The sequence below is a fragment of the Eucyclogobius newberryi genome, unplaced genomic scaffold (assembly GCF_026437365.1).
Source record: "Eucyclogobius newberryi isolate DKJ021-1_F unplaced genomic scaffold, fEucNew1.0.hap1 SCAF_21, whole genome shotgun sequence".
Classification (NCBI taxonomy): domain Eukaryota; kingdom Metazoa; phylum Chordata; class Actinopteri; order Gobiiformes; family Gobiidae; genus Eucyclogobius; species Eucyclogobius newberryi.
In genome coordinates this window covers 13,026,119-13,169,435 of record NW_027315846.1, presented here as the reverse complement: position 1 = coordinate 13,169,435, position 143,317 = coordinate 13,026,119, and the positions used below count along the sequence as shown (strand labels likewise).

The 143,317-nt window shown below is 40.3% G+C and overlaps 7 protein-coding genes across 7 annotated transcripts; 3 read left to right on the top strand and 4 right to left on the bottom strand.

Annotated features, from left to right (window-relative positions):
- The first annotated feature begins 9,749 nt into the window (after positions 1-9,749).
- On the top strand, positions 9,750-23,959 carry trappc12 (trafficking protein particle complex subunit 12). Its single transcript, XM_072457457.1, has 9 exons — positions 9,750-9,902; positions 13,296-13,434; positions 15,700-15,812; positions 16,639-16,711; positions 18,091-18,164; positions 19,646-19,744; positions 21,420-21,523; positions 22,748-22,835; positions 22,930-23,959. Exons 1-9 carry the CDS (start codon positions 9,765-9,767, stop codon positions 23,170-23,172), a joined length of 1,071 nt encoding a protein of 356 aa, XP_072313558.1. The 5' UTR covers positions 9,750-9,764; the 3' UTR covers positions 23,173-23,959.
- An 80-nt stretch (positions 23,960-24,039) lies between these two features.
- On the bottom strand, positions 24,040-26,110 carry adi1 (acireductone dioxygenase 1). Its single transcript, XM_072457458.1, has 4 exons — positions 25,937-26,110; positions 25,489-25,608; positions 25,211-25,390; positions 24,040-24,742 (listed from the first exon to the last, which is right to left on the bottom strand). Exons 1-4 carry the CDS (start codon positions 26,057-26,059, stop codon positions 24,626-24,628), a joined length of 540 nt encoding a protein of 179 aa, XP_072313559.1. The 5' UTR covers positions 26,060-26,110; the 3' UTR covers positions 24,040-24,625.
- Positions 26,111-31,001: 4,891 nt separating this feature from the next.
- stx11a (syntaxin 11a) lies at positions 31,002-31,912 on the bottom strand. The gene has a single exon (XM_072457651.1). It carries the CDS (start codon positions 31,909-31,911, stop codon positions 31,027-31,029), a length of 885 nt encoding a protein of 294 aa, XP_072313752.1. The 5' UTR covers position 31,912; the 3' UTR covers positions 31,002-31,026.
- Positions 31,913-44,425: 12,513 nt separating this feature from the next.
- akap12a (A kinase (PRKA) anchor protein 12a) lies at positions 44,426-54,430 on the top strand. Its single transcript, XM_072457104.1, has 5 exons — positions 44,426-44,761; positions 47,395-47,494; positions 47,586-50,461; positions 50,543-53,965; positions 54,050-54,430. Exons 1-4 carry the CDS (start codon positions 44,657-44,659, stop codon positions 53,948-53,950), a joined length of 6,489 nt encoding a protein of 2,162 aa, XP_072313205.1. The 5' UTR covers positions 44,426-44,656; the 3' UTR covers positions 53,951-53,965; positions 54,050-54,430.
- Positions 54,431-55,076: 646 nt separating this feature from the next.
- rmnd1 (required for meiotic nuclear division 1 homolog) lies at positions 55,077-59,590 on the bottom strand. Its single transcript, XM_072457103.1, has 12 exons — positions 59,435-59,590; positions 58,664-59,071; positions 58,494-58,596; positions 57,949-58,024; positions 57,620-57,659; positions 57,417-57,517; positions 57,234-57,340; positions 56,722-56,786; positions 56,500-56,576; positions 55,994-56,114; positions 55,558-55,674; positions 55,077-55,480 (listed from the first exon to the last, which is right to left on the bottom strand). Exons 2-12 carry the CDS (start codon positions 59,045-59,047, stop codon positions 55,448-55,450), a joined length of 1,224 nt encoding a protein of 407 aa, XP_072313204.1. The 5' UTR covers positions 59,048-59,071; positions 59,435-59,590; the 3' UTR covers positions 55,077-55,447.
- Positions 59,591-60,049: 459 nt separating this feature from the next.
- ccdc170 (coiled-coil domain containing 170) lies at positions 60,050-63,668 on the top strand. The gene is made up of 8 exons (XM_072457780.1): positions 60,050-60,158; positions 60,302-60,484; positions 60,776-61,078; positions 61,412-61,609; positions 61,666-61,839; positions 62,198-62,440; positions 62,954-63,157; positions 63,399-63,668. Exons 1-8 carry the CDS (start codon positions 60,141-60,143, stop codon positions 63,666-63,668), a joined length of 1,593 nt encoding a protein of 530 aa, XP_072313881.1. The 5' UTR covers positions 60,050-60,140.
- Positions 63,669-64,218: 550 nt separating this feature from the next.
- On the bottom strand, positions 64,219-135,011 carry syne1b (spectrin repeat containing, nuclear envelope 1b). Its single transcript, XM_072457329.1, has 146 exons — positions 134,835-135,011; positions 133,881-133,942; positions 131,257-131,352; positions 131,068-131,151; positions 130,145-130,237; positions 129,853-130,028; positions 129,283-129,479; positions 127,979-128,085; positions 126,986-127,036; positions 126,510-126,617; positions 126,290-126,427; positions 125,075-125,239; positions 124,855-124,967; positions 124,217-124,385; positions 123,672-123,768; positions 123,540-123,560; positions 122,828-123,030; positions 122,141-122,305; positions 121,918-122,070; positions 121,695-121,838; positions 121,368-121,535; positions 121,108-121,266; positions 120,577-120,741; positions 120,244-120,378; positions 119,991-120,149; positions 119,597-119,805; positions 119,105-119,213; positions 118,611-118,775; positions 118,189-118,356; positions 117,824-118,000; positions 117,282-117,422; positions 116,974-117,134; positions 116,728-116,878; positions 116,169-116,396; positions 115,960-116,058; positions 115,357-115,544; positions 115,147-115,270; positions 114,703-114,869; positions 114,430-114,583; positions 113,216-113,841; positions 112,392-112,571; positions 112,115-112,265; positions 111,865-112,023; positions 111,607-111,789; positions 111,324-111,425; positions 111,052-111,255; positions 110,596-110,803; positions 110,392-110,504; positions 110,032-110,237; positions 109,811-109,960; positions 109,216-109,507; positions 108,910-109,082; positions 108,113-108,422; positions 107,763-107,927; positions 107,000-107,356; positions 106,762-106,898; positions 106,338-106,515; positions 105,971-106,153; positions 105,729-105,872; positions 105,214-105,369; positions 104,755-104,919; positions 104,145-104,317; positions 103,891-104,044; positions 103,652-103,795; positions 103,416-103,580; positions 102,726-103,043; positions 102,268-102,423; positions 102,014-102,184; positions 101,604-101,930; positions 101,310-101,462; positions 101,071-101,238; positions 100,744-100,920; positions 100,521-100,667; positions 100,191-100,316; positions 99,885-100,061; positions 99,352-99,617; positions 96,946-99,106; positions 96,391-96,728; positions 95,493-95,637; positions 95,184-95,402; positions 94,703-94,971; positions 94,392-94,557; positions 94,168-94,323; positions 93,928-94,080; positions 93,573-93,755; positions 93,358-93,495; positions 93,020-93,205; positions 92,657-92,779; positions 92,393-92,575; positions 92,101-92,244; positions 91,835-92,011; positions 91,460-91,600; positions 91,213-91,326; positions 90,834-90,995; positions 90,387-90,581; positions 89,923-90,099; positions 88,786-88,977; positions 88,587-88,718; positions 88,391-88,491; positions 88,162-88,315; positions 87,904-88,029; positions 87,678-87,833; positions 86,274-86,483; positions 85,680-85,781; positions 85,483-85,602; positions 85,023-85,223; positions 84,543-84,716; positions 84,343-84,474; positions 84,018-84,214; positions 83,224-83,356; positions 82,691-82,873; positions 82,401-82,550; positions 82,055-82,231; positions 81,809-81,964; positions 81,521-81,676; positions 81,273-81,443; positions 81,009-81,142; positions 80,721-80,925; positions 80,449-80,631; positions 79,970-80,116; positions 79,737-79,891; positions 79,256-79,403; positions 79,083-79,177; positions 78,737-78,971; positions 78,380-78,574; positions 77,956-78,081; positions 77,639-77,794; positions 77,020-77,178; positions 76,675-76,841; positions 76,431-76,593; positions 75,723-75,910; positions 75,090-75,240; positions 74,823-75,005; positions 74,597-74,734; positions 73,863-74,054; positions 73,341-73,662; positions 72,139-72,207; positions 71,219-71,325; positions 70,978-71,104; positions 70,694-70,905; positions 69,656-69,856; positions 69,448-69,576; positions 68,675-68,887; positions 68,357-68,449; positions 67,349-67,407; positions 64,219-65,402 (listed from the first exon to the last, which is right to left on the bottom strand). The coding sequence occupies exons 1-146, from the start codon at positions 134,908-134,910 to the stop codon at positions 65,165-65,167; spliced, it is 26,352 nt and encodes an 8,783-aa protein (XP_072313430.1). The 5' UTR covers positions 134,911-135,011; the 3' UTR covers positions 64,219-65,164.
- Between the last annotated feature and the right edge of the window lie 8,306 nt (positions 135,012-143,317).

Here is a 143,317-nt window from a genome sequence, read left to right as displayed (position 1 = left end):
TCCCCCACACTCCCTCTGCTTTTTGCACACCTGTCTCCTCATGCCTCGTGGCGGGGCAGTGGCATACTTTAGCTCACTGTACCGAACATGCATGTGTGTGTGTATGTGTGTGAGTGAGTGCAGCTGCTTTTGGCCATCCAGCCTGCCTCCTCGTTTTCAGCTTCATTTCCTTCCCTAATGAAGATTCAGAGGCAGCACGGCGACTGGCACAGGGCAGGGCAAAGGAGCAGAAGAAGAGGAAGAAAGGACCGGCGGAAGAGTGATGGCATCCAGTGTGTGCGCTGTGGGATGCTCTAGTCCCAGGGAAGGATGCATGTAACGAGTAGTTTCAGATGTAATGGCAATATCAAAGTCAATCATGCCATGCTTTGGGAATAAAGGTTTGAGGGCTTTTGTTGCAGAATAAACTAAAATGCCTTTGGAATAAGGTCTGTTGAGAATATTTATGAAGAATGTAACCTCAAATTACTCTTTTAGGGTTACTGAATAGAAAGTCTGTATGCATGGACAGGGCAGTGAAGGACAGACGAGGGAACAATTTTGTCACAATTCATTTTGTAAAATTTCAAATTCAATTTCGATATTGAACATCTGAACCTGGGTTGCCAATGCCTTAACCTGCATTTAGAGGACACAAACATTTATTTCATTATCAGTTTATGGACAGGCCATGGCTCATGTTCCGCTCAGAACCCCCAGAATTCTCTGACTGAGCAGCAGACGCTGCACTAGCTCTGATTCACGATAAGTGCAGGTGCTGAACTTTAGGTAGTGACTATTCAGATCCGAGAGATATTTTAGCATTAAACCAACTGGATTTCAGCAGTGAAACTAGCAAACCAAATGAGAAACGCATGGGAGGCTCATTCTGGGTTATGATTGGATAATTAGCTTGAGAACCAAAACACCAAATTATAACATAAAGGCAAGGCAAGGCAAGGCAAGTTTATTTGTAGAGCACATTTCATACACAAAAAAAATTATCAATCCAACTGATTGTCTAAACTAATAAAATCCCAAACAAAAGAGAAGAGTGCAAAGAAAAAATCCTTTCAGTCATATGCGCAGCTGAACAAAACTGTTTTTAGCTTAGATTTGAACATTGTCAGAGTAGAAGCCTGTCTCACATCTTCAGGAAGACTGTTCCAGATTTTAGCTGCATAAAACTGAAATGCAGATTCCCCATGTTTAGTCCTGACTCTGGGCACCAGCAGGAGGCCGGTCCCTGAGGTCCTCAGAGTCCGAGATGGTTCATATGGCACTAACATATCCAAGATGTACTTTGGTGCTAGGCCATGGAGAGACTTGTACACAAGCAGAGCTGCTTTAAAGTCTATTCTCTGAGCCACAGGGAGCCAGTGCAGAGACCTGAGAACAGGACTAATGTGATCATACTTCCTGGTTCTGGTCAGGACCCGAGCAGCAGCGTTCTGGACGTACTGCAGCTGTTTTACAGCTCGTTTGGAGAGACCAGTGAGCAGGCTGTTACAGTAGTCTAACCTACTGGAGACAAACGCATGGATAAGTCTCTCTAAATCTGGTTTTGACACTAGTTTTGATTTTGGCAATGTTTTTTAGATGGTAAAAAGCTGCTGATGTTATTGATTTGACGTGGCTATTAAAGTTCAAGTCTGAGTCCATTATTACCCCCAGATTTCTAATTTGGTTTGTAGGTTTTAGAGCGAGACTCTGGAGGTGGCCGCTAACACTTTCTCTTTGTTTCTGTGGGCCAAAAACAATTATTTCAGTCTTGTCTGAGTTCAGCTGGAGAAAGTTGTTTTGCATCCACACACTGATCTGTTGGATGCAGTGACAGAGTGAATCTACTGGTCCATAGTCACCTGCCGATAGTGAAACATAGATCTGAGTGTCGTCTGCATAATTGTGATAGGACACATTTTCACTGCGTATCAACTGACCCAACGGCAGCATGTAGAGGTTGAACAGAAGGGGACCCAGGACTGACCCTTGGGGCACTCCACAGGTCAGGGTCATGTGGTCTGAGACACAGCTACCAATTTCAACAAAGTACTTCCTGTCTTCCAGATAAGACCTTAACCAGTTTAGGGCAGTGCCAGTGATGCCCACCCAGTCCTCTAGTCTCTGTAAGAGGATCCCATGATCGACAGTGTCAAACGCAGCACTCAGATCTAACAGAATTAAGACTGAGGCTTTGCCCGTGTCAGTGTTCAGGCGGATGTCATTTGTCACCTTGACAAGAGCAGTCTCAGTGCTGTGATGAGGTCTAAAACCTGACTGAAAAACATCAAATGAGTTGTTTATTAAGAGGAAATCTGTGAGCTGTTGGTAAACAACCTTTTCAAGGACTTTGCCCCAAAATGGCAGATTAGAGATGGGCCGGTAAAGACTCAGTACTGCGGCATCAAGACTGCTCTTCTTTAGGAGAGGCTTTATGACCGCAGTTTTCAAAGACATTAGGAATGTTCCAGATTGAAGCGACATGTTGACTATGTGAGTGAATGGTGCTAACAAACTGTTCAGCACAGACTTTAGAAATCTGGTGGGTAACACATCGAGGCAGCATGTAGATAAACTCAGACTGGTGATGATCTCATGGACAGTTTTGTCAGTTACTGGTGCAAAGTGAGTTAGCTCTAAGCGTCTTGGTGGTTTTAGGGTAATTTTTAGCATTGTGGGATTTATAGCATTTTAATGCCCTGAACTTTGTCATTAAAGAATAATGCAAACTCATTACACTTGGATGTGGAAATGAGTTCTAACGGCAGCTGAGCTGGAGGGTTTGTTAATCTGTTTACTGTGGCAAACAAGACACGAGAGTTGTTACTGCAGCTTCCAATTATTTCAGAAAAATATCTTTCCCTAGTTCTACATAAAATGAGGTTGTACATGTTCAGCTTCTCTTTGTAAATCTCTTTTTGAACCTGGAGCTTTGACTTGCGTCATTTCCGTTCGGCCCTGCGGCACTCCCTTTTCTGTGCCCTGACCGAATCATCATTTCTCCACGGCGCCTTCTGCTTATTTTTGACCATTTTAGCCTTCATAGGGGCGATGGTGTCCAGAACTTTCAAAACACTAGATGTAACAGAGTTCAACAAATCATTTACATTAGAACATGAGACATTTTTCAAAGTTTATCATTTCCATAAACAGTGCACCTGTGCCATCACTTATGTGTCTCCTCTGAACAACTGCAGGACCAACCGGTGGTTTGGGAGAAACAGACAGGTCAAAGATGACACAGAAATGATCAGACAGAGCAACATCAATCACATTAACATTTGAAATATTTACCCCCTTTGTAATTATGAGATCTAGTGTGTGTCCTTTGCTGTGGGTGGGGCCTCTCACATGCTGAGTAAGACTGAAGGTTTCAAGGACAGCATCAAGCTCTTTAGCGTTTCTGTCATCACCTGTAATGACCAAACCATCAAAGTCTGTGCATACGACTGAAAGCATCTCAGTAAAATCATCAATAAAACTTTGGCAGTGCTGGGGAGGCTTGTATAAAACAATGAAGAGAATGGATGGAGACCGTTTTAGCTCCATTTTAAAGGATACATACTCAAATGATGAAAACACCCCAAAAGACAACCTGCGGGTAATTATTTCATCTCTAAAGACAGCACAGACTCCACCCCCTTTTTTGTTTTCTCGTGTTTCAGATTCAAACTTAAAGTTGGGTGGAGCAGATTTTATCAGAACTACATTTCCTGTGTTTTTGTCAAGCCATGTTTCAGTTAAAAACATAAAATCAAGATTATAAGAAGAAATAAAATTATTAATTAAGAGAGATTTGTTACATAAGGATCTGACATTTAGCACAGCAAGTTTCAGACTAGTTTCAGTGAGACTGGGCTTTATCTTTTCACAGGGAATATGAATCACATTTCTCAGATTGGGCCTGACTCGCATTTTGTTTTTCCATCTGTGTGATGATGTGACTACAGAAATAGCACTAGGGCTCATTCTTTACGTAGGGCCCCGGGTTGGTAAAAACATCATGTCCAATGTTTTTGTAATTAAGAATTAAGTCAACATTATAGTTATTCTGTTATCAGTAAAAGCTCTTTTTTTTTTATTTGAACATATTATGTTCTTATATCTGGAGACACAGATATGTCATGTTTATGGAAAAAACAACGGTTCCTTTAAGGCAAAAAATATGAAGTGGGTAAAGTAAGGCACTGTATACTTGATTGTTCATAATTGGTATTATAATATGAGTTGTGTTCATGATGCACATACATAGGGCTTACCGTACTTACATTGTACCCGGTAAGAAGAGATGCATTCATATATAATTGAATGGTAACAATAGAGATTCTGTTTTTGTTGGTTATCTATGGTTATTCTAGTGTATTTGTGGTAAAGCTACTCTAATAACCACTACAAGTCAGACAAAGCCTTGGGCAGTAATTGGTCATTTTAATAGTAGGAGGCTACAAATGAGGCCATAGAAGTGGAGGAATGAAGGGACAAGGGGGTTCGAAAGCACTGTGGAAAAGATGGATCTGGCGTGCTGCAGCTGAAGAGTTTGGTGATGAAGATAAGTAGAAAGAAACTCGCCCTCTCTCTCTCCTAATTAGCTCTCCACTGTGATGAATGGCATAGCACTTAAAGCCCAATCATAGAGTCGACCATGTCATGTGTGTTGATGGGGTTGGGTGACTCAACCTGGCCCCTCCCACCCATGTCCCCGTCTCACCTAGCGGACCCCCTCCCGATGAAACAGATGCCAGGAATATCTACCTGTCCACATGCTTTCTATGTGAGGAGATCAGCGCTGTTAACATAGAACCAGCCACACCTGCGTCAGCTTTATCCAGTTCTTTTTTTCTTTATTACATCAAATTAATATTGATTCGGTCTTGAATAATTTCCCACTTTTACATAATATTTTTATAAAAACATGCATTAATATAGGCAGAGATATATACACTATAAAGAAATGTATAGAACTATCAGTTAAACTTGACTATCAGTCAAGTTAAAAGTAAATGAGAACATATTTTTAGATTAGATAGTGTAGGGACCTACAGATGACCTCTGAATGTTGCCATGGTGACAGGAATGCGGGAGTAAGGTTGTACCATGATACTGGAGATTTTTGACTCTTTGCCATAAAGAGAATCTTCACACTTCGAACGTTAGGAAAAAGGGTTTTCCATCAAATGACTGCTTTGGGATTAAAATCAACTCACAGAACCATTTTCTCTCCCAAGACACAAGCTATTAACGCTAAAAAGACTATGCGGTTTTAATAAACGATCATCTGATTGCAGTCTTAGTCCACCTGATGAATTTACTGTACATAATGTTATTGTGTTCTGCATGTTCATTTAACTGTTTTATAACTGGTCTTGTGAATAGTGTTACCTTTGTAACTATGTGGCCTAAGGTCAACGATAAACAATGGCTGCATCATTTTGGATCTTTTTCTCTGATCATCTCTGACTCAGCCTGCATGCTGATCGGTCAAACACAGAGACACGCCCGCGAAGCTAACTTTTCTCTCCCATAAATAAGAATTCTGTGCCCTTTTTAGACGTGATTAAAACTGCATCATGTAAACTCAAGCAAAGGACCTTTTTGCAACTTTTCAAGTCCAGGACAGTCTCTTCAGACCAGCCTCACTGGTGAATCAGTGCAACGGCCCTTTTTATCTGAGGAACGCCTCAGAGCTAAAGAGAACGCAGATCACTGAACCTGATCCAGGGCTTCTTTGTCCTGACACCGTCAGAGCCTGGAGCTCCAGAGCAGCCGTGCTCTGCCCAACGTGTGGACCGAATTAACTATCGATCTAGAACCATCATGTCTAGCATCTCCATCTGTTATCGACTATTTGCATATTCCAAATTCAGATTAACCTTCAGATTAAGGAGCAAATTATTTTTTAATAAATTAATTAATTTAGATATTTGATTATAGAATTGTTAAATGCCTAATCTATGGCTGGTTCCCCAAAATACTCACAAACATACCCACACTTATGCAGTGTGTCATGTTTGAATTCTTGAAACATTCTTTAATTGATATCAACTTTGAATGTCACCCTCTCTCATAAGTGAGAGGACATGAATAACATTACAGTTCTTGTACTAGTAAGAATCCCTACATTAAATTAACCTGTATTATTTCTGTTGGGAAATGTGTCCTCTGCATTTGACTCATCCTTCAATGCCACTGGGGCATCTCCTCAGGAGCAGTGATCTTGAGCTCAGCTTGGTCAGGACTACCTTCACTGGAGGATTTTACCTGTATTATTGAGTTTATGGAGGAAACCCACCCAGACATGGAGAGAAACATGCAAACTCCACATAGAACGGCCCTGGTCTTCAGACTGCAAACAAATTGTGTTTTCCTTTTTAAAGTGACTTGCCCTATTCGTTCAACAATGGATATGTGTGAAATATGTTCAACTAGAAACGTTCAAACATTTCAAATACAGTCAAAACGAGAAAAAACAATGTATAACGGTCAAGTTTCTTGTTTTAACAACTTTATTTTTAGGCATAGGCCAATTGTAATACGCTCAAGGCCTATGCCTTTTGGACATTATGCCACTAAGCCATGAGACAGGACTTCACATCCATAGTGTGTATCTGTGAGTACCCAAAGGCAAATAGGACTGTTACGGGCTCAGGGTTGTCAGTTTTGCCCCTAATACCTGTGGTTGGTGCTGCATCTTGTGAACAGCATTATTCTTCTGGAGTGCACCTATGATTCTTGACGCTCTGATCTCACTTGCTTCAAGATGTCCCAATTCTGCCTTGTATTTTGAGCTTCAGGCCATGTCTGCTTCCACAATTGTTCGCTGTGTAGATCTTTAGTTTGAAGTTTGTAGCCACTCATTCCCTCTCAGCTTCTCGCTTGTTGTCAATGCCACCCAGGAGCGAGCATGGAGATCCAAAATTAGCCTTTTGGCTTGAGACGCACGTGTGTTGGGACATCTTGGAGCAAATGAGTGTTCAGGCTCATGTGTGCTCCCGAGAAAATTGTGGCTGATTAGGAGACTCAGCACCAACACCGTATTTGCACGGATCATTTCAGCTGATGATCCGGGCCACCAATCATCAAATACACCATATGCCACAAACGCCCTAGGCCAGCAACATATTTGACTATGGTTACGCGAAGACCGACAAGCTTTGGATATACGCTTCTGTCTCGAGACTCATTGGCAGTGTCTAAAATATATAGGCCTGGAGCTTATTACAGTAGGCCTATATGCCTACAAGTTATCACTAAACATTAGCTAAATTAAATGGCACTTCCTCTGCACACTGTGAACAGATTGCACTCCTGTGTAAAATAACTTTCCATATTCAACAATGGCTATGAGCAAAATATGTTTGCGTTAATACGAGAAAATGTTCTCATTTTGTCTTAATACTTTCTTGTTCCAATGAAAAAAATGTCAGTCACATTGGCTTTTTCTGTAACTCTAGAATTTTTGAACAACTAAACAAAATCATACAAACTTTTAGGGATGAAGCAAACTTCATCACTGAAAGAAGCCATGGGGTGAATCATGAGTTTAATTTCCCTTTTTGCATACTCTGCCTGTCCAAATCAGAATAAAAGGGGCACACACCACCTTTAGCTTTGATTACAGGACACATCTGCTGTGGCAGTTTCAATAAGGTACTGCAAAATTAAAAGATTTATTTCCATTTAGTGTTGCATTATTTTTCACCAGATGATCTTGTATTGATAATAGGAGAGAGTGACCACTGCACAAAGTTCATCTTAAAGACTCTCACTGGGGTTCAGATCTGTATTACATCAGTTTCTGCTTCTCCTTAGAGGTTTTCTCTGCTTGATGCCAATGATTTGACCCTTCTCAAACACACTGACATCTTTTACATGATCACAGGATTTGTCTTTCCACATGGTTGTGTCAGAAAGAAGAAACCGCAGTCAGTGTATGAAGACACTATTCACTCACTAGTAGTTCTCGTTTCCTTCCTTCCTCCCTTCTGTTAGTGTGCAGCTTGAGTCAGATCATAGTCTGTGCCCCCTTTTGTCGACTAATTTATGCACATAGCTTCTTTAGACGACTGCATCCCTAGTTTCTATCAAATTAAATTATTAGCACTGTTGGTCTATTTTTTATTTTATATTTGTAATGTAACCAAATATCTCATTTACTGTTCATCAAACAGTAATGTAACTTTGTGGTTCACTTGTAATATAAACATGTACTTTTGCTTTCGGCGCTCAGTCCTCTAGATGTTTCTATGGCGACGGGGCATGTACTGTTGAATTATATACCTCCACTGCACACAGCCCAATCTGCCAACAAATGTGTCCTGGCAGAGAGCTGCAGCATGCCGTAAACTTAAATAAATGTGGATAAATATGTAGAATGCTTTAAACTTTCTTTCTGAACAAGTCGAGGAGGTGGGGCAGTGAAGACTAATGACAGCTAATGGTTATTATAGTTGTCAGTCATTCTGAGCATCATCCCCTTTCATCTCGTTAACTAACATATTAAAAACCAATATTACTGAACGAAGATGACCAAGACACCAATCATCCTAATGAAACTGACCTAAAAGACACAAATTGCAACCAGTAGACATTTTTTAGACTTTGCGTTTTTTGTCCATACTACTCATCAATCTTACGGACACAGACTGAAGAAAAAGTCTTTGTCTGCTCCGGGTCCTAGAACCAGGAAATACGATCACATTAGTCCTGTGCTCAGGTCTCTGCACTGGCTCCTTGTGGCTCAGAGAATAGCTTTGCTTGTATACAAGTCTCTCCATGGCCTAGTACATCTCGGACATAGTGCCATATGAACCATCTCGGACTCTGAAGACCTCAGGGACCGGCCTCCTGCTGATGCCCAGAGTCAGGACTAAACATGGGGAATCTGCTTTTCAGTTTCATGCAGCTAAAACAGTCTTTCTGTAGATGTGAGGACTTAACTCTGAAATGTTTCAAATCTAGGCTAAAAATAATTATGTTTAGCTGTGCATAACTGAAAGGATTTTATTTGCACTCTTGTCCATTATGTCTTTATCTGTTTCGTGATTTAAAAAAAAGGGAGTGTCTACAGAGCCGCGGCGCGCGGCCGAAACTGCCATGTTATTTTGTGCCGCGGCTCCTGAAACTGCTGGGCCATTTGACTGCGCTGCAGGTCTGCAGCCACGGCCCAAAAAAAAATGTCCTGTTGTGTGATGCACTTTAAATTACCTTGTGTACGAATTCTGCTCTACATAAATTGGCCTTGCCTAAATATTGATAAGATATTAACCAAAAATGTGTGAACCATGTACAAAATGTCTATAAGAGACTTAATAAGCTTCTTAAACTATTTTCAATCACCAAGTGATGCTATAAAAGCATTAACAAATAACGAGTGCTTATTAATGCATCATACATAGTTTATGGTTATTCTAAAGAATTACAAATTAATCAATTACTTTTAAATGAGCAATGTGTGTTTTTATGCATTTGCCAACTACTTATTTTTTCATAAAGGTTTTTCTGAACTATTGTTTAAGAATAATAGTCTCAATCTCCTATTTGCTTCAATGTTTAGTTGACATGTTATAATATACTAGCCCAAGAGGCGCACCCCAGAACTCAAACAGCCACATACTATTACTGCTGCTATAGAGAGTCCGGACTTCCACAGACTCCTGTTAGTACAGTGTCGGCCTGACCATGTTACCATACATCAAGTTTTAAGATAGCTACCCCAGCACAGTTTTTTGCCACGAGCCCAGTTCCCTGCCTCCCTCGGCCTGTCAGATTGGAGCGGACTGTATGTTATGTATGTGTCTTCTTCCCTGCAGAGCACTAAGAACTGGCGTGCCGCGGTGGATTTGACGGGCCGGCTGCTGACAGCTCATGGTCAGGGATACGGGAAAGCGGGCCAGGCAACCTCCCACACCACCGACTCTCTGCAGGTACGACGCCAGTGACCATTCAGCGCTCTGTCCATCTTTTTGAAGCCAGTGGGCGGGCAGAATAGTGGGAGCCGGAATTTTTGGGCGCACACCAATGCCATAATGTAGCGGCCAAAAAAACAAAAGAGGGCATTTTGAGATTACATGCAAATCAAGATGACGTGATGTAGAATATGCATTCAATGAATCACTTAATTGATTAGCTGTCCATCATCAAATAAATAACCCTAATGTGAGATCTAATCAATACTGGTTCTGGTTGTAATTATTTTGATTTATTGAAGATTACACATATTATATTGGTGTTCAATAGGGGTGGGCGATATTGACGAAAACATTATGTCAGTCCAACATAAAGTTATTATGAATGTATTATGTTACACAAAGAGCTTCTATGTGCATGTTTTTTCTGCTGAAATAGGCCAAAGTACATCTGTCAGCATCGCCATGGTTGTTTAGGTTTGCCCTTTTGACTTTTGCCCAAACCACAATGCCGCGCTGTGATTGGTTAAGCCCGCAGCGGCCGGGCTCACGCTGTTTGGTTTGAGCCCGAATGGATTCTAAAGTTTACAATATTCATAGTTTCCATATCTTGAAAATCACATTCACAATATTATAATTTCAAAATATTACCCACCTCTAGTATAAAAAATTAAGTAGTAGTATAAATTTTGCACAAAAGATGGATGGCAGGAGCTCATTTAAGACTTGGGGCTATGCAATACATTCACTTATGGCTCATAATTATACATTTGCATCCCTTCCAGACATTAAAATGGTGGTGTATGCTGCCCTGAACTGTCAAAGGGTCAATAAAAAGCAATGACTCCGTTGGTGATATTGAGTATGATGAACAAAGTTAACTGTGGACAGCACTGGACAACTTTAACCACCCACTCTTTACCCACAGGACATTGGCACTGCGAGAAACTTTTCCAGTCTGGTAGAGCTATAAAGGTGCCAGAAGATTATCTTAACCGATATAGGAGGCGATGACTTTTAACATTGGCCAAAACCTCTTGTCAAACATTGTCAAAACTCTAACAAAGATTGTTTTTTGCTTTTTAAACAGCTTTTTCTAATAGATGTTAGCAAATGTTGAATTAGCATAGAATGTTTAAATGAAATGATAAAATACTTTTACCATAAAGGTTAAGGGCAATTGCTACTGGATTAAGATGTCTACTTTTTCTGCATTTGCCAACCACTATTCACTATTATCATTGTACTGTACGTTATGGGAGATTGTACTTGTTCCGCGCTTCTCACCATTGAAATGCTAAATGCCTTACCTCACCCTCGTGTGCATACTGTTCTCCTCTGTCTGTGTGTTAATGCCGTGCTGCTGATACAGACTGAAGGGTGGGTCACAGGACAGTCTCCTTATGGGCTCTGGAGCTGTCAGATCTGTCCTCTCTGGGTCAGGGGCAGTGTCTGTCTTCAGCTACATCAGATAGATAAGAGCGCAGCTGAACCGGCCCGGGCTAAGATCCAGGTGCATATGGGCTCTTGCTCTCGAGAATTTGTGCGCAACGTGGTCCTCTGTTCTGCTTTTTACTGACAGAGGATTGGCTGTAAACCTCTCCATTTAAAAAGACCCAAGCTGATCATTGTTTATTAAAGATGACTAAATCTTGATTAAAAATGTATTATTGCACATTCCACCAAAATACATTTTAAAATGTATTGGTGATATCTTCATATCTGCTTTTACATTTCACTTAAAAAAGTTGTATAGCCATTTTTCATAACTAAAAACATGTACACTTCCAAGAAGTGTGGCCTATCAGCTCTGCATTTTGAATAGGAAGTCAATTGTACCTGTCAGTTGTTCCATTTTTAGCTGTATTAGATCAATGTGTTGTTCAACATGATGTAAAGTTATGATTATTTTAGTTCATTATATCGTCATTAAGTCTACCGAGCCAACAGGTCTATGAACGACGTCATCAACCTGGCACTCCACTTCAACTTGCAGCATCTGGACTCCCCGGGAACCTTTGCCAAGATCCTGTTTTTGGACTTCAGCTCTGCATTCAACACCATCCTCCCTGCTCTGCTCCAGGACAGGCTCTCCCAGCTCAACGTGCCTGACTCCACGTGCAGGGGGATCACTGACTTCCTGACGGATTGGAAGCAGTGCATGCGGCTGGGGAAGAATGTCAGACACTCGGACTATCAGCAAAGGAGATCCACAGGGCTGTGTACTCTCTCCCCTGCTCTTCAAACTGCTGCACCTCCAGCCACGGCTTCGTAAAACTGATCAAGGTGCGGATGACACCACCCTAATCGGTCTCATCTCAGACAGGGATGAGTCTGTCTACAGGAGGCAGGTGGACCAGCTGGTGTCCTGGTGCAGCGGTAACAACCTGGAGCTCAACGCCCAGAAGACAGTGGAGATTATCGTGGACTTCAGGAAAGTCACAGCCCCCCAACCCCCCCTCACCATGACAGACTCTCCATCACCACTGTGGACCCCCTCCGCTTTCTCGGCACCACCATCACCCAGGACCTCAAGTGGGAGCCCACCATCAGCTCCCTCATCAAGAAGGCCCAGCAGAGAATGTACTTCCTGCTGCAGCTGAGGAAAGCCAAGCTGACAGCGCAGATGATGGTGCAGGTCTACACGGCCATCAGTTAGTCCATCCTCACCTCCTCCATCACCGTGTGGTTTGCTGGAGCCACAGCCAGTGACAAACAGAGACTACAGCACACTGTGCGCTCTGCTGAGAAGGTGATCAGCTGCGGACTTCCATCTTTGCAGGACCTGTACGTCTCCAGGGCTCTGGGACGAGCAGGTTGGATCACTGCCGACCCTTCTCACCCTGGACACGGACTATTTGAGCCGCTCCCCTCAGGCAGGAGGCTGAGGGGAGCGGACCAGAACCTCACGCCACAAGAACAGTTTCTATCCCTCTGCTGTTGGACTCATGAACACTTCTTAAACACCTGTCACTTTAACCATACTTTAATTACCCACTGCACTGTTCACTTTCTGCACTACATATGTAAATTCAACTGTAAATGTGTGTACGTAGTAAGCCTATTTTGTATCTATATATAGCAGATTTTAATTGTTTTTTCTTTTTGATAGGTTGTTTTATCATTGTTCGTTTTTTTTTTTATGTTGCAGGAAATCAAAAGCAAAAGCAAGTAAAACCAAAGCAAGTTCCTTATGTTTGTGAATTCTGTTCATTGACAATAAACCTATTCTGATTCTAATTCTGAAAAATGTCTAATTTCACAAATTAAACAGGAATACATTCTTGCCAAAACTGTGTCAGTCTTATGCATTTGAAACCAGACCAGAAGATTATTTCTAAATTGGTCCGATTAAAAATAACTTCAAATCTTTGTGATTGTGTAAATTCGGTTGTGTTTCCTTTGTTGCAGCTTTGGTTTGTGCGGCTGGCATTACTTACCAAGCTGAACCTCTTCCAAAATGCAGAGCTGGAGTTTGAGCCTTTTGGCAATCTGGACCAACCAGACCTTTACTATGAATACTACCCCAATGTTTACCCTGGAAGGAGAGGTATGCACACCCACACCCACCTCTAGTGCTGCGACTTTTTCTGACTTGTAAAACTATCCATGAGTTTCATCATATTTTGACATATCTTAGGGTCATTTCCTTAGTTATTTCCTTCTTTTTCTTAACCAACTTGGCCTCCAAAATGTGTTTTACCCGTGCTTATAGGATTGCACACATGCATGCCATTGGTCTATTAAATATGCAAAAGAAAGTTTCTGCCAGGAGCGTGATATTACACGGCACTGTCGAGAACTCTCCCCATCTCCAGCAGTTCTTTGGTTTTGTTTTTCCTCCTTTTACACTGCATGAATTGCTCTCTAATGTATTCCCATTACTTTGGATCTGCTTCGCCCCTCAGGCTACCATAGTGAAGGCAGCAGCGGCAGAGACACACACATACAAGCAGCAAACCCACTCGGAGCAACGAAAAAAACAGGAGTACTCAAAGCTACAGCGCACCGATTGACTTGCCGTTGCTCAATATTAAACGCTTTGTGACCTGCTAGGTGCTTGCAGACATAACTGGCACGAGTTTTATAGCCTGGTATCAGAAGTCGAACATTCCTCCAGTGCGGCGCTTGCATTGACTATTTATTACCCGCGATCATACTCGCCCAGCGCCTTAAGAGACAAGCTGGCCGTGTAAAACTCTCCGAAGACTCAAAAAAACAACAACAACAAAAACGCCAATGTCAGTTGCATTGTTCAGCAAATGAAAAGTTGGGTTCAATTGGAAACTTACAAATGTTAGAAGATGAAAGCCACATAATTCAAAGACGTTCTTACTTTTTTTGTTCATGGCTGGATGTTGTATTCAAAGGCTAGTGTTCCACTTTTGCTCTTTTCCCTTTAAAGCACGAAAGATTGAAAGCACTTGCTGCTGCTCAGGTTTAATACAAGCAAAATTAAAAAGTTGGACTAGATGACAGTTTTGTGTGTGTTCCCATGAATAGACTGGCATTAGGAAACCACTGGTAAGTCGTATGCCTTTCTTCAGATGTTACAAGTTGATGAAAAAGAGATCTTGAAACTGTCGACCTTGACCATAATGCATAACTTTCACTGACGATATGTTTTCTTCAACAACATTTACACAAATAACTGCTCCGTCTGGTATATTTTTTTCTTCACTGACGATGGCAATACAATTTTTTTTTTTTTTTTATTCTGATATTTTCATTATACAGCTGTAACTTACAGCTTCACAAAAGATCAAAACTATAGATTGCCCCAGCGGATGGGTCAAATGCAGAGGATCCATTTCTCTACGGGAACAATAAAGTGTACCATAACCTTAAACTAGAGGAGTCGATAGTTTATAAATCTTCTTGTTATTTTGGAGTAAAAATGACAATGGAGATGACAGATTTGACCCCAAGTTGATGTGATCAATATTGTTTTAAAAGCCTTAGATTGGGACCCATGACAACTCTTCTGTTGTGTCAATCACTTTTCTTCTTAAAGATGGTTGCTTTTACTCTACCCTCCCAACTACGATCTAAAATATTCAAGTCGAAGCTGATGAAACGCGCTGACCTCTCAAATTAAGAGGAATAAGGCGTGTGCGGCGGTCAGCGAGAAGCTAATATCATGTAATACAGGGCACAGCTAGTGTCAGCGGGCTAAATGCGTCGGAGCTACAGAACACACTGAGCAGATCGATGCGAATAGAGATATGTTGCCGCGCTGCTGTGGAGAGGCGGCCCAGCTACCTGAGATCTGATGGCGGTATCAAAGAGCGCCTGATCAAAGCCTGGGGACTCACCTGAATATAGGCTCTTCCAGTTTTGTGCTCCGGTGTGTGTGCGTGATTGTGTGTATGTGTTTGTGTGTGCGTGTGTGAGAGAGGGAGAGCAGGAGACGGTGTGAGTGATGGAGGCGCAGACATGAGTGATGGCGCCGCCTTGCACACACACACAGATGAGAGGTTTAATAAGCAGCCATACGTAGCTCAATGCCATCTGTAGGTTGCTGCCTCCAGGGCTGTGTGCAGTCTTGTGTGTGGGTGGATGGGTTTATATTCTCATCTCGTCTCTCTCCGCCTCCCCTCAATGTTTTATTTTTTTTTATCCTTTTTTTTTTGGTTCCTCTCCCCGGCTCTGTCCTCATCCCACCCTGGTTCCTATTTCCTTGTCTCTCACACTCCCTCTTCCCCGTCTTTCTCTCTTTCTCGGCGCCTCTCTCCCTCTCTCTCGTTCCTCTCCCTCACTCCCTCCTCTATCTCACACCCTCTCTTTCTCTCTCTCTTTCTCTCTCTCTCCACAGGCTCCATGGTGCCGTTCTCCATGCGCCTACTGCACGCCGAGCTTCCACAATACCTGGCCAAACCCCAGGAGGCTCTGGACCGGCTGCACACCCTCCGAACTGTCTGCCTCGCTGTTAGTATACAGTACACGCCGCACGACCGCAGCCTCTGGACTCCCATATATATGTAGTATTCAGACAATTACACCCCACGCCTACGTAAAGAGTATTAGACGTGGAAATTCTTGCGCTCTAAACGGTAGTGAAAAAAGTTAAAGTAGACAACGAAAGAATAAGTTGAAGTAGCGAGCAGCTGTCTGTGCATAATTTTCCCATTTTAATATTTATATATGACAATGAACAATTATTTTTATGCATTGAACTAGCGACTGTTAAGAGAATAGGCCATTTGAGGACCTCACTTTTTGGGCAAATGTATAGACCTGGTATTATCTAACTGGCAATAAATAAATTCCAGTACACCAAACAAAATGTAAAATAATACTACACTCTACAGTTGTATATATAGTTTGGGTTTTGTTTAATTTAGTTCTACAAATACCACAATTATTAAAGGTGCACTATGTAACTTTACTGGTATTTACTGGACCGTCTTTGTGTCTGTTTGTTATTGCCTGAAATGTTCCACAGTATCAAACGTATCCATCCTGCAATTATTCAATTATATTTGCTGTTTATTGCAAAAACCAACCATGAAAAACATAAATTATTTCTCCTCGCCACAGATCTGATCTCTAACTTGGCCCTGTGTCGTCAACTGTATCCATGTAGAGCAATACGTTTAATGCCATACTGCGGAACGTTCTAGGGCAGAAAAGTACATCGTGCACTTTTCATCTCAGACAAGGAAGCTACTTGAAAATGCAAACCCAGCAAACCCCACTATAAATCTGCAGCACTGGAATTAAAGTAAAAAAAATGTTTTGACTATTTTGGCAGATTCTGGAGAACTTGGAAAAGGGCTTGGCAGAGGACGGCAGCATGGTCACGCTAACACAGGAGAATAGGCAAGGTACGTACGCGCACGTTCACACAGACAGTTGGCAACAGCGCTGGCCCCCGTCCCAGACTGCATCACGCTGTGGGAGGAGAGTGAGGTCACGGGCCCAGTGGGTAATTCAGATATTGAGTCAGAGGCACACACCTGGTGCAGGACTGCAGCAGGAACGCTCCAAACCACACACCAATGCGGCGCTCGGAAAGTGTTTAGCACCTCACCGCTTTGGTACTCGTGCTGAATATCAAATGTCTCCCCAGCCCTTCGCGCCAACCGGATCAATACAAATCAATCCCAGCCAATCCACTCACATCTGCACCGGTGTGGCAGAGAAATGAGAGCGTTCGACACACCTATTTGTAATCTTAGGTAGATTCGTGCTCCATAATGCTGTTTGCTGCCCATGTGACTCTCTTGAATAATAAGATCACACCAAGCACTACCATCTTCACCTAAATCTTTAATTGTTTGAATTAGTTGATGTTTTTCGGTTCAACTTCAATGTGGAAACCTTTTTAAAAAATGAAAATGTTAAATATAAAGGTAATATGATTGTTATTTAAACGATCTGATTTACTTTAAAAGCCTTTGATCTCTATGAGTAACAGAAGCACTTTTCCAGTTTCCTCCTCAAGATTATGACCATATTAAAGGCAGACGAGCTCGACTTGTTTTTTCAAAGACTTATTGTCATGCACTTCAATATCCAGATAATGTCACATTTGTATTACCATGTGCTGTCCAACACATGTCCACATTTTCTGCCTCATACCTGACAAAAAGCTGCTTCTTATGAGCTTATTTGGGGGCACTAACAATGCGACAGATGTGACACTAAATGCACAGAGATGCTTTTCTTATAATTGGGTAAAATTGTCCCATGTGACGCGAGTGTGATGCGTGTGAAACGAAGTGGTGCTGCCTGCGTTTTCCCCTTTCGAAAAGCAGTGTAATGGTTGTGCCCTCTGCCTCTCCTCTCGCTGCCCACGCACACAGCCCCCAGTCAAGTCAATAACGCTCGGGCCTTGCCTTCGCACATCAGACCCCTACTGAGTGATTAGCTCTTCCCCCTTCAACACACACACACGCGCGCACATAGATTCTCATACATGTGCAGCGCTGCATACTAATAGCCCTCCGCACTCGCTGTCTGAGGCAAAAGACTGTGCCGCAGTGTGTTCCTCCTGCCTCACCAGCTCGCCTTAAAATAAACCCCCGTGTGGAGTGAGGAAACGGGGAGAGAAGCGGGGAGGGGGCTGTGGGAAGAATGGATCGAGCGGAAATATCAGGTGACGTTATAAGGACGCCCAAAATTTAGGCTAGGAACAAAAAAAAACAGGAAGTTGCCCAAAAATAATGACTCGAACCCCCTTGTGTGTGCCGTTTCCCTGCAGCGTCCCTGAAACTGTGGAAGTCTCGCCTCAGCCGGGTCATGTACTCCATGGCCAACTGCCTGCTGCTGATGAAGGTGTGTGTGTGCGTGTGTGTGTGCGTGTGCGTGTGCGCGCGCGGGGGGGGTGTGGGTGTGCCTGCCCAAATATGTGCACGTGTGGTTTTGTGTGTGCGTGAGAGAGGGGGAGGAGGGGGGCTTTGAGATCTCTGATGCCAGGCTGGTGGAGGATTCACAGTGAAATCCCCCCAGACTGACCACTAATTGGATTCTTGGTCAGTGAGAGAGGGAACAAGAGAAATGTGTGGAGAGAGAGAGAGGTTGGGGTGGGGACGTCTATTAGACCGCCACAGAGAGCCACAGTGCCATCTACTGGCGAGACGCAAAGCTGCAAGGTTCTCTTTGTTGAGGTGCCGATTTCACAGCAGTGCAACAAAGCTGTGGGTTTACTTGTGTTTATAAAAATGTATTTAATGAAGCTTCCAATTCAAATATAATTGAATATATATATATATATATTTTAAATGCTGCTTCAATCCATATTGCAGTTCACCATTTTATTAATAATATCACAGATAAAAATATTATTATTAGACCTTTATCCAGCAGACTACATCATAAATATTAAATGCTGTGAGGATAAGGTGTTATGTTAAGGTGTGGATTATGGATCTAAGCTAACATTCCTCATTATTTTATTGTGCAAAGTTGTTAGACTATTGTTTAAACTAATATTATTAAAACTATATAAAACAAAACTAATGGATCTTCTCAAATAATTAACCATCCTAAATTAGAAGTCATGAACAGGCTTAAACTATTGACTAATTTTGACTAGTTGACTATAAAAAGCAATTCTCGTATGTGTTTATAATCATTATCAGTACTAACAGACCTTTTTTATAACAAAGACAGTAACATTATTAAATCAAAATGTCAACAATAATACAACAATTTCATCAATAATACACTTTGTACATATTCTTTATCGATAAGCTTTAATATTTCAACCTGTGTTTAAAAATATCAGTGTACAATAGACATAACCATTTGACTAGTCGACTTGACGAAAAAATAATCGCTACTGACTACTTGACCACTAATCTTAGTAGTTGAAGTTTGTTCGCATGATTGTGACAAGCAACCATTACTTTATGAAATGATCATATATGCGTAGGTAAATAAACCCTCAATGACCCAAAATAACTAATATCTACCATACAGAGTTCAGTTTTATGTTGTGATATATTCTCATTAAAAAGAGTAAATTTCCTCTCCTAAAATGCAGTAAACGCGTCCCTCTCTGGCGCGGGTGACCTCTGTGGCGGGGCGCGCTCAGCAGTCCAGTCACAGCTTGAGCGATGCGTCGCGGTGCAGCGTGGAGCCGTGGAGCGGGGTCACATTCGCCCGGCTAATACTCCATATGTTTGATTAATGCCCACACTCTCTCACCGCACACCTCAAATCCACCCGCCTCGCCCTCCACCTGCCCCTGCCTCCCGCTGTTTACCTGGCTTCACCTCTCTCAACTTTTTAAATCCCTTTTTTTTCCCTTTCAGGATTACATCCTAGCTGTGGAGACCTATCAATCCATTATCCAATATGAACCCAAGCAGAGAGTGCAGCTTCTCAGCGCTGTTGGACGCATCTTCTTGCAGGTTTGTATGGACGCTGTATAAATGGATGAAGAGACTTGTAGGTCATTACTACATGCATTTTGTGTCTGCTATAAAAGTGCAATCGACCATAAGAGCGGCTGCTAAAACTCAGGTGACCTATTAGTAGCACTGTTTCTGAGTACTTCACGTCTAGACACAAAATGGTTTAGCGGCTGTTAATGTTCAGTTAACATGCTTCCTTAAATAGGCTGATTTAAGTGCTTTTTCTATAGCCTGTTATCCCTATTGTGCCTTTAGAGACTTTAACAATGGTTAGGTGAAGAAATGTTTATGTTCCATGATGGATTTATTTTGCTTTATTTTGCTTTGTGCTCACATGTGCTCTTGTTTGTTTGTTTTTTTACTTATAATAACAAAGAATATATTATCTCAAAGTTTGACTTTTCAATTGAATATTTTCCCCAAAAAGGTCAAACTAAATGTAAGGTGCTTTTTATCTGACTGTTTATGTCATATTTACTACGGTAGGTCACATACTAAAGGACTGGTTATGTATTAGACTTAGGGTTTGGTCAGTAATTGTAAATAAATGTGGGTTAGGGTCGTTGTGTTTCTTCGATAATTATAACATTGAAATTTGATATGTTACAACTCTGGTTTAACGTAAACAAAACAAAACCTTAGAAACAAATCCATTTGCGTGTTTACAAGATGTAAAAAAGTACTGCTGGCAATGTGAATGTCTTGCCCAAGGAAACAATATCAGACTTTTGAGTGATATTTGAACCACCATCTCTCTCTAGTCTGTAGGTGAACAATAGATGACCCGAATTTAATCCACAATTACATACTTTTAATAAGATTCCTGGATTTTTTCTTGTAAATGAGTACATTTTGTATTTTCCACTAAAGAGTATCTTAAATAGCTCAATTAAACTGCTTTAAATAGCTCAATTAAACTGCTTCACGTTGTCTGTGGCTGCGGACTATAAGTCGCACCGGAGTATAAATTGTGAGGGGAAATTTATTTGATAAAATCCAAGACCAAAAACAGACATTTAATCTTGAAATGCAATTTAAAATAATAACAGATTAAAGAAGATGTTGAATAGCTGCACGTATGCTAACGTAACACCTTCAGCTACATGACGCACAGACAGAACTGTGGTAAGTGTCTGGTATGTTAACGTAACATATTCAGTTATTCAGATAACTATAGCATAAAGAACATGCTAACAAGTTTACCAAAGCATCAGTATTACCCCAAATCACTAAATCCATTAAAATTCTTCCTCCTCTGTGTCACTTCTACACAACTCTCCAAACTCTGGAGGTAGAAGAAGTGCTGATTCTTCTTCTGCGTCGCTGAGAGCCTAGAGCGCCCTCTTGCGGTTGTCAGTGTGAAAATAACAAATAATATCACATATAAGTCGCTCTGGAGTTTAAGTCGCACCCGGGCCAAAACTATGAAAAAGGATGCGACCCCAGTTTCACTTCTTTCACTAAAGTCACACCTTAAAAAGAATGCATGTGAATATTAATGATGAATTTGTGAGAGCTAGGAACCTAACTTTAACTTTGATTCGGGTAAATGTCAGTTGCTGTCCAAGTGCAATTAAGTTTTTTTGCTGCATTTTTACACGTCTCGTTCATTGGACTGTGCTGGAGTCATTGTGCAATATTGAAAACGTATTGCTCGCCGTTACTTCACCAGGTCGGAGATGTTAAAACTGCAGAGAAATACTTCCAGGACGTGGAGAAGGCGTGCCAGATGAAAGGCAGCCAGCCCGGCGACAGCACGTGCATGGTGATGAACAGGTGAGGTGAGAGAGAGACGTTGATGGTAGCAGCTGTGCCTTCGGGGAGTTTCTGGGGTTTGTGCCTCCTGATGGTGTGTGATTTAGCACAGGAGGCGCCTGTGCTGCTGTGTCCTGAGGAGATGTGAAGTATAAGGCACAGGCTCGCACTCAGCCCAGGCTCCCTTCACACAGCCCCATGACTGATAGTGTTGCTGACTTCCTGATACTGCAGGTCTTGGCAACATGGACAAAAATGTGATCATGATTTTTTATTTTCTTTTTTTGGGAGGATCCCGACAACGATAGTCAGACGATATTATGTAAATCCAACAGAAAAGTGGGAAAACTTGTCTTTAAATGTGAAATGTATGTATAATTGATCACAAAAGTGCAGACATATGTCCTTACACTCTTATTTGAAAGTTTACAATATACATTTTATAACTGTTTTTGTAGCATTTTTATTATGATAGATTAAAATTTTTGCATTTCTTCAAAACATTATCTACATTTCGACATATTGCCCACCTCAACTTCCTGATAGTATTAATACAGACTAAAGTGAACAATGAAAAAACATGTTGCCTATTTTTTTAAATGCATTAATAGTGTTTAAAGGTAATAACATATTTGAATTAAAACACCAAAGTGAAGAAAAGTAATTATCGTTTGCCGAATGCCTCTCCTTGCTCTTCACTCTTTTATTGTTTCATATATCCTTTCCACACACACAAAACCTCACAGGCCAAACATATTCTAAAAATGTAGATGTAGCTTGATAAAATGGATTTTTTTTTTTTTTTCATTAAACATCACAAGATTAGATGGTATTTTTTTATCTAAACCAAATGGGCTCGATTGTGTCTCGAAGTTGCAAATCTTGAGCTGAACCGTGACCCGTGGCGGTTTGTAGGCGAGGCCGGTGCAGCGCGGGACGACAAAGGGCCCGTTTATCAATCTCTAAGTGTATTGATCAGCTCAGCCACTGGAGCGGTTATTTATACATTACATTTTTAATTCATTTATTATACACAAGCAGGACATTACCAATAATAACTCTCTTCATGGGTTATAGCCAACATTTTAAGGACTATTCACCGTTCAAAAGGTAGCACATTTAGTTTTAATGGTTAATTGCGACGGTAACGGTCCTAATTGTTCATCATTCAGAAGCCGATGAATAGTTTTTTAAGCAATACAACAACAGTTTTGTGCCTAATATCGTGTGCGTTCTGTTTTCCAGAGCGTTTGTCTACCTCAGTCAGAATAATTACACTGAAGCGTACTCATCATTTACTGAAGTGTTACAGCTCGACCCCAAAAACCCTGTGGTAAGTGCATTCTCTTTCAACATATTCTCCGCACAGAAACACGAGGTCGGATGTGGATTTGCACACGTTTCCATCCACATGTGTGTTATTTCAGGCTAACAACAACGCAGCGGTGTGCTTGCTGTACCTGGGTCGTCTGAAGGAGTCCCTGGGGCAGCTGGAGGGCCTGGTGCAACAGGACCCAGCCCAGTACCTGCACGAGAGCGTCCTCTTCAACCTCACCACTATGTACGAGCTGGAGTCTTCACGCAGCACCCAGAAGAAGCAGGCGCTGCTGGAGGCTGTGGCCGGCCGCGAGGGAGACAGCTTCAACACGCAATGTCTCAAACTGGTCTGAGAAATGTGTGCGGAAAAGACTTAAATGAGAAAATATTGATCTTTAAACTTATTAGAAGCCATTTTGTAAGGGGAAAGGACTCTAAGATCATGTACATGTCTGCCCTCATATATGTATCTTCTTGTTTTTATATTCACGTTTCTGTACATTCGGAGCGCTTCATGAGGACTTCATGAACCATGGGCAAACTCAAAACTAAGTGAAACTTCAATGGTGAAATAAGAGGAAATGGGAAAAAGAATGGAAGATTTACATTTAGAAGCAGCATTGGATTGATAAATGCTGTTTTGACAACCAGAAGGCATTTTACTGCAGTTTATTTGCTATACGCTTTGTCATGTCATCAATGTTAGATTTGGCTTCCTACGGTTCCACACAAGTACACCATGATAAGTGCAAACATAATTCAATATAATGCATATGGACTTATTTCGACGTGGTACATCACACCTGTCCTATACAGTCGTAATGTGGCACAAAGTAATATATTTATGTTTTTTTAAAGATGTTAAAATGCATCTTATTTGTCGGAAAGGCTCCAGCTTCATGCTTTTTTTTTTGTACAAGCGTTTAACAAGGGAACAACCATTCAATCTCTTATTTCAAAAATGTCGATCAGAAATGCACCAAAAGTTAACGGGACAAAGTTGTTGAACAGAGACCTGTTCATTGCACTACAGATTGGCAGTGGTTTAAAGGGAGTTTCCGCCTCATAATGTGAGACTTGACACGGGCATTATCCTGAGCTTCGGTGTGCTTAAAGTCTAATAAATGTCCACAGAGGTCCCGTTTTAAGCTTCTTCCTCCTGTCGGCACAGCAGACACCTGTAAAACTGGATTAACTGTCAAAGACCACTCCATTTCAGCTGTCTATTCCTCATTAGTTTATTAAGCCATGTGCAGAGAAAGTAAACAACTCTGATATATTGCATCTCCCACTATAGAAAACATTAATGCAGAATTGTATTGTACATTGCAGATTGTTTGACCTAATGTCATCTTTTATTGATTTGTGCTGGTGAGTCTTTAATGTTTACATATGTTAAATTATATTTACGCATGTGCGGAAATGAAGTGTTTTAATCTAAATAAAACTTTTCCATTAAACAAAAAGTACACTACAGCATACCACATGTGTTTTCAGAGTTATTAAGAAACTTGTGAGGAGCAGGTTGAAATTGCCAATTAGAACAAAGATAAAAGTTCCTGTCAAATTGGAACTACTGTATTATGGCATGTGTCCTTTTCGGTTTAGTGTTATTGAATTGTAATGCCAAAGCGAAAACCACAAACAATTCAGTCTAGACTAGAACAATTCATGTATTGACCCAGGGCACAGAAAAGACACAAGTACAAAGACATCTTGAATTGGTGGCAACATTAATTATGGAAAGCTCTGCAGAATGCTCAATAATTTGCTGCTTGTATTGTTGATGAGCAAGTATAATCTCTCTTAAGATGCTTGTAAAAACGCAAGATACTTCTTTCTGATGTCAAAGTCGTCGGCGGGACGGTTGTGCGCTTTCCAAACCGGTTCTCCAACAAACAACCTCATGGCTTTGGTGTAGTTCTACGGAAACAAAGAAAATGAAATTGGGTGTCCAAAAAAGCACATTCTAATGCTTTTGTTAGAGTGCCCAGGAGCTTTAAGCCATGTCAAGTACTATTTTTGTGTTTTAGAGATATTTTCCATCTCTAATTTGTCCAGTGGTCAGTGATATCGGGTTTATTAGAGCTGCATGAGTTTGGTAAAATACAAAAAAGTACAAGTAATGTAATTGTGGTTGGATGAAGATTTAGTTCATTGCACATTTGAAACACAGTCAGGGGCATCAACATTAGAGCGAAGACTGCAATATTAACTATCAAATATATTTTATGTTTGTAGCGATCCATTTGGTTAAATTGTTGTTCTATTCTATACTTGGAATAAGCATCTGAGCATTAACTAATGAGTGCATTGTACAACGGCGCAGGACTACATTTACTCAGATCAGACGCACAAAATGTGTTGTGTGCAGCCCCATGATCTACTCACAGTCTCGTCCATGGTGAAGCGGTGGTAGATGCCAGCGGGCAGCGTGATCAGGTCCCCTTTGCTCATGGAGATCCGGATCCATCGGTCTTCCCTGTCTCTGATGTCGAAGTAGGCCTGACCCTCAAGGATGTAGCGGATCTCATCATCCATGTGCAAGTGCTCCTCAAAGAACATCTTCAGCTGAGAAAGAAGACAAAAAGGTGGACAACTTACAAATGAAACTGCCAGACCTCAAATCACCCATGAATTAGATTAAGACATTAACTGTTTGCGCTTACCTTCTCCTCATAGTTGGGCAACGTGTCTTTGTGAATAGTGATTATGTCCATGTAGGAGTACCCTTGTTCTTTGCGTATTTTCTCCAATTCAGGGTCTGCTTCATATATATCAGCATTCAACTGCAAACATGTAAGAACAGATTAGACAAAGTTAGTTCAAGTAAAAGTTATCTTATGCATTTGAGACAGGCACAGTGCACAATATATATTAAACCGATCAGGAGAGATTTGTACTGTGTACCACGTTGTAGCTCAAATGCTAATTTCCACATGTAGTCAAAATACTGGCTGGATCAAAATACTGACCAAGGAATTTCATTTCTCCAACTATTTATTTGTATAAAAAGTCATTTGATTAGTTGTGTAACAGGGATTAGCCTCTCAAAGCACAATCAAACCAGACAAACTGAATAATAGTAGTTTTGATAGTTGAATAGTTCTTGTTTACCTTCCTGTGAAAGACACCAAGCTTTTGCAAGTCCTCCAAAGGGACAGGACTGTTTGGGTCTAATTTGTGTGGTTTTCTCTGGTCGTCATCAGAAGTGTCCATGTACCAGGCCTGGCTCTCCATGACTGCAAATAAAGTCTACTTTTGTAACTAAACTGTCAAACGTACGTGCAGATTTATACGCGCGTGGGTGTCACGTGCGCGCATGCCCCGCTCCCTGTGTTTACAATTGTTACTTTGTTTCACACAATAAATGTTCAATTTCTCATATTTTATTTCACACCCCTTTACAATAACTGATCAAAAATATGTAGGTCCACGCTATAGGTCTCGGTTTTCTCAAATTACTCATGCACGCAGCCTGGTAAATAACCCAGTCTACAATAGATCCATGACAAAAGTGGATTTTGTTATGTTTTATTGTGAAAGGAAAACAGGAAACGCAAGCACAACTCTGAAATATGAGCTTTGGTCGCCCCCTAGCGTTATAATTATGACACTTTGGCACACGCAGAGTAAAAATGCATGTTTTACTGTATGTGTATGCAATAGAAACAAGTTGTTGTTTTTTTTAAATGCAAGGCAAATTCAATATTAAGGAAAATTCCAATCAAAGCAATAACATTTCCATGAAGACATGAGGCGAACTCCCCCAGAGTTACACACATGGAGCTGGATATTTTTTGCTTCCTTTTTTGCGCTCCTGGATTTGCATGTTTCAAACAATTTTATAACACATAAAGAAACATTAACGCTTTGTGCTTGACTGTACATGCACTTCTTTGTCACTAGATGGAGCTAAAGAGGCAAAAAGGACAGTAGTTTCAGAGACAGGACAGAATGAAAACGTCTGACAGCAGTGACTGTGAGCACTTGTGTCTTTTTCCTTTAGTCTGGTGCGTTATTGTTACTGGCTTCTTCTAGTGGGAGATCAAGATGCGTGTAGTTGGAACCTGTGGGTGTTTTTTGGAAGTTAAGACAAATTATTTGTTCGGTGATCTTGTTCATCGTCCAGTCTATGTCTAACAGAAAGAAAAGGGTGAAAGTAAACATCCTAGACTTACTCTTGTTTACCTTTTTATGAATTCCATAGTATTCCATCAGTTTCAGTAGACACTCTCTGTCTGAGCTTAGATATGTTTTCCATGTTAAGTGAATCTAAAAAAAAGTTGATTAAACATTGTTAATGAATTCAAATACAATTAAATGTACCCTGTTCTACAAAAGGCTCAATAAATGAAATTACAAATACTTGGACATCTGGATTGACGATAATCTCTCTTTCAACAAACACATAGAAAAGCAGACACATGATTGTCATTCTTCTTTAGAAATATAAGGGTATTCCTCTTAATTATAGAAAACAGTTCATCCAGGTTACATTTCTTTCAGTGCTGGATATGGTGATATATAATTCTACAGCAACAGACTTAAAACCACTGAACTATTTTTTTCATTCAAATCTAAGGTGAATTTTCTAGGAGATGGACACAGAATTTTATAGAGCGAGAGTAAGAGAGAGATAGAGAGAGACATAGAGAGACATACAGAGGGAGTGAGAGAGCGAGAGACATAGAGAGAGAGTGAGAGAGAGAGAGGGAGAGAGAGAGAGAGAGAGAGAGACATACAGAGGGAGTGAGAGAGAGACAGAGTGAGAGAGAGAGAGAGAGAGAGAGAGAGAGACATAGAGAGTGAGAGAGAGAGAGAGAGAGAGAGAGACATACAGAGGGAGTGAGAGAGAGACAGAGTGAGAGAGAGAGAGAGAGAGAGAGAGAGACAGAGACAGAGAGTGAGAGAGAGAGAGACATACAGAGGGAGTGAGAGAGAGACATAGAGAGAGAGTGAGAGAGAGAGAGAGACATACAGAGGGAGTGAGAGAGAGACAGAGTGAGATAGAGAGAGACATAGAGGGTGAGAGAGAGAGAGAGAGAGAGAGAGAGAGAGAGACATGGAGGGAGAGACATAGAGAGGTAGTGAGAGAGAGAGAGAGAGAGAGAGAGAGAGAGAGAGAGACATACAGAGGGAGTGAGAGAGAGACAGAGTGAGATAGAGAGAGAGAGAGAGAGAGAGAGACATAGAGAGTGAGAGAGAGAGAGAGAGACATACAGAGGGAGTGAGAGAGAGACAGAGTGAGATAGAGAGAGAGAGAGAGAGAGAGACAGAGACAGAGAGTGAGAGAGAGAGAGACATACAGAGGGAGTGAGAGAGAGACATAGAGAGAGAGTGAGAGAGAGAGAGAGACATACAGAGGGAGTGAGAGAGAGACAGAGTGAGATAGAGAGAGACATAGAGGGTGAGAGAGAGAGAGAGAGAGAGAGAGACATGGAGGGAGAGACATAGAGAGGTAGTGAGAGAGAGAGAGAGAGAGAGAGACAGAGTGAAATAGAGAGAGAGAGAGTGAGAGAGAGAGAGAGACAGAGAGTGAGAGAGACATACAGAGGGAGTGAGAGAGAGACATAGAGGGTGAGAGAGAGAGAGACATACAGAGGGAGTGAGAGAGAGAGACAGAGTGAGATAGAGAGAGAGAGAGAGAGAGAGAGAGAGAGAGAGAGAGAGAGAGAGAGAGACATAGAGAGAGAGTGAGAGAGTGAGAGAGACAGAGTGAGAGAGAGACATAGAGAGAGAGTGAGAGAGTGAGAGAGAGAGACATACAGAGGGAGTGAGAGAGAGAGACATAGAGAGAGAGTGAGAGAGAGACAGAGTGAGAGAGAGACATAGAGAGAGCGTGAGAGAGAGACAGAGTGAGAGAGAGAGACATACAGAGGGAGTGAGAGAGTGAGAGAGAGAGAGACAGAGTGAAATAGAGAGCGAGTGAGAGAGACATAGAGAGAGTGAGAGAGAGAGACATAGAGGGTGAAAGAGAGAGAGACAGAGTGAGATAGATAGAGAGAGAGAGAGAGAGACAGAGAGTGAGAGAGAGAGATAGATAGAGAAAGAGTGAGAGAGTGAGAGAGAGACAGAGTGAGAGAGAGAGAGATAGAGAAAGAGTGAGAGAGTGAGAGAGAGAGAGAGAGAGAGATAGAGAGAGAGTGAGAGTGAGAGAGACATACAGAGGGAGTGAGAGAGAGAGAGACATAGAGAGAGAGTGAGAGAGAGAGAGAGAGAGAGAGAAAGAGAGAGAGACATAGAGAGAGAGTGAGAGAGAGAGACATACAGAGGGAGTGAGAGAGAGAGAGAGACATAGAGAGAGAGAGAGAGACATAGAGAGAGAGTGAGAGAGTGAGAGAGAGACATACAGAGGGAGTGAGAGAGAGTGAGAGAGTGAGAGAGAGACAGAGTGAGAGAGTGAGAGAGAGAGAGAGAGAGAGAGATAGAGAAAGAGTGAGAGAGAGAGAGAGAGAGAGACATAGAGAGAGACATAGAGAGTGAGAGAGAGTGAGAGAGAGAGAGGAGAAAGGACGTGGACTGGATCATAAATAAACACACAGCGCAGGTTCATTGGCTCAAGGCCCCAAGCAGCAGAGGATCAGACTGAACTATTATGATACAGTGATGATTAAAACATGAAAGATATTTTATATGTACAGAACGAGGGGCTTGTGAGGCTGTAAACAATCATTTAAACGTGAAATATGTCTATTGTCCCATTTGCGGAAAAAGATGATCTTTTTTTGGCCCTTGTCAGCCCTCGGACTCTTTTAGACTCTTAATAACGTCCCCCCCTCCCGCCCTGCTCCTGGGGGGGGCAGAGTGGTTTCTGTTTGAACACAAGATCATAGGCAGATATAGGCTTCCTTTATTTACCTACAGCGTTAACTCTAGTAAGCCATTGTCCTTCTTTTCCCTGTCCACTGGCCCATCGCACGAGGAAGTCACAGAAGCACGTGACTACAGGGGCCCCCGACACACCAGAGCCTCATAGATTCGGTCCACTTACTCCTGGTGCTGAAAACTTGGTGACTCAAACAATCGAATAATGATGGTTTCTGTTTGTCCAAAGAGGTTATAATGACGTCAACAATGTGTCATAGTGGTTCATGTTCACACTCATACAGTCTGTCAGCTTAAGCCTGTACAAGGATGCAGGTCAAATCAGACATTTCCTTGTTTGTTTTCAAAGGGTTACACCGTTGTAGTGACTAGTTTCTCAATCTCCTCTGAATAGCTTTGTCTTCCGACCTGCGGTTCATTTCTAAAGACAAGACACGTTTAGAAACAGATTGCAGGAGCTGTCACTTCCAGTTCCGTGTTCACCAAATCACTATTTTCAAACGTACAAACCCAGGTTTTATTTTGAAATACATGTCTTAAATACTGTATGACCTAAGTGAAAGGTTAGAGAATATACCAACAAGAATTTTATACAGAACTACACAGCTATATGCAAAATATATGTAAAATGTGAGTAAAATAGTAAGAGATCTTCCTGCTTGAATAGGTGAGGACTGAAACAAATTGTGTACTGATATAAACAGGCATAAAACTAGACGACTATCATGACTCAAAAAGTAAATGTGTGGTTTGAGTACTGGGAAATCTACATTTGTGATGAGAAGTGATGACTAAAAATGTTCAAAACCTAAAAAATAAAGGAAATTATCTTTTGTCAAAGTACATGTATCCGTCCAAATTAATTAAAAGTATATATTATTGGGTTTAAAGTATTAAAAATGTGACTAAACTTAACCTTAACCATGCTCTACCACCAGGCGAGTCGCTCTTATCACATTTCTCATCCATCACGCTGAAGTGCAAAGCAAACACAGATGGAGGCAGAGCAAACGTTCGTACAGTTCCACCCAATTCAATTATGAAATTTCATTAAATTTCATTGTAAAACTCAATCATGTCGGGCACAATCGTAATCTGGACCCAACATGTTACGGCAGCGTGATCAAATTCATGGTGAAATATTGTTTTTCCTGGTTCCTTTACGGACATACAAATTCTTACATGTCATTCTAGAAAAAGCCGGGTTTTTACCGTATGTCCTCCCTTATCTCTCACCCCCATACCTACCTTTCCTGTCTGATAAAGTATTTAAAAAAGGGGTTAAAAAAAAGGGAAAAGAATAAAGTACTGTTCAGGCACCGATATCGTTACTGTTATGGTGATATAATTATAATGAAGGTATTGCTGAATCACTTGATCTAGTTGCAACATGGAAAGCAACAACAGAAGAGCTTTTTACACGGATTATTCTTCTTGTATTTCACAGCTTTCCCGATCTTGACCTTAGCATTGTCCACGTAGTGCTCGGTCGCGCACACGGTCGCCTCGATATTGTTCAGCATGCACCCTTGCTCCTCCACCAGCAGCGCCATTTGCAAAAACAGCTCGTGTATGTCCCGTATGCGGCCCTCGAGTTCCAGCAGCTCCTTGTGTCTGCTCTCGATTTCGTTCAGGGCCGACCGCGTGCTCTTCCCCTCCAGCAAAAGGTTGTCGGAAAACACGTTCCACTTCCCGGTCTCCATCATCTCATCGATCTGCCCGCCGGTCACGTCTTTGCCCACGATCTCCGCCTGCCGCTGTATCCGCGTTTTGCAGTTCTCCCGCTGGACCATCTCGGCCTCGTTGTACTCGGACATGGCCTCGTGGAACTCTCTGGTCAGCGACACGTACTGAGAGCGCACCATCCGCACGACGGCCGAGGTGGGCCCGTGCTGCTCCTCCAGTTCTTTACTCGACTTGCCCAACAGTTCCAATCGCTTGTATATGGCTTCGCCCCTCGCTTTGATGTCTCTCCCTAAAGCGTTCGAGTCCCGTTTGATGCTGCTGAAGCGTCGCACCGAGGTGAGGAATCGGGTGTTTTGCTTGCCCAGGCGCTTGACGTCCATTTTGAGAAGCAGCATCTCCTTCCTCATTGCTTGGGCCTCTTTGTAAATGCCCTCCATGACGTCCTCGCCCTGGAAGACCACGGCGTGCTGCTGCAGGAGTATCCCATCAGGGTCCTCGTCGTTTGGGTCATGTTCTTCGTCAGGCCTGGGCTCTTCCTCCAGCTTTAGACCCTGCAGCTCCACCAGTCGGTCCTTCATCGTGCCTGTGAAAAAGATGTTATAGAATCAGTCTAAAGGAGATGTGTCCCGGAGACACTTTCACGCTGGCAACGTCAATTAAATATGGGAAAGAGTCTGGAGTGTCTGCCAGTGTGGTTTCATAGACGAAGGACTAACTAAGCACAGACAGAATGTACGATTCATGTCAGTCAAATTGATAAATTGAATAAATAGAAATGAAGGGTTTGTGATTTCTGTCATGTCTTTGTGATTTTAATGCATTTTTTCCTGTTGTGTGAAGCACTTGGAATTGCCTTGTGTACGAATTGTTCTCTATAAATAAACTTGCCTTGCCTTACATTTAAAGATCTTAAAAATACTTTTCTTCTCTTTGTCATTCTGTGAAAACATTCTGTGATTTTCAGATTAATGATTGAATTCATTTAAAATGGTCAAACGTTTTTCCTGAGAGCAACAATTTCAATGGAAATAAAAGTTTTCAGACAATGTAATATATACAATAAGTAATGATTTTGTTTGGCCCTTTAGCTGATTAACATTCTTTTAAAAGCTCTGAAGCTTGTCTGAGAAGTCCTTTTGTAAATATTGGCGAATCCTGTTACGCACTACTGTCTGCAGTCAGACAAACTTCACTTAAGACATCTTTGCATGAGTGCGCCATCATTAATAACCATCATTAATAACCATCATTAATAACCATCATTAATAACCATCATTAATAACCATCATTGATAACCATCATTAATAACCATCATTAATAACCATCATGCGTCCAGCTTGAGTCATTATCGTTTTATTTAAAGTAAACTAAAGCGCATTCATTTACACCGCGAATACCCAACGTAAAATAGTCTTTTCAGAAAACCAGTTACTGTTGACATTCCAACTAACAATACAAAGAAACCACCTTTGTCTGCCTTTTCATTTAAACAGAATAACGAATCAACTTTACCTTATATTCTCTCTTCTTCGCTCTCCAAAGAAGATTCACACAGAGAAAAACACATTTCCTCTTTCAGGGGAGTTATATCACCACCATATTTCAACATGCAGTGCCAAGCCGCATCTCTGCACCGGACGTGTATGTGCGCGCTCGCCTCGGCCCCGCACACACGCACACACACACGCACAAACACACACGCACACACACACGCACAAACACACACACGCACACACACACGCACACACGCACGCACGCACACACGCACACAAACACACACACGCACAAACACACACGCACACACACACGCACAAACACACACGCACACACACACGCACAAACACACACACGCACACATGCACACACGCACACACACGCGCGCGCGCACACGCACGCACACACGCACAGATGTGGCAGGTACAACGCGGAAGGTCACGCCTTCCTTCCACGGCGAGCGCTTTTCTGAAACTACCGTGTGAAACGACAGTGTTGAGAAGGAAGAACACATCAAACACTTTGTTCAATCGATGTCGAAAGTTACGCAAAAAGGCACATTTATTTGTTTGCCATGTTGCCAGTAAAATGTCTAAATTCTAAAAACTATAATAGTAGCAATTTTCAGAAATAAATTATAATAGTAGCAATTTGAGCTTAAATTACCTTTCATTCAGAGTATATGAGTAGGGATTTATTTTAAGTTACACTAGGAGATAAGTCAAATCCTTTTTGATGAATTCTTTTCGTCATTGCGCTGCTGAAATGTGCCAAGACTGACCTTGTTGCTTAGGTTTTGTGCTTGAAACATTTAAGACCTGACCAATTATGCTGTTCCCAGTGTTGTCCCAGTTCCAAAACATTGAAAATCCTGCTAATGGCTTTGAATTGTGCTTTCCATAAATCATTCATCATTTGTATTTTGTAATTATAGCACACTCCAGGTTACTCAACCCTTCCTCCTGCACCACTGTAGCCCTCTGCCTGGACATGTTTGTATGGACCAATTCCCACCACTAATCTTTGCTCTTGAGTAATTATGGCCTCATCCATAACAATTATCATAACCTTTTAATTTGCCATAGATCCAACTGCTCCTTGTGTCATTTCCCTGCATTTCTTGCCTGTGAATTTGCATCCTTCTGGCTCAATTCGGCTTCATTATAGACGGCTTCTGTAAGATTGCAGCTAAAGAAGGTTATGTTCTTGCAACAGGAGTTATGGAGTCAGCAGCAGCAGCACGTTACGTTTCCATGTCCTCTCTCCCTGTCTAACAGTGAATGTTTGATTTCCTCTGCTTCTCCTCTTGATTCAATGTCGTGGCAACCGCCTTTTCTTGTTTGGCATGCAAAACTGGACATCCTTTGGGTCATGGATGTCATCTTGGATCTATTGGATTTACTTGGACTTGCACAGTATTTACTCCCTGGCCTACAGGATTCTGGGCTGAGAATGGGGTTTCCTCCATGGTGTTTGAATGGGCCTTTTTGGGGTGCAACAGCATCTCCCTTGTTTCAAAGAAGACACAACTGCATATTAATCATGCAGTTTTATTGACTGGAGTTTCTCTGGAATAGAAAAGCTTTAAACACTTAAATGCACAACATTAAACAACAACAAAATGCAGTCTTTGGAAGAGGGAAATTTAATTAGAACATTTATTTTCAAATATTCAAATTCTGCATGAAAGGAACGATTGTAAGGTAAACGGCCACTGCATCCCTTCTAGCACATCAACACTTTCACTACATCTAACCATATCTTAACAGTTCTCACTTTATTTTTGACATAATCAAAATACTAGGTAAATTAAAACTCAACTACTCTTGCCATTAATGAGATCACAAACAAATAACAGCAAGTGGAATAAAATAAAGTTATGTTTACACTTACTGTACACATTGCTGATGGTCAATGTACGGAATTAAGCCATCAATTTGTTAAAAGCAATTTATAGAATCATTAATTACATTACATTATTGAAGCTATAATAACTTTGGATATTTCAAAGTTGATAATTGCCAATCGTTTGAATTTGTAAATATTTTTCATAAATTAAAATCTCCAAATGGTTCCATCACATTGATAATTGAATATCCAGTAATAATAATAATATTTGTGTCCATAGTCAAGCTTGCTACAGTACCTATATTTAATAAAAAAAAACATGCAAAATGTGTTTGATAATTCAAAGGAAGAGCCTAACAGATAAAAAGAGTAATGTGAGAACTATCACTGATAAGACATGTGGGTTTTATTATCTGTAAAAGGGTGGTAGCTTGAATTTAGAGGAAGTTGAAAGCAAACTTCAAGCTTAAAATATTTGTTAACATACAAAGTGATAAATGAGAGTGTTAAAACAATGTTAGTTATCCAGGTTGTTAAGGATTTTTTAAACTTTTAACATTCATGCAATCCAAGATATACGTGACCATTTCTCCTCACATTTCCTCCCACAAATACAATCTGGTGATGATTATTCACAAGACTAAAGACCAAAATTAAATTGTGGGTGAAGAGTAGGAAGTTGGTTGAAGGTTATTTCCACAAGTTACAAATGAGTCAGTGCTTCAGACTGGGGAAATTTGATGTGTCACTTCAACAGCTCACACCTCCTGAGAAGAAAACACAGTCTCAATATATCTGTTATTATTTCAGTAAACGTTTGCAGTTGAATTTTTTTCCCAATAAGTCATGTGATCATACCTAAATTTGATCCATAACATCCTCTTCTTATGGACTCAAATCTGACACAAAACAATATACAGTAAGCACTACAGCTATAGTTGAATACTAGCTGTAGTGCATATATTGCCCAGAAGATGTCAGTGTTCCAGCAGCTTCTCCATCATTTCAAAGTTGATTTACTCTTCTACACCACATTTATAAAAAATAAATAAATGACCTAATTCTACTGTGTCCTTTATAATACACGTTGTTGTAGATAACATGTTCCATTAAGTGATATTTGACATGTTCCAAAGTCTGTTTAGGTTAGTGACGCTGTGTATGTGAAAGAAATATGTACTGTATTTGATAGATTTGAAGTAACTACAGTGTTAGTGATCATTTAAAACTGGAAAGTACCTCTCCAGTAAAGGCTACATGTGAATAATAACAATAATGTGTATAAAATATAGACAAACATGAAGAGCCTATTTATTATAGTATTCGGAGATAGTATTCAAAATTCAACCTTGAGATTGTTGATACTAATGTTGTTGATTAGATGCATCAGGCTTTAGCTTGAACTGCGTATAAAAATGTCGCAATATGTTGCATTTACTCAGCAAATAATATAACATATTTCACTCTCCAGACCGTTGGCACAACAAATTCACAGACTGTTTACAGTGAATGTGCCAAGAACACATTCTTGGTTAATGAACACAAATCTGCTCGTCTCTGGAACAATGGATCGTTCTGAATAAACTCAAAGAGAAGTTTACTTTGCTCAGACCAACACAAGTCAGATCCCAGATCAAGTATCTCAGGTTTGCAGTCGTGAACAGGCAGCATCCAATATATCAAGTGACAGAAAGGTTCACAGAACAGCAAAAACAAAACTAACTTGAATTAATTTAGAAAATCAGGATGTAAGTGGTCCTAATGTTATTTGGAGAGGAAAAACACACGACTTGTATGTTGCTTTCCTGTCAGTGGTTTCCACATGGACAAACTGTGGCATAGTGGTTAGACCATAGGCAGTGAGACGACAGGCACAACGCTGCTTGGAGGTTTGAACTGTTTGTCCTCTGGTTGGTAGATGTTCACTCAACCAATTATGCCAAGGCTTGCACTCAAATTGCTTTGCACTGTAACCCTAAGAAAACACTTTATTGATATCCAATAATCAAGAATGCATGGAGATTTAAAAGCAGAAAAAAAAAATGGTACAATTTAATTTCACAGGAGCAGATTTAATCTAATTTGGTGCTGATTTATATAGGTCTACAGAAGACTAACATTATGTTTTCTAAGCATAATTTAAATATCTCTTATTATGCCATTATAAAATGGCAAAGCTGCTCAGATCTTATCTGTTTATTTTACCATCTTAAAAGTATAATTTAATATACCATAACCATGTACTGGAGTTCCCTGTTTTCACACACCTTTGATAGAAATAGGTACATACATATTTCTGATGGACTGTTTGGGGTCGCTTTGGGACCGAAGAAAACATCAGCTGTTTTGAGTTACCAAAAATTGTGACTCAGATTAATTGAAGTGGTTAGGGCCGAGCGGACGTTCACACAACAGCCCCAGTGTCTGTGCTGCACATCTGATCCAATTTGCATCAATGTCTGTCATGAGGTCGTCCTGTTTCTGAGGTGATCCAAAGATCGCAAGCTTCAAAGTCCTCCACTGTCCACCTGTCCTCAGCTCTGGGACCAGCTTTACTTTATCTTTTGATTTGTCTTCTGAATTTGAGTCCGTGCAGTCGAACATGGACGTTTCTTTCGATTGGTTAAAAATAGCATAGAAAGGCCACCCAGTTGTTTTGCTTTTTGAATTGTCCCCTAGGAAGCTTCTTTTTATTTCTAACCTAGAATTAAATGAATTTCAAAATACATAGAAATTGCACTGCACAAGTTTATTTTTGCATGATCTAATAACTGACAATTAATCTTTGCTCTTTGAGTCGAGTTTTGTTGTACAATAACATCTCTTCTTCTGTTTTATGAGACAGGCAGATGAGGCCACTGTTTGGAATCATTCTGTTTTTCTTCTGAAATTGAATGAAGATAAGTTTGTTTGTGCCCCTCTTTCCCACCCTCTTCTGATTGTTGGTGGTATCGAGGCCCGGGACCTACAGCCCTCACTCGCCTGAAGCCCCAAAACTGCAGCCATTTCTTTACATTCATGTTTATCATGTTTTTCGTATGTCAATAAACACTTTGCATTGTAGCTCGGGTTGTGGTCCTTGCTAGTGAACCCAAAATAATTAAACAGTATGTCCTCTTATTACTCAATCATTTATGAATATCATTTTATTTTATTATGGAATATTTTTGAATCTTGATACAACTCTCTTTCCAAGTATCAAATGAAAAACCTTGTAAGCAAAATAGAGCCTCAAAATACAAAATACAATTGGTCAATATTAGATTTGTGAAAGGAGGAAGCATTTAAATCTGTCTTATTCCTTATTCAAACCGTTTGGCACATCGCTATAGTAGGTGGTAGTTGTTCTGTTTTAGCATATTATTAGGTAGTAACATGGACATTACAAGGGAACGCAGAATCAGAAAATTACAAAGTGGCACAGAAAATGTTAGGGGGAAAAAATCCAATTTTACTGAACCTTTACAGATCTTTTAGACCAGAGATTGTTTGTGGCAACAGAGCTGTCATCAGAGGGTCTTGTGCAATGTGATTTATTATTCAATTAATCTCTTGAGTTGATTTACTGTCCTTTTCTGTTTACCGTACATAACCATATAAATGTTTGTTTCATATTGAAGGTTTCCACTGGGTTCACTGTGGACCTCATTAAATAATATCTGTCTATGTTCAAATTGACTTAACTCTGTTTTTCTACAGTGACTTTGGGCCAATCAGGTGCTTCCCATTTTAATCCAATGATCCCTTTGATTTGTGCTCACTCGATGATTGTATTTTACTGTTAAGCCTTCTGAGGAGAACCTGACACGGGCTGATCACAGCCATTTGCCAAGAAGTACAAGTGACTCCACTTTCAATGTTGTTGGCAGAGTGGTTAGCACTCACCATAAGATGTCCCTGGTTTGATTCCTGGAGCTTGTGAGGCTTTTTTGTCCAGGCTTGTTTTCTTCCTTGGTCAGTGGGTTTCCTCTCGATACTGTTTTCTTGTCAAAAAATATATACATTACACATACAATTAATAATGTATCTATCACTAAGGTCTTTGGATCAGAAACTGCTGTTGGACCGATCCTTCCAGGCTGGTGCCCCCAGACTCTGGAATGATCTTCCGCTCTCCCTACGGTCACTGGACTCTGTTGTTGCTTTTAAGGGTCAACTTAAAACCTTTTTATTTAGTCAAGCCTTTTCAGTCAAGCATTTGCTTTAGGGACTGATTTTACTGTATATAGTTGTATATGTATTGCTCATTGTAAGTTTTTTGTGTTTTTATTGTTTTATTCTGTGTTTTGTGAAGCACTTTGTGACTTCTGTCTGTGAAAGGTGCTATACAAATAAAATGTACTTAATATTATTGTACATAATAATGTATATATATATATATATATATATATATATATATATATATATATATATATAATATTAGACCAAATTCTTTATACATTTTCTGAGACGACGGGTTTGAAATGATCTGTCATGAGTTGATAGGTGAGTCTCATATGACTCTAAGACACGGGATGTGCAGAGTCATGCTTTAACGGGAACGGCCCGCCACCATTTCTACAGTTCACTGCTGCAGACAGGTCACTGCAGGGTCAAGGTGCACTACAACGTTAATCCAGGTTGTTACATAATTTTATCATTGTACATTTAAATGGCCAGATAAAAAAATCAGACAACCAATTTGTGTCGTGTGTTGTAAAACCTGATCATTAAAAACCTCTAATCACATGTGTCAATAATCAGAGGAATATGTTTTCATGTCAGCACATTCAGCGAGAAATCAGATAACTCACATTATATGTAACTAATGTGATAACTCCAGAAATTAGATAATGATGAGATTTAGATCTGTGTGCTCTTTTTAAGGATGAAAAAAAAGAGAGAGAGTACTTTGTATGACGCTGGGGTGGGGTGGCGAGCGTCTGGTGGGCACAGCCCAAACAAGCAAGCGTGGGGGCCGTCCTGCCGTGAATCTACAACCTGCGGGGGCATTTGTAAGGGGCCAGTGCAGAGAGATCTGGGTGACAGTCAAATGCAGGGGCCTCAAAGACAAGATCTCCGGACACAGAAACTGACTCTGGGACATGGAACGTCACCTTGCTAGGGGGGAAGAGCCTGGGCTTGTTCGGGAGGTTGAGCAGTACCTCCACGCACAGTTCGGGCTCTGGAACCCATCTCCTCGAGAGGGGCTGGATGCTCCACTTCTCTGGTGTTGCCCATGGGGAGAGGCGGCGGGCTGGTGTGGGCTTGCTTATAGCCCCTCAGCTCAGCCGCCACGTGTTGGAGCTCACCCCAGTGAACGAGATGATCTCGTCCCTACGCCTTTGGGTTGGGGGCAGGTGTCTCACTGTTGTGTTGGCCTATGGGCGGAACAGCAGCGCAGAGTACCCGACCCTCTTGGAGTGGGAGGGGTACTGGTCATTGCACCGACCGGGGACTCCATTATTCTACAGGGGGACTTCAACGCCCACGTGGGGAAAGAACGCCCTCCCCAATCTGAACCCGAGCAATGTTCAGTTATTGGACATCTGTGCTAGCCACGAATTATCCATAACAAACACTATGTTCAAGCACAAGGGTGTCCACATGGCACCAGGACACCCTAGGCCGGAGATCAATGATCGACTTTGTTGTTGTGTCATCTGACCTTCAGGCCGTGTGTCTTGGACACTTGGGTGAAGAGAGGGGCAGAGTTGTCAACCGATCACCACCTGGTGGTGAGTTGGATCCGCTGGTGGAGGAGGAAGCCGGAGTCTGAGTGGACCATGTGCTCGACCTCCATTGTCAGTGCGGCTGCTCAGAGTTGTGGTCGCAAGGTCTCAGGTGCCTGTCGTGGCGGCAATCCCTGAACCCGGTGGTGGACACCGCAAGTAAGGGATGCCGTCTGGCTGAAGAAGGAGGTAGTTGACAGTTATTGGCGGGTCACGTACCGCAGCTTGTGCTGTCGCAGAGGCAAAAACCCGGGGCTGGGAGGAGTTTGGGGAGGCCATGGAGGAGGACTATCGGACGGCCCCAAAGAAATTCTGGCAAACCGTACAACGCATCAGAAGGTGAAGCAGTGCTTCAACAACACTGTTTATGGTGCGGATGGAGACTTGCTGACCTCGACTGGGGACATTGTCGGATGGTGGAAGGAATACTTTGAGGGCCTCCTTAATCCCACTGTGGACTGTGCAGGGGCTGACTCGTCCCTCACCCACCCGAAGTCACTGAGGTTGTTGGCAAACCCCTCGGGGCAGGGCTTCGGGGAAGGATGAGATCCGCCCTGAGTACCTAAAGTCTCTGGATGTTGTAGGACTGTCTTGTCTTGGCTCACACGTCCCTGCAACATCGTGTGGCAGTCAGGGACAGTACCTAAGGACTGGCAGACCGGGGTGGTGGTCCCTCTGTTCAAGAAAGAGGAGCGGAGGGTGTGTTCCAACTACAGAGGGATCACATTCCTCAGCCTCCCTGGTAAAGTCTAATCTAGGGTACTGGGAGCGGAGAATCCGACAGATAGTCGAACCTCACATTCGGGAGGAGCAGAGTGGTTTTCGTCCTGGTCGTGAGACACCTGCTTTATACTCTCCATTGGGTGCTCAAGGGTTCAAGGCAGTTTGCCCAACCTGTCCACATGTGTTTTGTGGATCTGGAGAAGGCTTTCGACTGTGTCCCTTGGCGTGTCCTTTGGAGGGGGTGAGGAGCTCAGTCACATGGTAGGGGCTCTGAGTAGAGTCGCTGCTCCTCCAAGTCGAGAGTAGATAAGCTGAGGTGGCTCGGGCATCTGTTCCGGATGCGTCCTGGGCACCTCCCTGGGGAAGTGTTTCGGACATGTCCCACCGGGAAGAGGCTCCGACTTTGTCTCTCGGCTGGCCTGGGAACACCTTTGGGATTCCCCCAGAGGAGTTGGAGGAAGTATCTGGAGAGAGGGAAGCCTGGGAGTCCCTGCTTAGACTGCTGCCCCCGCGACCAGGCCCTGGATAAGCAGATGGAGATGGATGGATGGACTTTGTATGACAGCAGCGGCCCTTTGAAAACTCCTGTGTATATCAAGAGTTGGAGGAATGCATGACAAGACTATGTCAAAATAGGTTTAGATATAGTATATTTTTTTTAAAAAGTCTGAAATCTCTCTCGAAGTTCACTACACATTTAACTTGAAGGAAATATTAAATGTGAGAGGTTTCAGATGGCAAAAACAGTGGCTCAAAGTTATTACTACATAATAATACGAGTCTTAGGCAGAGGTGGTCCAAGTACTGCATTTTGAGTAACAGATCATTTAAAATAAGTGTTCTTTGTTAACTTTGAAGCTTCAGAAATGATAAAATACAGTGGGCAACTTCTAAAACAAGATGGTATTTTGGTGTTAAGTTCTTGTAAAACTGAAATAAATTATGTAAAAGATTAGATTAGGAGGACAAGAAATGGAATTAGGGATAGCATTTTATTTTGCATATTTGCTATCTCCCAAAAAAAAGTATGTTATAAAATATAGTCAAAAAAGTACAGTTATTGCTAATGCCCTCATAGATCAAAGCCCTAAGACTAATTGCTGTAGGGATAAACCTTCCTTGTCGTGAGTCTGGTGCAATGGCAGTTCACCTGGAGACAAAAAATGAAAATTCCTGAAAAATTTGGGAATTTTTAGAGCCCAAAGCCACTGATCACCTCTGGTCTTAGGCAGTCTATATTTATATTTAGTGGTAATCTAAACTCTCTGCACCGACAAACAAATCCCTCCCCTCTGCTTTAACTCAGGGTCAAGTTTACATCAGTGAGATCTACAGCATGACATGCATGAAACTGTCCAGAACGAGAGAAGCTGCTACAGTATTTAAAGTGCTCATTGAAAACCCATGCTAGTCTGGCCCACAACTTAGACACCAATGCAATTACATAACATCAATCTCTGTATTGATACCTTTAAAATCTTCAGCATATTTAGTTTTTTTTGTACTGAAAGACACGAGGGAGATATTGTAAAAAAAAAAACTCTCACTCTCAGCTTTAGGTAGAGCCTCTGCTCCTCCATAGACCCCTTTATGTGGTTGGTAGATCTGAACAAGTTTCAGGAGGTCCTGTGTGTGGAGGACATGCTAAATGGACCAAATCTTCCAATTTGCTGAAGAACATCCAGGAGAAGATGGAAGAAGTGCACACCTCTGCATACTGCCCCCTGTTCGCATGGAATCAGATGAACCAAAACACCTTTGGCATATTAGTTTTGTTGTAGTTGTGTTGAATTAAATTAACACTTCATAACACATGTCACTTTAAATAACTCACTTGCACAATACTTCATCTATTTGCACTGCTAGTTTGGCACTCTTCATGAAGATAAGTTTGTTATCTTGAAGGCGCAATGGACGATTTTTCGGCAATTTGCGTTTGTTTATTAGCGCGACAGATCGCATCGCATCTCTCGTCTCCCGTACATTTCCGTCTTCTTCTGAGTCAGCTCGAACTGTCTTTCTCCGTCTTCATTTTGTCCCGTACACTGAGAGAACTATATTATGATAGATCAATGCGCTTAGACACGCGGAAACATGGGGACGAGCCTGACGCGGCTGCATGTGAGCAGTAGGTGTGTTTTATGATTGATATCATACGTGGCAGGACTAATCGGCAGTCCACGCCACGAGGAAATAAGACTTAAATTTGGGCAAAAAAAAAAAATTTCAGCAAATTTTTTATCATATTTCCTCGTGGCGTGGATAAATCATTTGTCCTGCCACGTATCAATCATAAAACGCACCTACCGCTCACCTGCAGCCGCGTGCGGTTCCTCCCCACGTTTCCGCGTGTCTAAGCGCATGGATCTATCATAATATAGTTCCCTCAGTGTACGGGGCAAAATGAAGACTGAGAAAGACAGTTCGAGCTGACGCAGAAGTGGACAGAAATCTACGGGAGACGAGCGATGCGATGCGATCCGTTGCGTTAATAAACAAACGCACGTGTGTGTTGTATCAGTCCGCACGGGGGAGTGCGCATGCGCACTTCCGCCTGCGTTCTCAAATCGCCGAAAAATCGTCCATTGCGCCTTTAAGTTCGGGAGCAGGACCACGCCCTTTCCTGCAGCTACACTACTTAATCATCCAGATCACATACACCTGTGTTCATGACGTCGTGCCCCTCCCACCCTCTTTTAAATTGTTTTAATTATTCTAATTTGTCTCCTAGATGGGGTATCGGGGCCCGGGAGCCTTCAGCCCTCATCGCAAGAAGCCCCAAAACGGCATCAACTTCGTACATTTGTGTTGTTCATGTTTCTCTCCTGCCAATAAACACCTTGCATCGTATCTGGGGTTGTGGTCATTGTTAGTGAATTGCCATAAGCCTACATTTGTGTATTAATTTAGCCTATTTAAATTCCTATTCTTTAGCCTTCCTTTTTCTTTTCTGGTTTTGTGTTGCACCATATCCATGACCCAAAGCAAACTACTTGAGAACGGTCACTGACCCTGGCAATACAACCTTTTCTGACTTTTTCCTGATATTTCGTAAATAGGCTATAAATTAGTTGCAGCGTTTATATTTCCATTTAATACATTTAATTTTATTTCAAATGAAGTTCTAATAGAAATGGATAAACCTAAACATGGTATGCTGACTCATTTGAAATAACTAGTCAACTCTAGTAACCTATGGTCGGCTAAATGTTTTACTGTCTCATGTCAAGTGAAGAAAAGCTTGAGACACAGCCGGGGTCTTGTTGCCTTTGGGACAGTCATTTGAAGGCATCACATGGGTTCCTCTGCGGTTCGGTGTGTTTGATGCAGTGAGGAGAGAGAGGCGTGTCGGTCCCGTCCGGCCCGGTCCACTCTGAGCTCATCCACTTCATGTGATGTCCGCAGAGAGGAGGGAGCGACAGAGGCGTGGAGCTAGAACAAACACCTTTCCCTAACATCCAGGCAGGGCCATTTGGCGTCGGACTGCATGCCGTGAAGTGCTCGCTCCATCCCGGATTGCTCGTACCGGAGAACTGCAGACCGGATCATGGGAGATGCTCAGTCTGCGCAACGGGACGGAGAGAGCGAGGCGGCGGCGGCGGAGGAGAGCGCGGTGGAACGTGGTCCAAGTGGGGAAAGCGCGCATGACGAGGTTTGAGAGGATTTGTGTTTCTTTATCACTTCATTTACTTGTTTTGCTGTCGCCTGTGCAAATGGATGACACGGATAGATGGTACTGTGTGTTGCATATTTTGCTGAGGCTACTTTTTTTTTTTTTTTGTTTAATCAGGACAGACAGTGCAGGAGTGGTGAGCCAAAAGATTACGTGCTGTTGGCAACAGAGGAGTTTCCAGTGAATAAGCTACATCATGCATTCACATTTCTTTGACACCTTCATTTTTACTCATCTTTGTAGAGGAGAACATTTTTTAAAAGGCTAAAATAACAGTGTCTAAAAGACGCTTCTTGGGCTATTTAATTTCATAATATCAATGCAATAATTGTCCTGTCTATTGCAGGACCTACACATCTCTTTGCATGCATACAACCGCCATTGACAGGATATTTAGGCTATCTAGTAAACATCTCTACCCACTGAGATAAGGCTTAGACAAACACCCATTGACTAGAATATCTTTGAGGTTTAGTCCCAATTCAGTGTCACTAATGTAGGACCAGACTTTCATGTTCATGGTGTAAAGCTGACTTTAAGTTACTTTTTTTTCATGATAGATGATGATTGATAGATGAACACATATTTGCCCTATTTGTTCAAAGTTTGACAATTGATATTATGCTTTGGGTTGTCTTTATTGTCACTATAATGGTGGAAAATTAATTGATAATTGATGCCTTTAATCTTATCAGTCAGTCCACATACTTGAAATGTAAATTTGACAACACAAGTTAAAAAAAACAATGTTCACGTTACTTCAAGTTGGATATAATCAGTGTTTCTAAACATGCTTTCAGACACATTTGTGTAATTTATTTTAGGCTGATGTGAATCAAAACGCAAGGATAATAATAAATAATGTGGTCGAGGTCAAGAATTGAACTTACAATGATGTGGCAGTGGTAAACAAACATGTGCATCACCTTTAACCACTGCACCACTGCTGAACATGATGCATCATTTTTCAATAGAGTTATGAACCTTTGAATTGTAATCAAATTGAATCACTTGGGAATGATAATAGTCACGCTGTCTACAAATATCAGAGACCCTTTTCACGCAAACATGTATTAAAGCTTCTGATGCTATTTGCAAGAAATAGTTGTTTTGAATCTTTTCCTGGTGCATAATGGACTCTCTCATGACTTTCGTCTTGTGATGCTATAAAATAAACAATTCAGCAGGTATTGAATGTTGCTTGTAGTTGCAAATAGTTGTGTAATTACTTCACACATTGAAGTGAAAGAACAAATACTTTTGTGTTCTTAATTACCGGTAGTCTGTGATTCATGCGGTCTGATGGAGTCTGTTTTACAGTAGTTTGTGTTGAGTTTAGTAGAAAAAAACAAAGAGAGATGGATTAATGACCTTCCTTTCTTAGACCAAACCCAGGGGGCGGATACAGTTTCTCTGCTCTCAGCAAAAGGACACATTGATTATTTGTGGGCAGTGTACGATCAGTAGTTGAGGCTCAGTTGGAAGTCAATAAGGGAAAATAAGAAATACTCCATATCTGTAGTCAATGAACTGTTACCTTTAAGTAGTAGTAGTCCAAGTAAAACATAACTGAGAGTAAGATGCATACTGGAACCTTCACATTGCAAATACTATACTTCACAGAACAACTGCAAACAATGTATTTACTATTTTCACCACTATTTACTGCCTCTTTTAAAACTTCTATATGTGCACTACTTTCCACAATGTTGCTTCCACTGCCACAATACAAATTACTTTTTTGTCATCAATGTTCTCAGATAAGAAAGTACGTAAACAAGAGACATCTCCTCTACTGTGTCAGCAACTTTGTAATGTTTTGTTCTTTATGCATGATCAGTTTGGGGTTAAAACAAGCTCATTGTTGTGTGTGCCTTCTAAGACTCAAAACAGAACAGTGCTTACATTAAACTGCAAACTCCAAACAGACAATAATAATTTTAATAAAATATGACTGCACAGTAGAAATAATTATCCTATCAGGTAACACATTTACGGAAAGACAATGGTTGAAAATCATCCAAGACAAATATTGTCCTCTGTAAAGGACAAATACATGTCCCAAGTTACATAATCCTTGCCCATTAGCAGGTACAGATTCAAATGAACAGAACTTTAGTCTTACAGCTGTTTAGTGAATTTGTCTGGTAAACATATTTGTTCCCAGTCCCTACTCAGACCATATAATCAACATTAAAGATCAGGATCAGTGGTGAACTTATGTGACTATACCTGTGCATTCAACAGACAGCAACTGAGAAAAACAAGTCAGTGCAGTAGTTTGCAAAAATTACATTCTCCTCTAGCACTTATGACAACCTTTTTGTAAGAGACAAAACACATAATGCAATAGCCCATTTATAATATATATATTTACATTTAGCTGCTATTTTTGCTTTTTATAATGAATACTGTTGACTGTCTTGCCTTTGTAAATGTAGATATAAAGCCGTTTAAGAAAATTATTCAAACGTGAAAAGGAATTTATACATTGTCAATATATAAAAGCTCCAATTTGGATTAAAAAAAATATTTCAACATGTTTAATAATTTAAGTACTGCTGATTTATCACCTCCATAATTTACCATGAGTCTTTTGTGTTTGCTTTTAGCTGATGCAGAACAATGGGCAGATCTCAGAGTGTAATTCAAAGCCAGATGGGACAACAGCAGATGACAATGGCCTCTGTGAAGATCAATTTGCTAAGGAAGGTTGGTAATCATTTTTATACAGCTTACCGCACCATTTTTAATGTATATCAACTTTAGCATCAGGAAATCTTTTTTTTTTTTTTTGTATAAGCTGTCATCGAGGAAGACAAAGACATTCCAGTGACCGGCTCAGCATCTGAAGAAGTTGCAGATGTCCAAGAGAAGTTACCAGATCCAAACGAAGAGGAACCTATTAAAATAATGAACATAGACGCCAAGCAGAATGACCTGAATGAAAGCTTTAGGAGATTTTTCAGCAACATTGGTTTAAAACTGACAGTCAAAAAAGGATCAGCAGACCAAGCAGATGATGAGGCAGAGAAAGAAGAAATAGAAAAACTGGATGCTTTGGAGGAAACCACAAGCAATAATAAATACGAAGATGTTGAACAAACTACTGAGTTGAACGCAATACAAGATAATGATTCAACTACTTGTCCTACATTGACAGAAGGAACGTCAGATGATGTGGCAGAAACTGTAGAAGAAAACAATACTGAAACAAAAGAAATAGCAGGTAATGCTGAAGCTCAAGATGCAAATGTAACTGTAACACTTGAGCAATCGCCAATTCACCAAGAGGAGGGGGAGGAGATTGTGTCGCCAATTAAAATGTTTTTCACTACTGGAATATTTGCGGGTCGGAAGAAAAAGAAGATGGAAGAAGAGGCAGAGGCAGAGGACAAGGACAAGGAGTTGGTTGATATGAGCAAAAAATACGCAGATGCACCTGAAGATCAACAAGACATAGTGGAAGCTAGTTTGAGTGTTGAAAAACAGGAGATTGAATGTAAAGAGGTGCAAGAAGATGCAGAGCAAGCAGTTGAACCCCCTGAATTTGTGGACAGAGGTAAATCTCCATCAACAGATCAAGACAGTGAATCAGAAATTACAAGTTCACAAGAAAAAGTCCAGTCGAGTCCATTAAAAAGACTATTTTCGGGGAGAACATTCAAAAGAAGTTCAAAAAGACAAAAAGGAAGAAGATCAAGTGATGGCACCCTGTCTGATTCAGGTGAGCAAATTGAAAACCAAAAAAGTGAAAACACAGAGCGGCAAGATACAATTGTAGAAACTCCCTCACCTCCACCTTTAATGACAGACCAAGAGGAAGAATTGAGCGCTTGGGAAGCATTTAAGAAACTCATGACGCCTAAAAAGAGTTTAAAAAGGGCATCTGTTGGCAGTGAAGAGCTACAGGTGCAAGCTGTGGCTGTGGAGGAGACAAAGCCAAGCGAAGGAGAGCGGGTATCAGATCATAGTACAGAGGAGGGCCGGAAGAGGAAGGACTCATCTCATTCATGGGAATCTGTTTTGTGTGGGTCTGGACGAAGGCGAAGCAGAAAAACATCGGACTCTGAGGATGAACAAAAACAAGATGTTGGCGAGGGGGAGAGTCCAAATGAGGCAGGGGATGTCGTGACCTCTATGACAAAACAAGCAAGTAGTCCGTCAGACAGCGAGAGCTCAACTTGGAAATCATTTAAGAAACTCATGACACCAAAAAGAAAAACTAAAGATGACGAGGAAAGCAGAGACAATGTGCAATCAGATAGTGAAGTGACACAAGAGGAGACATTGTTTTCCATGAGGAAACTACTTCCAGGTCGAAGAAAGGGGAAATCAGGAGAAAAACAGGATCAACTCTCCTCTGATGAAGGTGATAGGGAGGTGGTTTCTATGGAAGAAGACTCAGAAACACCAGCTGTGGTCCCTCTGTCAGAATTTGACACGTCCGAGACAGAGGAGACAGCAAAGACTGATGTTGAAATCCAAGATAGTGACCTTGAATCTGAACAGGAACACATTCTTGAAATTCACCAAACGTTTGTGAAAGAAGTCCAAGAACACCCTGTCACACAGATAACTGCTTCAAACCAGGATCAAGACGAACTCACGGATTTCAGCAATTATCAACCGCTAAGTGACATCCCAGAAGAGGGCAACATCACAGAAACTGTAGTTACTTCTTTGATGGAGGATGTTGCTAAGGATGACACACTAGCAGACGATCTGGTAGAGTTAACATCCGAAGCTATAACTGCTCCAGAGCCTGTAGATGTTACAATGGCAGATGAGACAGATGAGCTAATGCTATCGGCTGCGTCCCACTTGACAGAATCTACTAAGACGTCTGGCAATGCGACACCAGTTCCTGTCGAATATGACGTTAAGGACACTGAAGTTTTGCTTCAGGAAGTTGTTGAGATCATTTCTGAAGCAACAAAAGCCAACACATTTTGTTCAGAAGAGCTGGCCTTAGAAAGAGTTGTCAGTTATGTCACTCATGAAATGTTGGAAAGATCAACCAGTGAGGAACAAAATGTCATGGAAATACAGTCTGATGCAGTGACCCTAGAAACAGGGTTTCAGGTCGACCAAATTAGAGATACTGATGTCGACATTCCAGTTACAGTCGTATCAGAAAGCCTGTCAGAATTCAAAGATGCCCTTTCAACTGAGTATGTATCTGAGGTTTCTAAAGTGGAATTTGAGTCGGCAAAAATAGATGTTGGTGAAGTTCACACTGTACGAAAAAGGGCTGTGAAACAAGAAAGTGTAGATGACAGTGATTATATGATTGAATCCTTATCTGAGGTCCCAGAATATATAGATACGGTACTTCAAGATGAAAATGTGGTCCAAGATGTTTTGCTAGTTGAGAGCCATGAAGGAGAACCAGAGGAAGTAAGAACAGAGTCTACAGAACTATTGTTAGAAGAAAACATTGAAGGAATTGATCTTGTGGCAGAACAATCTGAATCAAATGATGCACAACTAATCACATCAGAGGCACCATCAGAGCCAGAGTTACTAAAAGGTGAAGGAGATGATACAGTGGAAATAGACAAAGAAGAGGAGGCCATACAGGAACATGAAGCATTGATGGGATCTGCTGAAACCATCAAAACAGTCCAACCAGACCAACCAGAAGCGGTGATGGGATCTGCTGAAACCATCAAAACAGTCCAACCAGACCAACCAGAAGCGGTGATGGGATCTGCTGAAACCATCAAAACAGTCCAACCAGACCAACCAGAAGCGGAGGAGATAACAGATAAGTTGGACCAAGAGATATCAAACGAAAAAGCTCCAGTGGAAATGTACAAAGTAACAGAGACACATGTGGAGGTTGAAATTGTAACAGAAGATGATTTTGAATTTATCTACAAGCAAGATGTAGAGGACATACAAGAGCCTACACTAGAAAGCCAAAATGTGCCAGAAGATGCAGATGAAGAGGTAGCTACGCAAGAAGAAGAAACTGTGCCAGTGACTGATTTAGCAACTAAAGAAGAAATTATTGAAGATATAGCTATAGAAGAACCTGAGACAGATGTTATTGGTGAGAATGACCACGATATAATAGAGGAACAAAGTTATGAAGTCAGTGTAGATGTCGATAAGGAGTTAGTTTCTGTCACTGAGGCCATTGAGCAAGAAAGCAGAGAACAACCAGACGGTGCACTTCTAGAGATTGACATTTCACAAGTGGAAGATTCTACCAAGTTGTTTGAAGAAACATTTGCAGAGGAACTTAAAGAGCAAATTTTGCCATCAAGTGACCAAGAAATTATGGAGCAAACCATTGACGAAGTGTCTACAGAGGCCACCCAACAGGAGGGTTTTGAAGAGTTGGAGGGCACACCACTCCCAGAAATTGCCGCAGATGAAATTGATGAAAAAGTTGAAGTACTTGAAACAATTGAAAGTCAACCAGAAGAGACCAATGTACTAAATCAACCAGTCATTATATCTTCAGCTGCAGAATGCGAAACTGAAGCAATGTCCCAAATTGATCAAGCTATAGATGTGAATTGTGACCATTCAGAAACTAAACCATCAGAAGCCCAAATAATACAAATAGACCATTGCCATGAAGTTGCAGAAGAAGTTGGAGCCTTACCAGTTGAGCACGTGCCATCAGTTTATGAGGTTTCAGGCACTGCGCAAGAACTTGAACACACAATTACTATTGAAAAAAGTTCTGAAATAGCTTTATCGTCTATCGAAGATCCAATGCATGAAGTGTATGTTGGTGAAATCGAGGTCAATCCTGAGGAACAATTGGAGGAAGAGATACCACGTCCAGTGACAGAGGTTGCTGAAGTTAAGAATGTTGCACTACAAGAAGAAAGCGCCATTACGCTACAAGTGACAGCCATCATGCCTGACCATATGATCCAAAAGAAGGTTGAAGACAGTGATATAATTTCAGAAGAAACCTCTATTCCATGTGTGGACAATGCAGAGGTCCTCGATGAACCTAAACATGCAGAACAACTTACTGAGGTTGAGCAAGTTGGCATTCAAGGAGAAAAGGAAGAAGAAATTGCACCTCCTGAGACTACAAATGTTGATGTAGAGCACACATTGGCGGCACAACTGACTACATGCACTCTCTTAGATATTGTATCACAGTTCCCTGATGTATCCAGTGAGACAACAACGACAATACATGAACCAATTCTCGGCATTGTCATAAATGAGCAAGAAGAGCAAGAGGCCATTGAAATAACAACACCATTGGAAGTAAATAATGTAACTCATGTGGCACAAGAAGGTACAACTGTTGCCCTAATGCGTGTACCAGCAGTAGAATGTGAAGACAGTCATCAAGTTCAAGTACAAGTGGTCAATACGGATATCCAATCTGCAGAGGCAAGAGTGGATACAGCGTTGGAAATTGGGGTTCAGGAAGACAAAGGAGTTGTGGATTCTTGCCATGAAACAGTTGGAGTGGAAAGTTTTTCTGCTACCTCAAATGCTGAACCAGAGATAGTGAGTGAAAAGGACGAGGTGGCTGTGCAAGAAATTGTTCAACATGTAAAAGAAATAGCCCCTGAATCAGAGGAACCAGAATATAAAGTACTACCAGTTGATTCAGTTGAGAGTCAATTCAGTGATGACAGTGAATCGATGGAGTCACAGGTTACTGAGGTTACAGCTATACAAGACTCTGTGATGGAAACTAAAGTGTTTACCAAAATGGATGAAATGAAAGATGTTCAAGAACAAGCATCTGGACAAAATCATGTTGCAACTCAAGATAACAGAGCAGTTGCAGTGCCTCAAAATACTGGGATCATCTCATCTGCAACTCAAGATAACAGAGCAGTTGCAGTGCCTCAAAATACTGGGATCATCTCATCTGCAACTCAAGATAACAGAGCAGTTGCAGTGCCTCAAAATACTGGGATCATCTCATCTGCAACTCAAGATAACAGAGCAGTTGCAGTGCCTCAAAATACTGGGATCATCTCATCTGCAACTCAAGATAACAGAGCAGTTGCAGTGCCTCAAAATACTGGGATCATCTCATCTGCAACTCAAGATAACAGAGCAGTTGCAGTGCCTCAAAATACTGGGATCATCTCATCTGCAACTCAAGATAACAGAGCAGTTGCAGTGCCTCAAAATACTGGGATCATCTCATCTGCAACTCAAGATAACAGAGCAGTTGCAGTGCCTCAAAATACTGGGATCATCTCATCTGCTGGTAACATAGAGGCCCCATCAAGTCTTTCTTTAGAATTCAAGCTAAACATTCAATTTGGGCAGAGCAAGGCACCAACTTTACTGCCCCAACCCAGCCACTTTACAACTGAACAGACTATATCCAGCCCACCACAAACGTTAACGCATGTTGTCGACCGAAATGAACCTGCAGAAACATCAGCGATGTCTGAAGTTGGGGTCCAAGCAGAAGAGAAACAAACCAAGCTGGAAAATGATTTGCAAAAAAACAAAGTTGTGATGACAGAGGCAGCAGTCCAAGCAACAGAGACAATTCAAGCGCCAGATTTGATGGTGACAGTTAAACATGTAGAGTTGATGGATGTTGGGATACAGTCTACTGAAATTGAAGAACCAATTAAAGAGATGGCAGATATCGATATTAGCCACAACAAAAGTCTGATGGATGTCAGCACTCAGTACAGCGAAATATTTGCGCAAAATGAAGTCAAAACAGAAGAAATGGTTGACCAACCAGTCTTAATATATGTTGATAACCAATCCAATCAGCAAAAGGAAACAGATGAGGAAGTTAAAACAATAGTTGATTATATTTCTGGTGTAAAAACAGCTGTGCAACCAGAACAAGACATAGAAGGAAAAGGAGTTTTACAAACTAACTTGGTTGTTCTTCAGTTTTCTAAGGATCAAGGCAAACAAACAGAAGATGAAGATGAGAACCAAGATATATGGATGGAAGCAGAAGAAGATATCGATGCTGAAGAACAAATAGCAACTATGCCTCAATGTGAGATTGAAGAATCCTTTGGAAGTGAACCAGACCATTTCCAAGAAACAAAAACAGATTTTGAAGAAAGTCTAGAAAACATAAAGATGAATGCTCTCAAGTGTGATATTGACAGTGAAGGAGAAGATTTTGCTGTCGCGCTTGAAGATCCCCAAACTGCATCTGCGATCGCCACCATCGAGTGGGATTAATACAGCTACCAACAGGCAAGTGAGATTTTTTTCAATACATTTTTCTAAAAAACAGAAAACATTGATCTACTAATTGATTTTATATTGACAATCTTTCAGGTTGGACTATCACCAAGGAAGACATTAATGTTGAAGCCTTAAATTCTGAGACAGAAAGCGGGTATCAACTGATCATCTCTGATTATCACTGTGGCTCAAAATGCACCTTCTATGCTTCAATATCGTACACATAACTTATTGTTTATTTATACAGTGCAATAACAGATCCCAATTTTCACCATTATGAAAGTGTTGCCTTAAGTAAGTTATGTTGGAAGAAATTATAAAAAGCTATAATGCTCGGTTTGAAAAACACTAACTGGAATAAGCTCTCAGGGGGAAAAACGTTTGACACTGAACTACATAATTCCCGGCAATGCCCACTCCAGTATTATTTACCTTGACGGCTTTTTCAAAGAAAATGCAACCCACTGTTATCTTCTTAAAGACAATTGTGCTGGAATTAAATGTATTTTACAGAAACATTATGTTCTTATTGTGAGCACATCCTTAACTAGCCCTTATATTATGGCCATTGACCACATAACTTCATAATATTAATGAAACACATACAGATTCTTGTCCTCATCCATGAATCATCTTATTAATACAATAACATATTCACTCGTTACCTGATGTATCCCACCCACCAACACATGGTCAAGAGATAAACATCACTGTCTTCAATTCACATTCCATCAAGTGGCCATAATGTAATGCCTAATTGGTATAAATCTGTATTTCTTGACATAATGATGCCTATTAGCAATGGTTGTTTTTGTATACCTGACTATATAGCGTTGTAAACACAGACATGATTCTAAATACACTTAAATGCTGTATATTGAAATGTACATAACTGCTTTGCTGCGTATTCTGAAATGCACTTTTGCTCTTAAACATTTTCTACATTTTTAACCAGTAACCAGTACATATACCCAAAATATTTACATGCAGAATCTATTGTAACCACAGTATATTTACAAAACCTTAACAAAAACAAATATTATTATGCTTTTGTTTTGTGAAGTTAAAAACTGGGTAAAGTTCATCAACAACATTTTATAGAAGATATGCAAAACAAGCCTTACTTCATGTGACAAAGGTTTATTGATGAAATATTTTCTTTCAATAAATACCATTATATTGTAACATAGTCTGAATGTGTGAGTTTTTAACAGCAGACAGTAGTAAGTAGTCTTTTTAATCTCTATTAAAGCGAATACATGTTCACACAGATTTACAAATATGATTAATTGATTCTCTACATTTTTATAGTATAATAAGTACCCATTAATGCATCCAATCACAACAAAACCAATATATTTATCAGCTATTATAAATGTTCACTGTATAGAAAAAATAAATAAATATTTGAGCACTTTTATACTGAACAAAATTAATCGTAATATATAAAATAACCAACTTTGCAGCATTTTTCACTTGGGCAAAGGATTTTCAGAAAATCATCCGACCCAGTTCAAACAGCACCTGAAACAAATATAAAGAATTTTAAATACAGTGTATATTTGGTTTGCTAAACATGAATGTTGCGAGGGTAGTTGTACCTCGATGGTGATGAGAATAACTATCATCCACTCCAGTCTTAAACTATGCTTCTCACTCAGGTGGCTCCTCATCAGATCAGTCAACTGGCTGCAGTGCTCCAGCTTCTCATTCACCACCTGCAACAGCAAACAATTGTGAGATAACAAAGGGAATATGCATTTTATTTCATCCTGAGCTAAACAAATACCACCCCATTTTGCAAAAACACTATAGTTAAATCTAAAATGCTCAGAAATAGCTTGGTCACAGAGACAAATATTCACTATACTGTATTTTTAGATTTTCAGAAGCCGTTATTAATGCTGAAACAGTACTTCAAACTGGATATTGAAGTATGCGTTGATGAAAGAAAGGACTATTTCCCCCTGAGCCATAACTCTATTCATTTATTATTAATTCAAATATATGAAACAATATAATTTCCATTAAACTTACATTGACTCTGCGGTTGATGCTGAGAAACTGGCAGGTTTTGTCATAAAGCTTTTCCAAATTTTCTCTGTCCCAGTAGAAGTCAGGAGTCATGAGCAGGTCAGACCTTAAATTTATACAGTGTCTGAAGTACAAAAAAACAAACGAAATTAGATATAATGTTGTCATTTAAGAACTACATGTAAAAATAAGTAACACATCTTTTCAAAACAATACCCAAAGGAGTGCTAAACCCGTGCTATAAATAACATGTTAGGCTAACCAAGCACAACAGTTCCATCGACCCCTGACCAAGGGTTACTGAAAAGATACTTGTCTCAGTGAGTTTGACGAATGGACCCTTAAACACCGAGGATCTTAAGTGGATTGTCTAAATCAAATTTCGATGTCCCTAGTTGAGCTTTCAGTAATAATTGGTAAGAGCAGACTTTCTCTAAAACAGGTTACAAACCAAAATAGTTGGTGCATAATTGAGTTTTTAAGGGCTATTTAAAGATAAATCAATTTACCTGAGTGAGAAAAGCTCTCCTATCTTTTGCATAACTTCTGCAGAGGACAGCTTGACTCTTTTGCCGGACTTTAATGTCTGAAAGAAGGAAAATGTAACTAAATTAGGTCTACTACCATAACTAATGTGTATGGAGAATCCATCTCACATGCATGCCCAGCTCTCACAACATTACTCATGTTCAATTATTCAGCTGTTGCAGCCTCTTAAGAGCTCACTGTACCTCCGGGATTGATTGAATCGAGTCCACAAAGTTGTCCAAAGCCACCTCCCAAATGGCCAGCTTTACTTCAATAGATATACAGAAGAGTACAGAATAAATATACAATTACGGTAAATATTTAGTTTCATGGACATGCCACTGGCTCAGCTCAACTGCAGTCAAATTACTGCAACAAGAATATGATTTAAGTAAAATGCATACATTGTTTCATTCAGAATTGTACCATTTCCCTTCATTATTCCATTTCATTGGGTAGTTACTGCCCTAGTTTATTCATATCAATCTGCAACATCTTATTTCTCTGAACTGTTAAATGGCCCCTTGATTACACAACTTCTTACTAAAGTTGTTAATAATCTCTCAAATTTACTAAAGTTTGATTAAATGTTCACCCAAATAAATTACATTTAAACCATTTTAACCATTCTTTGTATTGAAGGTCGTATCATTACACCATTACTTGCTAAAATGATTGGCTCACAATCTTTAGTGTCAAACTTTTAAGTGCATACCTGACAAGCATAATGCATTTGAAAACGCAAATTTCTCCAAAACGGCTTCTGGTTGCGCCATTTGGTCACTCAAAATAAAATTACCACGCTCCAACTTTGTATTCCCTCTGGAGGAAGAACACATTTTAGAGATCTTTTAGTAGAACTGTAAAGAATGTGACAAAGCTGTTTTTATTAACATACTCTCTGACAGTGTAGTTTATCTCTTCGTTCTCCCAGTGCACTAGTGCCACTTCATAAGGCTGAATCTCATGACGCTCCAATATCCGCAACACTCTTTTAAGCTGCAGAAAGAAAAGACAAACATCAAAAGCATTTTCACAGCACTGGTAAAATTGGATTTCTTAGTTTTTAGTTCTTTGATGTGTAAGTAAACAATGTCTTACTGTTTTATCCTCAACGTTCCAGAAAACCACTGAACCTTCCCTAAAATGGAGGATTTGACAAGTCACTCAAACGATATCCATAAAAACAATAAATGGATTCAAGTATCAAGACACACATTAAATGCCTGCTTGTCTTATGGAGATGTTATTGCTTTGCCTGGAATGTTCCACGGTATGGCATTAAACGTATCTATCCCAGCACAGATCTGTCCTGTAACTTGGTCTGGTGGCATCGCCTGCTTGTCTTCATGGAGGTAGATACGTTTAATGCCATATTGTGGAACATTTTCTATGGGAACAAGCAGAGGATGGTATACAGTAGATTTTACCTGAAGAAAAACATGACAGCGTTGTCCTCAGGTTTAGCAGCCACATCAGTGCTTATCACCAGGACATTGGAGGCATCTGAAATCAAATTAGACAAGTCATAGTAGACTTGTTTCGAGAGCTGTTCACATGCCCTGGAAACAATATTAACATTTTTTTCTTGGAAATAAATATTGTAAACTACTGTATGATTTGTTGATGAATGAATTATTTCCACATTTTCAAAGAGCAATGTGTTGACATAATGTTTTCCTTATATTACTTTTAGGATTGTAAACAGTATTAACATCCAGATGCTAAAACTAGAATCAAAACAAAATCTCAAATAGGACAAAATTGTAAGTTTTCTAAATAGTTCTAGACCTTAAGCTGAACCATGAACTGAAGTCCATAAACTGTCTCGTGTGTTTAAAATGATGTTATTTGTTGCTTTTATTATCATTGTGGAATCACAATCAGGGATTTAACATTTTCATCACAGTCAAAATCAAATGTGACAACACTTATAACTCTTATGAAACTTTTAAAAAGTGTTATTATGTTGTACCTCTTGGTAAATCAATCTCCTGAAAGCCGTTGCCAACCAAGTCATGGCAAAGTGTTGGTAAATGGTACTGGTCGGCTGTTGCAAACGCTATACACTGCATCATCTGAAAAGAGAAACAGATTTAGCATGGCATTAAACGTAAAATATCCTAGTATCAGTCTGCAGTTTACCGAGTCCTCAGTTTGTGAAGGCTGGTTGGCTCTGGACGGTTGCTTGGTCCTTGGTCCTTTGGAAACTCTTTTGGCAGCAACAACAGGTTTTATTGTGGATTTCAGCACTGTCTTTACAAGCTCAGGTGAGTAAAAGCGTCTTTGTTCGATACGGCAGCTACTAGAGGTTTTACTCAAAGCTATGGACGTTAAAGTGCGCTGTATGTGCTTTTGCTGGTGAAATGAGTTAGAGTAAATACTCCTTGATAATGTTTGTAAGTTGGAAAAAGTCCTGTGTTCATAACTGTGAAGCTGGTTAAAACATGAAGAGGCAAACAAATAAAAAGGGGTTGCTCCTGTAGAGTGAAGGGGTCCCAGCTTGTTCCACATCGTCCGAAGCAGCATTTTGACAGGTTCAGATCAGAACAACTGAAACACAGAAAAAAAACAATAATATACTGATTGACTGGCCCTTCTATAATTCATTGTTTCCCATTATTCGTCATTTAGAAAACTAGGAGTCTGAGCCTGGGGACAACAGAGTACAAAAGGTGTAGCAATAAATATATACTTTTTTAGATTATAAAATAAAACAAAATGTAAACAAAACTCTATAGATCAATAAGGCCATTATATTGCACATTATAACCTACATGGTATACAGATTTGACATAAGAAATGTTAACTATAAGACTATAGTATCGCCCTTTGATAAGATTGAACCCTTCGTGACCTATTAGACAAATGGTAACATTGGGACAATTGTGGCAGCTCAGATTGCAGGGATCTTACCTGTAAAAATAACGGCACACGGCGCCACAAAATAGATACGTCTTGCATTAAAACGCTGTCTATATTTTTGCCCTTTGAGTAAAGAAATAAAACGCAAATGAATAAATGTGTGTAGGCATTTGTCGCTACAGCACAAGCTGCATGACAGTTGAAGGAGCGAGGTGTGTTTGCGATTACATCATTTCCGGTTTCGCACAAAAGGCAATAAACCCTGAGTTTAGACTGACAGGACGTAAACGAGATGAATTCTCTTTATTTTTTGTTTTGTTTAATTTTCCTGTCTTTTCCGACGGCTATAATTCATGGTTTGTACATTATTATATTTTGGATGTGAAAGTAAAATGCGGTAGCTTTGCCAAAACTGTGCAACATAACCTTGACATTCGATTCATTATAACACAATCGTGTGAATGCAAATGTTTCAACTTGAGCATTTTAGGTGTCCTTAAATATGTTTTCTCCTTTATATATAATATATAATATATATAATAGATATATAATGTATATATAATATATATAATAGATCCATGATATATATATATATATATATATATATATATATATATATATATATATATATATACAACACACATATGCTTGTAGCGCCCTCTCTGGTGAATCCTGATAGAGCTGATGTTTGGTGTTGCTTGGAGACTTTCCTACAACTGCAACAGTGCAATTTACTACACCTTCAACACAACAGATTATGGATCTACATGAAGAGGTAGATATGCTTAAAACATGCTCTTATCCCACCCAATAAATGGGCAAAGTCATTAATTACATTATTTTTGGCACAAATTCCTGCACTTAGAATTGTTGGTAAAAGTGTGTCTGTTTGGTTTATGGTTATGTTTGTATGAACAGATGGAACCGTGTAATGAGCGCGAGAGGCTGAAGATGAGAATTGCCCTCCTGGAGGCGAGTGTGAAGTCCTGTGAGTTGGACTGTAGATCCAGCAGAGAGACCATCCAGAGGCTCATGTCAGAGATGGACCAAGAGAGAAAGAAGACGGCCAAATCTGCAGCAGCCTTGGACTCACTTAAAGTGGTAATCAAATTACAGTGGGCCTATTTTATTTTATATTATTTTAATTATTAAATTAAGCCAAAGACTGAGAAGTACTCTTTGTATATTGTGGAATTCATTCACCTTGAATAGCTTGCCTGGTTTTCTCTTGAAATCATTGAGGTAATACTGTTACTACGGTAAACAGTGCAACCTATGAAGTTTCTCTGGAAAAATGCGTGTGTGTTGTTTTTTTTACTACAATACTACCTATTTTGTCATCCTGGAGATATTTATATCATTCTCCTAAATCTAAGGGCTTTTCCTCTTTAGGAATATGATGCCCTACTAACTGGAAAGCGAAGCATAGAATCAGAAAAGCAGACCATGTTAGAACAACTGGAGGCTGGTAAAAGAGTGATCGACGCCGCAAGGAAAGAATCCCAGTGTCTGGAGAAACAGGTGCAGGAGGTGGAGAGAAAGCTCAACATCAGCCAATCAGAGACAGAGGCTGCTCAGGGACGACTGCACAGGTTTTTAAATAAAGTTGTTAAAGTTCTGCAGAAGGGCTCAACAAACACACTCCTGTCTACAGAGAATGCAATGGGACTGAACCCGGAGGAAGTCTGCAATAAGGTGTGTCTATTTTTTTTATTTAAGAATATGATCCGACTGCTACTAATATTACAGTACTTATACATGCTAACTAACACGAGTAATCAAATGTATTTCTTGGTGCCGATGCTTTTTGTGAATTAGGCTGATGTAATTACATTATAATTACATGAGGATCCCGTCTTCTTTTTCCATATTTATTGCTATATGGTTTAATTTTTAATTGTTAAACAGAACCAGTGTCTGTCTGGTTATTTCAAATAAACTGTACTTTTTTTTCTAATACTGCTTGTTTTGCCCCTGTCTCCTTCCAACACAAATTTGAATAACTTAAATATCCTCCTTTACTCTCAGGTTTCAGAGATGGAGACTAGGCTGGCCCAAGTGTCTGCGGAGCTCAGTGAGCAGACAGAGCTCCATCACAGCACTCTTCAAAGGGCTGATCTGGCCGAAAACCAAGTTCAAGATATGAGAGAGCGACTGCACAGACTGGAGAGCGAACTATTGACTGTGGACGCGCACAGAGATGGACTACGGCAGGATAAACAACAGGTAAATACATCAATTTAATTTCAAAGCACATAGTCAATTTGTGTTTGTTTTTGAAGTATGAAGAGTTCCTGGAGCAGCTCTCAGAAATCCTAATGGTGGAAACTATTGCTCTGGACGTGGGTTTCGATATGAGACTCAAGATAATACTGTCCAGAGCAGAGCAGCTGATGAGGCAAGAGGGCTCTGCTTTGGTCGAGAGCAAGTCCCTCACCTACAGTCTACAGAGGAAGGTAGTTATGTCTGGATTATTGTCAATATGTGGCAGCTCTGTTTGTTCACTGACCTGTGGGGCTGGGCAATGAGTAAGGAAGTAAGGAAGTGAGTAAAGAAGTATAAAAGTAAGTCATTCATTCTTTCCTATCTCAATTTTCAATTTAATTGTATTAGAATAGAATAGAATTTGTTTTCAGTCTTAATTTCAAAATTCCATATCATTGATAATTAAACTTGACTGAATCTGGATTTGTTTTCTCATTTGATTAAATGGCCATCTCTGTTGATCTGAATGTTAATATATAGGAGCTAAACAAAATCAATGCTCACTTGCGAGGACACTGTTTGTAACGCAACTATCCTTGATCCCTGTAGTTAAAATCTCAGAAGGACCAGTTGGAAAGCAGAAGTTTGCACATCCAGATGATGAGAAAGAAAGTTTTGGAGCTGGAGGAGGAGCGGAGGAGCAGGTCTGCTCTGGCCGTTCAGAGAGAGGATGCCCAGGTCGAGAATAAACGACTGTTGAAGAAAGTGGAGAGACTTCAGTCGGAGCTCCGGGCCACAAGGCTCTCCAGCACCGAGCTCAAGGCCCAGCTGAGCCACACCAACGAGCTGAAGGTACAGGGCACGGGCGTATGGACAGGCTCCCGCACCAGAGGACTTTACACTGCATAGGGACATGTAATTTTGTAGACAGACACCTAAGAAGCAACATTGTTCTTGTGACACTTCACCAACTTTGCCAATGTATGAATTCGGGGCGGCCGATATTATGCCAAAAAGGAGCCAAATCACGTTATTCGATGTTATGACAATTCATGTAAACCTGAGGAAACTAAAGTAATATGCTTCTTCTGAATGTTCACACTTCATTGCAATTGGTTAAATCTTCCTGTCACCCACTCAACGCTTTGCTGAGTTGACCAATATAATTTGTGGGTGGGGAGAAGTCTCTTTGTTTGACAATAGAGCTGCATTCCAGTCAGTTTTACCAAAACAGTATCGTTATGAAGTGAGACTTTCAGTGTCCATACTTATTCTCTTTATAATGATTAATGTACTTTAAGCGTAAGTGAAATAAACTATGATACTTAATAAAAATATGGTGTCTTTTGTGTGTGATGGGTTAAGTTAAAAGTGATGGAGCAGAACCAGACAGTGCAGGAGCAGAAGAAGAAACTGGATCAGCTGGAAGAGAGAAAGGCTTACGTGGAGAAGAAACTGACCTCTGTGACCTCTGACCTGGACGTGAAGGGCAGGAGGACTTTGGAGAACCAGCAGGAGCTCGGCGCCCTGAGACAGAGCCTGAGGCTGATGTCAGAGAAGGAAAGAGAGGTAATGAGGGAGCAAGTATGATAAAAGAAGTCAATATTATTACCGGCAATCTTCAGTCCATTGCTGTTGTTGAAGGCCGCCTCTTAGTCCTGATTCAGTTTTATTTGTTCTGGTTTTGTCTTTTTAATTCCTTAAACTTGCATGTAAAATGATTGTTGTATTGTTTTTGTGTGTCTTAGTTGTGACAGATTTTTAAAACGATTCTATTAAATCATTTCACATTTGTCTCTTCTCTCAAAAGTTGGCAAATTTCCGCACCGATGTTTCCCAGATGCTGGGTTTGGACACCTCTGTTGTGGATGTCTCTAACCATGAAGTTCTCAAACTCCTGGACACTTCTCTTCATCATCATCACCCCCACCACCATCTGTATTCCCATGATGGGGGGCCTTGGCTCTGCCCCACTCACCAGCAGAGGGCGCCCCAAACCCCCAACCGCCCCGGATCTTCCATAGACACATCTACAGCTCGATCCCAAAGCCTGAACGACTCTGGAATTGTATTCAAATAGCATAATACTGTATTTGTAGGACTTGGATTGTTCCTGAATGCATAAAGCAAATAACCAACCCGAGAATTAATAGAAAAATCTACATTTGGAATAGTTTTTAATTTTCTCTGTAGTTAAATTTAACCTGAATTTATGAGAAAAATGACTAGTTTACCAAAGAAATTAAGAAAATGTATCTTAAATGATGGCAACTTCTTTAAATAATTATATTGTCTAATCAAATAAATGCTTTTTGCATTAGAATTAAATAAAATTACTATTGTTTGTGTTCAAATCTGTGACGTCTTGTTTTATTTTTAATTTTTTAGACTGAACTGAAGAAAATACATCCATTTGAGAACAATACTTCTTCAACCCCTTCAACCCTACATCCTACATTACATTTATCCCAAGAAAAAATATTCTGATTTTACTATGTCCCCACAAGACTATTATGGTTGTTTTGTTGGTTGTTTTTTTTATAAGAATAGTAAAAAGAAGTACATTTCTATATTTCTATTTCCCTGAGACTGTTGAATGTATGAATTATGAGTGAAATAATAGGCAGGTGTCAAAATAAGGATTTGGCATTCATTGTTTCTGTTCGCATGTACAGTTACATTATATACTTTTCCATTATATACAGCTTATAATATAATGCCTTACAGTTCAACAGTCATACAAAATATACAATATTCTTTGTATGTTATAATCTCACAGTCATATTTCATGTTAAAAAATAAAATGTACAAACTTCATGAATGACTGGCATTAGACAATTAGTTTCATGGAGGTTTAAAAATGGACACAGACCGTGAAGGAAGTGATTAAAAAGCAACTCGTGTGACTGACTGCATGCCAAAATACAGGTACAAAAATAATTGCAATGTAAAGATATTAAATGTTTCTGTATAAATCTCAGTAACGAGCAAAGTCACAGGCTATTAGCAGATCAAACTTTGGTGCTACTCCATTTGAAGACATACAACATTCAAGACAGTTCTCTGAGGTTAACGGGAGGAGACGGATTGTGTTGTTACTTAGAGCCATCGTATTTGACACAGCAGCAGTTGGATTAGGGTTGCACAATATTGGTATGTCACAAGGAAACGGTGTTGGAACTGCATGCAGGTTACCATAAACATGTATTTGCAGTAATAGAGAAACAAAACAGAAATGGTTCAGTATTTTTTTCTAATTCAAAATAAATATTCAGGCACTATTATGATTTTGCAAGTCAAGTTATCATATTATGAAAGCCACACAACCACAGCCAAGGATTAAATGAATTGGAATGATTAAGCTGCATCAGGGAACACAATACACAAGGTGAAATAGGAAATAATAACCAGAGAAAAAAATATGATTGTCATATTAGAAACATACAGCTTGCCAGTTTTGACATATTGTGCAGCCCTAATTCTAACCAAAGTGTAGGTGGAAAATAGGAAATACTTCCAACATTAAAGGACATTTCAACATGATTTGAGCAGAAAATACTGAAGTATCGGTTCAGTCTATACTGGTGGAGGGCCATTTCTGTAGCTGAGCATTGGGTAAAGTGAATGAACAAAGTTATTGGACTGGATGCAGTACTCTTCCTCCATCGGCAGCATGAAGGCGAACAGAACTAAGAGCAGCAGGACGACCTGGAACGGCAGCGCCACCCACAGGACACGCCGCATGAACGAGCTCCGACCGGAAGTAGATTCAGAGGGGTCAAAAGGGGAGGAAGCGGACCCAGCGTCGAGAGACCTGATCGCAGACAAAATAAATCAAAGATTACATTTAATTACAACTAAAAGATGTATTCAGAAACATTCATGGGATTTCTATTGCATATTTAACTATACAATTGCAGTACAGCTGTATCTATATTTTATAGTTTGATATTAGGCTTTACATCTCATTGTAGTATACTTTACAGGGAAATTTGCCTTTGCGCTGGTCATTCTGATCTTGAACAAGACTGGGGTATATACAGTATATATATTGCTGCATTTACTGTACTTTGAATTGACAGGTTTGTTGTAGTACACTATTATTGCTCACCTAAATCTAAAAAATACTATTATTCATTTAAATCCTTGTTATGTTTTTCAGTTTATGTGAAACTGGCAGCAAGAACTTACATAATGTATTTACTAAAAGCTAACAAAAATGACTACTGTAAGTTTGATCGGGTTACACTGTAATGTACAGAGAACGGGCTAAAACAGTTCAATCCAAATAAGACGGGAGACATGCCTAACATGGTTCAAGGCAAAGTTGGTTTAACCTTGTGAAGTCCATGCTGTCTGACTGATACAGACATGTACGGAGACAGCCACATGACATTTTCCAAAGCAAATTAATACATACGAGCTCGCATTCATCTGCAGAGTTGGGGAAGAAGACACGGGCATGCTGCAAATCCCAGCAGTTTAAACTTCATTACAATACGTTTTATACTAAACATCCTGTTGAAAAGTGCAAAGCATGCTAAGGCAAGAAAAGCACAGCAATTGAAGTAGTTCAGCTCAGTTTCGAAGATAAAATGTTGTTTGTTAAAGTCACCATCACCCTCAGAAAACATTGTCTTAAAGGAGGTTATCAGTCACTAATGCTGTTTTAGATGTGACAAATAATTAGGAATGAATGGATACATGTTGCACTGTGAATGGCGTTACCACCAGAAGTGCCCCATCCCACTGAGAGCCTAGACTCAGAGATGACAGACTGAGGGGAGATGGTGGAGAGTCAGTGAAGAAGCAGCAGAAGAAGAAGAAAATGTCACACACAAAAGAGAAAAGAGCGACAGAGTGAAGCGTTTGCATTGTTCATTGCAGACATTATTCGGCAATTTGAGGAAAAAAAGGGCTGTGTGTGCTCAAAAAGAAGTTAAGTGTAAAGAAGTATAGTGGAATTTCTGTAGTAGAGAGTTTGTATCAGCAATATTAAGCAAGAAGAGGGCTCGCACAATTCATTTTTTTAAACATCTGACCTACTACCACTCAGACAGCAACAGGAAGTGGACAGAGGGACATGGGCCACAGTGGATGAATAAAGAACTGTCGCAACAAATAAACTATATATGAAAACATTCAATAAATATTTTAAAAGAAATATGTAACTTTTCACTTTTTACAGATGTGTATTACGTTTTTGAAATACTTTGAACGAGTTTATTGTTACCAATGGAGATTTTAGCATTTAATACGACTAAAATGAGAAGTTTTGGTGTTTGCAAAAAAATACATTTTGACCAAACTGAATTCTAAGTATGATCTGTGTCATTTCAGATTTATGTAATTTTGTTGTACAACTTGCATGTATAAAAAACGATTCAATAAAAAAACAAAACAAAATACACGTTCTTGGTATGTGTGGGGTAAGTATGAAGCTCAATCTAGTTTTATCATGCTTTATAGGGAAGAGGAAATGGAATCAGTGAGTGGATCTGGGCCAGCTCCCATCAGCCTCTGCTCACACTGTCCACTGTTCCTCTGCTGTCGATGCACTCGCCTCCCTGACCGTCACACAGGGTCTAGACGTGCAGAAGATGATGGAAGTCACTGTCGTGCCCTACTTTGGCACAAGACCTTTTCCCCAAAGCGTCTACAAACTGTTTCATCAGTTTTAAACAGATAAAGTGTCCTCCCAGTGCATCGTGGGTGATTTCCATTATCTTCTGTGTGTGCTAGAAACCAACAGACATGTACCTTAGGTGTGGACCGCTCACAGACGCTCCGGGCTGTGACACCCTACTTTTGCCCCGTTGCTGTTTGCAATGAACAGGGGGGAGGGGTAAAAGAAAGAAAGTAATTTTCAGTCCAGGCAAATTATGAACAAAGCTATCGATGATCCCCAAAATAACACAAAGCAAATGATGATAAAAGATGATAGCTTTGGAATATTAGAAAAATCTTTCAAAGTGTAAAACATACAACTTTGAATATACATTGTGAAAGGTGGTAGCAGTGGCATGCTTGTTTGGACTGATGCTTGATTTAATTTCAATGTCTCATGCTTGCTTCATTATACAATTTGATTAAAAAATTGCCTTATGTAAAGTTAGTTTGTGAAATTTATTTCCAGTCTTTCAGTGAAAAGTTAGCTCAAACCAAATTAGGACTGATAAGAAGGAAAGATTTGCAAGACAGACATTTTGGAAAAAAGAAAGATAGGAAAAGATACAAAATAATTAGCTTTACAAATATTTCAAGGAAAGATCTAGGAGGAAAGGTGCAGAAAAATAAGAATTCGTGAAAGTTGAGAGATAAGAAAGAAAGTAGGAAAGTTAAGCTGGAGACAGAAATGGTTCTCAAACTCACTATCACTCTCGATCTAATCACTACTAACAGAAAGTACAGTTGAAACAGGCACTAAACAAGACATAAATAGAGCTCATAGCCAGGTATAAACCAGGACACAACTCAATAAACCACAACACCTGCACTGGACCATGACTTAATACTAAGATAAATTACTTTAATTCTAAATCTGTACTAAAAATACCATTCTGCTTGACCCTATTGGTACCTGCCCCACAGTTTGAGAAGCACAGGTATAGAGAGATGCAGTAAGAAGGAGAGATTTGGAGATGGAAGAGGGAGATGGATCTGGCCTTCGGAGGGGGGGCATTCAGGGGCACAGGTTAAAATCATCACCAACAGCCAACAACAAGTTGTCGGCCAGTTAAAATGTGCAGTTGTGGGTGTGTTTGTTACCGATCGGCGGCGACTCGGTGTGCTCCGTCCTGAGAGCGGGCTGAGGGATCCAGAGGTGTCCAGGTCGTCCGCGGAAGACCACGAGGAGAGATCCTGACACGAGGGAAGGAGCTTTTACAAGATTTTCTCACAATTCTTGTCCGTCACACTGAGCATGACACAAGCTGAAGGTTAAGGTGAGTGCAGGGAGGGAACAGAACAGCACTGAATAACAACAACGCACAAGGATTATATTATAGCCACCATAAAAAGATAATACAGTGTGACAAACTGCAAAATGTACAATTCAGTGGTGTATCTTCAGACCTCACGACTCACCTGTTGACTGCTTGTGATGTCTAAAATTTTGGCCAGTTCTCTCAGATCGCGGGTCACCTCCTTCAGCAGCAGCTTGAGTCTGTTCCCGATGACATGGACCTTTTCCTTGGCCTCCAGACAGTCACTGCCCTGAGCATTGACCAGCAACTGCAGCGACATGTCCTGGAGGGAGGCAACTTTCAACTGGGAATCCAAGAGCTCCTGACGCATTTGCTACAAAGATAAAACAGAAAAAGGGAATTCATATTAAGTCTATGTGTCAGCAAACACATAATAAAAGGTGCATATTTGAAGAGAGGTTTTAACTCTCATATTTCTTAAGAATATACATAAAACTTTACGTAACTAACTGTTAACGTTACTATCGTCTATTCAATCTTCCTCACCCCACTTCTTTCAATTTAGGTACCCAGATACTAATGAAAACTTTTAATATTATGTAATTGTAGTCATCTAAATCATACATTATCTGATACGGAGTCATTTAAAAGGAACAGTGTAAGATTTTGATTTAAAATTCGCTGTTATCTGTGTCCCCAGAAACCAGGTAAACATGTTCAAATAAAAATTATAATGCATTATTCTGAATTTCAAAAATATTAGACATGAAGGCCAAGTTGTTGCTGTTATAATTTGATTGTTTGATTATCAAGATCCAGTTCAGGCAACACAGATACAGTTGTGATTGTAGTACCTTGTTTAAAACAGAACAAAGAGCACATACTACATTCAGTTCCTTTGAGCCTGAATGAAACACGTATTCTGTTTCCTACCGTCAGTGTCTTGTGATGTTGCTGGAGAGTGTCACTGTCCAGAATAGGGTCGATGGGAACCACCTCGTTCCTTCTTCGGTCAATGTTTTCCAACCAGAGCAGAAGACCATGGCTCATTTCATGGAAGTCCTGCAAAGAAAAGTAAGACTACTTTAGAGACGGGGAAATAGAATAGCCTATGATGAATACGGATGTGTAAGAACCGTACTTGACATTGCATAAGCGCCTCCTGCAGTGATGTTCTCCACTGGTCCAGGGACAAGCCCAGTCTGTCCCAGTGGTTGTTCATATCTTTGAGTTTGATTTGAAGTTCTTTCGACTCCACTGATTCCGACTGCAAAAACTCTGCACTGCACAGGTTTATGGAGAGGACAATGGCCTTTCTCTTGTCGTAAGCCTTCTGCAGCTCCTGTCGGCAAGAAGTAGTGAGTGATACATGTCAAGATAATATTTCTCAAGATTAAGTATACAAAAATGTTGACTACTACAGCATTGTTTTTTGTATATGTGCACTACAATGATTATTTTACTGATATTATTCCTTATACTACAACTATCATCATTACTTCAACTACTTCTACACATTTTATATTCTTAATGATGAATACTAATGTTGTTGCATTGTATTTTCTTCTCAGTCATATTTTATTTATTTTATTTTGTTCATGCATTTTTCTATGTTAGCCCCACTTTATAGAGAACAATACCATCAACAAAAACTCGACTAAGAAAACATTCATCATTACTGGCCCTGCTCCTTTCACAGATTATTCAAATATAGAATAGAATATAATAGATTTGTCAATCAATTTTAGATAAGTGTGATTGTAAAGGACAAATAAGTACACTCACAACATTTTTTTGTGTGACATATTTGCAAGACTTTGTAGCAGTTCTTACTTCCTTTAATGCTTTTCTATCAGCACCGCACACTTTATAATCAATCAATCAATCAATCCATCCATCCATACATCCATCAATCAATCAATCAATCAATCAATCAACCGTTTATTTATAGAGCCTTTTACAAGACTCAAAGTGACCAAAGCGCCACAATAAAATCAAGGCAATACAAAAGCATAAAACTATGTAAAAACAAACTAAAGTGTTAAAAGCCAATCTGAATAAATAAGTTTGGAGCCTCGATTTAAAAAGACTAAAGTCTGTGAGGGTGCACATGTCGGGGGGTCAGCTTGTTCCAGAATAACTGTATCTGTATAAATGGGATTGTAACTCTGGGTGTTACCTTAAGTTTTTTGATGCGCTGCTCGATGGTCTGGATGTCCGTGCTGAGTTCAAGTCTCATCTGCAGCTCCAACTCCTCCTCCGTTTGTCCTAACCAGCTCCAGACATTAGTCAGGTCTGAGATCAGCTGCTGCCACTGCTGCTGCCGCTGCTTCGTCCTCAGCTCTTTACTCAAGTCCTGAGCCTGCAAGAGCTCCCAGCGCTCAATCACGCCTGGAGAGAGGAGGGCCAGTCAGTCGTACCGTCACAATATCATCATCGATACACAGACAATATCAAGTTTACCGGATGTCTGAGACTCGGAGCTGTTGGGATCTGCAAATCCGGACACTGTGTCTTCGTCCTCCTTTAGTTCATATCCCATCCTCTTCACTGTGTCTATGCTGCCTCGACACTCACCCAGAAGTCGCATCTGACAAAAGAAAAACAGCCAAAATGTAAGCTATGCAACAGTTTTTATTTACAGCGATGCACAAAATATGTAAGCCTTTATTAAAAAAAAATCATACAACTGGAGACAACTTACATATCCCATATAATTTCCATCAAGTTCGGCTCCTGTTGGTGTTCGACTGCGGTCTGTCTGATGGAAGCGACTGACGTCCATTGACTGAGAGTCTGAGGCTGCTTCACCTGATGAAAAAATGCAAAGAAAGGAAATTATACCCCAGGGGACACTTTTAGTCCCATTAACACAGAGGTTCACACAATAGAATTAGGTGTGTATTATAGTGGAAACAATCATAAAAATGATTCAAATGTCCAAATCCACTTTCAAGTAGCCTAGCTGTTGTGTCTCTGTGAGAATGGAGCTCAGGAAAAGACAGAGACAGTTGTTGACAGAAAGAAAAAAAAAAGTTACATTTTTGTTACAGTTCAAACAGCATGCACCTCTATACAAAAGTATATTTAAAAGTGGACAGAGGATCAGATTTGAATGATAGATCATTTATCATTCTGTATAAATAATATATTTTTCTACTTTGTAGAGTCTTTGTCTACTGTAAGCAATATGTGATTATATACAACTGTTGTGCTCAATGTTGCAGCAGGAACAGCTGCAGAAATATTGCACCACCAGTTTAGAGGATAAAGTTGCTCAATCCACCTTTAATTACAGTCTTAACATGTTATAAAGAAATGATTACAGAGGTTAGCCACACAGCACAGTAGTCCAAGTCCAAATAATAAAGCTTGTTAGACACGGATAAGGTCAATTCAATTTTATCACAGCCAAACTCAGGGGCCATTTGACAGAAGTAAAATAAAATTGACTCTAGTTTAGAGTAACCTATGTGTTACGAAGAACCCAATCCATAGAAGAACTTAGGACAACTCAGATCCCACAACCCAGTGAAAAGAGATATATATTTTATTGAGACAAGTATAGTGAGTTATTTCAGGCCCAGGAGCCTGTAACATGCTGCGGTCTGCTGCAGTTCATACCAGTGGAGGACCTCAGAGTTTGTTCAGTTAGTTTAACATAGGCTTCAGGGCTCTCTGGGATCACTATGTCTGCAAGAAACATTGTACAATACATTCAACATACTACATCTTTGTATTTACACAGTATAAAATTGTATATAATACATAGAATTTATTCCTCACTTTCAACGTTTGCCAGGCAATAGCAGATTTATACTGGATGACAATAACAGAACTATGCAGAAATGTGTCTTGTGAACTTTTAAACAATATGCACAGATGTAAATACTATAAAAATGGCTCGACAAAATTCTGAAAATAAGATCATATTAGGCTGAGCAAAATAATATGTCTGTTTGCCGTAACCCGACCGACCCGGTACGAAAGTAGCCGACTGAATAAAATTATCAGCATTTTGTTGAAAAAACGTCAAAATCTTTTGTTTTTCAATTATTTTGCAGACTCACCGACCGGTCTTTCCTAAACCGCCGTGTTGAATATTTTTTATCACGCTGGTAAACCTATCTTTCATTCCAAAGGACTGATAACGCACTGCGCAATGCATGTGCATCTTCATATTCAGTCCTCCATATGCTTCTGTAACATAACAGGCTGTTATGTTACAGAAGCATATGGAGGTTCTGAATATGAAGACATAGATAAATTGCCTTTTACAAGTTGGTTTGCCTCTGTCGGCGCCACTCAATTGTCCATAGTACATGTCACGGTCTATCACGGTGTCTTACACAATACATTCTGGGATTGAAACACGCCCAGCAGCGTCATCACAACAAACATGGCGGCGCCCGTGTCCCCCGCATGTTCCCCCCGCTCGCCTTCGCTACCAAAATAAAGGATAACGACATACAAAAAGGTTGATTGAAATATCTTAAAATTGATTTAGTCTCCTGATCGGGTTGATAAAGACGTTTTCCATCATTGACTGTTGAAGCCTGACCCCTGGTGGTCACTCCGAGTCAAAAAATGGCAAAATTTGGATCTTTTTTTTTGCCTTCAAAGTAAAAAAAAATAAGAATTTACCTACCGTCCGACCCACTTGAAAAATGTTGGCTCGGGTTACAGCAAACAGACAATTTATTTGGGGTAGCCTTATCAGTAAGGGTTTCTATAAGATGAACTTTTTACATTTATTCTTTTCCATTCATATTTTTGAGAAGATTGTGCTTTGTTTCTCATTCCATTCTCTTCCAAACACCACTGACCTGACAAGGCAGAAGCAGCTCTCTGTATGAACTCTCCCTCCTCGCTCTGCTGCTCCCTCAGGGCCCGGCTGGCGCTCTCCAGGCCCCGGCTCAAGTCGTAGTCGTGGTCCCACTCCAGAGGTATGGAGTCCACGCTGGCAGGAGTGTCCCGACCCGACCGCTCTGTTCTCAGCTGGGCCGCCACGGACCGCCCCGAGGAAGGCAGGGGGGACAGGAACCCGTCTCCCAAGCGCTCACTCCACGGGACACTGGACAGTTCGCCCTGCTCGTCCAGCTCCAGCTCCCGGTCTGAGAAGGACACTTCGGTATCGTCGTCTGCAAGCTACAGGAGAAACGAAGATCGTGTTTTAACATTTAAAGAGATCCCATTATAACTAGTTGTTTTTTTAAGTTTTTGAAGGTAAAGAAACAAGAACAAAAAAAACAGCAATAACTCTAACCCTATCACTAGACTTAGAATATATATACATTTAATTTAGTGAGGGTTTTTTATTTGTATAATTTTTGCTTGGATGCACTTACAGGCAGGCGTATGAGCTTCTTGTAGTATCTCTCGACTCGTCCAAACACCTCCTGACAGTAGCGCTGCAGCTCCTCCAGCTCCTCCTCGATCACTGCAGCGTCCAGGGGCTCACTCTTCTCGATCAGTCCCTCCCCCTGGTGGATAATCTGCTCGATTTTAGCCGTGGTCAGAGAGATCTCCTGCTGGAAGGACTGGAAGAGGGACAAAGTTGGATTCAATACATGCTAAATCAAAATTGAATAATACATTAAGATAAGATGAGATAAGATAAGAGCCTATATTTAGCCCACGATGGGGAAATTTTTGTGTTGCAATGCAAATAGATACAGTAGGAGAACAGATAACTTATAACTTACTCTTGATAGCAAAACAAAATGTGTACCACACAAAATCACTTTGAGGGCAGTAAGCACAACCAGAATTAGTGCATATATAAATAAACAAAACACCTATAGACAGAACCTCTCATATTCTTAATAAGGAATAGAGGGGGGAAATAAAAAAAATACATACAATAAGATAACATAAGACTGATAATAATAATAATAATAATAATAATAATAATAATAATAATAATAATAATAATAATAATAATAGTGGCAAAGTAAACACTCTTATTTACAGCAGTCAAATTCAGTTCGACGTTACTCTTATTTCATCTACAACAGCCAGTCAATTATGTAGTCTTAAAAACATGTATTTGTGGTCAATCTGAATGGCAGTGTGAACTAACCCTGAGTTGTTTGATCTTGGCCTGAATGTCGCACTCAGAGAAATGTTCGATGTTGGTGAGCTGCAGGTCCATCTCCGTCAGCCAAACCAGGGTCGCGTCTCTCGCTGTCTCAAACTCCTCTCTCTGATTTATAAAGTGCTGTGAATGCAAAACACGATCATTTGAGCCAAGGAGCAGAAGCCTTGAACCAGAGGAGTAGATTTTTGTACCAAAATGCTAAACTTGCCTTGAGTCTACGGAGGATGGATGCTACCCTCTTCTGCAGGTTGTCCCATCTCTGGTTGGCGTCGTTGGCCATTTCCTTCAGTCTGCAACAGGAGTCGGTGCGGTTCTCTCGGGCCAGACGCCGGTACTGCTTATTTATCAGCTCCAGTTGGGTTAAGCTTTCATGAACCTGCCTCTGAAAAGTCTAAGCAAACACAAACACAACATTTAAAACTAATCTGGGTCAGTTTAAGGGACAAATACATGTATTGGTCTTTAATATTCTTGCCTCAAATTTCTTGAGCTCCTCTTTGGCCACAGTGTACAGGACGTTGGAGGAGTTTGGAAGAGCAGCGGTTTTCTCAGAAGCCGCCAGCCAGTCGTCATATCGGGAGTGATCTTCCAGGAATTTCTGCCACAATTTCCAAGTCTCCTCGATCCTACAGAGAAATATCAGAGTTATGGAACAATAGACGTGCATAGTAAATGGCATACAATGGTTCTATTATTCAACAAGCTTGTATAAGGATTTTCCATTGGATGATGAAAAACAGAACAATTTGTATCAATATGTATCAATTCTTTAAACTTTTGACAGGCAAGTCTAAAGTATAAAGTAGGGCTGTGTACAATGTCTACTTACCTTTGCTAGTTTAAAAATGTTTTTGTATTGATTTTTTCTAAAAGCCTCCTATGGACAGAATTTAGCTACAAATGGCATTACGTAAATGAAAACAAAACAATAACGAAATGGTTCTCTGATTATTAATACATGTACATATATGTATATGTTTTCTCTAAAGGTAGTATATGTAAATTAAAGTACAAATTTAAAATGTTTGAAATGATCACTATTATTCATTATTTCTTTATTTGATCAAACTGCCCAAATTAAAACATTTGGAATTCAGGTTGTTGTTACTTGAGGCGTCTCTCCATGGACAGGGCGCAGATGCTCCTCCAGCGCCGGTCCAGGCTGCGTGTGGCCTGTTGGATGGAGTCGCACTCGGCATCTGTGGCACAGGCGTCACAGTCGTGGAGCAGCACCTCACACAGGTTCAGGACAGAGGCCACTCCTGTGCTGTGCTTCTCGATGTCACGCTGCAGCTCCTACAGAGGGCAAAGGGAAAGACGTGATGATGGAGAGGAACGTCAGCAAGCATTTAAAGTATGTCGATTATTTTCTAGAATGCAATCAATACTTTTGTTCTAAAATAGTAAGATTATACATTCATCCGTGGTTTGAACTAATTTTGGACACCATAGCCTTGGTAATTAAAATAATGCAATATTAATCGTCACCAGAAAAACTGTTTTAAGGCCATTGTTAAATTAAAATAAAGTATTACATTTGGAAAACAGGTCAAAGTAAACAGTGTGTATGCATATAAAACACGTGTACCATTTAAATAAGGTTAAATTACTGTTAAGTATTGGTAGGACATGCTAATGCAGTTTGAGTTTTAAAAGGGTCAGGAAAAGGCCTGTGACAGTGTATTTTTAACATGTAGATGTAGGGCACCACCTCATGACATCAGCTGATAGAACAATTCATTTTAAAAGTATGAGATGAACTGAGACAATTGAAGTGAAATAAAGACACACATAATCATAATCATAATCATAATACCTGTTGAAGATCAAGTTTTGTCTGTATTTCCTGATAACCACAGGAGTCGTATGTGATTGGTTTGGAGAGCTCTGTTTCGATATGAGCCAACCAGGACCGAAGACTGCTCATGTTTTTGTCCAACTGCTGCACAGCCACGAGAGTCTCCCTCAGCTTCTTCCCTCTGCAACATAAACCACAAGTTAGTCTCAAAACTTGAGATTTTGTTGTTTTTGCAAATCTATAAACAGTGTGTCTTTCTTGCCTTGCTCCAATAAGATCCAGGAGGTGTTGCCATCGATCACTAACTTTGCTCAGTTTCTGTTCAATCTCTGCGGCTTTGCTTTGGTGACTGGCTCGGGCTAAACGCTCTCCCAGCACATGCAGGTGTGATTTGTTTTGATTAACCAACGTTATTTCCTCTTGATAGTCCTGGGATGAGATGAATGCAGTAAAGTATGCATATTGAATAAAACAACACAACAAACCAACCTACTATTGCTAAAATAATGAATACTGCAGCCTATCATTGGTTAGCGCAGAAATACAAATATCCTATGTACTCCAACGGTCACAACCAACACAAAACAATAAGAAAATAGAAGATTACCTTGCGTAGTTTATCAATCATTTCCTCGATGCTGATGTCTCCGTTCTGGGACACCTTGCTCTCCATGTTGGTCAGCCACTCACACAGCTCCTTGTATTTCTCATTGAACACGGTCCATTCATTCAGCTTTTCACACACCTGTTGTCTGCGCAGAGACAGCTGAAGAAAGAGTATAACACCATGACTAAATGTATATCCGTGCCGAGCGTTTACATCAATGCTTTAACAGAAGACAGCGCATTTGCATCTACAGTCAGTTTCCTGTGTGCATAGAGCTTGCAGCAAACAGGATGTAATGTGGGTTTCATATGCTCTACTCCATTGGCATTTCCTATTGAAGTAAGCTGCCACTTTCAGTTAAATATTGACAATGGAACAACCTATTTGATCAAGTATTGATTATTATTACTACCATTATTTCTTTTAGATAACGCAATCAGTTAAGCAATGGGGCAGAATTCATTGGCATAAAATTACACAAATTGAGGGTATTTTTTGTAGAACAGCACCATCTTCAGGACATTGTTCACCATATTTTTTTTTATTTTTTACCTCTTGTCATAAACAATAAAACTAAGCTATGGATGGAATATTTCACTATAATTATTTGTGATTTTACCTGGTGACACATTTCGTCCCATTGTCGATGCAGCAGCTCGATCCTCTCCTGGAGAACAGAGAGGTCCTCTGCGCTGATGTAGCAGGACAGAGACTCCCTCAGGACAGCCAGGTGGGCTAAATCCCCGGTCCAGCCATCAAAGGTGTTCTCTAAGTCCTGTATAAGAAAGTCAGAGCAACACTCACAGGCGTATAAGGGAACTTTAACTACTAATAGGCTACTACGACAAAAAATGCTACTTATCTTCTACTAAAGTCATGGGCTGTTATAAATGTAAAACAAAACCAAAGCACAATATGTATGAAAAAAAAGCTTACTTTGCAGCGCATTTGTTCGGCCTGTAGATCTTCATGATGATCAGGAAGAGGTTGTAAGAGCTGACGTTTGAAAGCTCTTAGTTTCTCCAGAGATGAACAAATACCTTTCTCACATCTGTCCCAGTCCTGAATATGACAACATTTAAACGTAAAAATCAAGCGATAATCCCAAAGCCAATTTTCAAACTAAACATTTGTAATAGTAACAGTGTAATATTGAGATACAGGGTAATTACTCGTGGGACAAAACTCAGCTGTAATTCTATGTATTTCATCCAAACACAGAAGGAAAACTGCAAATTACCTGTAAACATAGTTTTCTTGATAATAATATGGAAACAGGGCTACAAAATGCAATTATCTCTGACTATAACACTTTCCACTATTTCCATCACTGTGATCAATAAAACTCATGATTGCAGACCTTGAGCAGTATGACCAGCTCTTTCTTCTGCTCCTCCAGACACACTTTAGCTTGTTTCCATCCCTCCTGTATCTCTGTGAGCTCCGTCTGAAGAGCCACCTCCGCTCGGCCGTCAGCGGAGAGCAGCAGCTGTCGACCCGCCTCCACAGTCAGGATGTAACTGCCCTGCTGCCGCTGGAGCACCTTCTCCTTAAGCTGAAGTACAAAACAATCAATCAATATGACTAATGGATGTATGAATAACTTACTATGGAAAGCAATAAATTAGGACAGCATTTGGTGGACGATACCGGGGATTTTGACGCAGCATTGTAGTGCAAAATACGTTTACACTGTTACTAATCCATTACGTTTTACCTGTACGGCATCCAGCATGGATCGGGCTTGTTGCAGGGGGATGGTCGCCCCAGACTGAAGGGCCTCTGTGGGATGGGACACTTCCACGAGCCACTTGCGTAACTTCTCCACCATTTCTCTGTAGCGCTGCCACTGTCGGATCAGGCCATCGATGATCCCTCTCCTCTGCTGGGCCCGACGTACCACGCCCTGCCACTGGTTACTCAGCAGGGCCAGCTTCATGTTGAACTCATCTCTGTGCAATATAAATACAGTATAATGGTGCATTTTCTGTGCTTTCAACTTATCAATACTTATAGACCTTATGGACCTTATAGAGTGTAAAGCTAGTGGGAAAAAGTGTTACCTGTCATCCACTTGGCCTTGTTCCAACATTCTCTGTCCATCACTAATTATCGAGTGAAGAATCTGCTGGCGGCTGAACATCTCAGCTTGGAATAACTAAAAGTTAACAACAACTTTGCATTAACAAAACATTTTTACACAGCTATAATTACGGTTTGTGTCAGGGGCTTGAACCTCGTGGGCCTTTTGTTGCTCAATCAGGCTTAGAAAGTTTCCTGAAATCTCCACTGCAAGATTCTCTTCAGTTTGAACCAAAAACTCCATCCAAGTTTCGCACTTCTCCAGGAAGGTCTGCTGTTGTAACAGGAAGGACTGGAGTTTGCTGCAAAGAAACAGACTATTCAGTAAAGTCTAATGGCAATCACATTTAGATAATAAAAATACAATTAATCACAAAGTACTCAGCAAATTAAAATGGTATAATACTTAAGCAGTGAGGTTCTGTAACATCTACATTATACTGTACATATCATAAATGAAATCTGGGCTAATCTGTGCTTGCATTGAGGATGGAATTATGTATTTGTTTATTGTTCATAATCGCAATTAACATTTTAGGACAATTACCATTTAATATTTTTTTGCAAAATCAAAAAGAAGTAAAATAAAGTTAAGTACTATTATGCAGGTTGGTATTTCTAGCCAGGACCGTTACCTGAATCTCTCTGTGGTCTGGGCTGAGGCGGTTGTCCATCTCCTGTTGAGGTTCTGCATGCGTTTGATTTCAGAATCGTTGAGAGGAAGTCTGTATCCAAGTTCATTCAGACGCTCCAATTCAGGGGCCATACAGCTGAACTTAAGCAGCAGTTTCTGCAAAATGTAGAAGAAAAGTTTGAAAACAAAACAATACATATACAATTTATTTATTCATGTTGAATTGTTGGGCACCTTGAGCTCGTCCATGCGCTCCTGGATGTCACCTAGATCAGTGGAGCTATTTGGGTCCTGGGTCCTCAGGACAATCTCAGCCTCAGTGATCCAGTTTCCAAGTGAGTCCAGCTGGTTATTGAACGTCTCGTAATCATGGACACCCGTCTAGTGCATAAGATGGCAGAAAAATGGCTCAAAAACATATCAATTCTACGGTCACCTGAAGGTAGTATAATTAATTTAGGTGTAAATTAATAAATATGGCCATGGTATGGTTAAGGGTCATTCTATGAACCTGAAATTATGAAACAATTGTGACATAAATAGCCAGAGAAAAAGCTCTTTACATTTCCTTTTTGGAGTACAAATTTAATTGAAATGATATATTTTTGCTTGATGATTATTTCTTTTTTTCCGTTTTTACTGTTATATTGTGACCTGTATGATCACGGTTATTAAACAGACAAATAATCTTGACATCGCCACCCCAAACATACCTGCAGTGAGTTGAGCAGTCGGGTCATAGCCTGCTCCACGGCGGTGAGTCTTTGGCACAGAGACAGGTGATCTGACTGAATGGCTGATGCTGCTGATACATCCACTTGTTGTTTTAGCTGCTCCCCGAGTTCATGAAGAACCTGAAGAGAGGCCTGCACAGGAGCTTGAATCCGCAGCACCTCCTAAAAAAACAAAGACACAAAACAAAATACTGCCTTGTCTAACACTTACAAACCCTCAACATATTGCAATTGAATATTAGTTTACTCACAGTGCACTGATGGATCCAGTTGGACACTTCCTCGTCAGCAATGTCTTTACTGTTTGCCGTCTTGAGAAGCAGGTCCGCTTTCTCCTCCTGAAGTTGAGCACTGCTGCAGCTCTGGTCATACAGCGCTTTGTAACGCTGCCACAGTTGGAGAAGGCCTTTGCTGGACTTTAGACGCTCAGCAATCTCCTCCAGTAACCCAGTCCATCTGAGTACAAGCATTGCAACTATATTACTGAACAGCCTTCATTGCACACAAAGACGAAAATAATGGTATCAGTTTTGTTTTACCTTGCATTGACGTCTTTGAAGGCGTTGTTAAGGGAGTCGGAGACAGAAGGGTGACACTCCTTCAGCAGTTGATGGGTGATGGCACCAAACTTCCTCAAGCTGCTCTCTTGCTTCTCCAGCTCTTCTTGTAAATCCTTGAGAAAAGACACGAGGAATTTTGTATTTGAGACAACTAAAATATAGTGTATACGCTAAGATTAAACAACGATCTTAACAAGATTAGCTGTTATTAAGAGGACATTTTTGTTTTTATAATGAACTTACCTGTAGATTTTGCACCTGCAGCTGAACAGCCTCCAGTGACCCAGTGAGGAGGCGAAACCGTGACACAGAGTACCTTCCCTCCATCAGATAACCATTGATCTCCTCTGAGGCTTTTTTATATAAAGTCCACTGATCCAAAACTGACTTTAGACTGATTTTCAACTGCCCAATCTGGAATACACAGATTAACAGGTGAGTAAAATGTTTCAGCAAAACCCACTGAGAGTCATATAGAGTTCTGATCTTACCAGGTGGTCGAGGTTGGCCCAGGTGTGATTGACACCTTGCAGTGTCTCCATGACGATAGCACAGGCCTCGTCTGTTTTATTCTGGACCAGAGCACAGCCCTGTTCCTCCACTCGCTCCAACTCTTTCTCTTTCTCCTTCACGGTGTCCTCCATTTCCTGCAAATACAATATGTGTGACTAATATGCTAAAATGCAAGAAATTGAGAAACAAACATCATAGAAACACACACCTTTTTGCTCAATAACATGACTTCCCATACTTATAATAATATATAATTAAAAAGTTACCTGACAGTCTTTGAGGGCAGTTTGTACAGATGTGAGGTCTTCAATCCGGTGTTTTCTCTTCAGTCTCTCTTCTTGTGTTGACATCCAGGACTTAAGCACTTGAATGCTACTCTCATACTCCAGCCACATGACCAGCAGGCTCTCCAAGAACTGAATCTGTCAGTAGGTAAGATCATTGCTATTTAATCAGTATTCATTCTTTTCATTTAATTTGAGGAGTTTTGTTATTGATGGCTTTCTTCATACCCGTTCATTGATGCGTCCTTGAAGGATCTGCCAGCGCCGGTTCATTGCTCCAAGTCTTTCAGCAAAGTCCGTCTTATCGCTACGTTTGACCTCCCCCTCCTGCCCACTGAGCTGCAGCACAGACTGGTTCACAAAGTCCACCGTCAGCTGTTTGCACGTTAGATCAACTCTGAAGCCCTGCATGGAAAAAATACATTAATTCATTCATTCATGTTTTTCATTGATGCTACAGGGAAAAACCTGCAATAAGCTCCTATGGCAGGAGACCAAGGGAGAGTGAAGGGGATTGAACCAAAAAACTGATGGTTCTTCCTCGTTCACTCATAATGAACACTCAAAATGGTACCTTGTATTTCTGCAGGTAGTCTTGAATCACATTTGAACCAACTGCACTCTTGAGATTTTCCTCATCTTCTTCAATAACATTCTCCATCAGTGAGATCCAGTTGAACAGCTCAGAAATGGCATGACGCGAGGCGAGTTTCTCCATCTGAATCTGAAATTAAAAATCCAATGTGCACTCAGTAATTATCTGTACAAAATCAGAAATACCTGCGACACCTACGTGGTTATCTTTTATACTATACTTTTTTCATATACGTTTTTTCCACGTATTTATGCAGGACGTGTCTTTACCTGGTGCAGTTTCTCCTGGACCACTGGGATCCGTGTGAGCAGCTCAGTCCACTGTGTGTCTATGCGGCCCAGCTCAGACCTCAGAACCACCGTGTCGACCTTCTTCAGTCTCAGCAGCTGGTTTCCCTCTGACACCACAGAGCTCTTCAGGCTCGACTTACCCTCCACCTCTTTGGAAAACTCCTACAACAGAATGAAGCAGATGATAGTTGGTCCAGAATTTGTGAAGATGATGTGGCAATGCAATCCTCCATTCTCAGTCTTTGTATATGTTTAGAATGATTTTTGGTTATTCCATTCAGGGCAGTTCTGACTGAAATTATAGTGAACAATTTACATATTGATTTTGCCCAAGTTTTAGGCAAGATGTCCATGCATGAAAGGAAAGCGCTTATACAGTATAGACAGCTATTCTCTGTTGCATACAAGTTGTGGATGGGAAATCTGTTCTGACAAAAAACATGTGATTGATTTTATGTTTTTATGCGCATAGTCCATACTCCACAGTTATCAAATAAATCAAGTAAATCTACCAGAAAAGCCGTCAGATGGTCCCTGACGGTCTCCAGCTCCTGAGGCACTAACACGGCCTGAGTGTTCCAGAACTCCAGCCGCTCCAGCGCCGACTGCAGCCACTCGCTCAGCTCTGCACACTCCCGCTGGTACCTACAACACAAATAAACTTCAGTTAAAAGACCCGTTTTATTCCTTCTAGTTTAGATAAATGCCCTTTGTGATGTACAATGTAAAACCAGATTTATGAGAAAATTAGACTCAAGATGTAAGAGATATCACCTATGTGCATTTTAAAAGGCATTTTGTAAAGTGATAATCATCCAGGAGCCACAGCAAGGGACACTTTATATGTCCAATCAGGCGCACGCGATGAGAACCATGTAGAGACAACTTTCCAAAAGAGTTATTTGTTCGTCATGGTGCAATGTTGGAATGAGAAAATGAAACAAGTAGGTGGTGATGGTAGGGGGTTTGAGGAGAACAATGTGACAATCCCAATCCAAACTGTTTGTGTGGCATTGAGAGGCAGGGCAATCGGTTCAAACTAAAACATATCCATCACGCATGATTCAAAATCGTGTACAGCAAGAGATTTATAAAGCTGTAGTTACACTTGAACACACTACACATAATGAACAGGAGTTTTTGTATTCATTGTATTGAAACGGAATTGGTTTGTCCATAGTAAATCAAAACTATGGCTTCCAATTCCACACAAAGTGTGCCAGTATAGCAGCACAACACTTGAAATACCTATTGATACCACAACATATTGATAAGGGCCAAATTGTAAAACAAAAATGTGTCTGACCTGCTCCAGTGTTTGAGCGTTGACTCCAGTCGCTGCAGCTCCTTGTTGACCTTTGTGGTGTTGTTGATCCAGTGCTCTCCTAACAGAGACAGCTGATTCTCCAGGCCAGGACAGCACACCGACTGTAGCAAGTGTTTCCCCTCGTCCAAAACCTGGTGCAGTCTGTGCTGGTGCTCTGTCAGTCTGCCCTTTAAACCCTGCAGAAACCAAAGGACCATTAGAGGCACACAAGCTGCATTTTTTAAATAGAAGCAGAACAAACATGAGGTGAATCCATTGTACATGACAAGACTTACAAACGACAATCTCAGAAAACCTCTTGTACCTGATACAGTGAGATCCTCTCTACCAGCTTGTCCTCAGTCTCCTCGACCAGTCCAACTGTGGGCATACTTTCCTCAACAGCCTCCAGATGTCGATTCAGATACTGGTAATCATGCATCAAGCGACACCAGGTCTAGAAAATAACAGATTATAGAATTAATTTAAGGTCAAATAACATAATAACATTTATGTTTATCTTACCTCGTGTATACACTCCAGCTCTACTCCTTTACTGTGAGCTTTTTTGAGAATGCCTTGAGCCTGGGCCATTGTCTCCTCTAAAGCCTGGCTCTCTTTAGGAAGCATCAGGGAGATTATCTTTCTGAAGTATGTTTCTGTTAAAATCATATGTGTCTCCAAACCCTGGAAAAACTCCTGGAAAAAGAAAAAAAAACAATTGAAATGCAGTGCAGGCAAGTACATCGAGAGTGTAATAAATAACACAAATGTTGGTATTTGTAAGTGTACCCAACATAGATTTTAATGCGTATCATTGATTATGGTCAAATACAGGATACATTTGAATATTAGCTATTATATATGTGATTTAAATGCCTCGAAGGAAAAAGACAACAATGAACAAAGACCAGCAGAATAGTAGGTTGTAAAATGGTTGAAATGTTAAATAATCAATGAGGAAAAACAATGTATATATGTTTTAGTATTTACAGTTGATCCAACCTTATGCTTGTCCAGGTGACTCTGTACTTCCTCCACGGAGCTGGCGATGATCCTGTGGTCGGCGGCCATCTTGTCTTTGGCGGTGTCCACGAGGTCGGCCAGGTCCTGAAGAGCTCGATCGAACTGTTCCTTCAGCGCCATGTTCTGATTCAGACCACTCCTCCGACAACCAACAGTCATCACCAGCTCCTCGTATGAGTCCTGAACAGTGCAAAGAACGTACACATAACATATCACTTTGTTAGTTCTACGGGTTATAGTATAGCAATATCAAGCAATGGTACAACAATTTAAATCAACCTAAAATTAAATGAAAACTAGTTAAAGACGTTCCTTACTGTCAAAAGAACAATTGTTTTCATAAGATAATGCTATAAAAATGCACCATCATCTAAATCAGCTTTTTAATATGTACTCTTATTGCAAAAAACTGTATAATGTTGTTTTTTTCTTTCATTACCTGGAGTTTTAATAGTTTGTTGGTGGAAATTTGATCAGCCTGTAAAGATGCGCCTCTGGTTTTGAGCTCTGTGATGCTCTGTTCAAAGTCTCTCAGGTTCTCCTCTGCATTGGCAATAACCTGATAGAAACACCAAAGTCAGTTGCTTTTACATCCTTGAAAGACACTTTAGATTCAAATTTAGATCATTTCATTACCTCGAGTTGTTTGGAGGCTGGTTTATCCATGACTCCTGCTAAGGCTTGTAGAATCTGGCACTTGGTCTCGATAAAGGTTGTGTGGAAAAGCTGCAACTCAGTCTAAGTAAAAAAACAACAACAACATCATTGTACAATTCAAATATGGATTATGGCATTAAAAAACAATACTGCAAATACTCAACTATATCCTTGTTTAATCCTTACTAAATGAGCTCTGTAACAGTATAATAGCTAAAAGTGCAATTATGATAATTGCATGTTAAATAAAGTATGTCTTATATATGCCTAATTTATTTAATTCTAATATATTTTGAATCATATCCATCCGGTGTAAAGATTGTAAATCTGCCCCTAGGCTTCACTTCAGGAGAAGCCTAGGGGCAGATTTGACAAGCCTGAAATGGGTATGAGAGAGGGGAGGACATGTAGCATTTGTCGTAGCCAGGATTCAAACTCACAACGCTGCGACCGGCTGCACTTGGAGGTCTGTTAACCACTCGACCACCGAGCAGCCCACATGCAATTTTTATATCTTATTACCATGCTATTATGGTGACCTTTAAACATTTAACTTGAAAGGATTAGCGTTACCTGGAAAGCAGTGAGATCCTGTGCTCTGGTTCTCATTTGGTCACAGCGCTGCCCCAGAGCGGAGCCCAGAGTCCCCAGTCTTTCTTTGAGACAGTCCAGGTTGTCCTCCAGCAGAACGCGGTCCTCCTGCCTCAGACTGGATGACCCGACTAACAACGACCTACTGAGCTTCACATCCTCCCTCACATGCATCACGTCACTTTCCAGGGTCTGTGGAGGAAAGGGAAATAAGATCGGTACAGGGCTCAGATTAAGGATTTTCAATTTTCAAATTATAGCGGTGCTGCTAAACAATCCATTATTTTTTTGAAATTTGTATAGCAATTTCATAATTGCATAGCAAAACACAAAAGTGACTAACAATCAATATTTTCCATTGACATAACACGATTATTTATTTAAAATGTATTTGTAAACATTGTATTTAAAAAAAACTCAACAAATTAACTTTTAAACACTTTTTAAACATTTTTTCTTTAAATAAAACAGAAAACTTGCAAATAAAATTAGTTGTTGTACAAATTAATCAACACAAAATCATATGGCCTTATTTACAACTTTCTTCCATATCATCATCAATCAGATGACTATTTGCAGGAGTCTCATTTACATATTCATTGTCATTACACTCACAAAAAATATGTATTAAGCTTCTGATGGAAAAATGAAGGTTGCTGTGGCGTCCATCATGGTGTATTTTATGTGTTATTCAAATTGTACCGCTCTATTTGACGTTCCATTCCATTTTTCGTTTTGCTATTTGATGACGGTCCCTAAGTACTCTCGTCTCTGCTCCGGCTGCACATTTGATGACGGTCCCTAAGCACACGTCTCGGCTCCGGCTGCGCATTCGGATCAGTGTAATTCACTGCGCCCAAAATACGCATGTGATTGTTAAAAACGAGGTTGTGTCACTTGGCAGTGTAAATATGAATATTTGGCTGTGTATGATCTGCAAAGACTTTTGTGTTTAGGAGCTATTGACCTCGGAAGTCTGAATCTGACGCAAACTTTAGCGCACGTGGCTCCTCCCACTTTCAGACTCGATCTGAGCAGCAGCGGGACTCGTCATGTCAACACAGCGTCCTACATGTGTCATGCCGTTATTGACGATCGATTGACGAGTGATCAGTACTTTTAGGGGCTTTGGTTTTACAATTGAACACGCATTTCTGTATCGCAAAAGCTGCGATACAAAAGCACTTTTTTTATGACGAATGTATCGCATTTGAGAGAAATTGCGTCGCATTTTGCGATGCGATACCGCTTATTCTGAATCCTGCGGTATATAAGTGATGATGTATAACTTATGCATTCACCTGTTCAAAATATAAAATCAAATTATTAAACTGTGTATGTGTAACTAAACCATTACATGTTACACATTTTGGCATGTCACTTTACCTCTTGTTTTTGAAGTTGTGTTTCTGCTTTTTCGGCCATCAGCATAGAATCAGAGAAGATGTTGTTCTCCACACCATCGAGCCACGAGGATGTAGAGGCCACGGCCGTGTAAAGCTGCTGCTCCATCTGTGCTACCTGGACCTCTCCAATTCCAGGCTGAAAACAGTGTAACGATTCGACTTCAATACAATACAAGTTGCGACGAACAGAAAGAACAGTAATTTACCTGAACCGTCATATCTTCCAATGTTTGTCTGAAACTGTCGTAGAGAGTTTTCAGAGATGATTTGTCAGCTTGAGTTTGTCCTTTAAACAATGGACCAGACGTAGTCACCCGAGTTCGAGCATACATCTAGAAGCAAACATTACATGCAGTTGGTTAAGACATCAAAATGCTCAACATTAATAATGCCGTAACGGTGTCAATTCATCATCGCTATCACATAAAAAAAATGTCAATGTATTTCTGTGTATTGCTTTGTACCGGTTGTTTCTGGTCCTGCTCCAAAGTTCTTTGCAGCAGCTGCAGTTTAGTTTTTAACTCCAGTTTCAGACTTTCCCATCTCTGTCTCATGTGCTCACGGGCGATCTGGGCTTCCTTCTCAACCAAAACCTCCGGTGAAAAAGGTTCTGCCAGTCTGAAAAAATGTATCAAATGAAAAAATCTCCTGATCTGACAGTATGGTTGTAATATTATGTAAAATGTAACCTACACAGCACTACTGGGAGAGGCCTGTCGAATGAGAATCTCTTCCCCTCGACTGGCCACAGACTGGAGCAGCTTCTTCTGTTCTGCCAACTGCTCTTCGAGTTCCTGTAATAAAAAGGCACAGAATAAGTGAACAATAAATATTTCCTGATATTGCTATAAAAAACTATATTTTCTTTTAGATCTTAGCAGTCTAATACCTTCTGCCTTTGTAGTGTGTCCTGGTGTTGTTGTGATCGAGTGGTCCGGGCCTGGGCCAGCCAGTCCTGCACACTGGGGCTTTGAGAGAGGCTCGAGTCTGACCCACTGTCCTCCTGCTCCTGCAGCGAGCCCTAAGGCAACAAAAGATGGGAGTATTTACATATGGCCTAGAGGAAAGCATTATCATAGTGTCCTTACCTGAATGTTGTTCTGCTTGTCCTGTAGCATCTTCTGCAGCTCCAGCAGCCCGCCCTTCACTGTACTCAGTTTTCGGGTCAGTCTCTCGGCCTCCTCCCTGGTCTCGGTGCGCCCCTCCATCAGAAGACTGTCACTGTGCATTGCCAGCTCGGACAGCGCCCTCACCTTCTCCTCAATCTCCAGCAGCATGTTCTGGAGGAGCAGGAGCAGAGACGCCAGGTCAAACATGGCTGCTCTGCACACCTAGCCCCAAACACAGCCCTTAGGACAGTAGCTCTCCCTGCCCCGTGGACAGGGAAAGCTGGCTTTTAGTCTTCATCTTTGGCCAAGCTCTGCAGCGTCGCCTTCTGTGCAGCCTAATACAACTAATCCTAAACAATCTATCTCCAGCAACATTGTCAAAACAATTCAGCCAAAGAGGATTTCTAATGTCAACCTCCACTGCTATCTACCTTGACCAAATAGTTTGCCCATAGCTTCAGCCAGCCATCTATAGCTTGCTAGTTGCAGAAGCTAACTACACCTCTCTAGGATTCCCCTACTTGGATATTCTAGCAGCTTTGAAAACACCAATCCGAGCAGCACTATCTGTTAATCTTCAGGAAGCCACCACCCCTGAGCTGCAGCCCCGTGCTAACATGCACCTCGCACTCATACATTTGCATAATCTTCTTAAGAGCGGTGGTTCAGACCGTTAGCCCCAGCCATCTGAATTTACCTTCTTACAGCACTAAGGCTTTTGTTTATCCTCTGTTAGATTTAGGCTCCATATGTGAGAAGGAAAATACAAAGAATATTTCTGACATGACAACTAATTTAGTAAACAATGACACAAAAAGAAAAAATAATAATAAATATGTGTTTTGTATATGTGTTTTTGGCTTAGAAAAGATCATAAGTGTAAATTCTCTGGCTGGGAAGATGTAGAAAGTTTGCTTAATAACAGTAATGTAAGGACTAGTGATTAGTTACAGTTTTAGTAGTACATAATAAGTAGTTATTATAGCAGTGGTAGTAATTGAAGTAACACATTTAGCAGAAGTAAAAGACACTACAGTACTTTTACATAATCTTTAATAATGACTTGTTTGTAAAGCAAAGGGCCCCTGCACGTTTTCATAATGGGGGAGCTCTTACCTGACAGTCTGTGAGCAAGGGCTCCATCTCCTCCTCCTCTGAAGGCGTGAGCTCCAGCAGGGACTCAGTGGTGATGCGGGCCGTGTTCAGCCAGTGCTCCAGCTCCTCCGCCTCATTCAGATATCGGTGAATGGCCTGTTCCTGTCGCTGACCCTCCAAACGGTCACTAACACACTCCTGGGACAAGAAAGTGAGTAATCATTGTGTAGGGCAGCACATAATAACCGTTTAACTGTACATTACATTTCAAAACAAAGGGGTCCATACAGAACAGACACAATTAGCTAAAAATCACTTATTCACCAACTGTTTGTTAACAAATGAGTGTTGTCCCTAACAAAAATGGATATCACGATATTTTGTGGGGATATCATGATAACAATAACTTTTTTATTTGTCAGAATACAAAAACATAGCAAAACATATATTTTAAAAGTAGTTTAATTCTACTGTTTATATGGTACCTCCATCTGCTGTTGTTTCCCAGACGCCTTCATGTGGATCGTGGCCATCCGCTCGGCTAACACAGACAGAGACGACTGCATGGCTAGTTGGTCGGCCATTTCTGAGTCCACAGTGTCTGACACAAGATCCTCTGTGAAGTTCAGCTGCAGCCTGTCGATTTCATCCTGAGCAGTCTGGATTTCCCTAATGACATCCTGCAAGCCAAACAATAAATTAGTTAATATATATTCTTTTGTACAGTGGCAAATGTATTTAAAAACACACAAATCTATTTAAAAAATGTAAAAATAAAAAAAGTCTAAAAGCTTCCTTGATTTAAAATATCACGCTCTAACACTTCAAAGAAAGATCATTTATTCAGGACTTGTAAACATCTTAACTTCAATTATAATAGCATTATTGTCCATAATAAACTAATACATAAATTAATTGTGTTAATTAACCACCTGATGGTCCCTTATGTGGCTGTCAGGGCTGATATCTGTCTCTAGTGGTTCGCTCAGTTTATTTTCCAGAGTCTCCATTTTGGAGGAGATTGACTGGAGCGAGCCCTGATAATGCTGCTGCTTCTCCAGGGCTTCATACAGGGACCTCTGCTTCTCACTGATCTGAAAGATGGGTGTGAATACAAAACGTGATTGCAACAGCATACAGTATTTAACAGGAATAACACTTCTGTGATCTAAATAAAATAATTAAAAAGCACTATATTTTGCCAATTGAAAAAATGAAATCCAATATTATTGAATCAATTTATGAAATATTTCATATTCTACAACAATTGTATGTGATATTTAATGCAATTTGATCTAATAATCGACTTACCACATTCTTCAAACTCTCCCACGATCGCTGCAGGTCGTCCAGGTGAGCCACAGAGTCAAATGTCGGGTCATACAACTCTTGAATAGGAACTCTTATGAGTGTTCCTCTTCCCATCTAATTTTAAAACACATACAGCAAAATATCATGAATTTATGTTGAGTCACATCATTTAGTCCATTAAGAGAGCCTGCAAACGAGTTTGCTTGCACTACAGGATTGAAAGTAAAAAGAGAAAAGGCAGATTTACCTGGGAGACAGTGGGCTCGGAGTGTGAGACAGGAGAAGGGGAGCGACAAACAGGAGGTGAAGAGATCTCGCTGTTAGTGCCCTCTTCTCCGGGCTCCTCAGTGACAGGAGACAGGAGCGTGTGACACCGGCCAGCGGTCATCTGGCAAACCACAAGCAGAGAGCATGCAAATCACAGCACACACATGCAATTAAAAAGAGACCTTTGACCTTTAACCAGATTAGTGCAAAGGTGTTTTAGTATTCAATCACTTCTCCTATTCACATCACCCAAAAAAAGACAATTTGTATGGAAAATATAGTAATACATTACAACTATTGAATGTAGTGATCACATTAGCAGTGTAGAAAAGTTGGTATGTATAAATGTTCTTACCGTAACCGTTTGTGCGGACAGTTTGTTTTTGTCAGCGTCCAACTCCTCCGGCAGCCCCTCCACATCAGTCACGGTCAGTAACATAGTGGCATGCTTGGCCTTCACCGCCAACATCTTGCATTTGGAGTTAAGCGATGCAATCTGCTCTTGGTAACCTTTAATCCGCTGCGCTAGTTCCTAACGTGTTTTAATTGAATGCAAAAATACGCACACATTTTTAAATAAAAACAAGAGACACCAAACAACTGCACTTAAATATGACCTACCTCGTGGTGTAGGATCTGAGCCTGCAGCTCCTGGATGTTGCTTGAAGGAATGGGTCTGTCCTGAATGGTGCGATGCGCTTCTTCTATGAGCCCCTGTAGGTCTCTCATCTCCTGTTCATACTGTTCATATTGCACCACTGCCTCCTGTTTAAGAACACAACAAATAATACAACATAAATATAGGGGATATTAAGCATTTTCCTAAAGATTGGAATTGAATATTGGAAAATAGGTGAAGTATATACTGCATTCCAGTGACATCAGGTTGAAATTGTAGTGCCCTCTACTGTACCTGGAGTATATTGCACTGTTGTATGGCCACATGCTGCAGCTGGCTGGCCTCTTGCTGCAGCCTCAGAGCAGTGCGGCAGATGGCCAGGTTGGGCATCACCTCCTCTGGGACTCTAAGAGCGCTCTGACACAGCTGAACGGCCTGCACCTGCTGCTTAAAGCCCTCCATATCGGCCAAAAGACGCTGCACAAGTTAGATAAGTTAAGTAGTATGCAAATTATATATATGTAAAAAATCTTAAAATGTCTTTGTTTGGGCACTCACTTGTCTCTGAGCAAGTTGTTCTTTGAGGCTCTGGCGGGCCAGATCTGGTGAAGTCAATGTGGCCTGAACTTGCTCCAAAGCAACATGTAGAGCTTTAACTTCATATTCTAAGGCTTCCATACTCTGAAAAATCAAATATTAAATACATAAATCAGAATTCTCATGAGCTACATTGCAACATACAACAAAATAACTTTACCAGAAGACTACACTAGTGATCCACACATACACTTCCCATCTGATCTGATATGGTTTATGATGAAGAATTGTATAATAACAGATTGCACATTGTATATGAGTTGAAAAAAGATAATGTCTAGTTTAGAAAGTGAGTTCAGATGTGAATGGGTTGTACATGATTACCTTCTGTGCGTCCTCCAGGCTTTGCAGGCGTATCTTGATGCTCTGCTGCAGCTCTTCAGAGTGTCGGCTGAGCTCACACACCTGCTGGCTCATGGACTCCACCTGCAGCACCTCAGACAGAAGATCCACTTTCTCCGCCATCGACTCAAGGTCTCCATGAAGCTCTCGGGACTCGCGAAGGACAGACTGACAAAACGCAAGGTTGAAATGTAAACATTATTAGCTATTTTGAGGCTGCATTTCTTTTCCCTCTATGATCTGGACACTGTAACAATATTAATACAGACATAATTTGAGTTCACAACACTATTCTTTGACTTGTAAAATTATGGCATTACCTGGTACATGCGTATTTGCTCTTGAAGATGCACAGATGAGTTCCAGATGATGTTGGCTCTCACTAGGCTCCTGGCTCTCTCAGACCACCTCACAATGAAGTCCAGCATCTCATTGTATTCATCTAAGTAGCACACAGCCTAAGGGAAGAAAAAATAGTTACACACAAGTATTAAAAAAAATGGTTTGAATAGGAAGCAGAAGTGGAAATATAAACCTTTTTGAGCCAGTTGTTTCTACAGTCGGCCAGTCTGGACGTGTGGTGGTGCATCTCTGAGAGTTTACTGATGGCGTCACTGAGTTGTTTGGCTAAAAATGGGTTTCTGCGACTGAAATCCTGAACTGCAGCATCCAGTTCAGCCAGAGTCCGACCACATGAGTCCAGGTCCTCTACCAGGCACTACAACGCAATAAGAGCAATTCAGGCAATAAGCAACAAGTAGATTTTGTCTTCAGAGTTAGGTTAAATTAAGCAAATATGAGCCAAATAATAGAAAATAAATAAAATTACATATAATCCATCCATCCATCCATCCATTTTCTACCGCTACATATTATTTATGAACACAAACCTTTACTTCCTCTTTGGCATGATCCACATCTGGAGACTTTTCTTTAAATTTTGTTGAAACTGCTTTAAGTTTCTCAGAGATGTCGTGGATCCTGGAACTGAAGTTTTCTTTGACTTCTCTGGTTTTCTGTATCTCTCGCTCTTTGGAAAGGACCTAAAAATGGAAAATGTACAAAAGTTTCGGGTTACAAAATAAATCCATCATCTGCACATATATAAAATTAAGCATGTGACACTGTACCTGGTCTTCAATAGCTCCTAAGGCCAAGGAAACTTCAGCTAGCTGCATAGAGATCTCAGAGGGGAGTATGGTGTAGAGATCCAGGTACTTGCTCTGTTGCTGTTCCGCTAGCTTATCCACATTCTGGCAATAATTGATTACATCCCCATGCACAATCTAAAACAAAAAGCCCCACTTGGTATTTACGGTTACATAATACTTTGTTGTATTTTGGGGCAGTGTACCTCAAGTTCCTGCAGTAAGGCATCAAGATCTGGTGTTGGATTTAGCAGTAGCTCTCTAGTTTCTTGAATCCACATCTTTACGACACTCAGCTCCTTCTCCACCTCCTCTCTGTCTCTGAGCTCCTGTGCGGCCTGAGCTCGCTTGGTGCGGGACAGTGTGAGGAGGCTGTTGAAGACAAAAGATTATTAAAGCGCTCGTCGTTGCATGGAACAAGAAAAGGTTCACTATGTGTTTTTTTTTAGCAATAGAAACGCTTGAAATTGAATAATTGCAAGATAAATACATTGTGCACCAAAATAATATGAAGTACCTCTCCATTTGTTCTTGCACCGCCCTGATCTCTCGCAGACTGGGCAGTTCATCCTGTTCACTTGTCGGAGAGGGCACTTCCATGTCGTGTAAAAGACTCAGAGCATATTGCCTCAGAAGCATCAGTGAGGACAGCTCTCTCTCCAAGTCCTGGCTCAACAGCTCGTGTTGGTCCAGCAGCGACAGCAGCGTCGCTTTAGAGGCTTTTTCCACTGCATTGTCAGGGACCCGGCTCTCCAGCTCATCAGCCACTGCTTTTACTTTCACCATCTGTAAATGAACATGTTTATTAATGAAGCACATTCCAGAAGAGACAGAAAGGCAAGTTGGAGAGCAATTAAAGTTCCGTTCAAGTGTTAAAATGCTACATAAGATGCTCATGAATAGACTATTTAGTTGTTGTTTGTCATCTATACCTGTTTGTACTAGCCTGTCTATCACGTATGATCAATTACTCTCAAAATGTCTTTGTCCACGCCTACCTTCTCTCTAAATGTCCACCACTCATGTGCAGTGTCCTCCAGTACTCTCTCCTGTCCCCGGGCCACGCTGCGTAACCGAGTCCATCTCTGCCAAACGGTGGTCATGGAGCGGCTGATGGTGGCTTTACTTGCATCGCTCCCCACTAACTCCAACTGAGAGGCCTGCTCCTCCAACTCACTCAGCTTCTCTTGGAAACCATTCACTAGTGACACAAGGGACTGGAGGAAATAGTAAGAACAATAATTACGACATAAAACTCAAAGTAAGCATTTTTCCAGCAATAAATGACTGCATTTGGCGTCTCTTACCCGGTGGCTACAGAGTTTTTCGTCCGCCTCTTGGCTTGTTGCTGCTTTTGCTGTAGAAAACTCAGTGAGCTTCTTCTCAGCTTCATTCATGAGCTCAATGACGGTCTGTCTGGACTCCTGATAGGAATTCCACTGGACAACACAGCTGCAGATAAATAGGAATAGGAGGGTTAAAGCCAAGGTTACTATTTGTTATGCATTTGTGCTGCTCTAACAGGTAAAATAATTTAATCACGGAAAATGTCATTTGTTTAAAGATTTTGACTGCGAAAGATAATTTAACAGATTATTACTGTCTACAAGTCAATTTATAGTCAAAATGGCTGAAAAATATTAGAAAAAACATTGAGTTGCAAAGGTTTAAGCGAGAATTTCAATTACATTTGTAATTTATGTTTTAAAATCAAGATTCAGTTCACAAATACATTTTAAACACCTCCATATGTAGCATTAGAAAGCACACCAAAACAACTTATTCAAGACAACTGTACGTGCAGAATATACATGCAGAAGATACATTTTTTTGTTATTTGCAAAGGACATTATGTGACTCCAATATGAATGAATCTTGGGAGCAATTAAGTTAAACTATTAAGTATTTACAAAACGAAATCTGACATGTTACATATATGATTCTCACAAGAAACTTTGTGAGAATCAAAAACATTGAGTTGCAATGTTTTAAGCAAGAATTTCAATGACATTTGTAATTTATGTGCTAAAATCAAGATTCAGTTCACAAATACATTTTTAAACACCTCCATATGTAGCATAAGAAAGCACACCAAAATAACTTATTCAAGACAACTATACCTGCAGAACATACATTTGTTTGTTATTTGCAAAGGACATAATGTGACTCCAATGTGAATTAATCTTGGGAGCATTTGAATCATACCTATGCAGGACGTCCTGGTGACACTGCAGCTGATCCCGGACCTCCGCTCCTCTCTGTTTGGCTGACTCGACACTGACCCTGAGCTGCTCCTTGGCTGTGGGGTTCACCAGTGTCTGAAGCTGAGGGAAAAGTGCTTGCAGCTCATCTAAATGTATCAGAAACTCCTGTTCTGTGGCCATGATGTCTTCCTGCTGCCTCAGACACTCCTCGTAGTTCTCCACGTCCACGCCGAGGCTGGCTTGTTGGAGGAAAGACACGGCATCCTCCAGCCACTCACAGGCCGACTGCATCCGGAAGTGGTATTTCTGACACAGCACCAGGGCTTCTTCCAGTGTAATCTGTAAAAATACATTCAACGTACAAATGTAAAAGGTTTCTGTCTATATTTATGTTGAAATCTGTTGAAAGCTAGTTTGATAATGAATGAACAGAGAAATAATCAAAATATGTCCCTGGGTATGTTTTTGAGTAAATTAAATTATTATAACGTGTTTTAAAACTCAAAAGGAGACACTGTATGACACACAAGAACACAATTGGTAGGCTATATCTTACCAATTTGGAGCTGAGTGCCTTTTGCACATCCGCCTGCAGCTTGGCCATCTCCTCCAGGCTTGTATCGAGGTGGTACGGGACCAGCTCATTGGCGCTGATGTATTTCTGTTTCTCCCTTGAGCTCAGAGCTGCCACAATCCTGAGGCGGGACTGCACTTCCTCCTGCATGATCTGCTGCTTCCTGATCTCCTCCTGCACCTTCTCCACTCGCACATCCACGATCACCGCCGTGCTCAACTCATCCCTCACCTGCTGCAACCAATCGAGTGTCTTCTTCATCTCAGTCTCAAAATCTTTACTCTGGACAAACCTGTTCTCACACTCCTCTATCAGCTCACCCACGGCGGACTGTAGGGATCTCAGCTCTTCCTGCCATGAGACAATTTGCTCTTTGGATGCGTCTTGAGCGGCTTGGTCCACACGAGGCGCAAGAGTGTCCATCTGTTCCATAAGCCTTGATAAATGGGAATCTGCGTTGTGCAAACTGCCCGCCAGCGCGTGGTAATTCTTCAGTCTTTCCTCTGCCGATTGCGTTTCAGAGTTTACCCTGACTAGCTGCTCTTTGGTCGCCCTCAATTCAGAATCGACTTGCATTGCCATCGCTTTGTGATCCTCAAACGACTCCAAAGTCTCATCTAAATGCTCCACTTTCTGTTCAACTAGTCGTTTTAAACTATTATACAGACCGACAAGTAGAGTCATCTCCTCTGTGCGCCATGGTTGTCCAGTGCTTCGAAAGCCCTCCTTTTTCTGGTTCAATTCGCTCACAGCTAGACTCAAGCTGCTAAGATCAGCCTGAATCGCTTTGTAATCACTCTGCAAGTTGACTACTTCTTCAGTTTGTAAACCAACAGGCTGAGTGCCAAGGTGATTGTACTGCTCTTCCAGTTCTTTAAGGGCCTTGTGCGTGACATCGATGAAGGAGGCATATTCATTCCTAGTAAAAATAGCTTGTTGGATTTTCTCATGCTTCTCTTTGGCTAATGTTAAAATACTGTTATACTGCTGAGGTAAAGTATTCAGTTTTTCATCCAGGAAACAATGGTCCACCTCGTTCAAAGTGGGCAAAATCTCCTGCCCGGCCCTTTGCACAATTAGCAAAAGATTTTCAAATTCAATTGCCTGTTCAATAACTTGTTCATATTTAAATAATTGTGTTTCCAACTCAGCGTCGCCCACCATTAGATTGATTTCTGGAAAAGTGACAATATCTGCTTGTTTTAACCATTGGCAAATCTTCTCCAAATCTGTCTTGAAATATTTGCGAGATACTAAAACTTTCTCCAGCTCTTGTAGTTTTTGCCCACACCTATGCAGCGTCCGATCGAAAATATTCTGCAGCTCTTGTAGCTTCGTTAGAATTTCATTTTTCTCCTCCTCACTGGCATCCCTCATCAAGTCTCTTCCCTGAGACCATAACGAAGTAAGCTCACTTTGATAAGCTTTGAGGCTGCTTTGAATATTCCTACATGTTCGAATTTGCTTGGCCAAATCTTCGGGTAGCAGAGCGATGTATTCCTCTGCTTGGGCTTTCTTTTCATTCTGCTGGACCCAAGAAATCGACTGGTTGACTGCTAACAAAAATTGTGTCCTCTCTGTGAACGCTTTGCTAAGATGTTTCCGCCTTTGCACTACCTTGACGCTCAAAGACTCCACCACATTTTGGGTGTCGGAAATAAGCTGTTGCAGATTTTGCCGTTCACTTAGACCTAATCTAGCCATCACCCGATCAGCATCAGTCATAGCTTGGTCCAATAAAAGCTGCTTGGCCTCCAGTTCGCTGCATATACTTAAATGGTCAAATAGAAAGCTTTGCGCCAGTTCTGGGGGTGGACTCATTTTCATGGCCTCTGATAGGGCGGGCCGCTGCTCCTCCGCCCAATCCCGAGCCTCTCTCAGACGCGCCTCCACTTGGCTCATGTCCTCCAGTGTCACCATTGAATCCTGTACTTTCTTCTCAATTAAGTTGTGCATTTGCATCCATCGCTGCTCAAAATGGCTGATTTGTTCTTTTACCAGTTCCTTGTCATCTAAATTGAGATTTTGAATGACTTTTTGTTTCTGCTCCTTCAAGTCATCAAGAGTCCCTTTCTGGTCTCCGAGAGTTATTGCAAGTTGACGTAGAACCTCTAGATGTTGAGATGAACTTTCAGCGTCAGTTCTGTACCAAACAGATAAAATTAATCATGATTTTCTACAAACAATACAACTGCATAAAGGTTAAATGTGCACATTTTCTGGTAGAGGGGCCACCAACTTCTTGAATTGAATAAACGCAAGATAGCTAGTTCCAAGCGATACTGTTAAATCTTCCAGGCAAATTAATAACACCAGCAGGAGGAGGACCCTTTTCTAGAAAGTTACATTGGTATGAGGTATGAGGTGACTCTTAAGTACAGGCATTACCTGGCCAGATTGTCCCACTCTCTGGACACCTGTTCGAAGAGCGACTCCACTGCACCGATACACTCGTGGTACTCTTGCGCCCTCTGCAGGTCCGCCTCCCGCTGGATCTGCAGTTTGTTGGCCTGATGACATAACTCCAGCCACGTATCACTCAGGCGGTCTTGATTCGCGTGCTCCTGTGAGCCCTGGCCTCCAGTCAGTCGGCTCACAGTCTCAGACATCCCAGTCAGCGTGCTCTGCTTGGACTGAAGGAGCAGGCTGCAATCCTGTAAAAAATAATAACAGCAGTGAGTTGGATTTTCATACAGTGCGTTTTTTGTAAGTGCCGAGATGTGAGAAATGCAAAATTATGAATGCCACGACTACCTATTCTAATCGAAACATAGAGGAGCTATTGTTTGTACAATGTGTTTGATCTGTCATTTTCAAAAGAAAACTGGTAAACTAAAATGAATATAACGTCATATATACAAAGGTTAAAATAACACAGATGGTGTAACAACAAACAAATGAAGACAGCATGAGCGTACTACCTTGGCTTGTGAGAGCATGTTTTGTGCGATTTTGATCTCCAGTTCGGCAGGTCGTCTTGAAAAGCTGAGCAGCTGCTGCTCCAGGTCCTGGAACAGAGCGTTTAGGTCCTGCTTCTGGTCTCTGATCTGCCGCCACCCTTCAGACAGCTCCTGTGCACTGGACATACGCTCTTCAATCTATAACAACACCATACAAGTCCATGTAAACCTCACAAACACAACTATTTCATTATAACTGAAAAATCATTTGTAAATGTTAGTTAGTTATTTTTTAGCTTTTTTGTTATATAATGCTTGATCGCTTACTGTTAGCTTGACTTGCTGGACCTCTGCAGCCGTCACTCTCACAGCATCATCAGAAAGATCACAGACAGAACAGACAAGCTCCAAATATGTGCTGGCCTGCTCCTGAAGCGCCCTGTAATGTTTCACCTGCCACAAAACAGAGAGTCATGGAACATGAAACACACGTAAGGCCACATAAAACTGCATTACACAAATTCAGAGGAGAATATAAAGAGCATATCAAGTTTTAAAAGTCGTATCAAACATAACATCTATTTAATTGTATTTATTTATATATGTATGTGTATAGCACACCTTTTATTGCAAGAGGGAAAACTGATTCAGATTTACCTGCTTGAGTGCCTCCTGTAGACCAGTTGGGCCCTGATCATTGACCTCAAGCTCTTTTTGGACAGTGGAGAGCCAGGTTTGACACTGCTCCAGAGTGTCCTGGTGGCTCACGTGTTTCTGCAGCTCACGGTCCAGACTTTGGTAAACCTGTAGGACAACATGCAATCCATTCTTACAATATGAACTATTCCTCCATTCTTATTAAAACTATAAAAGTACTTACCCGCTGCGCGGTGCTGCAAATGGCAGAGTAGCTGTCGCCCGTCCCCTGTTGGTGAGCTTGGATTTGTTGACTAACTTTAGCTTGAACTTGACCAGTACAGCTCGCCACAAGATCTTCCCCTTTCTGCTTCAAGCTGCTGAGACGATTCTCAAAACTCGAGATCTCCTCCATTATTGCCTGAAAAATAAGAAAACTAGTTAATGTTTGCAGTAAAGTAAACAGCCATAACAACAGTTTTCAATTTCAACAGGCATTAACTTCTTCAGTAATTTTATCTACAGTAGTATGCATAGATTGGACTCCAAACTCTCTCCAATCCGCAGTTACCTTGTGTCGGGCCAGTTGTTGCGTCGCCATCTCCATACTGCTGGTTTGCATAGAATCAGAGGTGACCAAACGACTGGACATTTGAAGGAGCCCTTTCTCCACTTCCTGCAGCTCGCTGTTGTAGTCCTCATGCTCTTTCACCCAATCCACAAGGTTTTGAACATGTGTCTGAACATTGAGAGAAAATATAAATGATGAAAAAGTACATGTTCATAAATTACTTTAAAAAGAGTACAAACTTTGACAGCCAGACAGAGATCCTGGTGGTCAGTTTGCAATTTGTTCATGTTGTCTCGGATTGTCAGGTCATGAACTAACTCGAGCAGGGCCTCTCCTTTCTCGATCACAGATTTCACAGCTGGTTCATGGGACTGCACTGTTTGCTGGACTGTCTACAAGTATTAAAAATCAAATATAAATACATGAAAGTCACAAAAGCGAAGGTAAAAAATGTAGTAAATACATTTGTGTTGTGTATATTTCCCTTTATATCTAATACTAGTATTAATAAATAACTTAATTTGAGGACTTACTTTGTATTTTGCCAGCTGAGCCTTTTTCTGATAAAGTTCTGCTTTAGGTTCCACAGTTGCTGCTAATAAGTTCTTGGTCTCCAGCACCCATTGCGCCTGTGTTTTATATTTATCCATGAAGTCTTTTGACAGTGATATGCATTTCTCTAAGGAGCTGTGTTCAGTGCGTAAAGCTGATATTAAGTTCTCGAGCTGGGAAAGATGAGCGTCCACTTCCTCTTTCAGCTGCTCAGCTTCAGGCTCCTCCAGGAAAGCCCTGGCACGCTCAGTTTTCTCTCTCATCGTCTTCAGGTAAGTGTGGCCCTGCTCCATGTCGCCCTGAAAAGACTGGAAAAAACAACAATCATTACACTTTGCCATCTTTCTTGTATGTAATTTAATTCAAGATTGCAGAACTTGCGTGTGTATACCTCAAGTTTCTTCATCTTTCTCTCCATGGGAAAGCGGTCGACTACATCAACACTTTTAGCCACAGTATTGAAGTTATCCTGAGCTGTACTGAGCCAGTCTGCAAATGTTGTGACAATGTTTTGTGCTTCTTCAATGCAAGACACTTCTTCTTGTAGCTGCTTGATTGTTTCCTATCAACAAAGAAAAAAAACAAACATAAATTAATTACATAATGCTATAACAATTGAAAGTGTCGATGAAGAACTCGCATTACCAGTAAATGTAGCAGGAGCGCATGGTAGCGCGCTGTGATCTGAGTGGCTCTGGAGGAAATCCTGGAGCTGATGTGTGTCTCATCCAGGACTTGCTGGGCCAAAACACTGAGGCCCTCCATCTCCTCCTGGTAAACAAGGACTTCCTCCTGCCAACTCTGCATAAAGTAATATACAGATGTTATTTAAAAAAACTACAATAATAAACATTGATTCTCATATATATCCATTTATCCATATAGTTCAAGAGCATACTTTTGGACTGCGCCCCCAAAACATTTTTATAACAATAATAGTGTTAAACCAATGATAGTTTAAAGGACTGTAAGGAACATTTGCTTGCAAGTATGAATTGTTATATTTGAAATTTAAAATTACCCCAGGAAGATTTGCTGATGCAGTACACAGCCGATGTTAATGGGTTAATGGGATGAAAGAAACAATAACAACAGTTTTCTACCTTTATGAGCTGAAGTTGTGCGACTTTGGTGGTGCGGTCAGATCGTCTATGTGTCCGCAGCTGTGCTTTGGTTTCCATGCCTTTGAGCCAGCTGTCCAGACACTGGAACTTCTGCTCCATCTGTCTGAGTTTGGCCAGAGCACTGTTAAGTTGAGAGCGGGTTTCGGCCAGTCGGGCCTGGTACAGCCGCCACTCTTGCTGCAGACTCTCCAGGGCTCGGTCCTCAATTTGGGGATGGCCCCAGGGGAGAACCAGCTCCCGACTGACCAACAAAGTGTTCAGCAACGCTTGGCCTTCAGTACAGTGGAGCTGCAGTTCCTGTAGTGATAGCGAGGTTTGTAAGTAACAGTTAATTTATTGTCAATCATTATCATTTCATAAATTCATATAATGCAACTTATACTCTTTGCATTTAGAAGTGCATAGTATATACTTTAATTATAATAGTTCACTGTTATAAAGAGCATTATAAGAAACCAATGTTTTAATGTTCTTTAATCTTGTTTCCCTTAAAATGTGCTTGTTGCATCTTTAAAATAGATTTAAAAAATGTGTGATTTGATCTGCATTTAAAAAATGCTTTCACCACATTAGTTAGATATGTAAAGTAAGTGGTTAATTCATACCTCTGCAATGCAAGTTTAAGAGTTATTACTTGGAACAATAATATGCTGTAATTGTTTTTCAGACCTGTAACTTTTGCAGAGTGTCCTCCAACATGTCCACGTCTCCCTCCAGCTGCATGTAGCACCCGAGCTTCTCCTGCTCCTGCTCCAGCCATTCCTCAAAGGCTTGAAGACCACGCTGGTACTCCTGATGAGCCTTAACCAACTCCTCTGCTTTACCCACTGCTTTCTAGATGAAGAAAACAACAACTTATTCATTAGTTATTACTAACGAATTATGTTGCTGGGCTGGCTACATACCATGGCATTGTCCTTGATTGTGTTGTAGCGCTCTTGTAGATCTTGCAGCTCAAGTTGGGTCACGTAATTCTCAGAAATACTGAGACTCTTTGCCGTGATAGTTTCAAGAAGTGCATTGTGACTCAAGACTTCTTCATACAACAACTGGAAGAGCAGATATTAAATAAAAGGAAGAAAAAAAAACACAATATAAAAAGGTAAGGCAAATTAAAACAAAATAAAAATACTGATTCCTGTACCTTTGTTTTGCTCAAATTTGCGGTTTTGTCTCTCATCTCAGGACAGTGCTTATCAGCAGGGTCTAGGCTCTCCTCCACTCGCTCCATCCATGTCACAAACTGTCGGACGTCCTCCTGGTAACTGGTCCACTGGGACAGAGAGCCCTCCAGCTGACTGTACAATTGTAAGCAAGATAGAGATGTAACCAACGCTGAGACACTAGACAACGGACAATGTAAAACAACTTACAAAATCATGCTTGGATCAAACTTACCTTTTACACTGGATGGAGGCTGACAGTAGGGCGTCCCAGGAGTCTTTCAGCTCCTGTATTTGTTTCTGCACAGCGGGTACCCCATCCGAGGATGTGTTCCTCTGGACTGACTCTCCTCTTGTGATCAGCATCTTTAACTGGATCTCTTTCTCCTGACGAGCCGTTAGCAAAGCCTGACAAATGCATTTAAATATCAATAAACAGTCCACCAGCATAATTATTAGTGACAGCAATAAATGTACACACACGTATTATGAATCAAGAATGAATTTCTTCCCTTGTAACCTTTGCATACGGGTTAAATTAAGTATCTAAATTATATATATTTTTTGCTGATTGACTACATCTTGAAATTGTCATCAAGATCTGGACCAAAACTGTATTTTATAAATTGGCACAAAAGAAACAAAAGATTGACATAAAGTCAACATTTACAGAGAGCTTTATCAAAAGCTGTATATACATTATTTGCATTATAATAATTATACCATACGCTGAAATTACACTTCACATGATTGAAAAGTCTCTCACATTTCTATACTGGAGTCATTAGTCATTTACTCTTACTTCAATGAAATAGCTACAGCTGCCAGTTAAACACCCTGATTACCTCTAGTTTGATCATTCTGCTGTCCAGAACATTTTTATCCACTGTGGGAGTGCAGTAGGTCTGCAGCATGTGGCTGGTGTCTGCAACCCAGTTTTGGAGCTCTTTCAGCCCCTGGAAGAACAGCTGGTGCTCATTCACAATGCGCTCAATTCTAGAAGTCTTTTCCTGCAAAATATCAAGAGAATACAATGTTACTAAATCGCATTGATAATATTATCATCAAGGTAAAGCCCAACATCTCTGTGTGTATTTTTCAACTGTGTTTTTACAGAAATGTACATTGACCTTATATTACCTGCAAAGACAATGAAGTAATCTCTATTTAGAAATAGTCTGAAAACATGACAGATCTAGTAAAGAGCATACTTTAAGAAAGTGAGTGAGTGTCGCACAAGTAATCTACTACCGCTGATACTTGTCCGTAAATACTGGCATGCAGACAGACAGCTGTAACTGTACCTTAGTAAGGTTGGTTAGAGCGAGGTACTGAGCAGAGAGCTGAGAGACGCGGTGCGCAAAGCCCTTTCCGGCCGCGTGCTCGTCCCACAGCACCTGGGCCTTTTCCCTGAGCCTGCTGAGCTGCACCTCCTGAGAAGCCAACTCCTCAAGCACAGACTGGAAGGGACAGGCAGGTTAGCACAGATGCATGCAAGCAGACACGGACAAAGACAAACAGTGCGAAGGTCAGACAATGCATCGCTCAAGTTATACACTTATTACAAGGCAGAGGAGGGTGAAAAACATTTAAAGAGGCAAGTCATAATAGCTGAAGGTGTTATTTAGTAATAGACATGTGAAAGGAAAAACATAATATTAGATGCAGTTAGCTTTTGGCAGTTTGTTCTGAACAAAGCCAGAATGGATGGCCCTCGTGTGGTAGAATGAAAGCCATCATGCCTTTTCCTTAACACGTTGTAGTTGTTGTGGCAGAAAATGAAATGGTTTCTAACTACAAGTACCATCACATCTAGCACCTGAAGTTTGTGTAGCTCCAGTTTCTTGGCTGTAAGGTCATGGAGTCGGGTGCTGCTCTCCTGGACAGCCAGCTCTGTGGCATTGAGACAGTCCTGAAGAGGCTCCGCACTGGCCTCAAAATCCTTCATTTGAGACACCAGGTTCTGGAAAAGGAGTTTGGTAGAGTGTATAAAATAGACCTAAATCCTCTACTAATACTGTACAAACTTTGGTTGGATTGAGTTGGAGGGCTAAGCCTTACTTGTAAACTGGTCTCTCTGTTATGAAGGTTGGACATTATACTCTTCCAGTCTTCTCGGGCCGTGTTCATTTTAACCCGAACCGCATCCACTTTGTCTTTGGGTGCCACACTGCAGACAAGCTCCCCATTCACGGCCACAGCATTCAACTTGGACTGACCCTGTTCTCTATCATTTAAAAACTCCTGGGGACATAAAAAACATACAATCCATTCAGGGCAGCAGAGAGTCTATAGCTGTTTATAGTACTGGTAAATGAACACTTTAGTAACTGTGTATAACAGTTTGTCATTTTAGGACCAAAAAAATTGAAATCACATTGCTGCTTATTAAGTATCATTGTATATAACAAAGGACTGATTATTGTACCTGTATTTTCTGCAGGCTTGAGGAGGCCTCGCTGAGATTCTGAGGAGCGTCAAAGCACTTGGCTGTGTTGATCTTAGTGTTGACGAGCCACTGCTGAAACTCTCTGAAGGACGAACGGAAACCTTGATCCAGCAGCTTCTCTTTGCTCTGACACTCTCTGGAGGCCTTCAGGCTCAGGCTAGAGAGGGGCAAAATGAAGGAGTTTAGTTTAGTGAGCTTTCCCAATTGAAACATACGGGAAACATAGATTAACAAATTCAAAGACACATCAAAAGGAATAGAAATGTGCTCACAATTCTTCCTAAAAAAGTGTTTTATAGTCCACTCACCTTTTGTGTAACATTGAATCGTAACTTAATTCATTCCAAAAAACATGTATAGTTATAACTGCAGAGAGAAATAATGTAAAACATTTTTTTCTTACCTGTTATATTCCTTTATTAGTGCAGACACTCTCTCAGACTGTGTTGCCATGTCTTTGGAGAATCGACACAAATCATTCAGTTGAGTTTTCAAACTTTCAGACAAGGGCTCAGCTTTAACCAGTCCCTCCAATATGTCCTGAGGAAAAATGACAATCAAATCAAATTTTGGGTTGGTCAAAATTATTCTTGACCATGTATTCCACTCAATGGGGTCTGTTGATAGCCGGTTGTACTTACTTTTGCCATTTCCCACCCTTTGACAGCCTCCTCTCCTTCAATTTTGGCCTCAGCCTGAGAGAGCTGAAGACGCCATTGATATAGTAGTCGGCTGAAATCGTGTAGGTCGTGCTCTAGTTGTGCAGAGAGACTGGTGAACTCCTGCTCCGAGCTGGTGATCTGGGATAGCATTGTTTCCAGACTGGCCCTGGTCTGTAGCGCCCCCCGTTCCCACTGCTCCCATGAAGACAGCAGGGCGGCTTCCTCTCGCTCCAAGGCTTCATATCCTCCAGAGCCGGTGTGATCCCTCGCAACAGCGCCACATCTCTGGACACGGTTTAGCCTCTCTCTTCCTCGCTGCTTAGAGTCGAGCAGCTCCTAAAGTTAAACAGATGAAGACAGGGGAATTTGTCTCTCCCAAAGTGGTGTGAAGGCACCTATTGTCCTCCTTCTTGTTCAGTTTTTTTTTTGACAGGACAGATTCAAGTGTGAGAGACTTTAGCAAACTAGCCGGTAGAGACTTTAGCAAACTAGCCGGTAATGAAACCCATGATTAGATTTCGCTCTTTCTGTTGTAGATATTGGACGCCGTTCAAAGTGCACATTTTAAACATATCCAGGGGCATCAGCATTTGAGAAAAGACTGAAATATGAACTGGTGAACTAATGCAAGAATAACATGCATTACAGAAAATGTTTAATAAGGCAGGATATCGTGTTGTTTGCAAATGTCTTAAACAATTACAGGCTTTGAATTTACTAAATGCAACTATTAACTACTAACCTGGACTTTAGATAGTTTCCTCTTTATGGATAGAGAGTCTCCAGACAGGTCGGACCAGCGCTGAAGCTCCTCTTTGGCTGAGATCAACCAATCGTTAAAATCCCTCACAGCATCCAGGTACTGTTCATGTTCTGACACGATGTTCTGCATAGACTGCACTTTCCCCTTTGAAGAGACAAAACAACAACACAACGTAATGGCAAGCTAGAATACAAATACAGGAATGATTTTTTTAAAGAATCTGTGTTGTATTGGATTGTGTTTTGACTTCAGATCTACAATCTTTGCTGAGAAAAACATTTCCAATCCCTGACCTGGAACTTTTTTTTTTACTGTTCCATCAATCTTACCTTAACCACTGCTGAAATATCTGCAAAGTGTGCACTGAGCTCCGTCCTTGACTCTGGTCCAAAGGTGGGGTCAGCCGTTTTCTCGTGCATCTCCACTGCCTTCTCTGTCAGACGGGACAGGACCGCAGCATGGGCGTCTACATCGGCCTGGATGGCTCTGAGTCGTTCCAGGAGGGCACATTTCTCTTTCAGACCAGACTGCTGGGGTAGGGTCATACCCAGCTCCTGCTCCACACTCTCCATCCACTGCTGCAGCTGACAACGGTTGTCCTGGAAACTGCCCCATTGCGTCACTGTCCACTCCAGACGACTGAAGTGAAAGAAAAAGTTGCAGATTTTGGTCACTTTGCTTTCAGACAGTGATAAAACAGAGGAAGATACAACGGTAATTTCTAGTATGTTAAACAAAAAAGTAGTTCTCGATAAAAAACAATTAAAAAAACATAAATCAAATAATCAATAATGAATATTTTCGTACACTTTCAGTCCAAACCAAATTTGAATGAACATAAGACCCCATGTCCATAAATGAGCATGCAGTAATCTTCGTTATAATAAATATAACCTAGGTCAATTATGTTTGTATTTACTCAGTTTGGATATAAACTGGAGAAGGTTGATCATTATTCATGGTCAAAGGAACAAACTAGAAAAGTGGAGAATCTGCTTCTGAAGGATACACTGTATAATTCCCTGATGCAATGTTTTATTTGCAGTAAAGTTCTGAGTAGCAGATGAGAGTTCTTTTAATGATCACTGCCCTATTACATTAGTACACACTACATATATGTACATACCTGTGACAGCTCATGGATGTCATGAGCATATTGGCCCATGCATCCTTCAGACTTTGCAGCTGGGAGCAGATGGCCTCCTGTCCTTCCACTCGGTTGTGCTTCAGGACCTGTTCCCCTTTACCCACTGTCATGTTGAGTTTGACCTCACCTTCACCCTTCATCAGCAAAATATCCTACAGGACATAATTAATGATTATACAATATATTTATTTTAGATGTTTCTGTGTACCGGTAATTGAGCTTTTTTCCAAATAAAGCAATTATTAATGTTGTTGTTTTTTTATTCTTTATTTGTTTATAACAGACCTGTACAAGTCCTAATCTCTTCTCCAGCGTCTCCTTGTTGCCCACGGTGCTGTTGAGTGAAGCCAGCCTCTCCTGGGCCGTACTGAGCCAGGTCCATGTGGCCTGCAGAGTGTCTTCAAAGGCCTGCTGCTCCTGTAGAGTGAGCTGACAGGAGCGGAGCATATCCCTCACTCTCCGCAGCAGAGCCTGGTGCTGGGACTGGAGCTGGGCGGACACTCGGGTCTCACTGCTGTCTCCTCTGCCACTTTCGTTCAACACCTGGGCCTCCTGACACAGTCGCTCAAAAGAGTCCCTATATAGATAGATATTTTGAACTAATGTAAATTAAACATTTAAATAACCGGTAGGAATTTGTCATTTGTACAGATTTACAAAGTGAGAAAATAGTCCTATTTATAGCCTCGTTTTGGTCCAGGTTTGCATTATTTTCACGCTTCTACATCTCATGTATGTGGAGGAAAATTTGATGGATTAATTATTAGCCAATAAGCATGTACAGATAGTTATAATTGTTTGACAGAGTTTTAAAACAGCTAGATATGAGACTGCAGGCCAACTTAACAATGCAAAAATGACTTCCAGAATTCAACAATACCTTTCTTTTAGCACTTCTTGCTGATACTCCTCCACTTGCTCAAGCACCACCTTTTCAGGACTTCGCTGCTTGGTCTCTAAAAAATCTGTAGTCATCCTCTTTTCCATGTGCTCCAGCCACAAATTCAGCTTCTTCAGACGACCCTCAAACCTTAAAGAAAACATATTCAATTATTATTCATCCAAACATAATGTACTAGCTAGATATTGTGCTTGCCTTACCCCTTCATAAGAGATGCACTGTCCTCCAGGATGTGCTGGTTCTGTCTGCACTGCTCCACAAAGCCATCCCAGTCCTGTTGTATAGAGGACAGGTGCTGCTGGACCTGTCCCGCACTGGCTTTGGGCAGATGGAGGAGCAGCTTCTCTCCCTCTTCACAAACCTGGGTCAGTCGCACCTCCCCCTCCTCCACACGCTCCATGGCACCCTGAACAAGAAGGTAAGGATTAGTAATTAAAAAGAGCTTTGAAGAGCTTTATTACCATTCAATTCTGCACCACTACACTATATTATGGGGTATTCTATCAGATATAACTTGACTTGATACTTATTGTAGTAAATAGTGTAGATCATATTTTTACCTTTATCTTCTGTAGTTTTCGGTCCACAATGTAAGTGTCTCCAGATCTGTCAGAGCACTCTTTAACTATCTCCCTCTGCTCTGAAAGCCAGCGATGAAACTCTTGAGCCAGATCTAAGTTAAAAACAAAACATTTTAGCAATGTCTCATCATTTATATGTTTTTTTTTAAAGAAAAGGGATACGGTACTAAATATATATGTTACCATTAAACTGCTGCTGGAGACGGTTCTGCAGTGACACCAGGGTGCGGGCTGAAACCTGGTTCACGGACTCATACGTTTTAATGAGGTCAGTGAGCGCTGAACCCAGACTGGTCAGCTCCTCAGAGGGGTATTTTCTACACAGCGTGTTCAGGCTTTCTCTGGTGGCATCAATACTTCCTTGTTGATTTTGGAGCTCCTTTTGAATTTCCTGTACAACAAACAATACTTTTTCAGCTAGTTCTTACACATGTGAGAGTAGCAAAATACATAGGTAGAGAGGCACCTGCTTATCACTGGGATCTACAGCGAGACCAATTCAACTTTGGCAACTTCTGATAAATATTGACTACCACTGACCAGAGAACCACACTGACATCGAATCATGGAAGGTCACACGTTGTCCCTTTTCAGTGACCATTATCTTCTGCCTGATTTGTGCATATGTTTTTTAAATACCTTGACACGGCAGATTCCCTCCGGGTCAGATCCGATTGGTGAAGAAACCAAAGTGTCCTCCATACTTTTGAGCCACGCCGACATTTGCGAGATATAGTCCTCCAGCTGTTTTCTTTGTGAACTGAAGTCTATTAGATTTCCTTTGGCTTGCTCATGCAACTTCTGAACTGTATTGATCTTCTTGCGTAGGTCATTCTCCAAAACCTGCAGAAATATATATTTTTTGTCGCTCATAAATAATCTTACTTTTAGTTAATTCACAGTTGTATTACCTGTATCCTTGCAGGTGTTTCCTGACTTTGGATGCATTTCTGTAACTCTAAGATCTTGCTTTGAAAAGTTGAAAGATTCTCTTCCTTTTCGGCCATTTCAGTCTAACAAAAAATAATTGTATTGTACATAAGTTGATCTTTAAGACAGTTATAAATTGACCAAAAGATCACAGAAAAATAAGTAGGAGTCATCATGAATTTGTAAGGTGGATTTAAACAGAATAACTGACTGAATTTATCAAGATAAACATGAATTAAAGCTCAGTTTACAGTTTAATCATACCTGAAGTGTGGAGAGTCTAGAGGACAGCTTTTGACTGTCATTGAGGTTGCTGAGGCTTTCATTCAGTTCAATCCCACAGTGGTTGGTCCAGCTCTCGATGTCTTCACTGATTTTGCGTACATCCTCCCACACCGTCAAACTCTGGTTCAGATGCTCAATGTTCTCATCGATCTTCTCAGAGACCTGATCAATTCACAGAAGCATTTTTGAATGTTCAGATTGTTTAGTTCCCCGGTTTACATTATTTACAGCACTTACATCCAGCCAGTGATCAACTATTGTCTCAGCATCTTTCTTCATTATTTGAGATTCACAGTCTGGGATTTTCTTTAGCTCCACAACAAGTTGCTTCCCTTTGTTTGAAAACTGATCTAGTTCGTATTGTTTGCTTGCCATATCAATCTTGACGGTCTCGTGCTAAAAAAAAAATAAAAAATAAAAAATGAAAATAGTCTAATATACAACATAAATTTACATTAAATCAATGGTAATAAAAGGGTCTTCATACCTTTGAAAGCAACTTTTTGCTTTCTTCATAGTCTTTTAAAACAGAGCTTATGTCTATAATAGACTCTGCTCCTTCAGTAATGGCACATATAGATGTCTTCAAAGTTTGATATTCTCTCATGAGCTCAACAAGAACATTGCATTGTTCTTGTCTGAAAAATAAAGTGACAAATAAGATTTAATCACAATGTAAACAAATATCTCTGGATTCCAACATTCAGTTTTAATTGTGGGAGTTCGGAGGTCTTAAATTGACTATCATTATTTTAATGTATTACCTATCTGTAATGAGTCTCTTGGTGTCCTCCCAGGTGGTTTCCAGGAGGCTGATTTCACGGAGCACTTCTCCACCAAGCTCTGCATCTCTCTTGGCTAGCTGGTTTCCCTTGTCCCTTAACCACTGCTCCTCGTGCTGGTGCGACTGTAGCTCATCCTCAAGTTGATTAAAGAATCGCAACCTTAAGATTAGAAAACAGCAAATACAACACCCGTCATGCATGAAAGTAGGACAAATTCTTTAATACAGAACACTGCAACACATGCAACAGTCCGATTAGCTTCTCTGATATCTTTCTGTCAATTTAAACATTCATTATTTCAGCATTTTGAGCCATGGACATACTATCTTGAGAATGCACAATCTAGTCTGATCGCTGAAGCTAAGCAGGGTTATAGCAGGTGTGAATTTGTGGTGGTTTAAGGGGCTTCTGTCTGTAGATGTGGCTAGAATAGTAGCTTACCTCCACTGAGTATGAACTGAATGAATAACGTACAAAATTGTAAATCCACTTTGAGCGTCTATAAAAGACTAATGCCTTAATATTGTTATTTGTTCACGAATTACAGTTCATAATAGAGATATACAGACCCCATCAATACGATCACAATCAACCTCTATCAGAATTATGCTTATTTTTCATGCTTTTCACAACAATATACTATTTGATTCATGTGTAAAACTGTACATACTCAACAGGTGCCACTATGAATGAGTTAATATTCCGTAAGTTTTATAGTAGATGCAGTATATAACAGTATGCCTAATGACTTGGTAAACTTTTGATTTCTATGAACTCATTTGTTTGGATCTTGTCTACATTACCTCTGCTGTACCGCGTGTAACGTTGGCTCCTTGAAACTCTGGTGGTCTGCTTTCTCTTCAATATCTTCCACCGTTTTGAGTAGCTGTTCCTTTCTTTGTCTAAATGATGTCCATAACGCCCCGAGTGCCTCTGCTTCGTTTTGTTTCGACCCGAGCAAATTCCTCACGGTGTCCAATTCCCCACTGAGCGCATCTGCCAACATCCTGCACGACTTACGAGTCCCCTTTTCCGCACCGATATGTAAATTAGTTTTGCATAGACTGCTATCCAAATTGACAGCTAAAGTTTCAAGTTGGCTTATATCCGGGACTATAGTAGCCAGTTCTTGTTGCAGCTCTTCCACTCTTCCTCTGTCCCAGCTGCCAGCGCTTTCCACGGTCTGTCTGAGCCCGTGCAAGACTCCCGCGGCGACACCGTGGGTTTGAAGGAAAGCTTCCAGCCTCTCGATGCATTCCAGTTGCAGGTCGGCGAGTTGTGTTGCCTCCATGTAAGGCTGGAGACAACTTTCAGCTCGGCTTCGGAGGACTTCTGAGTCACCGAGTTCGCAGAATTGACAGAGTTTGCCAACCTGTTGGTCCAAGCTCTGTCTTACCCCCGACTGCTTCTCTAAGGCAGCTTGTGTCTCCTGTAAAAGCAGTGGGAGAATGTCAAAAACAGCTGCGTTTGGAGTCAGTTTTCATGTAAATTTAATGGCATTTTAACACCGCAACCATTTGTTCTCTATTGTGTTCACTTCTTTGTTGTAAGCAGCGAACAATGGCCTCAGATGCTCTGTGTACAGTTACCAGGCAACGACTGCCTATTGGTTGCTGTTTAACATTGTGTGAGGCTGGTGCTATTTGCAGAGTCAAACCCAGTGGTTCCCAAATTGCGGTTGTTTTCCACCTGGGGGCCTCAGAGGTACTGCAAGGGGGACCCCAGGACTACACTTCTAGCAAAATTGTGTTGAAAGTGACAATTTCTGTGCATTTAAGTCAAGGTATGTGTTATCAGAAAATGAAGTTGTTTACTATAATTAAAAGTATTTAACATTTTAGAGGGTCGTGAGATGGTTTCTAATGCAAAGCACATAAAACAGATGCATACAAAATAGTTTGACTTAACGTACATGTGGGGACTTGTTGGAGGAGGGACTTTTTTACATGTCTGTTTAGTTTGATTAAAATAAGTCACTTGGTCTAAAGCTTGTATGACATTCTTACTGTCTTTTTACCTTTATAAGTGAGGCAGCAGCTTGCAGGTTGTTGATGTTAATTTGAGGTGACGAGTGTAGAGTTGAAAGCATGGAGTCGCTCCACTGTGAGAATTTCAGCAAAGCCTGATCGAATTGCTCCATCAGAGATAAGTGGTTTTGGAGGTCTTGTATTCTGGAGGACATAAACACAATATTGCATAAGCAGGAGCAACTCTAACCTGCTTTTATGGAGAAATTAGACTATGTTGTATTTTTAACATTAGCCTATAGAGCATAATTAGACCACTTTACCTCTGAGGGACGACTGCATTTTGAATGTTTAATCGTTTTTGTAGCGTCTCAAGGTCTTCTTTTAGCTGGGCCACTCTCTCCTCTGGCGCAGAGGGATACACTAATGTTCCCAAAGACATGAGCTCCAGATACGAAGGCTCAATGGTGTGGAATTCACACTGCAATGACTGAAAAGAACAAGGATATTCTTTAGTATGGTATTTGTATTGTGAGAGAGCAGAGCAACAATGAAAGACAGCTAGTAGTATAAAGTGAATAGTTTGTCAGGTAGTTAAGGTAAGGTACTCTTAAGCAAGAGTAAAGTAAAGTCTTAGTGAGAAAAGTTTTTGTTTTGATTCTACATAAATCCTTTTATATACTTATTTTGAGCTCACAACTGCATCAGAACAAAGTGTTAAAGATATTATGTATTAGGAATAAAGGATAGCTTTGTCGGTACTGCACCTGCAAGTCTTGTAGCTCACTGCGTAGCTTTGCTTTATCAGCAGAAAGATATTGACTTTCTGGTTTAGAAACTGCTTCACACCTTTCCAAGAATGAAGTAATACTTGACCGCAGTTTCTCGTACCTGAGAGAAAGCAACAGAGACATTTTTTTTTTTGTTTAAGTTTGTTAATATATATCTTTTTAGAATAATTGGAATTGGATATTCACTTCTGCCAGTGAGAAAGCAGACTCTCGAGTGTGCCCTGCTTGTCCTTTGCCTCTTGTAACTGTCGGTCGTATTGGCTGTTCAGATCTGCCACAGTCTTCTCTGCTTCCTCTCTGTCGCTGAGCCTTCGAGCTCCAGCCGTTAGCGCCAGCAAAGAGCTCTTCATTCTCTCCAAGTTCTGACACACATCCTGAAGGACAACATGAACACGCAAATCATCAACTTGGATCGGTTTGCTCCACTTCAAATGTAAATGTTTTCTTTCTTTCTTTTTTTTTTTCCCGTAAGCTTTATTAGACAGGATAGAGGGCGTGAAATTGGGAGGACATGCAATAAATTGGCAAAGTCGGGAATCAAACTCACGACACTTAAAAGTGTGGAATGTAAACACTAATACAAAAACAACATATGAGGTATTTGTGCATAGCAAATTATACTGTATTAGTATATGTACATTCAAGTATTTGTACAATAATTCATGACTTACAAAAAAATATATTGTTATATTGTTCAAAAAACAAATACAATGGACAGTCTAAATAAATTCCAGCATTGTCCAAAAACAAAATCCTATATATTTAGATTTCTCTCAAATACAAACCTACCATGTGATTTTGAAGCGTTTGATACGTGTCTGATGAAGAAGTGCAGGATTTAATGGGGTCCTCTAGTTTTGCATGAAGTTCACCAAGAGATGCTTGGACCTAGGACATGACAACAGTTTATATTACTATTTGCCAAAACATTTACAATAAATTATCTTATATTATTGCAACAACGTAATTCTAGAAAGTTCTGAAATTTCAATGCTTACTCCGTCCAGTCCAGCCTTGAATTTCTGTGTATTGGAAGAGCTCGCCTCCAGCTGTGTGTCTAACTGCTGCACACTCTCCTTCAGCTCTTCCCAGTAGCGTCTGGTCTGTGTGAGCCGAGTCTTGACCCGAGCAGTCTCTCCTGAAGAGACAAAGTGGGCCAGGGCCTGGGACTCTGTCTCCAGCTGAGAGAGGACTTCTGCCCGCTCCTGCACCTCTGCACTCACCGTCTGTAGAAAGACAACTAAATATTACAGCTAAAAACATGCAATATAATAAATGTAACATAAATACTAAAATATTTCGGATTTGGATCAGTCACAAAAATACATTTTGATGATCAAATATTACTAAAGCACTTTCAGCATACAGCAGAGAATAATGATTTCCTTAATTCCGTAATTGCTTTTTTGTACAAATATTAAACAGAAGATATTTTGTGTATAGCAATTTGTGTGTGTTGTTCTTCTTGTTCAGGGGCTATGAGTTAGTTATGTATACTTTTCCAACATTTAGTTTCTTGTTGAGCCACATATTTATTTATATAATTATGTTTTCTACCTTAACTGTCTTCATTTGATCATTCAGCGGCAGAGACGATGTTTTAACGACTTCCAATTTTTTTTCTTTTGCCGAAATCCACAAAGAAAACCCTTCAAATCCAGCTAGGAACTGCTCCCACTGATGCCTCATGTCCTCCAGGGTCTTAACACTGGAATACAAAAGCAGTCTTAGAACAACTGCCCTATACATGAGAATAAAATATTAACAAACAAAATATTGCATCAAAACATGAGAGGTTCTTACTCTTTCTTGAGCCTGGACTCGACTTGGTCCACTTGCTCACTGAGAGATCGGGCTTGTTGAACCAGAAGATTTTTATTATTGGGACCAAGCTGAATTTCTGTGGCTCTTTTTGACAAAGTATTCATATGAAGGACTTCTGCTTCACACTGTTTCAATAACACCTGTTTCAAAAAAAGACACAAATGCAATATTACTTGATATGTCTTGAATGAAGGGAAACCAAAAATGGATGTAACCTAATGAATAATGAATGAATACAAGGGGAAGAACAATAACTGTGACAAATAACAAATATAAAATGCACTTACTTTGGCCTGGTCCAGCTCCACAGCCAGGCTCTCAGGACTGCTGAAGTTCATATCTCTCTCCATTGTAGATCGAGCTTTTGAGACAAACTCGAGCACTGCCTCCTGTTGGCTGTCAAATTCCTGCCATGCTGCCAGTGTCACCTGTAGACAATAATATGTGGAGTCAGCAATTCAGTATTTGTAATAAAGCACTGGCCTGGATGACTAAGTAATTTCTTACAAGAATCACAATATCCATTAGGTGTATTTTCATAAGCTTTCCACTTTGAGTCAAGTACAATCTTTAAGTAACATACAGTTGTTGTTTTTTTCCACCAATTTCCTGTTTGACATCTATAATTCAGCACTAAGCCCTCAGGTCAGGTCAGGCTATAAAGCATAGGAAAAAGTAAATTCCCTAATGAATGAACTTTGCAGAACTTTCTGTGCTGTAGCAGTTCTTCAGAAAAGTCACCTGAACTTCATTCAATCACAATAAGATCACAGCCTATTATTCACTTGACTGAAGAGTTTGAGCCTGGTCGACCCTGTGGACTCCTCACCTCGAGGCTTTGCTCCTGTGAGTCCATGTTGTGCTCCATTTTGCTGAGTGTGTTTTCTAGACACTGCAGGTCCTGCTGCAGACTGTCCCCCACGCCTTCCTCGGCCTGGAGCTGCTGCCCTCTGGTCATCAGCTGCTGAACGTCTCTGCGCTTCAGCTTCAGACGCTTTAGAAGTTGCTAGGATGAAAAAAATAATTACATAACATCGTGTAGACATTTTGGATACCTGAAGGTAGCCACAAGACTCAGACATCAGAAAATACAAAGGAGATGATTTTTTTAAATGGCAACTGCATAAGTACATTATATAAGTATCTGAGTACAGTCAGATACAGTAAATAGATAGCTGCTAGCCGTGTTATTACCTGATAAATCAGCAGTAGTTGTTGAGCTTCTCTGACAGTCAGTGAGTCCACGATTTTGGTGACTTCAGCATGAGACTCTTTCTGCCCCTGAACCAGATCGTCCAATGTACTCTGCACTTCCTCCCTGAACTGAACACAGTCCCCCACAGCCAGAATCATCTTCTCAGCCTGCAGGAACAAAATTAGGGATATATTAGGTTAGAGAAAGCAAATACCAGACTACACAGACATATTATACTATCGCACAAACAAACAGGCAGTCAAAAATCCCATGGAATACATTTGCCATATTTTGGACACTATATCTAATACTTGGGCCACACATATTTAATGAGATATTTTGACTATGTTGATAAAATGCTAGATAAATATTACATTACATATTACTAAAACATTCAGTGCCATGTGTTGTCTACACAAACCTCTATTAGTGAAAGAAGGAGGTTCTTGAAGTCAGTGGAGAGTTTGCTGAGGGCGCTGGCTTGCCTCGTCCCATCACTGTCAGCGCAGACCTCTAAGAGCACAGCCATGCGTGCCTTGAGCCAGCTCAGATTCCCCTCCTGTAGCTCTGCATCGTTCCTCAGCTCCTGAAACAAACAACACCATGTGACGTGGACAATGTGTTCTGACACAGGAGGGTTTACAAGGTCTGACTCCACTGACATCGCACAGACAAAGCAATTTAGGAGGTAGAGAGAGAAGGCTTTCCTTAGAAAAGCCCATACACTCAAAAGGGTACATAGAATCTCTTGGACTAAATTGAAAAATAAAATACTTCTCTCTACCAAATAGGTTTATATTGCCATGTTTAAGAGAAGAAAAACATTATCAGCAAACTCTTCAGTAATCTCTGAATGCACTCAGTACCATAAGGGTTGTATTTAACTGGTGATCAATAGTAACATAATTAACTTACCATGATGGTAGATTTGACCTGGCTGTACTTCCTGGGGTCACTGGCTCTAGTTCTCAAAAGCCTCAGTTGACTTTCTTTAGATATAACCCAGCAGGACAGTTCTGCATACCTGCATAGTACAGTATTGACAACATTTTATTACATAAGGTAAAATGAAGATGGCCTGTGCAAACTGCATCTTATGATTCCAAACTGAATTAAACCTTGTCATAATGTGGAATATGATCACAGTGGATCTGGGCCACCCAAAGAAAATAAAGTATGACAATGCAAAATTGAATTACCGTATTGCTATTAGGGAAACACATTAGACATTTTGTTAATACAATACATTGTCCACAACAAGGTTGTTCTAGCCAGACTCTTGTTTTGCACTCAGAAGCACTGCTGTGGATGAGCAGGCCTAAAAGTATACTCCCTACTGCATTGCAGCAAAACATGGAGCTTTATCAGTTTTGTTTGAACATTGTGCAAAACATTTCTGCATCAGACCTTGTATTGTAGTCCTTCCATTTGTCCTGGTGTTGCAGTAGTTTCAGGCACGTGCTGTCAATCTCCTCACGGACCTCGACAAAATCCTTTCTGGCCGTCTCCATGATCTGATGAGCCGAGTCGTCCTCCGGGAGTTTCTGACACAGTTCCTCCATCAACTGCAGTCTCTTCTCACAGATGGACAGAGGACCTTTATCTCTGAAAAAAGCCTGGAGGGATATGGAATGAAATGTTATTCAATTGTCGAGTAATTGGAGTTGTACACTTTTACTAATAGACAAGAATTATTACCTACACTAAAAACACTAAGAAAAAATATCTACATGGAGGAATTAGAAAAGCTTGTAATATTTTTGCTGTTAAGTATAGAAATAATAAGAAATGTGTCTCTCACCCTGTGCTCTTTGATGAGCCTCTCACTGCCGATACTCGTCAGATGCCTGTTCTCTCGAGTAACCTCAGTCTGACACTCCTGAAGACACACTGACAACTTACTCCTCTCCACTTCCACTTTGAGGCGCAGCAGGTGAAATGGAGAAACTGTCTGTATATCCTGGAAAATGAAAAAATACATATATATATATATATATAATTTATGTGTTCCTGTAACTAACATTTATTTATAATTATGTATATTTGGGGCCCACCTTCCAATGCTTGTGCAGCTGTCTAACGGTTTCTTGGAGAGACTGTTGCTCTTGCTCTGGTAAAATGTCTGTCAAATCATCACATGCTTTGAGGAAGGTATTCAAGACGCGCTGGTCCAGCTGGCCAAAAAACTCCTGCACAAACATTATATTAACAACAGTTTGTATGAGTTATCTTCAGGTACATAGCACAAGCATTCTGTTTTGGGTACATTTATATAGTAGTGATGTTGTATTGTTGCGGTCTTTATAAAACAATGCCACTCAAAACTACTTAATGTGTTCCAAGTCAAAGACAAACCATCTAAAACACAATTCTGAATCATTTCTTACAGTGTGTTTTTTGAGCAGCTCCTCTGGGTTGTCTCTCTCTTTCAAACAGCTCTGCGCCATTTTGAGGACTTTTTCCAACTCCATCCTTGATTCGTCAAAGCGCTTCATCAGGCTGCTGTTCGCCTCCATGTGTCTCCTCCACTCATTAGACTCATTTATCATGGTCTGAATATTCAAAGATGGAATTTCACGTTAGAAAACATGACAAGTTATTACTGTACGTGCTTGTAGATGATCAAAAGTCTACAATTTCTCATCACTAAAAATAGTTAAAGTCTGTTTGAAGTCGTATTCACATGGCTTATTGCACAATTTGTACTTTGACACGGCACATACACTCAAGTTAAAATAGCCAGAATAAGTTTGCAGTTCTGTTAGTGATGTGACAAGCCTGAGTACAGATAACAAAATGAATGGGTCCACTTGATATTATTACTGCATATCACATCTAAACCTGCTCTTGCTCTTGTGTCTCGCCGTAGAGTTGTTGAAGGTAATTGAGATTCTGACTTTAAAAACATAACTTATTACCTGCGATGCCACCTGCAGGTCGCCCACCCTCTTCTGCAGCAGCCCCATGTCCATGTGCTGCAGAGTTCTACTGGTGTTCATTATTTTCTGGATGGCTTGGTGGTTTCTCTCGATCACTGTCAGACACTTCTTACAGCTGTGTGTGAAGGTCGCTAGCTCCTGTGGTATTTAAAAGCAAGAGCCAAGTTTTGATTTGATTGTGATTTATCCTTCAGCCCTAATAAGGTACAGCACAAGAGTAACGCGTCTTTTGAATATACCTGGCATCTCAGTTTGAAATCCGCCGGCGCCTCGGAGTCTATGGAGCCGGTGATGTGACTGGCCTTCTCCAAAGCCTGATAAAACCCTGTAATGTTCTTCTCCATTTCTTCGAGCAGGGGCAGAAGAGACTGGGACTCTTTTAGTAAAGGTAGACATATTTCTCTCACCTAAATACATATGAAAAAAGGATTATACTCTCACGTGCTATAGTTTAAGACACAGTTATGCACAAAGCTATGAAATAAAGGAAGCATTTGATGAAGTTCACAGCAAATTCAAATAATCAAAATATGCTATATGCTACATGCTATTTCTGGATAAATTACCTTGCTAAGTTGCTCCTTGATCGACGCCATCACAGCATTCATCTGTGAAACCTCTTCTTGTGAAGTGTCTTTGGTCAAAAGCTGAGCAGTGCGACACGCTGCTTTACAGGCTGCCTCCATTGCTGGGACTTTGTGCTTGATTTCCTGCAAAAAATAACATTAGGCGTGGTAAACTTATCTTTCACAAGATGATAATACAAAATATTATTCTTTAACTTGCTACCTCAACATCTTGTACAAAAGCTCGGACATTGAGGAACGATACTTGAACAGGAGCAGTCATCTTATCATCCGTTCCATCCATAAACATTTTGAGGGTGTTGATCCCGTCATGGTAGTCCTGCCTCAACTTATCCACCTCATCTGCTCTTGCATACTGTATAAAGATAAATATGTATATAAACATGTTTTTGGATGATTTTAAAGACTAGTGTAAAGGTATTTACATGTTTGACTTTAACAAAGAGCTCTCTCCATCTCCCGTTCAGGAGGAGGAGCTGTTGTTTTAGGTCTCTGGACACAATGTCATCACACGTTTCAATGAGGAAGTTTCCCGCATCATTCATGTCCATGTGCTGCTGAATCCAGTGGGGAAAGTTTCTGAAAAAGTCCTAAAGAAAAAGGCAATTATGTTATATTGTGGAGCTTAATGATTGTTACTTAACACATTTCATTCTGCCCATAATGCTATATCCATGAACTGCACACAACCATAGTCATACATTGTAACCATAATCATACATTGTCATTGTACATAATTTGTATTCTTGTTAGATTTAAGTCTATTTTTATTCATCCAGATTTTTTTTTTATCTTTCTATTCACATGTTGCTCTTGAACTATGCGTTGTAACACTAGAATTTCCCCATTGCGAGCCACATAAAGGTTCTCCTTTCTTATATTACCTTATCATACATTTAGAGTCTAACCCGCCTATAGCAATCAATAATTGGAGAATTCAAACTCCTTCGTCTTGTTACCCATTGTATGGCATTTCACAACATAATCTAACTTGCTTCATAGCCAAAAATATACATGTAATTCGTTATGAAAATCTGTAATCTGTGATCTATATGCTATATCACTATGCTTAGACACAATCCATTTAATTTTTCACATTGGAAATGACTTACCCGTTTTGCAGTTTCTGATTGGTTTAGCATCAGCTCTGCGTCCTCCAGCCAGGCCTGCAGAGAGCCCACTGTGCTGCTGTACTTGTCCCAGTTTGAGAGCACCTCCTCCAGCATACTGCGCACACTCCGCACCTCCAGAGCCAGGTGCTTCCACTGAGCAGTGGTTTCATTCAAGAACTTACTCACCCCTTCTGCCTCATCAACTGTAAATACAAAGTATTTCAACACAATGCTCACAGAAGTGTAAAAGAACACGTGTGTCCAGAAATTATATTGATATGTAGTATATGTGTTACATTACTGTCCAAACGTCCAGGTAATGTAAAGTTATTTCAACACTACATAAATTTCAAAATAGCAACTAAATGGTAACAGTGTTCACCTGCTTAAAAGTATTGCTCAATATTGTATGCCACTTTCAATACTTTCTGGAAACACCTTCTTTATTTGTTCAATACACAACTCAGGGATTGATTGGGATTGATTTCTGGGTTAGAGGAATGTTTGCACATGAATCCTAATGTGTTACATGCTAAATTAGCATTCCACCACGCATGGATTATTAAACTACACTTTCAAGCACAATGCAATGCGGTTTTACTGGGAGGCAATAATAGGACGTTAAGATAGGAAAAGTGCATCGCCACATTTTGTAGGAAAAGACAGGCAAATTTGGTATGGATTAATGCCATCAGGTTGGTTTTGGACTTACCTCGGTTACAGGTTTTGAATCCTGTAACATGAAATCCACAATAACAATAATTTACTATGAACCAGACAAACATAACAGACAAAGTGTATGTAACATTTAATCATATACAATAAAGTTAATATCAAATCTTACTTGAACTGTCGGACCTCACATAGACCTCTGCAGATTGTTTGAGGGCACTGAATATTATGTCGAATTGGTCGAAAAATGTATAGTTTTCAATAAAAGTCTGGAAGAAAAACAAGAACGGATAAAACAGAAATGCACGATATTTAATAGTGATATTACTGTACAATATGTTGAAATGTAGGATGAGGAATATTGCTTGACAATTCAGTTGAGCTTGTACGACCTCATATTTTAAAGGTGCACTATGTAACTTTTCTGGTGGAGGGTCTGTCACCTGTCTCTATATCATTGCTTTGCCTGGAACGTTTCACAGTATGGCATTAAACAAGTCTATCTCTGTGTAGGCATGCAGGCCAGATCTGTGGGGAGGCGGGCCAGCTCAAAAAAAATATGGATGGATGCAGTTCATGGCAAAACAACACCATCTCCGTGGACACAAGCATTTGGCAAAACCTTCCTCAGAAAAGTTACATAGTGCACCTTTCCCCAATACAGTACACAGGGCTGGGAAACAATGGTTTACACTGCTGCTAACTTAATTAACTTACAATATAGTTTTGCAAAAGGAGCTCCACAGAGTCCCTTCTGCCATATTTAATGATCCAGGTCTTCAGCTTTGATTCAGCCAGAAACAGAAAGGACATCAATCTGTACTTCATTTCCCAGAATTCCATCTTGATCAGGTGACCATGACATGATGTTGACACAAAGTTGAATCTGACAATAAATAGATCAAATATTTCTACACGCAGTACACATAATATGACTTCCGTAAAAAAAAATACAATCCTGTAATTTTGTCGACAGTTGTAAAAGATTAAAATGTTTAGCTTTTGCCTGATCTAATAAGTCCAACAGCCATTGGCCAAATGAAGATTTTTAGATTTTCATTTTTTTTTACCTTTTTTGGATTTATTGGACAAGACAGCGTAGCATTAAAAGTAGATATGAGAGGGAACGACATTCGGCATATTATTAAATGGGGAATCGAACCCTCTGCTTCACATTATCATCTAAGCCACATTTTATTTTTATTTTTGTAATTACTTATAGAAAATGCAATAAATAAAGTTGTACACAAGGCTCTTATTGGTCTTGAATAGGTTGGTTGACAGATGGCAGACTGTATTGCATAAGTATTTTTAAGTATGTACGTATATTTAACACAAATACAAAGTAGCTTTACCGTTCAGCCATGTCCTGCAGCTGTTCAGGTGGCACTGGGACTCCGTTCACAGACCTATCTCTATGAATCTGCTGGAAAGTCTGTCGATGTGGCTCAAGGCTTTGTAATATTTCCTGCAAAACAAATAACATCGCTCATTCAATTTACACAATATAAATAGTCTGTCCGAGATCAAAACTGCTGCCACGGTAGTCTGGAATTAGGCTGATCGATTCCGTACCGTATGTTGCTCCAGTTTTCTGTGGATCACGTTGGCGGTCTCCTCGTGAGCGTGGTGAATGGGGATGTCGTCTCTAAGGGCCATCTCTGCTCTGTGTAGCCAGGCTCCGATCACGCCGAGTGGGCCGGGGAGAGACTTGTCCAGGTGGATGTGCCACTCCAGCAGCTGCGGATGACAGTTCAAAGTAAAGACTCCACTTCCTCAACATATATTATTTATGTATGCAGTTACACAGATAAAAACAACAACATTCACTTGAAAGATGGAATTAGCTAGCATGACTCAGTATATCAGCCTGTCCTATCTCCATAAAGATAAATCTGGTCATAGTTCAGGGTTAAGCTGGTCTGATCAAACACAAAAGATTTTTTTCTTTCTGGACAGGTTTTGGACATAAGGGGAATCAGTCTGGTTTAGTGAACAAAACTCGCTTTGTTTCAGTCTCATCTACTGTGACTTGAGTCTGATCCAAGGGATTTAATCTTCCTGAATTGTCACCAGTGGCTGCAGCAGATAGTTAGCCAAGTTGGGTTTCTCTATGGCAACGTTCACCATAGATATGCATTGTTAAACCATGAAAAAGGAAGAATGCAAACTGATTAGTGGTGAATTAGCCATGGGTTAGTGATGGTAGATATACAGAGTCAACACAAAATTATATTTATGTAAACAACTTTTAGCTTTTGTTATATTGTTTTGGAGATTTTTCAGACTGTACTTCATTGCAATCCTGCTTTTAAAACTCAAATAAACCCCTATAGATATTTGATAGGTCACATTATACCAGCCTAATCCAAAAGACATAATCAAAACACCCAAAGACTAGAATATTCTCATCTAAAAAAAGACTGCATCCCACAATGGTAAAGTTTTTTTGTGCTCAGCAGCATTACAAAGGGTTAAAATCAACAGGCAGCTGCTGACACCACTAAGCAAAGAAGAGGACAATGGCAGTGTTTGAAAAATGTACTGAACTCAACTTGCTTCTAACATTCTGCTTGAAAGGGAATGTTGTGTACATGAACACTTCGTCCTTAAATATTAACCTGTACTAAATAATTAAACAAAAATCTAACTTGAAATGAAACATCTCATCAGTAACAAAGTCAGACTCAGACAGATTTCATAGTGGCCCACTCGGTCTGCCACTGTGCCCCTAATTATGTGTCACATTTCCAGACACAAAGTTTTAATGACCTCTCAAATGGCACTCACCCTGGCAGAGACCCGGTCCCAGGCCTGTTTGACCAGGGCCTGGTCCACAGAGAGCTTCCCATCTCGGCTCACGGGCTGCAGCAGCAGCTCTGTCTGCTTCTTCTTCATCTCATACTGCACACGGAAGCTCTTGAAAGCCTTTAATTATAAAAGAGTAAATGAAACGTACACGAATTAGGTTGTAAAATGAATACATAATTAAGTATCTCCTCATATCTACCTGGTATTTGTCAGTGAGGTTCCCCTCTGCTCCCTGGGCCCTCAGAACATCTCTCTCCAGCTGGTCCAAAAACACCTTGAACTCTCTCAGCATCTTCCTCTCCTCTCGCTGCCAGGGAAAACAGTACAGTTGAGAAACATGAAGTTTTAATAGTCGGTAAATGTACTGAATAGATAGAATAACCCTTCATCAATTCACAGTTATACCACAGTAGTAGGAATGAAAGATATGGTGTTAAACGGGCGGGGAAACTCTTCACTACAAGTTACTACCAGTCTGTTAATTAATGTACACATACCTCAAGCATTTGTTCTATATCGTGGGGAGCAAACTATCCAGGAAAGCAGAAAGGCACAAAGAGCAATTCACCACAAACAGGTCAGATATAGAAGGAGAGACAAAGAGGATAAAAATGGAAGGAAATGGAAAGAAGAAAAAAAACACGCAGCATGCAGCGCTGTGGTAAAAGCTCTCACCTGTAGCACCGGTACTGAGAGTGCAAAAGTTGGAATTGAGCCAAGAAGCAGCTTAATGTGCACAAGGGTAAATACATGGAGAAATTAAATCATGAAAAACAAAATTGTGATTGTATGACTACGTGCATGCAGTGAATAAAACACATTAAACAGACTGACAAAATGTTCCCTCACTGCCCCAAACATACTGTAGGTATTTTTAATTGATCGAAATATTATGCCCAATTTAAGTTTTTTGTCATGTCAAATAACTGATTGGATAGTGGCAAAGCACAATAGAAAAGACAGCAACTAAAGAGAAATTACAATAAATAAATCTACTCAATCAACATCAAATATATATATTGCAGATAACTTATGGCAAATCAATTGTCTTTAGTGGCTTTTTATTCATTGACTTTGATTAAGCTCATTAAGCTTGCCTTTAGCGAATTGCATAAACTACTGTATGTCAATAAAAAAACCAAACACAACAACAAAATAAATATGCAAAAATAATGTATCATTTGAGCCATGATGTTAGTGTGGGTTTTTGTACGTTTGGGATGAGTTATAAACACAATAAATACGTTCTTCTACATAATGGGATCAGATAAACTTGCCTCGGCCATAGCTCAAATGACTAAAAATTATTTGTGGTCACTGTCAAGAGGTCCTTCGTCTATTAAGGCCTTTATTCAATTAGTTTAATGGAGGAAATTAGTAGAATGCAGCTGTTTTGACCAGATGTCAATAAAGGGCTAGTGTAGCATTGGACAAGAACAGACGCAGTCCCATAGATTTATTGTATTTTCCTAAACCACTTATGAGATTAAACTGATGACACGGGGCAGAAATATGATGTGGCTTGGAGACGTTTAACCATGCAATGAAGTCATTTTTGATTTGTTGTAATTTGCACATATGTTTTACCACTGTTTTAAAGCACAATCTCAAACAAAAAACAATTTCATGATTCTGAATATCACCATAATCCCCACATTATAAACGTACCTCCTCATGATTACCGTCCGTTTCAGAGTGAGGGTTTGGATAATGCTTTAGAAACTGGGCCACATAAGTCATTATGGACTTGTCATCAGGTTTGTCCACATCAACATCTGAGGAAGATAATCACATGGTCAATTTGGTCATACGAGAAACAAGATCTCACTGTGTAATACTCAAATATAAAGATAGATTCCTGACAAAATAAAATGAAGAAACGGAAGAAAATGCACCACAAAAGACACAACAGAGAGGGCATCATAGGGCTGTGCAAAGATTGTAATTTAATCAAGTTTTCTTTTTTAATTGTCATTTCTGATTGTCAATGATGGCCAAATTGTCAAATGTTTGGCTTTTTAAATGAGAGGTTCACAGCCAATATTCTGTCAGAAAAAAAGCAGGTGGTTTGGAGCAAAATTCAGACTGTGGTGATTGATTATGTCCAGGAAATCATATTTGAAAAGGAATTCATCTGTTTTTAATTAGATAACTGTAATTGAAAATTGTGATTGACCAATTTAAAGAAAAATGATCAATACATTTTTTTGTCATATTGCACAGCCCTAAAAAAAAAAATTTAAAAAAAAAATTACTAGAGTGGGATTTAAACCACCAACCACATCTAAACACAAGCTCAACCTTTTGCCATGTCGAATAGAACTAAAGGATTAAATAAACTAGTTCCCAACAAGTGGAAGTCATGGACCAAATGAGAAATAACACAATTTATTTATTTATTTAGTATCAAAAGCACAATCAACTCCTTGGGACTACTATAAATATAACATAATAATACATCAAATTACAGTGAACAAATCTCTTCTAGTTTAAGAACTGCATGATTCAGCAGAAACTGTGTCCCCCTTCAAGCTAATTTCACTTGTCATCTTTCATCATATTTGAGTCTTGACATTGAATAAAGGTCATAGAGGAGTCGGAGGAAAAGTACAGGCTAATCCACGGGGGAAAAACAGATGGATGTGAAGTATTTTGTCTTTTTACGTCTGACAAACTGGAAAAATATGTACCAATTATTAAAATAGACTTAAGTTATGGTATGTTGTGGTTTATGAATGAATTGCATTAGCATAAAGTACAGTATTCATGAGTTTCAGATTCCCGTTTATAGGCGCCCTTTTGAGGGCTTTTGATTCAGTTTTGCATTGTTAATCGCTATGAATCTCTTCCATTTCGGACTTAAGGAAGACCAATGAAGAAATAATTAAACCAAAGAAAACAGCTTGAAACACACCGAAACACTAAAATAAATGCTAAACCACACAAGAAAAAGTTGTGACATATTGCGTCACCTTCCGGATCGAGCAGACGGGGGATTCCCAGTTCATTTTCGGCCAGAGAGAAGGCTTCTTCCAGGTTCTCTCTGTTGCTCCTCTTTCTCACCAGCTCCATGTCCACCAGGTCTGGTCTGATGGCATGGACCAGCGACTCAAAGGCCACACCGTTACGCCAACTGGGCCCAAAGTCCTTCACCTCTATCCCATGGTATCTAAAAGGCAAAGTTTTACCTTTTACAAATAGCTACATAATAAAATGCACAAAACGATCCAAAGCGGTTGATAAATATTAACTGAAGAGAAAACAGAAGTTACTCATTTGAGAGCATAGGGATGTACATAACGCTTGCTATCTCAACAATTATAAATTATCTTATCACACAATCTTACTCAAGCTTTCACACTTGTAGGCACACCTGAATTGGACCTGGTTTGAGATTTGAGACTTGGCTTTTTGTCATGTTCAAGTCCAGGTTTAGTCCTGGCTTAGTGTGTTTACAAGTGTGAGTGTTTACAAGTGTGAATGCACCGCTGATATCAACAACATCATAATGGAAAAATTCATCTGAAATGAAAGCATCGTACTGTGCTGTGGACTGCACCCATCGGAGCAGAGCCTTTTTGGCGTTGCCCGGGTATTTGGTTAAGCCTTTCCTCTTCATGGGGGGACTTCCTGTTTCGGAGCCAGGACTACTCTCGACCGAAGAGTTACTGTTGGACAAGGCCTGGAGGGCGGCTAAGTTACTGGTCAACTCCTCAATCTGAAAGTGGAACAAAAACAATATGTAACAGTTAAAAAACACAAAACATCAGCTCTAAATGGTTATAACATCAAAATACTCTGCAATGAACTCAAAAAGGTTTGCAGTAGTTTCACCTGGAAGTAGAGGATGACAGTCCATATCAACCCAAGGACAATAGATGGTCGTCCGTCTGCGACATCAGTGGCGTGAATGTTTACCAGTTTAATCTGAAACAAAACCAGAAAAAGGTCAGTGTGGAGTTTTTTTGTTTTGTTTTTAATGTAAGACAAGAAGGCCGTATATAAATAGTGCAAACATTAGCAACCATCAAAGAAATTCAACTCTTTGATGCAAATGTGTCTATATTTATTTGAATTCATTGACAAACCAAGACACAGCCGTGGCTAGAGTGAATTTTAGGTTAAAATAAAATAAGAAAGTCTGTCAAGTACTTACATTTGGTGTAAAATAGCTTAAAAACATGCATCAAACGTATTAATATAATATCATTGCAAAATCCCAGTATAATAAATGTTACTTTCACCTTGAATTACTATATACATTCACACTTTTTTAAATGCATATGGGAATATACGCAATTCTGTAGACAAAATCAAAATCAGTAGCAAAACACACTCCAAACCAACTATAGAAACGTGTTCGTGATCTGCTTTGTTTTTGCGGCGTAAAAATTGGATCAAAAGATGCAGAGCAGTGTCCATGCATCGTGCACCAACAGAAATAAAAGCATAGTGCACATCAGAGTCACACAGGCTGAGCAGGGACTGACCGGAGATCCTCGGTACAGAGACTGAGGGCACAGAGAGACCACAACACCGTCAGTCCTCGGGGAGCTCACAGCTAAGTGCGACTCACAAAGCGCTCGCTCTTATGTAATCAAGTGTTACTGCTGCTGCCTCACCAAACACGCAGACAGCTCACACAGACCTCGACTAACAAGGCTTTTTTACAACGAAATGTCAGATATCTTGTGCTTTCTGATATTGAAGTTTCGCTGTAATGCATCAGTAATATACATTCAAAGTGAAAATAATACCTTCCTGCCTTCGAGGAATTTAAGTGCTGCGCCGATGTTGGAAACCCAGTGGATCCGTTTCAGCTGACGGCCTTGTTCACAGGGCTAAACAAAGCAGAAGACAAAGTACCATGCCATAAAAACACAACAAAACGATTTAAACTTTGAAATGACTGTATAATTGCTCAGTATCATCCAAGCTGCACTCACCAGCCTCTGACCAGACAGCACCTCCAGCAGAGCCAGGAGCTTCACCCCATCTTTGATATCCTCAAACAAGTCGTTCACCTCAAGAGGCGGTTTATGCTGAAGCAGAGAAACACATTGCCGACAATATAATTATTACGTGCAAGGAGCCTTTTAAAAAACAGTCTGGTGCAATGTAGTGGGGAATGGTTATTTGTATTCTGAGCATTAGCAGGGCAGTACACAAATGTTGCTTGTTAGAGAGAGCCTTGTTAGCAGAGAGCCGCCCTGCAGCTCAAAACATGTTGCCTACTCCTCAAACTGTGGCGCGCTGCCCAGTCCGGAGGCAAGCTTTCCATTTAACCTTAAAAGGGGAAAAAAATCGCGGCCACAGGATAACGAGGCAGACAGGAAAAGTCAGTGGTAATGAAAAATGCGTGATGAGCGATAAATGTCTGTCTTGGACTATGGAGCAGATTTGAAATAGACTATTAATTGGCTTAGTAAACGGGCCAATTCACACTCAACATATTTGTGACAATACAGTTGGCTGGGTAAATAGGCCAAACCAATCATTTACATTTAGGAGCTCACCAGTGGAAAATACAATATCTCTGTATAAGGATGTCACGATATAGTATAGTATATAGTATCATAGTGTTCACAATTATTAGCACATAACAAAACAAACATTAAGTCCTTAAATTCCTTTCATTTGAATACATTAATTCTAAACTATACATGCAAGTGTACTTTTTTGGAGTTCAGATTTAATTGAAATTTCAATCTAAAAAGTCACAAATATTATTTTTATATAGTGACCTGAATAATCATGATAACCGCTTAAGCATTTAATCTCGACATCCCTATTGCTGTATATTATTTTAGCCCACGTTGACAAGTAATGTAAAGTGCACTTGATATTGAAGCATTAGATTAAATTAATTGTTTCTCGATCTTATTTGTGCAACATATGATGAATAACTGTCAAATTTAAAGACATAAGACATATTTAGTGTAAATGTATACCCTGTATTTAGTCTAAATATATTCTCTGTATTATTAAAACTTAACAATAACACAGTTCTTGTTAACATGAAAACCCTTCTGTCGTGGAAACTAGAGTCCCCCACAGTCTCATGGGACATTAACTGTGGAAAAACTGTCAAAAAGTTAGAAAACTACTTAGTCAACGCAGTATCAAAGGAAATGGACACATCATGGAAGAAGCCTGTGTAAACTAGAGGAAGTCGAGATAAAACACACGTTCAGTGAGAAAAGAGGGCGTAGTTAAAACAATTATCCAATATAAATAAGTCTTATCTTGTGTAAACTCAATAAATTGGTAATATATCATAAATCCTATCTGAACTCAAACACACAGGCTTCGTAACCAAACACAATTGCAGTGAAAACCTTTATGACAGTTTCAAATATAAATAAAAATCACTAAATGTATGATTAAACTTGAAGTCAATTGTTAGTTACTAAAAGCATCAAGATCACCATTCCATCACTCAGCTTGTAACATAATTGTAAAAGCGATATAACAACACTATTTTCTTACTGCTGATTCATCCCCTACTTAGTCATCATCTCAGTTATTTTCAGTCCACAGCGTGCAGCCCAGGGACCATGTGTTATTGTTTACTTCCCCTCAGGTGCTGTTTATAACATACTTGATCCTGAAAAGCAGAGCGACGCCCACAGAGAGCTGTCCTCACCCTCCATCTGCACCTCCTGCCTCCGCACACACTCTCCACACAAACCTACATGCAGCTATAGCCACCACCCACATGGCGCCTACACACGCAACGGTTTAAAGCAGCGATGCTCATGCTTTCACGGCAAGTACCACCTGAAAGGATAGCAATCTTTTATGATTAACAACCAGGTTTAAATCAACTATAAAATGAATAGTAAGAGTAAACCAGCCAGGCCAAACCAAGAAGAAATATATATCGTGTAACATGATATAGACTAAACCTTTACCACACACACAAAGAAAACCAGTCTAAAATTCAGCTTATTGAGGACTAAACCAAGTGACAGGGTGTATTTGGGGCTAAACCAGAGCTATAGCAGAAGTACATCAAGACTAAACCTTAATCAAATCACAACTAAACCAAGTTATTTGGACTGAATGAGACCAAACAGTGATGAAACAGACATAAATCAGACATAAATCTATATAAGCAGCAGCATCTTCACTACAATGGCACTAAATGAAGCTATGTGAAAAAGAAAAATAATCAGATTTATCACATCACAGTTAGTTAAGGAGCTCTGACTTTTCATGGCTCAACGTGGATAGATATTCCGACACTGCCACAGAGATGCACATGCAAACAATTACAGGACTAAGCTGTTATTTCATGTACTATTTGGAGTCAAATGAGCTGAGAAGTATTGCCTAATGCCTTGTTGGAGTCGGCTCACTTAACACACATGCTCAGTCACACGTCTCAAATGCCATAATAATGATAAGCAGTAATAAAAACATGATTAGGGAAAGGTCGTCTGGGTACGGCCTTTGTGGTTTGGATGTGACTGCTTTGACTATGATGGACCTTTGTGCATAATATCCTGTTATGTATATATTTTATAAGTTATTTCAAGACATTTGCCTTGGTAAAATTCCTACTTACCTTTGCTAAATGAGAATTGATCCATTTCGTGAATGTCCTCTTCTGCACTGCCTCTTGCTCATCTGTAACACAAGTCACAATGAGACCAGAGAAAGGCACCGCATTGATTGGAGAGAAAAGACATGACAGTACAGATAAAGTCACATTCATCAAAAAATACGTGGTCTCATGTGTTATACTGTTAGTTACAGTATTAAAAGAAGTGGAAACCGTTAAACAGCTGCAACAAAATTATTGTATTTTCAGGAATGTAAGACCGACCATCTTATTTGTTCCCAGTTTTCAGTAAGATTAAAATGCCATTTTCAAATTAGCAATATTTAAGATTTTTTAAGCTCGAAGTACCTCTGCCTCCTGAATGCCAAGAGGCATTGCAGCAGTTTTGCACCACGTTTCACCTGAATAGACCTTGCCAAGTGACACTACTAAACTCTGTACATACAAAAGATACACCAACTCCAAATGCTAACAGTATCCATGGCTCAAGACAGTGGAATAAAGTCAAATGAGAAGACACAAGCTAGAAGTTAATCAACTCAGTATTGATATGTGTAGACCATAACGTCGCTTGGTCTTTTGTGGCGTGCTAATATATTCAGCCTCATGCATTATGCAGCACTTTTCACAATACAACTCCATGGACGTGGGACTGGGACTGTTTTGCTGTCAGAAACGCCGGTTAGCTGGTGCTCCACTCAACACAAGAGGGGCCATTTTTAAACGTCCACCTACATACAGACAGCAGTCACGTGTCTACAGAGATGCGATGCAAACAAACCAGATTGAAGCATTACTACAGGCAATTGCTTCATCATGGTTGCACACGGGATGCCCACTGAAGCGCACATGTAGAGACCACGCACAGCTGTATGAGAGCCCTGTGTGAGAGAGAGCTTGACCAACATGCCTGTTAATATATACGTAGATGACTGGCAGTTAGCTTGCCCCACTTACCACGCAAATATTGGAAAAATCCAGTCACTAGATTGAGCGAAGTCTTCCTTTGCACATCCTTGAAGTGAGCCATCATAGACCCCCCTGTCAGCCTGGATTCCTTTCATTAGTTCAACAGCTCATCTGCACCATGTTCAAATGAAAATAGCATCCACATTGGGGGAAAGAAAAAAAAGCTTGTCCTTGTGCCCTTTCCTTTCCAAGCAGGAAGCAAAACAGTTGACTGGCCCAAAGAGAGGTGCGATACGGCGGGATGGGATGCGAGGCTGCCCCTCCTCCGTGGCTAGTGCGCTCTCTCTCTCTCACACACACACACACACACACACGCGCAGCAGAAATCCCAGTATAAAGGGGTGAATTATGGCCCCATCCCGTGTCCTCCCAGTGTTCCCCGGTTCACCAGAGCAGCCATGCCTGTGTGGTTAGCCTCGCACAGCCCCCACCTCTGCCACTGCTGCTGCTGCTGATACGCCGCCTCTCTGCTGTAGCATCGTAGTCTGGAGGCAGGAGAGGGATCTGCGCCGCGGCCAATCAGAGACGAGCATGAGGTGATGTCACACCCCTGGCTGCATGATCCCAATTTAAGCTTTGTGTGTGTGTGTGTGTGTGTGTGTGTGTGTGTGCGTGTGTGTGTGCGTGCGTGCGCGTGTGTGTGTTTGTGTGTGTGTTTGTGTGTTAGGAAGATGGTATAATCCCTGTATAAGACATATCAAACTCTTCATAAAATGGTTATGTTTTGTTTGTGTAAAAATTCTGATACGATTGTGACTGTTGTATGTGAAATATGAATGTAGTGAATGTTGTTAATAGTAAAAATGCTACAATATATATATATATATATATATATATATATATATATATATATATATATATATATATATATATATAAATGAGAAGAAGATTATGATTTAAAACTTTCTGCAGTTTAGTGATTTTGTGATAATTTTACAAATATTTCCCATTTCTCGGAAAATTAAACCTCAACTAATATGTTTAAAGAGTGTTGTACTGAAATTAAATTGTCTGACTATTGTACAAAACATCACCTCCCCTAAATAACTATATTTAAAAAGAAATAACACTCAGACCTAATATATTATGCTATATAAATATGATACTATTTATTCTGATTAGGGTAAAATATATGCTTGCTAACCCTTTTCAGTTAATAAAACCATATTGTTTACACACATTAAAAGAAGAACATGTGCTGGTTGAAATCGATTCCTGGTTCTGACAAATTGTTGACTGTCTTCCCTGCTCTCAACCCCATTTCACGCTAAGCTGTTAATGCAGTAAATGAAAAGACTGCGGCACAGAGCTCACAGTGGTGCTACAAATCTTAATAATTGATGCTGGACGTGCACCACCTGCTCCTTTAGCCCGATGCTATAATGACGCTAGCACAGACACACCCACTCTGGGATTCCCTTCTACACAGGATCAGAGTAAGAACAATCTCTCCTCCACAACCATGTTTTATACAGCATACAACGATAGTGGAGAGGAGTATGAATGAGAAAGGACTTGAACAGTCCCCTCAATAGCCCAGCACACTAAAAGCTTTCAGATGCTAAAAATAGTCATGATGCTATTATTATTGTTGCTCTATAGACGGCACAAGCAAAAGAACACAGACTATTTATACTTCATACAGCTTAAGGTTAGATGTGGATCTTTTGAAATGTGGTGATGAACTAGGACCTCAAATGAGGAGGAAAAAGTTAGTACAAATGAAATGAAATTGAAAATCAAAATGAAAGAAAAAACTAATATTTTGTAAAAGTTTTGATCTGAACTTGATCCACATGGGAGGGACACAACGGTTTTTAGCAGTATTTAGCAATATAGTAGAGGATATAGTATAGTATACAAAATTATTAAATGCAGTGTCATATTTTTTAAAGATTATATCAAACAGTGCCCCCTACTGATGCTTATGTGTAAAAAATATTGCAGAAAGATGAAATATTTATGCCAGATCTTTCCTGTGCTCATTTTACATTACATTACATTTCAAAACTAAGTAAGCTATTCTTGTTTGGAAATGTACACCATTTCATTCAAACTAAAATAACGAAATTAAAGTTTAAATGAATTAATTAATTGTCTTTTCGTATTATATCCAGTCCGTATCCGTTTATTGTGGAGCTGTCCAGAGTCCTGAACTGCCTTCCTGCTACTGTACTTATGCCATATGGAAAGAAATAGCTCAATACCACAAAACTATCTACATCAAGACTGAGCATAAAATCTATATGTAAACACCTCTTTAGAAAACGTTATCCCGCACATTCTTGGCAGACTACAAAGTGCCAATTACCATCAGATATCTAAACCATCAAAACAGCATGGAAAATATCAAGCCACTTAAGCGTCAACAAGGTGATCTTAGGAGAGATGATACCTTCGGAAAAGCTGCACTGTAATGTACAGTAGGTGCTTGGCTTCACTGCTCTGTGGCTCGTCTGGGAATAGGATAAAAGCTCACTCAGTTGTTCCATTTAGTCCAAAGCAAAACACAACAAATCAATTCTAACATAAAATCGTTGATGAGCGCTTATTATGTTGGTCTGAAAAGATTTAAGACTTCGCTAATATGGCAGGTGGCGTAATAGAGATACAAGTTATAACAAGCTCCCTTCTAAAGAGTTTTTATGAAGAATTTTGGAGCAAGAAGAGCGTGAAAGATAAAAAATCAGAAGGATGGGGAGACAGAAACAGACTCTTTTTGCAGTGAGTCACTGGGTACATTTGCATGGCCAGAATCCAATCCAAAACACCTTTTCAAATGTGTCAGTTTATTAATGGATATTTAGTAGCGATGATATTTGGAAATCAAAGTAACATTATCTTAAACTAACTAATTGTTTACATTTTGTTTTTAATCTTTGTCTTTGCTGCCTTTGTTTTTGTGTTGTATTTTCCCAACACCTGCATATGTATGAACAATCAGAAAGAATACTCACATTAAGCAATGAGCAAGAAATATTTGTATGCATAAGCTGTACAACTTTTAAAAATAACCTAGTGCCTAGAGGTGGGCTATTTCAACAAAAACATATAGTAATACTCGAAAAATATAGTTAACACTAATCAATGGAAAACAAACTAAAATATGTGTTGGCAATCAACGCGTTAAAATGTGTCTTTAAATGTATTAGTTGAAGTTTAAACAAATGTGAAACGACTTGAGACGATTGATTGATTGATTGATTGATTGATTGATTGAGTGATTGAGTGATTGATTGAGTGATTGTTTAATATACAATTGCCCACTAAAGTGTAACATTTATTTGAAAGACTTTAACGTAACTTTGGTCCATTTTAATTTTGACTCAGCTCTTTTTGCAGCATTTTATTGTAAACAACAATTTAGATCCTGTATTCAAGTTTTGCATATTTCAAAACAACATTCACAATAACATTCAATATTGCCGACCTCTAATGCACTAATGTACCTTCAGTGAAAGAGCTGCCTTTTATGACAGGAAGCTGTGTTAGATCACCCGAGTGACACTGGCCTAACGTGGCACTGCAGAACCGCCTGCCGCTCTGGTAATGAGAGTAATGTCTTCCAGACGTCCAGGGCCGGCCCAGCCTATAAGCGAACTAAGCAGCCGCGTAGGGCCCCGAGGCGTTAATAGGGCCCCCAATCTGGCAACCCGTCTTATGAGAAGTGCAAGCACAGCGTGCGCCACTAGTGTAGTAGCGCTGCTGGCGCGGCAGCGCACACAGCGGTAACATATAACGCACAAACCGCATTTATTTGTAATGACAATCTGGCAACCAAGACACCAAACCTGCGCTGATTGGTCAACTTCATTGTGCGCGAGGAGCTCGAGAGCAAAACATAAACATAACACAACGTGGTCCCTGCGTGGTCATCATGTCCAGAGGAATATATCTCCTGGTGCCGAAAAACGAAAGAAGAAACTTCTTGACGATGTAAAGAAACTGCAAACTCAACAACACTCTCAGGTATTGAACTTCTCTTACAAAGAGACGGTTAATGCTGCTGTTTGAAACAACACGATTCTGTCATGTTAGTTCGCTCAGGCTGGAGGCGACGAGAGCTCTGCCCCGCACACAATAATATGTCTGAATGAAAGATAATAAGCTTAACATTTACACCAGCCCGGTGGTGTGAGCTGCAGGTGAGGCCGGTGAGAGGCGTCTATGCCCCGGGTCACTAAGAGGCGGAGATCCGGTCCGGACGAGCGCCGTCTCGTCCAGAACCTCTGACGTGAGACTTTGGAGTGAACAGTGTGCGGCCCCTGTCCCGGGCCCCTGTCCCGGGCCCCTGTGCAGCCTCAGTCAGAGATGAGCGGGTTTGAGTTTGCGTCTCTCTCTCTCACATCACCATGCGTGAGATCAATCGTGACTCGTGATGTCTGTTTTACTTTGACTTCTTAAAGTGGAATGAGAGGAACGTAAAGGTTTATGCATGTAAGGTCCATCAGCCAATCACATCGCAGCATTGTTTCATGCAGGAGTCCAGTGTGTGATGTTCAGATCAGAACAAACATTTATATTCTAATTCACTTTTAATAGAGCAATAAAACATTTCAATTTATTTAAAAAGCATCATTATACTATTTGTTATAAATTATAATAAATTGATAGTGAAAAATAACCAGACATATTAAAATTACGTCTGTTATAGAATAATACTATATATTTTCATACAAAAGTGGCAAAGCTGCAGAAACGCAATCTCTTCACTATAGCGAGGTTTGGACCTTCACTTCTCGTTCTGTTCATTCTCTGGGAATAACATGTTTGCACTGTTTTATCAGTGTTAATTGTTAATCAAGCAATGCTTATGCCATTTGTTTAATTTAATATAACTTGTTTTGTCACTTTAGCAAGAAGGAACAGTTGGGAGCTGTAAAAGATAAATTAGTAAGGATAACTATTACTTTTACATTTTCAGTTAAAATGAATCAATTTGATCATAATTATTTTTCATAGCCAATATTGTATTGAGTAATTAAGTACACTAATGTATTAATAACTGGCTTTAGTCATTTTCTCCTGGCACAGTTTCATCACATCATCATTTTATAGCATTACAACCTCAACATTTTACTCTTACTTTAGCCGGCTGGACCACATTAAAATGCAGCAGAAGACCCAAAAAAGGTCTGAAAATCTCTAGGGGAGGGCCCCCAGACCCCCCCTGTTCATTAATTTAAACTGCTAATGTGGCTGTCGACCCTTAACGCCCACAAATACGCCCAAAAACATATCTGGGACGTGTGTTATTTGTACAGGGAGTAGAGGTGATGTCAGCGGAATACCAAGTTGCATTGTGGGATTTAAGTTATCAATATTTGAGCTTGTGAGGTGCTGAGAATAAACTAACTGTCAAACGGATGCCCTGGAGTTTTGGTGCGCTTTGTTAGCGTTGAAGAAAGTTCCCATATGTGAATTGTTCACTGACAATGGCAATAAAACTGATTCTGATGACGTGGTGAGGGGCCCCCAAAAATGTTTTCGCTTAGGGCCCCCTGAAGGCTTGGGCCGGCCCTGCAGACGTCTCACCAAACTCTCCACTTCCTTGCAACAGCCACGCGACTGAAGTGTCACACTGCAGGCTGCGGTTTGCCCGATATAGGCCTTCATATCAATCCATCTGAAGATGCCAAATGCAAATGATCTACCAAGAATTTGAAGGGTTTCATTCATTCATTCAAGTCTTTTTTTTAAAGATTTGTGGTAGAAGGTGTTTATGACTTAGGCTGTTTTATGCCTCATGAAAGTTATCAGAGATAAAATACCATAGAAATGTTTGAATTTCATACCCAAACGTGCTTAAAAAATAACCTTAATTTTAAAATATTACAGCGTAATAAAGAATTTCATGAAAGAGAGTCCGGTTGCTTCAGTTCTTTCAGGGGTGACTAGAGTAAATCATTCTGAGGGCTGGGCAACATAAAATATTATTCAATCACAATTTTTAAGTGGATTCTGTCTTATTTTGGCTTATTTTCATTGGCAAATATTATATATATAAATTTCTTCCTCAAAAGACTGAACTCTGCTCCAGACAACATGCTTTTATTGGCTGTAAATCACTCATAATTTAAAAGCAGAATATAATTTACAATCCTGATTAAAATTAGATTAATTGTGTCTGACATTTGCTTAAAGCTTTTACTTTCTCTAATAAATTCCCTTTTTATTTTAGTATTTTTTTTCCAATAACATAACAATCGCTATGGCTTGTCTGTCTATTCACAACATTTATGACAGAAATGATTGAAATGAGCCTTTGTTGATAATAATCAACTGGTTATAGAAGTATCATAGCTTGGTCTGCTGAAGGTTTTATTGCATTTTGAAAAGGTGTTATTTAATACCATAAAATTCATAACTGTTTGGGGGAAATACAAAGTTGTAATAAACTGACTAACTGTGTTCAGCAATGAATAGTGCACAGGAAATCAGAGGGCTGTGCAGCAGGAACCAGGCAGAATTGGCACAACCACAACCAAAGGTTTCAAAACGGTAACGATAGAAACAAAAGACAAGTGATCCACACAAAACTATGATCGCTCTACCTCTTGTCATTTTAGTGGGTGGACATGTGCAAAGAGGGTGGTGGCCTTGTAACACAGGGGGGCCCGGACACCACCAAACAGAGATTCTCACTATTGATCCATTCACTTTGCAAAGGCAGCAGCGGTGTCAGGTTTAAGCCCATTGTCAGTCCATTGATGAAAATGCTGGTGTTGTGACATGTGATTAAGTTTCCTAATGCTCGCCAACATGCTTCGGTAGAAAAGAGAAAACGTCCACTTATCGTAATCTAATATGAACGTACGTATGAGCAGTAAGAAGTTTCAAGTCATAAAATAGTCATTAAATGTGTCCGGAATAGCAGGGGAAGTGATTTTAGCAATGATACGATGCGATACAGCCTCAGCAAACAATGCAGTGACTCTGGAGATTTGGTCACAAGATATGGATACATATTTTCTTATTACTGTAAATGTGATTATGGGCAAAGATGAAAATGACAAAACACTCCAGTTCAGGGAATTAGAAATATGTCCAGCTGACGAAAATATACTTTCATTTGGAGAGGTTATTTCGGTAAAAAAGATGTAAAGATTATAGAAAAAATTCAGTTGTATCATCTGGACTCCTGAATGAATGAGGGATTATACCGGCTTGTTTCTAAGATGTACAGATATTACAAACTATGGAAACTGGACTGGAGCGATTTCAAACATGAGCTAAAGTCAGACATGTGCTCACTAAAAGACTACTTGTGATATGATTTAATGAAATTTAGTCACTGCAAATGTTGTAGTGTGTTACATGTCTAATGTACATACCTGTCTCAATCAGATGAATAAATACATAAGATAAATACATCATACTTGAGATTCATATCAATTGTTGCTATGATTAAATTATTATTACTTGTAGAATGCAATCAGAAAAGCTGTAAACCTGAGACAAGCGGCAAGTTGTGGCTTCAAACCCTGCACAGGACAGAGAGCAATGATGAAGATGATGATGATGAGTGATACTTTTCTGTTATATTGGTAACTTTTTTCATTCAGTAATTTAGATACACACCAAAATGATAAGTACTTCCTAAGCTTTTCTTGAACTACTACACAATGCATACTGCGATAATAACTGGACTTTTTCTCTATTAGATCCACATAACGACAGTGTTGAGGTTATATTGAAACAATAGCGTAAATGGAATCTACACATTTGTGAAACAGCCGGCTTGACTGTAACTCTTTATTTTCCACAATATGCACATACAGTACGAATGTCTCTGAGAGCTGCAAGTCCTGTCACTGAAGCCGGAGAGTGCACAGGAAAGCAAAGCCAGTCATTGAATCAGCACAATCACGCCACCAGCAGCAGAAAGGAGCACTTACCCTGCAGTTTTTGCATCACATTGGCGATGTCCATAGCTCGGGAATACTGCCTGAGCGGAGAGGCCATGTCTGCATGCAGCTGCGTGACAGACAGTGATGCTGGGAGCTAGTTTCTTCACTAGTGTCTTGTGCGGGACATCCCCTCCTCGCCCGCCCCTCAGCCCCTCCCACACCCTCGTCTCTCTGTGTAGATGCACTGCAGGATGGGCCCAACTCAAGGTCCGCTCTCAGTGCAGTCTCCAGCCCCTGGACAGTCCAATGGCCTTTTTAACTCACTGCCTGTAAAACAAAAGCAACAAATGGTAAGTGTCAAAGCCACTCCTCTACTAACAGTAATGTAACGCGGCTTTGCTCATTGTTTATTAATGAAATATTTGGTTCTAGTAATATATTTTAAGAAAACTTTCTACTACATGAAAAATAAACTTGAAATGAATGAATTACCAATTCAATTTCATGACTATCAAAGCATAGATATTAAAACATAAATGAATGAATGAGTTTGAAGCCTATTTTCAATTGTCATATTTCTCTGCTTAGGTCACACCTAATATTAAACACAATTTAATATGA

What these genes read in the sequence shown, in the direction of transcription:
- ccdc170 (XM_072457780.1), top strand. An exon ending in GCCACACCAACGAGCTGAAG is followed by an intron (nt 62,441 to 62,953) that starts GTACAGGGCACG and finishes TGATGGGTTAAG; the next exon opens with TTAAAAGTGATGGAGCAGAA. An exon ending in TGTCAGAGAAGGAAAGAGAG is followed by an intron (nt 63,158 to 63,398) that starts GTAATGAGGGAG and finishes TTCTCTCAAAAG; the next exon opens with TTGGCAAATTTCCGCACCGA.
- stx11a (XM_072457651.1), bottom strand. Translation starts at nt 31,911, where the DNA reads ATGAAGGACCGACTGGTGGAGCTGCAGGGTCTAAAGCTGGAGGAAGAG.
- adi1 (XM_072457458.1), bottom strand. Translation starts at nt 26,059, where the DNA reads ATGGAGAGCCAGGCCTGGTACATGGACACTTCTGATGACGACCAGAGA. An exon ending in TTGGTGTCTTTCACAGGAAG is followed by an intron (nt 25,609 to 25,936) that starts GTAAACAAGAAC and finishes ACATGTTTGCAG; the next exon opens with TTGAATGCTGATATATATGA. An exon ending in GCTTCACCATGGACGAGACT is followed by an intron (nt 24,743 to 25,210) that starts GTGAGTAGATCA and finishes TTGTTTCCGTAG; the next exon opens with AACTACACCAAAGCCATGAG.
- rmnd1 (XM_072457103.1), bottom strand. Translation starts at nt 59,047, where the DNA reads ATGCTGCTTCGGACGATGTGGAACAAGCTGGGACCCCTTCACTCTACA. An exon ending in ATAAACTACACTGTCAGAGA is followed by an intron (nt 57,341 to 57,416) that starts GTATGTTAATAA and finishes TTCTTCCTCCAG; the next exon opens with AGGGAATACAAAGTTGGAGC. An exon ending in CGATTCAATCAATCCCGGAG is followed by an intron (nt 56,577 to 56,721) that starts GTACAGTGAGCT and finishes TCCTTCTTTCAG; the next exon opens with ACATTAAAGTCCGGCAAAAG.
- trappc12 (XM_072457457.1), top strand. Translation starts at nt 9,765, where the DNA reads ATGTATGTGTCTTCTTCCCTGCAGAGCACTAAGAACTGGCGTGCCGCG. An exon ending in ACTGCCTGCTGCTGATGAAG is followed by an intron (nt 18,165 to 19,645) that starts GTGTGTGTGTGC and finishes TTTCCCTTTCAG; the next exon opens with GATTACATCCTAGCTGTGGA. An exon ending in ACGTGCATGGTGATGAACAG is followed by an intron (nt 21,524 to 22,747) that starts GTGAGGTGAGAG and finishes TCTGTTTTCCAG; the next exon opens with AGCGTTTGTCTACCTCAGTC.
- syne1b (XM_072457329.1), bottom strand. Translation starts at nt 134,910, where the DNA reads ATGATGGCTCACTTCAAGGATGTGCAAAGGAAGACTTCGCTCAATCTA. An exon ending in AGGGAATCTGCCGTGTCAAG is followed by an intron (nt 110,804 to 111,051) that starts GTATTTAAAAAA and finishes TTTGTTGTACAG; the next exon opens with GAAATTCAAAAGGAGCTCCA. An exon ending in ACATCCATGAGCTGTCACAG is followed by an intron (nt 108,423 to 108,909) that starts GTATGTACATAT and finishes CTTTCACTTCAG; the next exon opens with TCGTCTGGAGTGGACAGTGA.
- akap12a (XM_072457104.1), top strand. Translation starts at nt 44,657, where the DNA reads ATGGGAGATGCTCAGTCTGCGCAACGGGACGGAGAGAGCGAGGCGGCG. An exon ending in GGGAAAGCGCGCATGACGAG is followed by an intron (nt 44,762 to 47,394) that starts GTTTGAGAGGAT and finishes GTTTGCTTTTAG; the next exon opens with CTGATGCAGAACAATGGGCA. An exon ending in AGATCAATTTGCTAAGGAAG is followed by an intron (nt 47,495 to 47,585) that starts GTTGGTAATCAT and finishes TTTTTGTATAAG; the next exon opens with CTGTCATCGAGGAAGACAAA.